At 49.3% G+C, this 141,192-nt stretch overlaps 5 protein-coding genes and 3 non-coding genes across 13 annotated transcripts; 4 read left to right on the top strand and 4 right to left on the bottom strand.

Moving 5' to 3' along the window:
* Positions 1 to 8,121: 8,121 nt before the first annotated feature.
* Positions 8,122 to 14,118, bottom strand: LOC100774707 (leukocyte immunoglobulin-like receptor subfamily A member 5). The gene is made up of 6 exons (XM_027430750.2): positions 14,085 to 14,118; positions 13,898 to 13,933; positions 13,446 to 13,730; positions 12,993 to 13,301; positions 8,419 to 8,469; positions 8,122 to 8,291 (listed from the first exon to the last, which is right to left on the bottom strand). The coding sequence occupies exons 1-6, from the start codon at positions 14,116 to 14,118 to the stop codon at positions 8,122 to 8,124; spliced, it is 885 nt and encodes a 294-aa protein (XP_027286551.1).
* A 35,091-nt stretch (positions 14,119 to 49,209) lies between these two features.
* On the top strand, positions 49,210 to 49,291 carry Trnas-gcu. The gene has a single exon. It is a non-coding gene; the product is annotated as a tRNA-Ser (tRNA).
* A 9,571-nt stretch (positions 49,292 to 58,862) lies between these two features.
* LOC113837263 (cdc42 effector protein 5-like) lies at positions 58,863 to 66,299 on the top strand. Its single transcript, XM_027430759.2, has 3 exons — positions 58,863 to 59,107; positions 59,403 to 59,510; positions 65,763 to 66,299. The coding sequence occupies exon 3, from the start codon at positions 65,763 to 65,765 to the stop codon at positions 66,222 to 66,224; it is 462 nt and encodes a 153-aa protein (XP_027286560.1). The 5' UTR covers positions 58,863 to 59,107; positions 59,403 to 59,510; the 3' UTR covers positions 66,225 to 66,299.
* Trnay-gua lies at positions 61,463 to 61,551 on the top strand. Its single transcript is given in 2 exon segments — positions 61,463 to 61,499; positions 61,516 to 61,551. It is a non-coding gene; the product is annotated as a tRNA-Tyr (tRNA).
* A 1,479-nt stretch (positions 66,300 to 67,778) lies between the features above and the next one.
* LOC113837264 (leukocyte receptor cluster member 9-like) lies at positions 67,779 to 69,351 on the top strand. The gene has a single exon (XM_027430766.2). The coding sequence runs from the start codon at positions 67,898 to 67,900 to the stop codon at positions 69,326 to 69,328; it is 1,431 nt and encodes a 476-aa protein (XP_027286567.1). The 5' UTR covers positions 67,779 to 67,897; the 3' UTR covers positions 69,329 to 69,351.
* Positions 69,352 to 69,371: 20 nt separating this feature from the next.
* Positions 69,372 to 81,263, bottom strand: LOC100774417 (leukocyte receptor cluster member 8 homolog). 5 transcript variants are annotated; one of them, XM_027430764.2, is made up of 17 exons: positions 81,122 to 81,263; positions 78,659 to 78,751; positions 77,945 to 78,116; positions 77,469 to 77,576; positions 76,397 to 76,507; positions 75,358 to 75,610; positions 75,020 to 75,161; positions 74,589 to 74,792; positions 74,306 to 74,356; positions 73,918 to 74,196; positions 73,690 to 73,830; positions 73,311 to 73,596; positions 72,867 to 72,968; positions 72,711 to 72,779; positions 72,478 to 72,607; positions 72,185 to 72,392; positions 69,372 to 70,625 (listed from the first exon to the last, which is right to left on the bottom strand). In XM_027430764.2, the coding sequence occupies exons 2-17, from the start codon at positions 78,694 to 78,696 to the stop codon at positions 70,463 to 70,465; spliced, it is 2,457 nt and encodes an 818-aa protein (XP_027286565.1). In that variant the 5' UTR covers positions 78,697 to 78,751; positions 81,122 to 81,263; the 3' UTR covers positions 69,372 to 70,462. The 5 variants fall into 5 exon arrangements, with proteins under 5 accessions (XP_027286565.1, XP_027286566.1, XP_027286562.1 ...); XM_027430765.2 differs by lacking the exon at positions 74,306 to 74,356 and having other exon boundaries at positions 81,122 to 81,262; XM_027430761.2 differs by lacking the exon at positions 69,372 to 70,625 and having other exon boundaries at positions 71,570 to 72,392.
* Positions 81,264 to 84,542: 3,279 nt separating this feature from the next.
* On the bottom strand, positions 84,543 to 100,545 carry Ttyh1 (tweety family member 1). 2 transcript variants are annotated; one of them, XM_027430768.2, is made up of 13 exons: positions 100,420 to 100,545; positions 97,390 to 97,568; positions 95,329 to 95,440; positions 94,357 to 94,577; positions 91,488 to 91,583; positions 90,165 to 90,237; positions 89,857 to 89,932; positions 88,886 to 88,941; positions 88,597 to 88,689; positions 88,178 to 88,270; positions 85,190 to 85,332; positions 84,709 to 84,784; positions 84,543 to 84,581 (listed from the first exon to the last, which is right to left on the bottom strand). In XM_027430768.2, exons 1-13 carry the CDS (start codon positions 100,543 to 100,545, stop codon positions 84,543 to 84,545), a joined length of 1,383 nt encoding a protein of 460 aa, XP_027286569.1. The 2 variants fall into 2 exon arrangements, with proteins under 2 accessions (XP_027286569.1, XP_035305208.1); XM_035449317.1 differs by lacking the exon at positions 84,543 to 84,581 and adding an exon at positions 85,011 to 85,056 and having other exon boundaries at positions 84,746 to 84,784.
* A 17,917-nt stretch (positions 100,546 to 118,462) lies between these two features.
* Positions 118,463 to 118,625, bottom strand: LOC113837271. The gene has a single exon (XR_003487921.1). It is a non-coding gene; the product is annotated as a U1 spliceosomal RNA (small nuclear RNA).
* Between the last annotated feature and the right edge of the window lie 22,567 nt (positions 118,626 to 141,192).

The raw sequence follows: 141,192 nt of genomic DNA, 5'->3' as shown, positions 1-141,192 counted from the left end.
CTTTGATGCCCTTCACCTTTAGTGAGATTGATGACTACCTTAATTGCCATCCTAGAGCCTTCATCCAGTAGATGATGGAAGCAGAAGCAGACACCCACAGCTAAGCACTGAACCGTACCTCTGGAATCCATTTGTTGAGAGGGAGGAGGGATGAGCAAAACAGTCAAGAAGGTGCTGGAGAAACCTACAGAAACAGCTGACCTGAACTGGTGAGAGCACACGGACCCCAGTAGTAAAACTGGGGAACCAGCATTGGACCGAAACAAGCCCTCTGAATGTGGGTGCCAGCTAAGAGGACAAGACAGTCTATGGGACCTCTAACAGTGGAACCAGTATTTATCCCTAGAGCACAAATGGACTTTGGGAGCCCATTATTATGGAAGGATACTATTTCCGCCCAAATACACAGAGGAGAGCCTCCCCTAAATGATGTGACAGACCTTGGTGATCTCCCATGGAAGGCCTCAGTATCCTTGAGGAGTGGGTGGGGGTGAGTTGGGGGGTCATGGGAGGATGGGAGGGAGAGGGAAGGGGGATTGATATGGAAAATAAGATTGTCTCTAAATGAAAAAAATATTTTTAAAATATTCAGATCATGGGCACGGGAAGAAAAAGAGAACAAAAGATCCCTGGATAAAGAAGAACCCATTTCACAGAGCACAGCAAAGACAGAGGATGAAGGTCCTTCAGAGGTCAGTAGAGGAGGCTGCTCTCCACGTGGTGCGAGTAGGCTGAGGGATACTGGCAAAAGCAGGCATCTGTGACCCCCAGTCCCCCTATTTCCAGATGGTCACTGGGATGTTTCAGCTTCTTGCCCACTGAGCTGCCTCCCTCTGTGTGTGAATGAAACAGATTCATTCAGGTATTGTCCCCCATGGGCATCTGCTTCAAATGGATGTGGGTCTCGGTGGAGCCATCCCTGCCAGGCCCTACCCTGAGCAAATGATAAATTTAGAAATAGCCGGGCGTTGGTGGCACACGCCTTTAATCCCAGCACTCGGGAGGCAGAGGCTAGGTGGATCTCTGTGAGTTTGAGACCAGCCTGGTCTATAAGAGCTAGTTCCAGGACAGCCTTCAAAACCACAGAGAAACCCTGTCTTGAAAAACCAAAAAAAAAAAAAGAAAAAGAAAGAAAAAATTTGGAAATAATTCAAAGATATACACTCAGGATTGTTTCCCAGGTCAGCCCATAGTGAAGCCCCATGTCAGGAGCAGAGGAGGAAAGACACAAATGGAAAGCTCCCTGTAGGTCAAAGAAGAAGCAGGAGCAAGAACTAAAGTGGTCAGTGTTATGGTGCTGTGAAGTCGTAAGCTGTACTTAGGTGATTGAAAGTTAATTCCGAGTGTTAGTACCTGGCTCAGCGGTATGAGTACTTAAGTATACTTATACTTACAAGTATAAGGATCTGAGTTTGAATCTCCAGAGCTCATGCAAAAAGCCAGGCATGGCCACACAAGACTGTAACTCTAGTGCTGTGTAGGATAGAAATGGAAGGATTGTGGGGGCTTTCAGCCTAGTTACAAGTTCAGTAAGAGACCCTGTCTCAAGGGAGTAATGTGGAGAATGATAGATGAGGACACCCAGGCTTCTCACCTGGTTGTGCACAGTTAAACATCCATGTACACACACACACACACACACACACACACACACACACACACACACACACACACACCACAATTCAATTCTGCTAAGTGGAGGCTTGTTTGCTCTTTTTTCTAATTACTTTAAATTTTTATTTGAGATATTTCCTAATTTTTAGGGTTTTTTAGTACTTTTAAAGATTTACTTTTAATATTTATGTATTTATTTAATTGTATGTGTGTGTGCACGAGTGCGTGCTCGCACATATGGGCACATACAATGCATTCTCATGTGTAGGGAATATGAGAGCAAGTGCCTGTCAGTAACCATGGAGCTGGACTTCCAGGCAGTTCTGAAACGTCTGACATAGTTGCTAGAAGCTGAACTCGAGTCCTCTGGATGAGGACTCCGGGGACCCCCAAGCCCTTGCTGAGAATGTTTGAGATACAGTCTTGCTATGTATACCACTCTGGCCTCAAATTTACAATCCTCCTATCTTAGCCTCCCAAATGCTAGAGCTACAAGAATGCAACACCATTCTTGAACATCCCTCCTCCTTTTCCTCCTCCTCCTCATTTTGTAACCAGAGCTCTCTCTATATAGCTCTGGCTGGCCTGGAACTCAATATTTACCAGGTTGACATCTGAATTTTGTCAATTTTCCTGCCTTTACCTCCTGAGTGCTAGGATTCCAAGTATGCGTCACTAGACCCAGGTGATGTAGAATATTTCCTTATTGTATTCACTAGTTTTTTAAAAAATCCACTCTAGGAAAGGTCTCTACCTCAGCACCATGTAGAAGGGAAATCATAGGAAATACACTTTTCCTTTTTGTCATATGACTGATAGAGGCCACCTAGTATTCTCTACCTCGGTACCTGAGTCCATGAATTCTACTGTCCAAAAGATAACAGCATCATGTCTTTCTGTACCAATGTCGATAATTTTCCATAACCTGTATCTATATAGAGGGAGACATTTTAGATTTAAAGAGAAATCAGGCACTAGGGAAATGTCTGGAGATCTACAAAGATGACACCAACTAGCAATCTAAGCAACAGAGGAGAGGCTACCTTAAATGCCCTCCCCTGATAATGAGATTGATGACTGACTCATATGCCACTTGATAGCCCTCAGCCAGCAGCTGGTGGAAGTAGAAGCAGACACCCACAACTAATCACTGAACTGAACTGGAATCCAGTTGTAGAGAAGGACGAGTGATGAACAAAGGGGTCCAGACCAGGCTAATGAAACCCACAGAAACAGCTGGCCTGAACATCGGGGAACTCTTGCTCCCCAGACTTATAGCTGGGAAACCAGCATGGGACTGATCCAGACCCCTGGAAGGTGGGTGTCAGTGAGGAAATCTATGAGTCTCCTGTAGTAGTTCAGTACTTATCCCTAGCCTAGGTGTGGACTTTGGGAGCCCATTCCACATAGAGGAATACTCCCTGAGCCAAGACACACGGGGGTGGGCCTAGGCCCTATCCCAAAGGATAAGACAAACTCCGAATGACCTCCTATGGAAGGCCTCACCCTCCCTGGGGAGCAGAAAGGATATGTGATAGGTAGGATTTTAGTTGGGGAGGTGGTAGGGGAGGAGGGGAGGGAGAAGGGAACTGGGATTGTCATGTCAAACAATCTTGTTTCTAATTCAAATAAAAAAGTCAGCAAAAGAAACCTCTATAACTTCTGTATGCGAATTGTTTACATACATTGAGTGTAACAGGAAAACGCACACAGCACAGTATCTCCCAAACTTCTCACTACATCCATTCCAAAGGGGGTAGTCTCACAACCTATCGGACCCAACAACACCCCCGCCCCTATGACCAGTCGTCCCCAGTGTGTCATAGTATCGTGTTCCCATGGGTTTCTCTGGCCTGAGAATAAGTGGTGGGGTATTCCCTCCACCCAAACCTAGAGCCTCTGGCTTGCTAAGCAGATGCTCGATGTGAGCTATCACCTCAGCTGAGATGTTCCTTTTGAACTGACAGACACACACTCGGTGCTGCCCCACAGGCGTCAGTCTCAGCAGGAGCAGATGCTACCATCTACTGGTGAAGCTAGGTGCGATGTACATGCCTCGCAGATGACTGGTGGCCTCACGTGGCATCCCACAAGCCTTCTGTGGCATGTCAGATATTGAGTCACGGCAGTAACAATATGGCCCTTGGTTAAAAATAAATACATAGAGGAAAGAGAGCAGGATGAAAGATACCATATCAGAGGGAGCCACTATAGGTCCGAGAAGAGATCTGGAACCAGGGAGATCTCCAGAGACCTACAAGAATGACACGATCTGACAATCCAGGCAATGGTGGAGAGGATAACCTAAAAGCCCTTCCCCTAAAATGAGATTGATGACTTCTCTTTATGCCATCCTAGAGCCCTCACCCAGTGGCTGAAGGAAGCAGAGACAGACATCCACAGATTTCTGAGCTGAAATCGGGAATTTAGTTGAAGAGAGGGAGGAATGAAGAGCAAAGGGGTCTGTACCAGGTTAGAGAAACCCACAGAAACAGTTGGCCTGAACAAGGGAGAGCACATCGACCCCAGACGCTGTCTGGGAGGCCAGTACAAGACTGATCCAGACCCCTGAACATGGATGTCAATAAGGAGGCCTCTGCACTCCAGGGAGCCTCTGGTGGTGGATTAGTATTTTTCCCTGGTGTAAGAAGGGACTTTGAGAGCCCATCCCACGTGAAGGGTTACACTCTGGCCCTGGACACATGGGGAGGGGCCCAGGACCAGCATAGGAAGACTTGGTGGACTTTGCAGAGCCCCCGTTGAGGGCCCTACCCTGCCTGGGGAGTGGTGGGTGGATGGGATGGGGGGTAGGCTGGGGTGGGGGAGGAGGGATGGGGGTGAGGGGAGGGAGAGGGAGAAGGGACTTACATGTGAAACAAGCTTGTTCCCTAACTAGAACTAATAAATTTAAAAAAATAAATATGTAAATAAAAGCAACTCCCCGGGAACTGGGGACTCGCTGGTCTGCCATCCTTGTGTACTGCATTCATAGTCTACTCTTCCATGAACCATAGTCCCTAAGCACACAGCTTGGTGGACTCTGCTGGCTTAGTCCTGCCATCCTGGGTATCCATCAATAGCCAAGCAGCTGAGGGTCATTGCTACTCATGGCAAGGTTCATTGTGGGAAGTAGGACTCTTTCTGTCCTAACCTGACCTCTATCTTGGGCAGGATCTTGGTGCCTTGTCTTGTGTGTTTGTGTGACTCCCCTGGCAGCCACTCTGCACACTGTGTGTGTGTTTGGATAGTTTGAGCATCCAGTGAGTACATCTCTCCAACACTATTGGGCAAGATCGTGAGAACTCCCCGGCATTGCAGATCTTCAGTGGTGGTTGTCAGGGTCATGTGAAGTCCCTGAGACTGTAAATATCAGAATTTATATAGGATTATGGGACCAAGAATGTTTCCTGAAGCCCTTATTATTAGATAGTAATTTTTAACTAAATATTGAACCATGATAGATTATCTCTTGGACTTGAGGCTAATACATTGAGGCTTTTGTACTTCTGGAGAGAATTATATGGGGAGAAACATATTTCCTGAATTGACACCAAGCCAACCAATCAATTCAGCACCACAGATCTGCACTCACTTCTTCCAAACATCAGTGTGCTTATCTGTGGGGGTACAATAAAAGTAGCCCACCCAGGCTCATATATTCGAATGCTTACTAACAAAGGAGTGGAACTCTTTGATGGCATTAGAAGAATTAGGAGGTCCGGCCTTGTTGAAGGAAGGGTGTCACTGGAGGAGGGTTTGAGGTTTCAGAAGTCCATGGCAGACCCAGTTTTTTTTTTTTTTTACATTATTATCATTTTTATTTAAATTAGAAACAAGCTTGTTTTACATGTCATTCCCAGTTCCCTCTCCCTCCCCTCCTCCCCTGCCCCCCACCAATCCTCTATTCCATCCTCTTTCGGCTCCCCAGGGAGGGTGAGGCCTTCCATGGGGGGGGGATCTTCAAAGTCTGTCATATCATTTGGAGCAGGGCTTTGACCCTCCCCCGTGTGTCTAGGCTGAGAGAGTTTCCCTCTATGTGGAGAGGGCTCCCAAAGTCCATTCATATAATATGGACAAATACTGATCTACTACCAGAGGCCCCATAGATTGCCCAGACCTCCAAACTGACACCCACGTTCAGGGGGTCTTGATCAGTCCTAAGCTGTCTTCCCAGCTATCAGTCTGGGGTCCATGAGCTCCCCCTTGTTCAGGTCAGCTGTTTCTGTGGGTTTCTCCAGCCTGGTCTTGACCCCTTTGCTCATCACTCCTCCCTCTCTGCAACTGGATTCCAGGAGTTCAGCTCAGTGTTTAGCTGTGGGTGTCTGTTTCCCAGTTTTACTCATCCTCTCAGCCTGCAGGCCAGGATATAGCTCTCAGCTACTACTCCAGCACCTTGTGTGACCCACCATGATGATAATGGACTAAAGCACTAAAACTGTAAGTCAGCCCTCAATTAATTGAATACCCTCTTTTATAAGAGTTGCCTTGGCTGGGCACTGGTGGCACATGCCTTTAATCCCAGCACTTCAGAGGCAGAGGCAGGAGGATCTCTGTGAGTTCGAGGCCAGCCTGGTCTACAGAGTGAGTTCCAGGACAGCCTCCAAAACAATACAGAGAAACCCTGCCTCAAAAAAAAAAAAAAAGAGTTGCCTTGGTCGTGGTGTCTTTTCACAGCAATAGATCAGTGACTAAGACAGTATCTAAAAGAAAGATGGAGACTACGTGTGTGAAAAAATATATGTGGAACCTTTGCCTGACTTCTTCAGGTATACCAGGTATCCTTAAGCCCAAAGACTACTGCAAAGTTGCTAGGTTTCTTCTGTTCTTTTCATTGCATTCTTCGTCCTCATTGTATTGTAGGTGTTTAGTACCTGTATCTGAGTCACTCGAGAACATAATTTATCTCTGCTGTTTGGTCTAGAAACCCACTAAGTTTAACAAATATCATCTGTATGACCACTGGTTTCTAGCTGTCTACTGAAGCCTAGCTTCTTATGGATTCACAACTAAAGACAATGAATTCACCTTGCCCAAAATCCATTAGACAGAAGGGCATAGTTCAGCAGGGAGGGGTAAGAAAAAGATACAATTATTAGTACAGCAAATTTAATCAAATATGTATAAAAATATTTATACACCATGAACAGTGGGTTAGCACAGGCTTGTAAATCTGGGTCATTCAGAAACTAATACCATCCATTACATCAACAAGGAAAAAAAATGAAAGCAAACATGATGAAGACATTCACGTAGATAAAGAAATGTCAATTTCCCAAACCCATTAATTATGTGGTGTTTCTTTTTATTTTTATTTAAATTAGAAATAAGCTTGTTTTAATGTCAATCCCAGTTCCCTTTCCCTCCCTTCCTTCCCTGCCCCCCACTAACCTCCTATCCCAACCCTTTCAGCTCCCCAGGGAGGGTGAGGCCTTCCATGGGGGATCTTCACATTATGTCATATCCTTTGGGATAGGGCCTAGGTCCACCCCCATGTGTCTAGGCTGAGAGACTATCTCTCTATGTGGAATGGACTCCCAAAGTCCATTCAGATACTAGGGATAAATACTGATCTACTACCAGAGGCCCCATAGATTGCCAAGGCCTTCTCACTGACACCCACGTTCAGGGGGTCTGGGTCAGTCCTATGCTGGCTTCCCAGCTATCAGTCTGGGGTCCAGGAGCTCCCCCTTGTTCAGGTCAGCTGTTTCTGTGCCAAACCCATTAATTATGAATGGTCACAGAAAAGTAGGAAGAGAGACATTTTTCCATCTGAATAAGATGATATACTGAGACTGACATTAACATTATATTCAACAATAAAAAAAATCCCAAAAGTCTCTTTTTAAATCAGGAAGAAGGCAACAATATCTCTTCTCTCCATAGACTGTTCAGCCTTGTGCTTGAAGCTGATTTTTTTTTTTCGGCGTGATTTTTGCTACTTCAGCCAAGGTCTTTGTTCTCAGTAGAGAAGATGGAGAGCTCACGACCCAAGTGGGGAATGTGGTGGCATTATAATAAAGGAAAACGCTACATGAGAGGGAGGAAAAGCAGAAGCTGCATGAAGGTGAGGACCCGACTTATAGGACAGGGTTGTCCCTCCCTTGAATTTCGGGACGGGGGAAGAAAGAAGGGACAATCATCTAGGCCAGTGGTTCTCCATCTTTGTAACGCCGTGACCCTGTAATGCTGATCCTCATGTTGTGGTGACCTGCAACCATAAAGTTGTTTTTCTTTGCTGCTTTGTGACTGTAATTTGGCTACTGTTATGAACTGTAGTGTAAATGTCTGATATGTGGAATAACTGATATGGGGCCCCCAAAGGGGTCTCAGTCCACAAATTGAGAACCGCTGATACGGGTCAAGAAGTAGCATTATGATTTGCTGTGAAAGACCTCTCCACCACGATACCCAGATGTTTCCCGGCATTCAAACCACATTTGCTCCCCTGAATAGTCTCTGAAAATGGTTCTTCAGTTTATGTCCCAGAACCACCCGCGATCCTCAGATTTATTCCCAGGTTTCTGCCACCTTGACAAATGCACTACTCCTTGCTGCGTGTTGGGCGGGTCTTTGGCTGTGCTGAGATTCAAACAGCAGAATGCCCAGGAGCACAAGGACCAGGACAGACAGCCCCAACCTGATGAGATTCTCCATTGTGTAATCCTGGGGCTGTGAGACTGGGGGGGGGTGTAGAAAAAGAAATCACAGAGATCAGGGCAGATGGAAATCACCCCAGGACGCTGCTTCCCCTGGACAGGACTCAAACTTCTGGATTGAGTCCTGTGGCTGAGAATTCATACTCACCTGCCTTGGAGTCTGATACATTTGGTGGTCGCTCAAGGGGCTGAACTGCTCCTAGGAATCAAAGAAAAAAAAAGAAGGCTATGGCAGGGTGGAGGGTTAGAGAGGTGGCTCCGTGGTTAAGAGCACTGGCTTACCAGGTAGCAGTGGTGGTGGTGCAGGATTTTAATCCCAGCACTCGGGAGGCAGAGGCTGGTGAATCTTTGTGAGTTTGAGGCCAGCCTGGTCTACAAAGCAACTTCCAGGAACTCAGAGAAACCTGAGTTTTACACAGAGAAACCCTGTGGGGGGGGTGGGAAGCTCTGGTTGCTCTCCCAGACAACGCAAATGCAATTCCCAGCACCCACATGGCAGCTCACACCTATCTGCAAGTCCAGTTCCAGAGCTTCTGCCTTATGCAGGCAAAACACCAATGAACATAAAATAAAAAATAAGCATTTTTTTAAAGTAGGATTGTGAAATACTTGAGACCCAAGTTTTTTCTAGGTCCTCTGTTTTCATTTTCTTCCTTTCTACCTCCCTGGCACCATTATTTTAAAAGAAGGTGGTGGTGGCACATACCTTTAATCCCAGCACTTGAGAGGCTGAGGCAGGTGGATCTCTGAATTGAAGGCGAGCCTGGTCTACAGAGTGAGTTCCAGGCTAGGTTAACTAGTAAATCAATTTCTCTCACTCTCTCTCTCTCTCTCTCTCTCTCTCTCTCTCTCTCTCTCTCTCTCTCTCTCTTTTCCTGCAGAATACAAAAACCATCACAGAAATCTACAAAACCTACTGGTCAAAATACAGAGAACAGCTAATCATGAGGTACACACCCCTAACTGACATAGTTGCAATATAAGGAATATCTCAGAAGAGGAGGCAGAAAGACTAGAGAGGGCAGGAAGATGATAAGGACTACAGGACTAGGGCACTAAGACATTTGCTGTGAGACGGTGTCTTCCATCTATGGCAAGGAGTTGCACCATGAATTAAAAAAAAATGTATAGTTGATGGTTGTCTAAACAAGACTTTCATGACAAAAACCAGTTGGCACACCAATGTGGTTGGATGAAATCTCACAAGATCTCACACTTAGATGAGGAAGCTACTGGCAACTGATGGCTGCTGGGAGATCAAGATTCCATCTTTTCCAGGGAAGAGACCCTGGTAGGTGATCCAATCCCAAGTGGTCAGCACCAAACACACACACACACACACACACACACACACACACACACACACACACACACACTTATACTCACACACTCACACACACTCAGACACACTCACACTCTCACACACTCATACTCACACACTCACACACTCATACACACACTCATACTCACACACTCATACACACACTCACACACTCATACACAGTCACACACTCATACACACTCACACACACTCACACGCACACACTCATGCACACTCACACACACACTCATACACACCTCACACACTCATACACACTCTCACACACACACGCACTCACATGCACACACACACACTCATACTCACACACTCATACACACACTCAAACACTCACACTCTCACACACTCATACTCACACACTCACACACTCATACACACACTCATACTCACACACTCATACACACACTCACACACTCATACACAGTCACACACTCATACACACTCACACACTCACACGCACACACTCATGCACACACACACACACACTTATACTCAAACACTCACACACACTCAAACACTCACACTCACACACTCATACTCACACACTCACACACTCATACACACACTCATACTCACACACTCACACACACTCATACACACACACTCACACACTCACACACACTCATACACACACTCACACACTCACATGCACACACTCTCACACTCACACATTCACACGCACACACTCACTCATACTCACACACTCACACACTCATACACACTCACACACTCATACACACTCACATGCACTCACACGCACACACTCATACACACCTCACACACACATACACACTCACACACACGCACTCACACGCACACACAATACTAAATGCAGCACTGTATTCATGTACAGCATATTCTATTTATATATACACACACATAACAATCATTAAAGAAAAGTTCATGAATTTGAGGAGTGAAGGATACATAGGAGGAGCTGGAGAAAGAGGGGAAAGGGGTAGAAATAGTATAAATAAATAGTTATGTGTGAAATTATTTTTAAAACTGAAATAAATGTAAAAAATAAAGGAAACAATTTAAAGTTTTTGCATATGCTTGACTTTCCTGTAATATTTTATACAATAATTTTTAAAATAGCCCCCAAATTTCTTATTTTTTTATTTGGTTATTTGAGACAGAATCTCTTTTTTTGTAGACTTGGCTGTCATTAAACTTTCTAGGTAGACAAGACTGGCCTTGAACTCTCAGAGATCTGTCTGCCTTTGCCTCTTGAGTCCTGGGAATAAAAAGGTGCACTATATTGTTTAGCAAGTTCAATTTTCTTAATTTAATTTCATACTCTGCTCCTCTCTGCCTCCCTGCCTCTCACTCATTCATTCATTCATTCCTTTCTCTCCTCTTTTCCTTCTTCCTTTCTTCCTTCTTTCCTTCCTTCCTTCTTCCTTTCCTAACTTCCAGTCTGTCTTCTTTTCTCCTTCTTTCTTTTCTTTTTTTTTCTTTTTTTATTAGAAAGAAAATTATTTTACAGGTCAATCCCAGGTCCCTCTCCCTCCCCTCCTCCCCTGCCCCCCCAACTAACCCCTTACCTATCCCATACCCTTTCTGCTCCCCAGGGAGGGTGAGGCCTTCCATAGGGGGTCTTCAATGTCTGTCATATTCTTTGGGTTAGGGCCTAGGCCAACCCCCTTGTGTCTAGGCTCAGGGAGTATCCCTCCATGTGGGATGGGCTCCCAAAGTCCATTCCTAGGGTAGCAATAAGTACTGATCCACTACTAGGGACACCAGAGATTTCCAAGGTCTCCTCAATGACACCCACATTCAGGGGGTCTGGATCACTCCCATGCTGGCTTCCCAGCTCTTGGTCTGGGGACCAAGAGTTTTCCCTTGTTCAGGTCAGCTGTTTCTGTGAGTTTCACCAGCCTGGTCTGGACCCCTTTGCTCATCACTCCTCCTTCTCTGCATCTGGATTTCAGCTCAGTTCAAGGCTTAGCTGTAGGTGTCTGCTTCTACTTCCACCAGTTGCTGGATGAAGGCTATACGATGGCATATGAATTAGTCATCAATCTCATTATCAGGAGAGGGCATTTAAGGTAGCCTCTCCTCTGTTGCTTAGATTGTTAGTTGGTGTCATCTTTGGAATAGAATAGCCCGGGTCCTTACTGGTCTCCTTGCTGGATACTTCAAACCCACTCTAATCGTCATGTTCAAAGTTTGCATCAGAGTCACTTTAGAACAAAGCCTCCCTGAATTTCACTAATATGTATAATTAGAGGCAAGAGTTCTCCTGGGAGCAGGGCAATGAGTGAACACTTGAGCACAGACAGGACAGGTGAGGGTCCTTTGACCTAAGACCTTGATTTCCACAGGGGCAGGCTGTGGCAAGACAACAGATAGGATTATGAGTTTCAACAACCACAGCATCTTTAAATATCTCCAAGAGGGGAGATCACAGCACTCATTTGGAATTCTGCCCGATATTGCTGAGCTAGGAAACACTGATCTTAGACACCGAAAAAAAAGCAGCTACTCTTGCCTTGGTCAGAAGAAAAGGTGTCCATTATTTTCAAAGATTGACAGGATCTCTTTCTCTCTGGGGGATACCTTGGTGCCTGGCTTCACTGAGAGAGAATGTGACAGAGAGCTATCTGTCCTAGAGGAAGAAAGATGGGTTCTGAACCTTTCTCCAGTGACTCGGATCTATTCCTACTTTCCACGACTTTGCTCCGACCCCACCTCCTGGATTTTTGGTCCTGAGATTCCCGTCTTTCTTCCTGCTCATTATTGTCTCTTCATCATCTTGTGCTCTGCAGTCTTGAGTCTCTGAGTGGACACACTCGTCTCCTCAACTATAATCAAGTTGTCCACAGGGTCACTAGGTACTGACCTCTTGAAGGAGATATTTTGGACACCATGCCATCTGTACCAGCCCCTCTGGGGGTGCTTACAGGACCCAAGGGGAGTCGGCTTTCAGAGCCCAGCTTGGTAAAATAGGCCAAGGATGTGGGTGAGGTCAGTTGCCCATCCTTTGGACAGAGAAAACCTTTCATAACATAAAAAGAGATTCTCTCCAGGGGAAGGAGCGAGGGCCTTGCGAGCTCAGCAGTGAGAGCTTCCTATGCAGCCCTGCAGGGAAAATGGGCTGGGTGGAAATGCTGGTCTCTGTCAAATGCCTGTCCCCTCTCACCCTACCTGTAGGAGCCACTGCCACCCACCACCCCAACACACACACACACACACACACACACACACACACACACACACACACACACACAAGCACTGGGGCTCTGGTTCAGTTTCCCTCATCCTCCTGACTCCTGAGACTCCCTTAGGAAAAATCAGAAATCATGGCAAAACAAAAAACAACAACAACAAAAACTTAACACTGTCAACAACTGATGGAGTCAACCATGGTGCTTCCTCACCTGAGACATGTATTTCCAAGGGCTCACTGGGTTCCGACCACACCTGGGGGCTGGTCACCTGATAGCCGTAACATCTGAATGTCCACCTCTGGCTGGAGTTCACAGGGCCCACAGAAAACAAACCCTGGAATTGCCCAGTGGAATTTATAAACACTGAGTCCAGGATCAAGGAAGGCTTCCGTTCTCCTTCCTTAGTCAGGACAAACCTGCTAAATCCCAGCTGTGAGCCACACTGGAGGGTAACAGTCTCTCCTGGGGTCACCACCACAGGGCTGGCCTGGACAGAGAGGCTGGGCTTACTATAGAATCCTAGGAGAGAAAGCAGTAACATGTTAAGTGGGCTTCCGCAGCCCTTGTGGCCTCCCAGTGTTGGGCTGTGAAATAAGGAAACTCCTGAAAAGAAAACAGACCCTTTTTCCTGGGGGTAGAGCTCGGTCCTGGGTGTTCTCTCACCTGTCACTACAAGCTCCAGAGGGTCACTGTGCTCTGACCACCCAGCAGGGGTCTTATAGTAGCATCGATATCTCCCTCCATGTTGTTGTTCAATTGACGGGATCAAGAACTCAGCCTTGTTTGTGGCCTCCGGTGTGTTCTGTGAGCGCCAGGGATGCGGACCCCCCTCTTTGTAAAGACGGTATTCCCGGGCCCCTGTGGTCACCTCACATGAGATGGTTACCTGCTTTCCTCTGGCAACCACTGATCCTGACTGAACGCTGAGGGTTGGCTTGGGAGGATTCCCTGAAAAGAAATGAGGGGCTCTGTCATAGGACATCCCCCTCAGATGTCATCCTTCTTTTCCAGACCCCCCCTTCCAGGTATCACCCGATGTTCTCATGCCCCGCTGAGCAAGGGTATCTTCAGGTCACCAGTGATGACTGATCTGGAACAGCTACACACATACTCACCTGCCAACACTGAGGTCTCTCGGCCCAGACACAGCCCTAGAAGAGAGGCCCTTGTCAGAACTTTCCCCCTGTTGTCTACATAAGCAAGTGGTCCCTTCACCGGAGCCACTTAAACACCTTGGGGTTTCCTGATTGGCAGGATCCTGGCTATGTGGACCCTAATCCCCTTCTCTTCTTCCAATCTTACCCAGATAGAGCAGGGCTGTGAAGATGAAGGTCATGGCACCTTCTCTCAGAGGCTGCAACTGTACTTATGGTCGACACCACAGAGTCTGGCTGGATAGCCAAACAGCACAGAGTATGAGATCTTTAGAGAGAAACTGCATGCCCCGCATCACATGGCTGTTTCTTCGGAACACGCATGGGAAAGGAAACAGCCCTTTCTAGACGACTGCCTCTCTCATTTCCTTAGGGCTGTGGCTTGGATGCACTCCAGAACTTCTTACAGAAGTGATCATCTTCCCTAACCTATCTCACTAAGAAAGTAGCAGCAAACAGACTTGTTGCCTCCGGTAGGGAGAGACCCTGATTACAGAGACAGGTACTGCAGACCACACCCATTTGGGCGTGGACACCGGTCTATAGCAGGGTGTATAAGAGCCAGGGAGGCCAGCACGCTACCCCTCTCTAGGCTGAGCAGACACTGGCTCTTATACACCCCTGCTACCTACCTGCGACCACGCCCAAACGGGCTTGGTCTGCAGTACCTGTAATCTGGGTCTCTCCCTACAGCCTGCCTTTGCTGAGCCCCCTTGCAGCTGAGGGTGGCTGAAGACTAATCCTTCTTTCTTATAAACTCTGCATGGAGAATCCGCTCTTTCAGCTCACCCATCTGCACAGCGCGACGGGGTCCTGGCAGAGAACGGAATTCTCCTAGCACTAAAAAGGCTTCTGGCAAGATACAGGGTCATGTTGCAGCTTGGATGCGGTGGAGCCGGCACACTGAGCGCCCATCTGTGCCCTGTGCCTCAAGCTTCACGCTGAGAATGGAGATGGAGAAGGAAGCACAGCTGTTCTCGTGGTTCTGGGTGTGGCTTCCTCTGACGAACAGACCCCCGCATGGAAGGCAGCATCCACACCCGTCTCTGTGGGAACAGGCTTCAGAGCTGTTCTTGCCTCCTCGCTGTTTATGTTTTTCCTGGGGCTGAGTTCCTTCAATAGAATAAGGGCTGCTTTCTCCTTAACGCCTGCCTGTTACTCACTGCTGATGACAGTTGGAACACTGGCGTCTGGTTTCTGGGGTTCCTCATTTGGAGCCTGTTGCAAGAACTTCGTTGCTCTGAATGCTCATGGTGCCGTGCTGTCTGGGACATTGAGAAATACGACCATTGCTGTTTTCCTGCCCAGGATACAACGTGAGTTTGGGGCATGAGATGTGCGTGCTCTTGCACAATTTAGGTGCTCACTGGTGTGTGTGTGTGTGTGTGTGTGTGTGTGTGTGTGTGTGTGTGTGTGTGTGTGTGTGCATGTGTGTTTCTCTCTGCTCTGAGTATTTGTAGATGGTCCATTATAATACCTGTGAAAACTGCAGCAAAAGAAAAAGAGAAGCAAAAGTGGCCTGAATGAAGAAGAACCCATTTCACAGAACACAGCAGGGACAATGGAAGTAGGATCTTCAGAGATCTGCAGGGGAGGATGCTCTCCATGTGATGAAAGCAGAATCAAAGGGATCCTGGCAAAGGCAGCCATCTGTAGCTCCAATCTCCCTGTCTGCAGATTGCGGTGACATATTGTTTATGATCTAATAAATCTGGGAATCAGAATGCAAAGCTAGCCACACTAGTTAGTTACAGAAGCCGGGCAGTGGTGACGCACACCTGTAATCCCAGGACTCAGGAGACAGAGGCAGGTGGATCTCTGTGAGTCCAAGACCACCCAGGACTACAGGAAAGTGTATCGGTCTAAAAGAGTTCACACCTTTAATTCCAGCACTGGAAAGCTGTATCAGGGAAGAAGCAAAGGTTCTCATGTGAGATTTAGTTTCCAGACACAGGGAAGACAAGATCTCCGTTTCAGCCTTGGTAGAGGGGAGAACTCTCTAGTGCTGGCGGCTTTGCTTCTCTGATCTGCAGTGGCTTTCTTAGATCCTAAGCAATATAGCATCACAGCAGATGAGCACCGAGAGGTCTAAGCTGATTGTCCAGACTCCGAAGTCAGAACTCAGCTGCCTTCCTCTGTGAGTGCACAAGACAGAACCACTCCAGTAATTGTCACCCGTGAGCATCTGAGTCACATGAGTCTGACTGTGTCACACTGGAGCCATCGCTGACAGTCACAGTTCTCAGGAGAAGCTAAGCGTGGAAGACTGAATATCACAACGCAGAGCTGGTGTTCAATGTCCCACGTCTGGCCCGTTCCCTGGGTCGGACTGGGAGGAACCCTCTGTGGGCAGACAGGGTCAGGAAGCTGAGATTCCTAACCAGAACACTTACAACACGATACGTCAGGAAAAAAACAGGGAGCTAGAAATAGGCAGGTATCATTTTAGTGAGCAGTTGTAGACTGAATCACTACATTCAGAAGTAATTCTGTTTAAGTGAAAGAACAGGCCACGGCAGAGTGTGAGAGTCTGAGAGGGACTAGGAGGAAAGAACGTCCCCTCCCCCACAAACCAGAACTGGGCAAACACGGAGGCTGCAGGACTGAAAGTTTTCCACTCTTCCCTCCTCCACAGAGACACGGAGAACCTATTGGAGCTGGGCAGTGGGTCGGTGGGTGGGTGGGGAGTGTCTGAGAGCATCACTTTTCAACCCAACGAAATCGAGCCAGTAATTACTTCACAAATGTGTTCTTCTCTCAACCTTGGTCAGAGAAGCTCCCTTTTGCAGAGGGTTCAGGCCTGACCAAATGCTGACAATGCTCACAATGACTGTAAGTGCTCAGCTCTGCATCACCTCCTCTCCGAGGCTCTGGGAGCATCATGGAGGAAGAGACAGAAAGAGGATAAAAGCCAGAGGAAGGGGAGCAGTGCTGTGAAATGCTGTCTGTGGACAGGAATGACTGTTGCACACATGAACCTACAGCAGATGTGGTTCCCTGGAAAGATCTGCACAAAATCAGGGTGTCTGAAATCCGTGTGTGTGTGTGTGTGTGTGTGTGTGTGTGTGTGTGTGTGTGTGTGTGTGTGTGTGTGTGTCTGTGTGTGTGTGTGTGTGTGTGTGTGTGTGTGTGTGTGTGTGTCTGTGTGTGTGTGTGTGTGTCTGTGTGTGTGTGTGTGTGTGTGTGTGTGTGTGTGTGTGTGTGTGTGTGTGTGTGTGTGTGTGTGTCTGTGTGTGTGTGTGTGTGTGTGTGTGTGTGTGTGTGTGTGTGTGTGTGTGTGTGTGTGTCTGTGTGTGTGTGTGTGTGTGTGTGTGTGTGTGTGTGTGTGTGTGTGTGTGTGTGTGTGTGTGTGTGTGTGTGTGTGTGTGTGTGTGTGTGTGTGTGTGTGTGTGTGTGTGTGTGTGTGTGTGTGTGTGTGTGTGTGTGTGTGTGTGTGTGTGTGTGTGTGTCTGTGTGTGTGTGTCTGTGTGTGTGTGTGTGTGTGTCTGTGTGTGTGTGTGTGTGTGTCTGTGTGTGTGTGTCTGTGTGTGTCTGTGTCTGTGTGTGTGTGTGTGTGTGTGTGTGTGTGTGCCCAAGTCCATGCATGTGTGTTACTGGCAGTTGATGGCTGCTGTACAGGAGAAGGCGGAAGCCACTTTTCTTTCTAAGTATGGCCACTGCAAGGTTGTCCATGTCCTAGTGGATTACACCATGCCCATGAACACGTGTGCAGCACTAATCCAGTAAGTTAAAAATAAAATTATAAAATGAGAACATGAAGTTAGGAGGGAGACATGATGAAGGCTTCAGGGGTGGAGTTGGAGTAGAACTGTGCAATTGAGGTGTGCATACAGCGTCAAGATACTTTGTATACGGCCTGGAGAGATGGCTCAGAGGTTAAGAGCACTGACTGCTCTTCCAGAGGTCCTGAGTTCGATTCCCAGCAACCACATGGTGGCTTACAACTATCAGTTATGAGATCTGGTGCCCTCTTCTGGTGTGCAGATAGACATGGAAGCAGAATGTTGTATACATAATAAATAAATAAATTTAAAAAAAAGATACTTTGTATACATGTGTGAAATTTTCAAAGAATACACTGGAGAAAAAAATGTGATTAATAACTAGAACAATTTTCCTATCTTGTTAAAATAAAACTTTAAATAATATTTCCTGAAATTAAAATGATTATTGATTTAAAACTTTTTATTTGTACATCTATGTATTATGTTACATATATATAGTAACAATAATCAAAGAGAAAGATTATAAGTTTGAAATTGGGGAGGACATGGAAGGAGCCAGAGGGAGGAAATAGAAGGGGAAGTTGTAATTATATTATAATTTAAAAATGTACTAAAATGAATAACTAAATTATAGCAAATGAAACTTTACATATACATAGTCTTTGTTAGACTGAGAAAGCCTACTTCTTTTTCTGCTTTTCAAATACCCTGTAAATTACAAACACATTTTAAATCAAACTCTTTGTTTGTACCTCCTAAAATAACTATATGGGTTTTTTTTTCTTTTAATGTAATGGGCCACATGTACAGATTTTTTATTTAAAAATATCTTTTTATGAGATAAGTCTTATTTAACCACAGTACACTTTTAAACACATTGGTGGACTCAGCTAACTACCCCTTTGTTTTTAGTTCCCATGTTGGTGTCACAAAACAAACTGGGCCATGTAAGCCTATAACATACAGAATATTTTCCTTAAAACTTCAAATTCCTTAAGATTACTAAGTTGTATTTTCCTTAAGCTATTTTAGACATTGCATATATTTTTCAAAAACTTCACTTAGGTGTTAGAGCTTTTATAATTTAAATCTAAACTTCAGCCAGGCATGGTAGTTCAAGCCTTTAATCCCAGAACTTGGTAGTCTAAAGCAGGTGGATCTCTGTGAGTTCAAGGCCAGCCTGGTGTACACAATGACTTCCAGGCCATAAAACACTGTACATATCAAGTGCTTGTCTCAAAAATACAAAACAAAGCCAAAAAAAACTTTAAATCTGTTTTTAAATATATTTTCCCTCTCTTTAACTGGATGGGAGCCCTTACCCATGAGGAGGAAGTAGATTGGAGGTGGGCTTGGGTGAGGAGGGGCAGGCAGAGGGCTGGAAAGGAGAACTGTGGTTGGAATATAAAATAATACTTAAGAGAAGAGATTAAAAATTTTAAAAATAAAAAAATAAATTCTTTAAGAAGACAATTTTAGACTCACAGAAAAAGTTCTAGAGGCCAGTTGAGATATAGCTATTTGGTTGAAAGTACTGGCTGCTCTTCCCAGAGAACCTGAGTTCAATTCCCAGCACTACTTCATAACTACCTGTAACTCCAGCCCCAGGGATAACCATACCTCTGACCTTCAGGACACTTGCACTGATATGCACATAGAGACATACACACACGTGCACATAACTAAAAATAATTGTAAATTAAGTAAGCAAAAAGAAAAGTCTTTACATATTTAACACCAATAGCTTGACAAGATTGTGTGTGTGTATATATACTTATGAAATTATCAGTATAACATATCATAAACATACCTGTCTTCTCTAAGTTTCCTCCTACTGTCTTCACTTTCTGTTGCTACTAATTTTGTAATAACATGACGTTGAGGGGCTGGAGAGATGGCTCAGAGGTTAAGAGCACTGGCTGCTCTCCCAGAGGTCCTGAGTTCAATTCCCAGCAACCACATGGTGGCTCACAACCATCCACAATGAGATCTGGTGCCCTCTTCTGGCATGCACTTTATATGCAGACAGAACACTGTATACATAATAAATAAATAAATCTTAAAAAAAAAAAGTAAAGCTTCCATGAGAGTCAACAAAGCATGGCATATCAAGTTAAGGCAGGACCAAGCTCCTCCCCCCTGCATCAAGGCTGAGCGAGGCATTCCACCATAGGGAATAGGTTCCAAAAAGTCAGCTCATGTGCCAGGGACAGATCCTGGCCCCACTTCTAGGGGCCCCACAAACAGACCAAGCCTCACAACTGTCACCCACATCCAGAGGCCTTACGTAGGTCCCACGCAGGCTCCCTAGCTGCCAGTCTATAGTCCATGAGCTCCCACAAGCTCAGGTCAGCTGTCTATTTCTCCATCATGATCTTGAATGCCCCCCTTGTGACATAATCCCTCCTTGTGGGGAGCCACAGCCCCAAGATGGTGCCCGGCTGGATGCTAGGGAGACCGAACTTAGCTGTAAACAAGCCTTATTTGGAAGCGCTTAGTGGATCTGGTGTGCCTCCTCCAGCTGTGACCTATCCGGGATTGCCAGGTGGCGTGAGTTAATTGGGTAATGAGCTTGCTTTTAAGGGCTTGGGGGGGGGGGTAGAAGCTGATGTACAAGGTTCCTGGATAAACTGCTTGAAGAAGAGTCGTGGTCATGTTTCTCTTGCTGGTCGAGATAGACGCAATACCTCCTCCCTCTCTTCATCTGGACTGGAGGAGCTCGGCCCAGTGCTTGGCTGTGATCAACAGAGACTATCTTAATGACGTCCACTGAACATGTAGGCTCTCTTCCATTATTTTTGTGCCACAAGGTTGTAGGGGAAGCTGTAGCCACGCCTGGCTACAGGTGTGCCTGACCACGCTTGTGAGGGCGTGGTCAGGGTGACATAGAGTGAGACTTTCAGGGGACTGCGTTGCTCTTTCGGTTTCACTATTGTACTTGTGGTACAGACTGCTGCCACGCAGGCTGGCTAGGTTGCTCTGTAAGTAAGGCTTTTCCCTATTAAATACCCTTGTATTTCTACCTGACTCCGTATTGGTAATTTCCCACTGTACAAGGTGATTATATCCCATAGTGTTACTGATTTTGAGTAGAATGTTCTATTCCGTGATCTTCTTGGGCTGCCAAAAAATATATCTACAATCTTCCCTTCTTGTATTTCCTTTCTTGTACTCTGACCTTACATACAGAAGCCACACACCTCTAAAGCTGTGTCTGACATGAGTATGTATAGGCTCCCTGCAGAAAATCCCATGCCTCCTTTTGTCAAAAACTCCTTGCTCTCCTCATCTGCTGTGTGCAATGAGTCCGTCTTCACTCTTTTATTTCCTGGATGTGTGTTTCTGGATTTCTGCCTACTAACTATGGGCTCTCTTACAATTAATTCTATGGGTCAGATCGAATGTTCTGCTGAAATGTTCATGGGTTTTTGCCAAGAACTCCAACAGGACAAGGCATGAAGAAAGGCGTTCTGCCCTTCATTGACACCCTGAACGGATGCAAATGGCTCTTGAGGTGGCGTACATTCCACTTTTGTCCGTTAGTAAGTTCATGTGCTGACATTTACTTAGGCTGTTGTCATTGCTTGGTGATTGTGGGCATGAATTGTACAAACATGAGCAAGCCTGAGATCTTGACATCAGTATGTTTGCCTATGAACCTAGAGGAGGAAGTAAAGAATCTTTAGGTAGCTCCATTTCAAATTTATTTATTTTACTAATTCAGTTACCATACAAGAGAACTGGTTTCAATATAGTAGTTTGGTATGTTGATATCACTGTTCATTGCTCATACCCGTCCATTCCGTTATCCTTACTTGCCCTCTCCAGTGTGTGAGTCCGTTTCTCCAACTAAAAAATAGCCATTATGCTCTCATTTCCTTCTCTGGCTGTGGCAAGCCTGAAACAGCAGGACTGCAAGAGTCACCAGAACCAAAGAAGCCATAGTGATCCGAATGAGATTCTCCACTCTGTGATCCTGGGAACCCGAGCCTGGGAATCAGACAAAGAAATCACAAGAAAGGTCAAAGCCAAGCTGAATGTCCACATGCCTCCCATGGTCAAGACTGTACCTTCTGTATCTCACTGTTGCATTTCCGTATCTAAGGAGTCTCCTTGGTCAGGTGTTTCAGTGTCTGACTGATTCTGTAATGGGCTGAGCTGCTCCCAGGAAATGAAGAAGCAGAGAAAGATGTTCGTCTCAATGATTTGCAAATGTTCCCCTAGGGCATAGTTTCTTAAGCCTCATCTTCATGACTTCAGGTAGAGTTTGTTTTGCTTTGTTTTTAATTTGTGTGCATTGGTGTTTTCCCTGCACGCATGTCTGTGTGAGGCTGTTGGAGCCCCTGCAACTGGAGTTATAGTCGTTTGTGAGCCATCATATGGGTGTTGGAAATTGAACTGGGTCCTCTGGAAGAGCAGTCCGGGCTCTTTTTAATTAATTTGTTTGTTTGTTTGTTTGTTTGTTTTACATGCCAACCACGGTTTCCACTACCTCCTCTCCTCCAAGTCCTTCCCCACCCTTTCCTCCTACCCTCCCCCACCCCATCCATTCCTGGTCCATCTCCATTCAGAAGGGGTAAAGCCTCCCAGGGGAGTCAACAAAATCTGGCGTATGAAGCAGAGATAGGACCAAGCCCCTCCCCCATGCATCAAGGCTGAGCAAGGCATCCCACCATAGGGAATAGCTTCCAAAACGCCGGCTCATGTGTCAGGGGCAGATTCTGGTCCCACTGCCAGGGGCCCCACAAAATACCAAGCTACATCTGTCACCCAGATGCAGAGGGCCTACTTAGGTCCCATGATGGCTCCCTAGCCATCAGTCCAGAGTACACGAGCTCCCACAAGCTCAGGTCAGCTGTCCGTGTGGGTTTCCCCATCATGCTCTTGACCCTCTTGCTCATATAATCCCTCTTCTCTCTCTTCCACTGGACTCCTGGAGCTTGGAGCTTGGCTCAGTGCTTCAGCCAGTGTTCTTAACTGCTGAGCCATCTCTCCAGCCCCTTAAGGTAGACTCCTAGTGAGCACTTTCCCTGACACAGCCAGTTTCCTTGCGGCAACTCAGCCTGACTATCCTTTGTGAGTTCAGAAGTTGTGTCTGGATTTTTAAAATTTATCTGTGCCTCCCAAGAACCCAGGAACAGTGAGAAGTTGTCTCCTCATTCAAAAGCAGTAGCCCCCTCTTATGCTTTCTGTACTTTCTGATCACAGGGACATGCAAATTAAGTCCCATAGAGATGATTTGCCACTGACTGCCTAGCTAAACACTCAGAGGCTAATGGCCAAGCACCAGTTTTCAGGGGCTCTAGCACTCCAAGCATGAGTGAGGGGTTCAAACCTCAAAGTCTCTTAGCTGCTGGATAAAAGAGCCATACGGCAGTGTCACTGTGTCCTGCCCTGTACTCACCCAGGTGCCTGTGGTCACTATCAGCCCCCAGTATCCTCTCTGAGTAGTGGTCAGACCTAGAACAGGTTGTGTTCTCCTTTCAAAACGTACGTGACAATTCATTGGTGCCAGTGTGCCATACAGTGTGTTATATACTAGTGCTCTTAAGGAGGGAACTGTATAGTTTCTTGTGGTGATATGTTACTTATGATTTAACAAAGATTGCCTGAAGACCAGAAAAGCAAAGCAGCCGGCCACTAACTCTTACTTCAGCCTCAGGCTGAAAGGGCTGCCCTGTCCTCAGTGTGGTTGGAGACTAATTCACAGGTGAAAATTCCAGCTCTGAGACACTACTCCTGTCTTATATACCTCTCTAGAGCTGGGATTAATGGTGTGAGATCCCAAGTGCTGAGATCTCCTTTGTGTGAGCTGTTTCCTTTGAGACTGGCTCAGTTTTATGTAGGTCAGTGTGGCCTTGAACTAACAGAGATCCATCTACCTCTGTCTCCTGAGTCCTGGGACAAAAGGTGTGTGCCACCACCTCCTAGCTTCTGTGGCTAACTAGTGTGGCTGCCTGTGCCTTCTGATACTTCAGGCAGTCTTTATTAGATCATAAGTAATATATCACCCCAGTTTTGATGACCCATGAATGTAGGGGAAGCTGTAGCCACGCCTACTTAGGGGCTGGCTACAGGTGTGTCTGACCACACTTGTGAGGGCGTGGTCAGAGTGACGTAGTGCATCGTCCCATTTCAGCAGGAAATAACTTGGAGGATGCTACGCCCCCTTTCCCCATTGTTGTCACTTAGGATAGTGTATATACCTAGTTAGGGATAGCTTCCTATTGTTTTTGGTTGGGATTGGAACGAGGTGTTCAGGCTTGGATACCTCTGTCAGATGACTTTAGGGTTTAGTTAAAATAGATAGATAGGATGTGACATAAGCAGATTGTTGTATCTTCTTATATTTTACCTTTATGATTGTTAATTTTGGATACTTTAAACTATTAAGTTTTAATCCTCTTTTAGACTAAAAGGGGAATTGTAGGGGAAGCTGTAGCCACCCCTACTTAGGGACTGGCTACAGGTGTGCCTGACCACGCTTGTGAGGGCGTGGTCAGAGTGACGTAGTGTGACTGCTTTGCTCTTTCCGTTTCACTTTGGTACTTGCTGTACAGACTGCTGCCACGCCGGCTGGCTAGGTCGCTCTGTAAGTAAGGCTTTTCCCTATTAAATACCCTTATATTTCTACCTGACTCCGTATTGGCAATTTCCCACTATACATGAAAGAGGAAGCTTCTGAATAAGTATGTCCTCACACACCTTTACTCTTCCCATGATATTCTGGTTTCTCTTATCCAGCTGAAACTCAAGACTGATGTGTAAAATCTCATGTTCTAGCTCCACATCTTCTAGGTTTTTTATCTTTTTATAAAAGATTATTTTTTTAAAAAAATTGTGTATTGAAGCTGTGTGTCATGACACCTTCTTCGACCCCAGGACTTGGGAGCCAGGGGAAGGTAGATTCCTGTGGTTTAGAGATCAGCCTGGTCTATATAGTGAGTTCCATGCCAGATAGAGATACATAGACAGACCCTGAATAAAATAAAAACACGCTCTCGCCCTCTGTCTCCCTCTCTTTCTCTCCCTCCCTCCATCCCTCTCTGTGTCTCTATCTTTGTCTCTCTCTCTCTCTCTCTCTCTCTCTCTCTCTCTCTCTCTCTGTGTGTGTGTGTGTGTGTGTGTGTGTGTGTGTGTGTGTGTGTGTGTTTTGCCTACAGTACCAGAAGAATGAGTCACCGTTGAAATTGGATGCTGGGAACCAAACTGCCATCCTCTACAAAAGTAGTACACACTCTTAACCACTAAGGCATCTCTCTGGCCCCTGTATCTTTCACGTGTACAGTTATTATTGACAGATTCAGAGAGCATTGGGTCTAGAATGAAGCCCTAAATGGTGCAAAACTTCTTGGAGGTCTCAAAAACTGTTTGGAGACCATGTCCAAGCAGTTCCCTTTGTATAGATGATGTCAACAATGGCAGGAGGGAGAAGGCTTTCTCATCTGTCACCTCACAGGATGAGGACAGGCAACACAAACCCAGTCCCTATGTGTCACACAGAAAGTTGAAGTCCCAGGGATGATGGGGAATTCTGTCTGGTAATGCTGAGCTGCTGTGTTGGGTCTTAAACACAGAGGAGATTGAGTGTATCAACTTTGGAATGGCAGAAAGTGTTTCATATGGCTCCAAGTCTAACAGAGCAAGGTCACTCACTCTCCTAACAACACTGTAGGTCCTGGATCCTGGAAAGGGAAAATATAATGGGGAGGCATCATAAAGAGGAGGATAGGAGAGAGGCTGCTCACCTTTTCCTGAGCCGAGACCTCGGCCAGTCTCTGAGGACCTAGGACTTTCTGACTATTTTCTCAAACTCAGTCCCTCCCACAAACTGCCTGCATCTCTCTTCCTCCTGCCCTAACACTCCTGCTCTTAATTCTAGTGAGCATCTCCTGGGCTCCAAACACAGGGCCTGTTTTGAATCTGAGACCTTGAAATTTTTTCTAGATTTCTCACTTGTACTTAGGGTGAGCATGGGTTCAATGGGGTCTGACCACTCCAAGGAGAGAGAATCTACACCACAGTATCTATACCAAGTCCCAAGAAAATTACTTACAGGTCCTTGGGGTGAGTCAGGATATTTGAAGAGAGTCGCATTCCCTCTCCTTAAACAGAGTACACCTGATGACAGGGCGTCTCTGTGGGGTTGAGTTCTCTCCAGGGAACAGACCCTAATGGGTCGGCAGGGAGGGCTTCTAGAACATTGCCAGAGAGAAGACGGGCAGCAAAGAGGCACAAGGGATGCCTGGATCCTCCTTATCCTTCCCTGAAGGTGTCACTGCCTCTCAAATTTGGTCTCAGCCCTGATCAGGGGCCCCAAGTTTCTCTGAGCCACATCTCATTTTAGCTCCCCTAAAAATAAAACTCAGAAATGTATGGGGGAAAATCTCAAAAACCTTATTCTGTCAATGAGGGAGTTTCCTCACGAGACACCAGGAGCTTCAAGGGGTCACTGGATTCTGACCACACATACGGATTGATCTTATAATTGCCATAGCATCTGCAGGTCCACTTCTAGCAAATGTCACAGGACCCACAGGGAACAGGGCCTGCAATTGCCCCTTGGGTACATACTGAGCATCTGTTGTCCTAGACAGCTTGTGTTCTTCCTCCTCAGTCAAAATAAACCTATCCTATCCCAGTGAGTAATCACACTGAATGGCCATCTTACCTCCTACGGTTTCTGTAGAGTCAGGCAAGACTGAAATGGTGGGTTTTCTGTAGAAGCCTACAAGAGAAAAAGGCAGGCAGGTGTGATGGCACCTGGCTTTAATCCCAGCACTCAGGAGGCAGAGGCAGGTGGGTCTGTCAATTCAAGGACAACGTGGTCTAGAGAGTAAGTTCTAGGACATCCAGAGCTGCATAATAGAGAGAGCTTTGGGTGATACTTTACTTACAATTTAATAAAGACTGCCTGAAATATCAGAAAGCAAAACCAGCCACTCCAGTTAACTGTAGAAGCTAGGCAGTGGGAGCATACACCTTTAACCACAGGACTCAGGAGACAGAAAGATGGGTCACTTTGAGTTCAAGGCAGCCTGGCCTGAGTAAGAGTAAAGAGTAACAGACCTCATGCCTTTGATCCCAGTTCTGGGATCACACACTTTTAATCCCCACACTAGCCAGGTGGAGACAGGAGGATATGGCTGGAAGGAGAGGGGAATATAAGGAGGAGGAGACAGGAATTCAGAGTTTTTGCCTCTGGGGAAACATGGAGACAGGATTGCCAATTCTGCTTTGTAGAGGTAAGATCTACTGGCTTGTGTCAGGAACCAGCCCTGGTTAGATATAAAAGTCCTCCTTACAAGAGGTCTGGTAACCTCTATGCTCTGCTAACCCCCAATTAGCCAAGCACCCACCCCTTAGGTTCCAGGACCTGGCCTGAGAGCAATTAACACCCATTCCTCACCCCTCTTACTTCCTCTTTCTTTACTTCCTCCTATCTCAAAAAAAAAAAAAAAAAACTTGTTTATAATCAATAAAATTAGACCTTGACAAGGACACTACTTGGTCTGGCTTCTCTTTCTCGCCCATTTATTTTCAGGTTTAGTCCACTTCGGACCCACAAATTACTGGAGCTCTGCGGGCCCAGGCAGGCTTGGCTGCTTTGCTTCTCTGATCTTCAGCTTGAAGCTTGAAGCTCAATCTCAGAGGTTGTATTGTATTATTTGTTGTATTACAACCTTGTCTCAAAAGCTCAAGAAGAAGAGGAAGAAGAAGGTAAAGAAGAAGAGGAGGAGGAAGAGAAAGAGAAAGGAGAAGGAGGAAGAGGAAGAGGAAGAGGAAGGAGGAGGAGGAAGAGGAAGAGGAAGAGGAAGAGGAAGGAGGAGGACAGCTGATGGGCCTGGCTTCAAAGCTCAGCAGAAGGCTAGTCAGGACATGAAACCAGCATATAACCCATAATAAACTACAACACTGGCAACGAGACAGAGCTCATGAGGAGAGCTCTGTAGACCCCTTCTCCACCCTAAGTATGGATCCAAAAGAGGAGATTCGCCCATCACTCAGCCGCAGACCACGAGAGAGACCTGCTTGGTGAGACAGCACATACCAGAGGAGATATGTACCTGCAATCATCACAGGCTCGGACTCAATGGAAGGACAGGAAAATCACCATGTCCAGTGAAAAAACATGTATTCCCAGAAAGGAGTCTACACCCACAATTGCTGGAGCTCAGTCCCTACACAGTAATCAGGAATAACTCAGTGTTCTACCCCCACCCCCAGACTGTATCCAAGTCATTCATGGGGTCTGGTAAGAATGAAGCTCCAGAAACCTGGGGGTCAAGGACAGAGGGGACCTATGCAAAGGCAGGTGGGAGAAAGGAGCCTCGGGTTAAGAAAAAGAAGGGGAAGTTGAGGCAGGGGAGAGCAGCTAAGGTTCAAGTCCAGAGACCTGGGAACAAACCTGAGGTCACTGCTGGGCCTGGGTCTGGAGCCTGAGTGACATCTTCTCTGGTTACCATCAGCTCCAGGATCTCACTGCGTGGGGACCAGATGGACCCTTTCTCATAAAGACAGGAGTAGCGTCCAGCAAAGTTTTCATTCACTGGGCCAAGGTGGAATCTAGCGTCTGTCATGGAATGGAGAGTGTTCTCCTCATCCTTGACTTTCATGTTATTCCTCTCCAGGCGGAATACATCATACCCACTAGGGTTTGAGCACACAAAGGTTACATTATGCCCTAGGGGGATGCTAAGGCCTGGCTCAGCAAAGATGGAAGGAGTCGACAGAGATCCTAGTGGAGAGCAGAGCAGGAATCTCAGTGTACACAGGCAGGACATTGTCACAACACAAAACCAATTTAGGCACATCAGTCTATATTCCTACCAAGTTTAGAGTTCTCCAGACATGACCAAAGTGCAGCTTTATAACACCCTCACTTTCTCTGTGCATTTGAATTCCTGTCACATGACAATAAAGAACCTAAGCCTAAGCACATCTTAGGTCTAGCAAAGACCCATCCAAGGAAATCTCAGAACATCCCAGATTGGACATGTCTGCTACAGAGCCCACTGCCTCTCTGGTAACTGCCTCATTCCAGGGAACTCTGCACTTTCTACCTCCATCTCCACCTTCTGTCCAGTCTGTTATTGGGGCTTTAAAAGCTCACCTGCTTCAAGCTGTCTGAATGTAGAAGCATCCCCAGAAAATCACAGATAAGTATACTTATGGTAAGAGATAAATTTAAAATGCTCACGTTTATTGTGTTCAAGGGGATGTCTTGGTGAAGCAGCTGGATCAAGCTAATCAATGTGGATAAAATCACAAACTTACCTTTTTGTGAGGATAACACTCATCGCACCCCCTTGGCAATTTCCGAGCTTACAAATCCATAGTTGCCAGCCGTGCTACATAATTGACTCCCTGCCCTTAGCAATGTGAAATTTTCTGCCCTTAGACCAACATTTCATAATCCTCTCTCCTTCCTTCACTCATTCTTTCAACCATTTTTAATATCTTAGTCATCATTTTGGTGTTGTTTTCTATGTTTCCATGGCCTCATATATACAAGCTAGAAGCTAGAACATGGGAGGGAAGACTGGTGTAGAGAGAATAACTGTCCAGTACTGAGGCACAAAGACTTCAGAGAAGGTGAGGGGTGAGCATAGGAATCTCAAGTGACAAGGTGACATCAGAGGTGTCCTCCCTGAAATGACAGGGGAGAGATATTTGCACTGAGACCTTAAAAACAAGAGTAAATGCCCTGTGCCTAGCAGACAGGGACATGGAGAATCAAATACTGAGAAAACACTGTATAAAGTGCCACTCAGGCCAGGCATTGGTGGCGCACGCCTTTAACCCCAGCACTCGGGAAGCAGAGTCAGGCGGATCTCTGTGAGTTCGAGGCCAGCCTGGTCTCCAGAGTGAGTTCCAGGACAGGCTCCAAAGCTACACAGAGAAACCCTGTCTCGAAAAACCAAAAAAAAAAAAAAAGTGCCCCTCAGAGGACACAGACAGACCCTCTGCTACACAAGCAGTTCAAGAGCTCAGCTGTGGGATATGCCAAAGACGGTTAACACAAGGCCTCATGTCCATCGGAATCACTGAGAGCTGGACTTCAGTGCTTTGCAAATGGGAAATATGTGGGGGAAATCTTACGCTACTTGGTTTGATTTGGTCATTCTCTAATATCTATTCATTTTCAAATATGAAGTCAGACTTGGTAAACACATGCAATTTTTTCACTTTAAAAATTAAATTAAAATTCATCCTGTGAGATAACCCAGAGTGTGGGGATGACTGGAGTGTTTAAAGAAAGTGGAAGTATGTTGAAGAACCTAGAGATAAGCAAGCCTCAGAGGACAAGAGGATCACATGTGAGGGTCATCTGGCTGGGACATCTGTCAACCTATTGATCTCTAGGGTTGACTCTGCTGATCTGGCTGGCTAGGTGGGCGTCCCCTTCCTGCCTCACCACTCCATGTGCATCCACCCCAGAGCAGCTGCTGCTCCCTGAAGAGAGCAGGACCCATCTTTGGTCAAGGGTGTACAAGTAGCTGCTCTCCCCTGCTAGAACCCCCAAACAAACTCTCTAGGACAAAGGGGCCAGGATGTAGGTGGAGTAAGTCAGAGTCGCCAGCTCCGAGAAGCACAGTGGTCTGATTCTGTGTCAAAACAAACTATGGAGACTGAGACGCATGCCACCTCAGGTGCAGCCTGACTAGCTCATCCAGGGTTCTAGCCTCTGACGTGTAAATAGGGCTCTCAGTGTTCATCGAAGTAGCTTCTTTTTGCAGCACCTGGAGGCCATTACAGCAAGCCTCCACTGGTCAAAATGCAGAAAACAATGGACAATGAGGGCCCAATCACAACACATTTCCATTGCTAAAGCTTGGGGAATTCACAGAAGAGGGAACAAGAAGACTGTAAAAGCCAGAAGACCAGGAAGTCTGCAGTGAGAGTGTATCTTCCCCATTTGACTGGGAGCTACACCCATGATGCCTCAATAATATGTCCGCCTAAACATGTCCAGAACAAAGACAACACCAGGTGACATCCCAGCTTGGATGAGGGAAATCTCACAGGGCCCCTTGCCTTGATGAAGAGCAACAAACATTTAATGTCTGCTGAGAGAGAGAGAGAATTCGTATTCCACAAGGATGAGCCCTATAATTGGTTTCCAATACCAAGTCATCATCTCTGAAAGCACACACACACACAGACACACACATATACAGATACAGATACAGATACAGATACAGATACAGATACAGATACAGATACAGATACAGATACAGAAACAGATAGGCAACACTAACCACTACACAGCAAGTTGTGTTTATATATGTATTTGAATATGTAACAATAATAAAGAAAAAGAGGCCATGCATTTGAGAGGGATCATGGAAAGCAGGGACACAGAAGGGGCGGAAGGAGTATAGAGAGGGGGTGAAAGGATGTAATTATATTTTAATCAAAAAGTAATTTTTATCCAAGGAGAGATCTGGCACTAGGGAGATTTCCAGAGATCTACAAGGATGACACAAACTGACAATCCAGGCAACGGTGGAGAGGATAACCTAAATGCCCTTCCCCTAAAATGAGACTTATGACTACTACTTTTTTTGCCATCCTAGAGCCCTCACCCAGTGGCTGGTGGAAGCAGAGACAGACATCCACAGATATACACTGAGCTGAAATCTGGAACTTAGTTGCAGAGAGGGAGGAATGAAGATTGAAGGGGTTCTGTACCAGGTTGGAGAAACCCATAGGAACAGTTGGCCTGTACAAGGGGGAACACATCAACCCCAGATGCTGTCGGGGAGGCCAGAACAAGACTGATTCAGACCCCTGAACATGGATGTCAATAAGGAGGCCTCTGCACTCCAGGGAGCCTCTGGTGGTGGATTAGTATTTTTCCCTGGTGTAAGAAGGAACTTTGAGAGCCCATCCCACGTGAAGGGTTACACTCTGGTCCTGGACACATGGGGAAGGGCCCAGGCCCAGCCCAGGATGATGTGGTGGACTTTGCAGAGCCCCCGTCGAGGGCCCTACCCTGCCTGGGGAGTGGAGGGGAATGGGGTGGGGTGTAGGTCGGGGTGGGGTAGGAGGGATGGGAGTGAGGGGAGGAAGAGGGAGAAGGGACTGACATGTGAAACAAGCTTGTTTCTAATTTGAACTAATAAAAAAATAAATAAAATAAAAAATAAAAAAACAAATGCAACATAAAAAATAATAATAATTTTTAGCTGGGCGTTGGTGGCGCACGCCTTTAATCCCAGCACTCGGGAGGCAGAGGCAGGCAGATCTCTGTGAGTTCGAGGCCAGCCTGGTCTACAGAGTGAGTGCCAGGATAGGCTCCAAAGCTACACAGAGAAATTCTGTCTTGAAAAACCAAAAAATAATTAATACTAATAATTTTTAAAAATTAGAAAGAGAGGTGGTGGATGATGCCTAGTTCATGGGGACAGTAAAGACTCTGCTCAAAGAAACATGTGAAGCCTCTGGGCTAAAACATAAATAAAATCAGGATGATATCTGTGCTTCTGCCTGGCAAGAAACAATCTTCATGGTGTCAAAAATGGTGAGAAGGTGCAAACAAGAAGAACAGACACTAGGGATGGGACCAAGTAGTCGGGAGGGAAGGAGCTTAGAAAGAAGTCAGCAGACATCTATGCAACGGGGAGAGACTGGAGGCTGTGTGTGGTGTTGCATGCATGGAATCCCAACACTTGGAAGGCAGAAAGAGGCATATCTCTTTCTGAGTGTTCTACCACAGCCTGGTCTGCAGAGTGAGTTCCAAGCCAATCATAGATGCATAGTGAGAATCTGTCTCAAAACAAACAAATTAAACTAACTAACAGACATACAAATTTAGTGGGAGGAGTCAACAGGACCCGGTGACACACTGTACATAGGAAGATGGAGAGGTGAGATCAAGCCAGGCGGTGGTGGCGCACGCCTTTAGTCACAGCACTCAGGAGGCAGAGATAGGCAGATCTCTGTGAGTTCCAGACCAGCCTGGTCTACAAGAGCGAGTTCCAGGATGGCCTCCAAAGCCACAGAGAAACCCTGTCTCAACCCCCCCCAAAAAAAAGAAAGGAAGGTAGGAAGGAAGAAAGAAAGAAAGAAAGAAAGAAAGAAAGAAAGAAAGAAAGTGAAATCAAGTTTGAACTCTCATGCTCTGCCTTTGAGACTGTCAATGCCTTCCTAAGGGGATCCTAAGAGAGACCTGGGTTATGAGGAGACATCTTTCAGCTGTAGGCTCGGTCGTGCTGAATGGAATTGTCTTTGCAGACAGCCTGACATAGAGTCATCCCATCCCCACCTTCTTCCCAGCATGACTCTGAGTGAAGAAGAAAGAGGATCAATGCAAATGTCAGTCGGTAGATGAATAGATTTTTTAAAATGTGGTGCACAGACACACTGGAGTACTGGTCATCCTTCAGAAAGGAAATGTGATGGGGAATGGCCTTCTGTGTTTATGTTTATCTTATTGGTTGCTGAATAAAGTTCCATTGGCCAATAAGAGAGCAAGTTAGGCAGGACTAGGAGTCAAGGAGGATTCTGGGAAATGTAGTAAAAAGAAGCCTTGTGATACAGGTAGGAAGTGACATAGCAGGCAGACTCATGTATAAGCAGGGCCATACAGGAAGCTGTCCCTTTTCTCTTGTTCTTCCTCCTTCTCTCAGTGGAGCCACCATGTGAGCCCAGGAAGACAGGACGCCTTCTGCCAGCATCCTCCATAAGATAAGTCTTATGATTATGGTTGATAATAAAGACTGAGATAGCAGATGGGAAACCCTAGTCTTTGGCCTAGCAACATTTGTAACTAATATAACTCTCTGTGTGTTACTTGGGACCTTAACGTGGCAGCATGCAAAACTCGGGCAGCCTGGCAGAAAGCGCCCACGTGGCAGCAGGGCTTGGGTGGTTTGGCTTAAAGACTTATCATTACAGAAATGTTGCTGTTGGTGGCAACAAGAATGAATCTGAGAGTGTTAAATGAAATAAGCCAGTCACAGAATGGCAAATACCACAGGAATGCAAATGCCTGGAAATACATGGAATGCAAATGCCTCAGAGACAAATAGAATGAGAGGAGAGTGGTTGGTTGCCTGAGGCTAGGGAGAAGGTGGATGAAGACAGAGAAAATGATCATCAAAGATTCAACGGTCCATTTAAACAGGAGAAATACATTTCTCCAGGTCTACCGTGCAGGACAGTTTCTTTAAAAATCCCAACAATGGTAGATGTGTAACACTCATACCAATAAAAATGATGAGTGTCAAAGATGACAGACATGCGACTTAGCCTAACTTAATCATAACATAGTGAGAACACACCTCCAAACAGTGAATTACATCCCATAAATACATACCACTGTTACTTGTCAATTAAAAACATTTTTAACCAAGGAAACAAAGGAGGACTGGTGGGAAAAGGAAGAGAGGTAAGGGCTGCATATTTGGGAGGAATATCACAGGGAAATATTGAAGGGTCTCCCTGCAGGCCGCCTGTGTGCACACGATCCTCTCCAAAGATGCCCATGGGTGCAGAAGCAGCCAAAGACAGGACTCACCTTTTATTGTGTCAACTGTCTGTCCCGGGCACAGCACTGAAAGAGAAGACCCAGTAAGAAAGACACTGAACACATGGTTTGTTTAGAGTTGGGAGTGTCATTTAGGAAACTCTCAAAGAACTAATAAAAACATTTTAAAAAGAAAATAACCTCTGAACAAGGATGTTCAGCAACACGTCACATCTGTGATCCTAAAAAATAAAAGGAGTACTTGGATTTACGGAATAGCATTGTGCTAACTTAACATGCATTCAGAACTTAGTTCAACCTGCAACACTGGGAAAAAAAAACAAATGTCCCCAGGTGATCTTCTCCTTCCAAACAGGCTCTTCTTAATTCATTTTATGGCTGAATTTGGCTACATGCCCCATCCCTGTTTCTAGCAATAAGTCTCCAAGGAGGAGATGGGTTAAAGAGACTCTCCTCCCAAGGTCTCCAGAATCTGCTTGGCTGCTTTCAGGCCTGAGTGGGGAATAGAACAACACCCTTCCCTAAATCACCTGCCCCTCCCTCCATTTTCCCCAGGACTCACCGAGGGCCAGCACGGTGGCAAGACAAAGTGACATGATTTGGGCTCCAGCAGCCTGACCAGGTCTGGAGCGGAAGCCCTGAAGCCAACAGAATAGACAGGATGTGTGGACTGGGGCTGGTCACAAGGTTTTTATATCAGTTTCCTCATAGGAAGAGGAAGAGGTTTGATGTTATAATCTTTGTAAGAGCCAAAGCATATATTTCACATGTAAATGTGTCCTATTATAAATAATGGCTTTTACTATTAAATAATATTGGTGTGTGTGTGTGTGTGTGTGTGTGTGTGTGTGTGTGTGTGTCACAGTGAGTGTGTGTGTCACAGTGTGTGTGTGTCACAGTGTGTACAGCAGTCAGAGGACAACTTGCCAAAGTTGATTCTTCCCTTCTACTAAATAGGCCCTAGGGATTGAACTCAGGTTTTTAGGCTTGGAAGCAAACATCTTTACCCACTGAGCCATCTCACTAACCCGAATGATATATTTAAGATTCAATTTTGGTATATGTGCATTGGTGTCTCATATGTCTGTGTGTCTGTGTGATGATGTCAGATCCCCTGGAACTGGAACTACAGACAGTTGTTAGCTGACACATGGATGTTGGGAATTGAACTTGGGTCCTCTAGAAGAGCGGCCAATGCTCTAAACCACTGAGCCATCTATCCAGCCACAGATGACATTTTTTGAAGATTCAACATTCTCTCTTGATCTCAACAGGCATCTGTGCACAATTGGTATAAATACACACACACACACACACACACACACACACACACACACACACACACACAATTCTTTTTTCAATGTAAAGTTCTTTTTATTTTTATAATTGTAATTAGACTAACTTTAAATTAGAAACAAGCTTCTATTTCATGTGAATCCCAGTTCTCTCTTCCTCCCCTCCTACCCTCCTACCCTGCTCCCCTACCCCCTATCCCAACCCCTTTCTGCTCCCCAGGGAGGGTGAGACATTCCATGGGAGATCCTCGAAGTCTGTCATATAATAATTCTTTTAAAATAAATATTTTTAAAATTCCATTGAAGGCACTAGAATACAAATATTAAAGGAAGGAGATTCTATATTGGGTCCTCCACAAGTAGTATCAGTTAAGACTTCAGACCTCTTGAACTGTGAGTCAATAAATTTGCCTTATGTTAAACCACTGCATTCATGATAATTCACTCAAGATTCAGTGTGGGGTGAAGCCACCAGCTGGAAAATGGCACGAATGACTCTATTCTCATTTTACTAACAAGAACTGGACATCAGGAGGAAGATGTAAATCCCTTGTCTGTTTCTTCTCTTCTTGTTGTGACAGCTTGTGTCAGCAGCAAATTAAACTTAATGGAGACAGAATTTGTTATAGCCCACAGGTCAAGGTACAATCCGTTATAGTAAGCAAGTCACAGTGGCAGGAGGTTGGGGTGCCTGGTTACATTGCACCTACAACCAGAAAGCAGAGTGTGATCAATGCTTGATGCTACTCAGCTCAGTCTCTGCTTTATAGTCCAAGATCCCATCCAGGGGAAGGAGCCACCACAATGGATGATTCTTCCCACCACAATGAACAAAATCAGGGCAGTTCCTCACAGCCATGTCCAGAGGCCCCTCTCCTAGGTGATGCTAGATTCTCTCTAGTAGATAACACTAAACATTACCACCGTTATGTGGCCACTCAACACTATGGAAGGATTACAAATGTCTCTGCTATGCATTATTACTGCATGGTGCATTCATATTCATGAGAATACATAAACAGTCCTGTTTTCTGTCTGTTCACCACTGTAGCATGGGTTAAGACTTGGAAAGTGACTTGCTTCCCTATCTTGTCAAACTGAACCTGTAAGAGCATTGGGTTTTCACCTGCAGCCATCCTGAATGGTGGCTGTTCTGAGGACGCTTCATGGTTCAGAATGAAGAGGGCTCACCAGAAACATCTAATTTCCCTACATGGCTGCTCCTGAGGTTTGCACTCCGAAGGGAACATGGGCCTGATGAAGAGCTGCCATTCCCTTTTCTGTACACAGAGGAAGAACTTACAGCTGTGGAGCTGTGGTGTCCCAGAATTACCAGCACCAATAAGGCTCCTTCTACAGGAGGCAATAATGAGTCACGTGGTCCTAAGTGTCTCTGTATTGAGTGTGACTGAGGTTTTAGAGATGTGACTGTGGGACCCTTCTTCTCCTAATCTAGAGAGCTCACAGAGCCATGAGATCCCTGCCCCAAGTGGACACGTGCCTTGCCTTCTCTGGTTCCGCCCATTCATCTCAAGCCATAGATTTAGGGGAAATTCCTGGAAATGATCAGGATGCCTTCTGGGATTTTAGTTTCAGTGTCATTCCCAGAGAAAGCCCAGTCACACCGGCCCTTCCTTTTAACCAACCACGGCGGGATCTCCGTGTGGAGATAGGAGGACAGATTGTGAGTGTTAGGGGAAGGATTTTCCCATGCCAGGCGTGCTGAACCAGAAAGAGCTGTGAAGAGCAACAGGGTGCAGTGGCCACACACACCCACCTCAGCCACCATCCACTCTCGCTTACACCTTCCAGATGGGGACCCAGTCTTCCAGCCTGCAGCACATTAGCCTGGTAATGAGAGAGCACTCACCTGAGTTTTGTCATCCCTCTTCTCCCGCAACCCCTACTAAGTGGAGAAGCAGGCAGGTGGTCTACATTCCCAAGGGCCAGTTCCCAAAACTTGAAGGCTCCAACTAGCTCTATCTTTACCAGAACTGGCTCTGGCCACTGCATGTCTGAGGCCTGAAATAACACGTAAAGGTGTAGGAAATGACATTCTAGGCATGGAACTATGGTGTGTTTTCCTCTGCCAGTTTCCCAGAGGAACGGAAGCTCTGACTTCCCCTGAACTTCCCTCTTCTCCCCTCTGGCCTTCCCACACTAAAAAACTTTCCACACGTTGAGCAATGCCTGCAGTGTCAAGTGCCCCACCTGCCAGACCGATGTCCACGGCCAGTCGCCAAACTCAGATGGCTCATCTGACTCTGTTTGCAAAAATAGATTTCAACAGAAACTTGTGGTTCACAGAAAAACTGACCAGAAGCGGAAGAGAGTTTCCAGTGTCTTCCCTGCCCTGCCCTGCTCTGCTCTACCCGAGAAGTTCGCTTTGTGATAAAGCTACAGGGACACATTGCTCTCATTCAGAGTCCGTAGTTCATACTGTGTTGTGAGCCCTGTGCATTGGGCAAATGTCTAGTGACATGTAGCCACCATTATAGAACCTTACGGAAAAGTTTGCTGACCCCCTAAAACATCTGTAACCCATTTATTCTCTCTCTCTCTCTCTGTCTCTCTCTCTCTCTCTCTCTCTCTCTCTCTCTCTCTCTCTCTCTCTGTGTGTGTGTGTGTGTGTGTGTGTGTGTGTGTGTGTGTGTTTGTGTGTGTGTGTGTGTGTTTCTGGAGAAGGGATGGTGTTAGTTATTTTTCTCATTATTATGACAAAATACCTAACAGGCAATTTAAGGAAGTAAGGGTTTACTGTAGGTCATAGCTCCAAGGAACAGACTACCATTGCTGCAGAGGTTCTTGTCTGCATGGGTCCCACCACCCCTCTCAACCCCAAAGAGACACTCAGATGCTATATTAGCTATAAAAGTGTTGCCCGGTGACTAGCGCTTCTTATTGGCTAGCTCAGTCTTAATTATTAACCCATTTCTACTAATCTAAGTATTTCCACATGATCTTATCTTACCGGTGAAGGGACCAGACCTGTTACTCCTTTGATGGCCTACATGGCAACTTCTCCGGCGGGCCCTCTCTGCCTACCTTTCCAAGAACTTTCCTCATCCTAGTCCCTGCCCACCCATCTCCCTGCCTCACTAACCAGACAGTGTTTTATTCATCCACCAATAAGAGAAACATATACACAGAAGGACATCTCCCAACAATCATCAGGAACCCGAGGCAGCTGGTTACGTATCTGCCAGTCAAGAGGCAGAGAGAGGTCAATGTTGGTGCATAGATTGCTTTCCCCTTTTCATTCAGTTCAGGAAACCACAGCCACCAACATTCAGGGCAGGCTTTCTCCCTCTGCTAAACCCTTCTGGAAATACCCTTAGAGCAGTAGTTCTCAACCTTCCCTTTAATACAGTTTCTCATGTTGTGGTGACCTCCCCCCCCCCCAATCATATTCTCTTGGCTATTTCATGACAGTAATTGTGCTACTCTTATGGATCTTAATCTAAATATCTGAAATGAAGATGGTACAACTTTCGCAGTTGTGGCTGTGGAGGGGGTTGGTTCTATGTGTACATGACTCTTGAGACACACAAGTCAGTGAAATCCTTAGTCTGAGAAAGATGCACATCAAGCTTCCTCAGAAATTGTAGAGCTCGAAGTAGTTAAACATGAACCAGCCTGGAGCTGCAAAGGATAGCTGGGTGGTAAGGAAAACATACTGTTCTTGGACAGGACCTAAGGTTGGTTCCCCACAGCCACATCAGGGCGCTATAACTACCTTTGACTCCAGCTCCAAGTGTCATGATGCCATTTTCTGGCCCCCACAGACACCTATATATACATACACCAACTCTCTCTCTCTCTTTCTCTCTCTCTCTCTCTCTCTCTCTCTCTCTCTCTCTCTCACACACACACACACACACACACACACACACACACATACACATACACACACACACACGCACACGCACACGCACACGCACACGCACACGCACACAGTTAAAAATGCAATCTTAAGTAAGCGAGCTAAAGAAAGGTGGGCTTTGCTTATTCCTTGGTGTTGTGAGGCTGCCATGTGGGAGATCCAGGCCGGTATCTGGATTTCTTCCTGGGGTAGCTCCGGTACCCAGGTCTCCTCCAGCTTAACTTCTCCATGGCCTTGAACGTGAGAAAGAATTCACTTTTATTATGTTTTTTACATCCTGACCACAGCTTCCCCTTCCTCCTCTCCTCCCAGCCCTGCCCCGTATGTCCATCTTTCTCTTTATGTAACATTTCTTATTAAATGCTATAAGAATGGGTTGAATCATGGCATTTTCACACATGTGTATCTTGTATTTCATTACGCTCTTTTATCTACAACCCCTTCCTCTGACCCTTTCTCACAAATACTCCCCACTCTGCTTCCATTTGAGAAAACAGATAAAGAAATAGATACATAAAAAATATGATTAACATGTGATATCTCTTTTTCTGACTCTGGCTTATATCACTTAACCAAATGGTTTATAGTTCCATTCATTTTTCTTGACATTGGCATAATATTGTTCTTCTTTATGGCTAGGTAAAATACCACTTTTTAGTATGGACAGTGTTTTCTTTTTTTAAGATTTTATTTATTTATTATGTATACTACATTCTGCTTCCATGTATATCTGCACACCAGAAGAGGGCGCCAGATCTTATAACAGATGGTTGTGAGCCACCATGTGGTTGCTGGGAATTGAACTCAGGACCTCTGGAAGAGCAGCCAGTGCTCTTAACCAATGCGCCATCTCTCCAGTCCCGGATAGTGTTTTCTTTATCCATTCATCTGTTGGTGGACATCTAGCCTTGTTTCATAATTTGGTTGTTGTAAATAGTGCCTTGGTAAGCATAAATGTGGAGGGATCGCTGTATCGTGCTGACTTCGATTTCTTTGTGCATATAGCCGGAAGTGATATAGCTGGATCAAATAGCATTTTAATTAATTTTTAAATAAACAGCAATATATTTTTAAGGGACCTCCATACTGATTTCCGTAGTGAATTAACCAGTCTGTGTTCCCACTGCAGTGTACAAGGGTTCCTGTTTCCACGTACCCATGCCAGCATCCCTCTTTTAGAAACGGCCCACCTAACTTCTCTCACATTTCAGCAGTTAGAGTCAGGCAAGAGCTCACACCTGGGTGTGAGATGGGACTAGAGTTCTGAAGACGAGGATTATAATTACATCACTAGACACAAGATAAATGATAAATGGTTGTTTATTGAGGAACAGATACACAGAAAACTACAAAGAACAACGGAGCATTTCCCTGCTCTTCCTACCGGATCACTGACAGAAAAGAGCTCACCAAGGAAAGCCATGCCTCAAGTTCCTCTCTTTCTGCTTCCCTCTGCCTGAAGCCACACCCAAAGGGGTGTGGCCACCGTTTGTGGGCCACAGACCAGATGCCTACAGAGCTACTGCCTGCAGGTTGACATTGCACAGCATTGGGGACTGAGGGCTGTCTTCAGGCGTGCAGTGAGCTGGGGCGGGGGAGCACCCACCCAAATGGAAGAGAAACATGTGGTCCATGGGAAAAAAAAGAAAAAAAGAAAAACTTAGTCTCAAGGCAAATGTCAGGAAGATCTTGATGCTGGCACAGAGATGTGGAGAGCGTGGAGCGGTGAGCTGACCCAGAGGGAAGCAAGGCAGAAGACTGGGGGCATTAAGGAAGCTCAGCTACAGCCAGGAATTAAGAAAGTAGCTCTGTTCGTTCTGAGAACCGAGTCAATTCGAAATGGAAAGCAATAATTGAGTGGGGTGGCCTTAAAGTCTAAGGGAAGATTCGGGATTTCTTTTCTCTCGATTGCAATAATAATTCTAAATTCTTTTTTTTTTTTTGATAACTGCTTTTCAATAGTTTCCGACATTTATGTAAGGAATCTTGGTCATTCCCTCCATCTAGCACTGAGACCCTTTTTCTCATGTCTCCTTCCTACTCCGATGTCTTCTCTATGTGTGGCCCAGTGAATTTAGTTAGGGTTGCTTGCTCAAACTCTGGGAAGGGGTCTGTATTTCATGGAGCAAGAAAAACTTATAGTGGTTACACCGATGAAGAAGCTGACACTCCCTCTCCCAGCAACTGTTAATGGCCAACAGTACCTACAGCCTGGGAAGCTCAGCTCCCATCTGTGATGAAATCATGATGGCCCGATCTGGTGCAGGTCATGTGGAGCTAAGTAAGCACAGCTGCAGTGAATACACACAGGCAAAGACTATCCCCGGATGACATCCTTTGGGCTCGCATCTCCCCATCCTCTGACTCTTAACTTTCTTTTTGCCCCCTCTTGTATGCTGCTCCTTTATTTTTTACTGTTTATTTGTCTCGTTTTTTTTTAATCTTTATCTTTGTCTGCATTTATGTACATCACATACAAGCAGCTCCTGCAGAAGCCAGAAAAGGCCTCAAGTCCCCTGGAATTAAAGTTACATACAGCTGTTGGGAGCCCCCTTGTGGGTACTGTGAACCAAAGCAGGGCCTCTGCTAGAGCTACAGCGAGTGCTCTTAACTGCTGAGTCGTCTCTCCAGCTCTTCTGTGATTTTTTTCCTTGAGTCCTGGAGGAAGGAAAATGATGTCCCACGGAGGCTGAGCTCTCCACCATGACCAAACACTTTGACCAGTTGCAGATGTCTATGTTAACTGATGCCCATTGCAGTAAGGAGCTTTTCTGGTGACTTGGGATGTTCTCTTCAAGAAAATAAGACAGGGGTCTGGATCCGAACGTGGATGTCAACGAGGAGGCCTCGGCACTCTATGGGGAGTCTGGTAGTGGATCAGTATTTTTCCCTGGAGTAAGAAGCGACTTTGAGAGCCCATCCCACCTGAAGGGATGCACTCTTGCCCTGGACACATGGGGCGGGGGGAGCACCTAGGCCCCGCCCAGATGATGTGGTGGACTTTGGGGAGCCCCATAGAGGGCCCTACCCTCCATGGGGAGTGGAGGGGGGAGAGGGCTGTTGGGGGGTTGGGAGGGAGGGAAGGGAGAGGGAGAAGGGATTGACATGTGAAGCAAGCTTGTTCCTAATTTGAACTAAAAATAAATAAATAATAAATACATAGAAAATAAGACATGAACAAAGAACTGTTGGAGGCAATAAAATTAACAGCTGATGTTTCCTAGATCTTTATATATGCCAGGCAAATCCTTTAATCCCCTGTAGGCAGTTTACTTAAAATCTCACTACAGAATGCCATACCACGCAGGCTTGCCTCTGCTCCCAGCATACTGGGATCACAATCATGCACCACAGGACCCAACCTCTATTTTGATAAAGATGTTTCAACTGCTAGACCCACTTTACAGATGAGTACACTGAGGTTTAGAGGGGTCATTCATTTGACCTGGGTTGTACATGAAAACATGCACCTGGATTCCAAGCTGCCATTACCTTTCTTAAATGAAAGAGAAAACAAAAAAGCAGTGGATTAAGTGGGGAGAGAGTCCTTGCCTTCCAGTACTGAACTCAGGTTGAGATTACTACTGATATTAAAATAATTATTACTTTTAACTTATTATTTGTACATCTATGTATAAAATATATACATGTGTAGCAATAATCAAAGAGAAATTAATCTTCCACTGAAGTAAATCACACACACACACACACACACACACACACACACACACACACACACACCATAATGTGAGTCTCCTAACTAGTTTTATATCAACTTGACACAAGTTGGGGTCGACATAGAGGAGGGAGCCTCAATTGAGAAAACATTTCCAATGGGTGGCAGGCAAGCAATAGGGCATTTTCTTAATTAGTGACTGATGTGGGAAGACTCAGCCCATTGTGAGTGGTACCACCTGGGTTCATAGTCCTGGCTTCTATAATAAAACCATGTGGAGCAAGCCAGTAGGCGGCACCCTTTCATCTTCTACCTCTAAGCTCCTATCCTGTTTGAGTTCCCTCCCTGACTCCCTTCAATGAGGGACTATGATACGGACATGTCAGCCAAATAAATCCTTTCCTTCCCAAGTTCCTTTTGGTTACGCTGTTGCATCACAGCAATCGTAACCCTAACTAAGAGAGTCAATGAGCTTTACAGAATCATGTGCAGATCCGGATGGAACTAGAGAATGATTTTCTCTAAGCAAGAAGAAACTCCGCTAGCAGATAGCCTCTGATCTGAATATCATCTTCATTCATCCCCAAGTCTTCCAACTTGTTGAGTCCACGTGCCAATTTTAGAGTTGCCAATATTTTTTTTTCATTTTTGCTTCTTTTATTTAAAAGTTCTACTTAAATATCCTCAAAGGTTAGAAAATCGGGGTCAGATAGGAATACCGGTACACAGCTTAAAATGCAAATGCCAGTAATTGTTAAAGAACATGGTTGCTGGGTGTTGGTGGCTCACGCCTTTAATCCCAGCACTTGGGAGCAGAGGCAGGTGGATCTCTGTGAGTTCGAGACCAGCCTGGTCTACAAGAGCTAGTTCCAGGACAGCCTCCAAAGCCACAGAGAAACCCTGTCTCGAAAAAAAAAAAAAGAAAAGAAAGAAAGAAAAGAAAAGAACATGGTTAATGATTGTTCCAAGAAAATGCATAGTAAGAAATATTTTTTCCAGGAGGCAAGTTAAACACCAAAGAAAGAAGGGATGGGACCTCAGATGGCTCAGGAAATAGCTATACCAAAGCCCAAACATGTCTCCCCAACCAGGCTGCACACAACAGTTCATGTCACAGGCTGCATCAGCCTTGACCTTCAAATCCAAAGGGAGTTACACACCAATAGACGCCCTTCAAAGGCATGAAACTGTAATGGTGCATTCCAGAATATTATGGTTTAACCTGGGAGGTTACAGCTTCCCACTAGCAGTCCAAGGAAAACAAACTGGTCCAAAGGACAGAACCAGCCTTCTTTTGAATACATTTTGTTGTCGATTTACATAATTATTCCCTTATTTATCTGAAGGTCTAGCCATTCACGTTTTACCTGTGTTTAAAAATGCGTCAACTTGATTGTGTCTCAACCGTTTTGTCAGTGTGTCTAAAAGCTTTTTAGCTTTTAAGCCAAATGTACTTCTGGGGGAAACATCCATATATTACAACACCTCGAAGTTGCATTATAATAAATTAGCTGTATAAATAGCACCTTAGAAAACTGAATCTTATTAACATGATCTACCATACATTCGAAAGAGTTGCCAATATTAATAATTGTTTGATCAGTGCTGGAGAGGATGTGGAGAAAAAGGAACACTCCTCCATTGCTGGTGGGAGTGCAAACTTGGACGACCATTTTGGAAATCAGTATGGCAGTTTCTCAGGAAAATAGGAATCAGTCTACCTCAAGATCCAGTAATTCCTCTCTTGGGCATATACCCAAGGAATGCACATTCATACAAGGACATACATTCAACTATGTTCATAGCAGCGTTGTTTGTAATAGCCAGAACCTGGAGGCAACCTAGATGCCCCTCAACTGAAGAATGGATAGAGAAAATGTGGTACATTTACACAATGGAGTACTACTCAGCAGAAAAAAAAACAACAATGGAATCTTGAAATTTGCAGGAAAATGGATGGAACTCGAGGAAACCATTCTGAGCGAGGTAACCCAATCACAAAAATTTAAACATGGTATGTTCTCACTCATATATGGATTTTAGACATAGAGTAAAGGATTACCAGCCTACAATCCACAACACCAGAGAAGCTAATAAACAAGGAGGACTCTAAGAGAGACATACATGGTCCCCTGGAGAAGGGAAAAGGGACAAGATCTCCTAAGGAAATTGGGAGCATGGGAAGAGAGGGGAGGGATCTAGGAGAATAAGAAGGGGAGAAGGGGAGAAGAGGAGGGGTGAGGAGGACATGAGGGAGCAGAACATTTGAGTCGAGGGAAGAATAGAAGAAAACAAAAATGGAGATACCATAATAGAGGGAAACATTTTAGGTTTAAAGAGAAATCAGGCACTAGGGAAATGTCTGGAGATCTACAAAGATGACACCAGCTAACTAACTAAGCAACAGAGGAGAGGCTACCTTAAATGCCCTCCCCTGATAATGAGATTGATGACTGACTTATATGCCATCCTAGAGCCTTCATCCATCAGCTGGTGGAAGTAGAAGCAGACACCCACAACGAATCACTGAACTGAACTGGAACCCAGATGCAGAGAAGGCAGAGTGAAGAGCAAAGGGGTCCAGACGAGGCTGGTGAAACCCACAGAAACAGCTGACCTGAACATCGGGGAACTCTTGGTCCCCAAACTGATAGCTGGGATAACAGCATGGGACTGATCCAGACCCCAGGAACATGGGTTTCAGTGAAGAAACCTTGGAAATCTATGGGACCTCCTGTAGTAGTTCAGTACTTATTCCTAACATAGGTGTGGACTTTGGGAGCCCATTCCACATAGAGGGATACTCCCTGAGCCTAGACACATGGGGGTGGGCCTAGGCCCTATCCCAAAGGACACTATGGACTCTGATGACCCCCTATGGAAGGCCTCACCCTCCAGGGGGAGCAGAAAGGATATGTGATAGGTAGGGTTTCAGTTGGGAGTGGGGGCTGTGGGGAAGGAGACAGAACTGGGATTGACATGTAAAATATTCTTGTTTTTAATTCAAATAAAAAATTACTTAAAAAAACCTTACAGAGCTGGAGAGATGGCTCAGAGGTTAAGAGCACTGGCTGCTCTTCCAGAGGTCCTGAGTTCAATTCCCAGCAACCACATGGTGGTTCACAACCATCTGTCATGAGATCTGGTGCCCTCTGCTGGCCTTCAGGGACACATGCAGACAAGAACACTGTACACATAATCAATAAATAAATCTTAAAAAAAAAACCTTACTCATCACACTCTTAGCAATTATGCTTTTCTTATATAATCCCTGGAAGGGATGGGACCTGGTGAGTCCCATGAAATCACAGTTTCTGTGCTTCAAGATCTCAACATTACAAGCTGATAAAAAGCCAGATATGTTATAAACATTCTTATTAGAAATTAGGAAATGATTTATTTGGCTTACACTTCCAAACCGTAGTGTCGTGCATACACATGCAGTGTACACATACAGACACCGAGAGAAGATGTCCAAACTAATCCAAGCCCACATCTTCCCTGTTAGCCTTCTGTCACTTGGCCTAGAGCAGAATAGATCTTACGGTCTATCCAGATCTCATCAATGTCTTAAGCTTCTTAACCTCCTGCTAAATTCGGAGTCCTCCCCTGATGTGCCCAGAGTCTAGGTGCCTTTTTCTCATAGGGATGCAGCCTCAAGAGGGTGTCTTTCCTGATTGCTGTCCACGGTGCTGATTGTGATGTTGGCATTCCGTTCTGAGTTCAGCACCATGGCCAGAATCTATAGGTTCATGCTGCTGCTTCCAAGTACTGCTGCTGTCTGAGTTGGAAAACGTACACAAGCTAAACCAGGTGCTTTTAAGACCAGGTGCTTTTCATACACATAGCCTTCCTGAAGGACTCTCCTAAGAAGCATGCAGCTGGGTTGAGGATCTCGGTCTGTTGTCAAAGTGCCTGTCTACCATACATGAATCCTGGGGTTCTAGTTGCCACATCACACAAAAAACATCGTGGTGGTACATACCTGTAATCCCAGAACTCACAAAGTAGCAGTGAGAGAATCAGAAGTTCAAGGTCACTGTCACCTGCTCCATAGTGATCTCTAGGTCAGTCTGGGTTACGTAAGACCTTGAAGGGAGAGAAGGCGGAAGGCAGGGAGAAAAAGGACAATCAGAGCATGAGCATAAGCTTGAAATAAGCAAAGAGATGTCCATGTTTAGCATCGATCTCTCTCCACACCCCATGGATTCTGACTAGAAGGAGAATTCAAAGTTCATCAGTCCCCTTATGCCTGAGAGAATTTTCTTTTGCTAACTATACAACACCACAGAGCTGGTGAGCTATAAAGAATTCTTTGGCTCATTTTTCTGTTACAATATTGAGTCCACTTCTGGTGACGGCTTTCTTGTGAACTCTCAGATACTCCTCCGGCACCAAGCCTGCCTACTGCCACACTCTTGCCATGATGACCATGGACTAATCCCCTGAAACTCTTAGAGATCCCCTAACTAACCACTTTCTTTTATGAGAGTTGCCTTACTCGTGGTGTGTCTCTGCAGCAACCGAACAGTAACTAAGACAATAGCCAAAAGCAGTTTGGGAAGGCAAGAGGTTATTTCATCTTAAGGATTGTAGTCCGTCGTCCAGGGAAGTCTGGGAGGTAACTCAAGCAGAGCCTGAAGGCAGGAATCTATTCGGAGACCATGTGGAGAGTGCTATTTACCTTGCTCAGCCTACTTTCTGATACCTCCCAGGACCTCCTGCTGGGGGTGGCACCTCCCACAGTGGGTGAGCCCCTCCCACATCCATCACTAGTCAAGAAAGTGTGTCATAGACTTGCCTACATGCCAACCTGATGGAAACAATTCCTCAGTTAAGAGGTCCCCTCCCTGGGTGACAGTCATGTGGCTTGATCTGTTGGGTGGGGCTGGCTGTGGCACCAGGACCTATCCCAGAGGCATGAATTAGCTTTTTGGAGCCCATTCACTATGGTGGGATACCTTGCTCAGCCTTGATACCATTTTGGTTTTTGGGGTTTTTTTTTTTTTGTTTTTTTGTTTTTTGTTTTTTGTTTTTTTTGCCTCAACTTGGTATGCCAGACTTTGTTGATTCCCCAAGGAAGGCCTTACCCCCCTATGAGGAGTAGATGGACGTGGGAATGGGGGAGATGGGAGGGGCGGGAAAAGGGAGTGAGAGGGAACTGGGGTTGGTATGTATAATAAAAACTAAAATTTTTTAGAGAAAAAACAGAGTCCCCCTCCAACTGGGCATTGGTGGTGCATGCCTTTAATCCCAGCACTCGGGAGGCAGAGGCAGGCGGATCTCTATGAGTTTGAGGCCAGCCTGGTCTACAGAGCGAGTTCCGGACAGGTTCTAAAGCTACACAGAGAAACCCTGTCTTGAGAGAGAGAGAGAGAGAGAGAGAGAGAGAGAGAGAGAGAGAGAGAGAGAGACCCCTCCCAGGTGACTTTACCTTGTCAAGTTGACAAAAAACCAACCAGCACAACCGCCTCTCCACAATACTATTATTATTGTTGTTGTTATTGTTATTATTGATGTGTGTGTGCCCTGTCTTCATGCACACCAGAAGACGGAGTCAGATTCTATTACAGATGGGTGGGAGCCACCATGTGGTTGCTGAGACTTGAACGAAGGCCCTCTGGAACAGCAGTCAAGTGCTCATAGGCAGAGTCATGTCTCCAGGCCTCTCAATACTCTTGACCCCCAATACCTCTGAACATGTTGGTGTCTGGGAAGTCGCCAACTCAGTCTACACCTCTCTCTCACGTAAAAGCAGAGGCTCAAGCCTTTCAGGAAAGGTGCAGTCAGGCAACCTGAACACCACAGGTCAGATGCATCCACAGGAGACATCAGCCGGCGACCTGGTGGCGTGGCACATTAGGCCGCGTGAGGAATGCCGTGGCATAAGTGAGAACATCATACATAAGGTTCTCAAAACAGCACTGTGGCACTGTGATGATGTGGTCTGTGACCTCAGTCACCCAGCAGAGACACACAGGGGATGTCACTTTTTCGCCCACTAGAGGGCAGCATTGTTATCCCGAACACCAGTTAATTCTGTGTTGCCAGCTGGGTGCAAATCTTCTCCAATTTTGAGTCTCTCTGATCCTGTAGGGAATGCTGGAGACCCTTAGAATTATTTCAAACACTTGTTTTCCAACTCAGCGCTGCGATGAGAAGCCGCACTACACGTGCTAGCAAAAGAGCAAAAGTCGGGGACGAGGTGGCCGAGTGGTTAAGGCGATGGACTGCTAATCCATTGTGCTCTGCACGCGTGGGTTCGAATCCCATCCTCGTCGGGAGGGGCTTTCTTTTGTCGGGGGGGGGGGGTGGTTCATGCCTTTAATCCAGGCATTCTGAGGCAGAGGCAAGTTCAGCCTCCAAAGCCACAGAGAAACCCTGTCTCGAAAAAAAGAAAGAAAGAAAAGAACAAAAATTGATGGAGAAATCAGAACCCTGAACTGACTGGGTGTGGTGGCTCAGGACAAAAGAGGCAGAAACAGCTATGTGTTGCGTTGGAGTACTGATCTACGTACTGAGTTCCAGGACAGCCAGGGGCACACAGACACACAGTCTCAAAAAAAAAAAAAAAAAAAAGGAAGGAAGGGAGACCCTGTCTCGGAAGAACAGAAGGGAGAAGATCCTGTTATGTGCTGTAATGGACAAATATCAAGCCCCATGTCTCTCCCCCGAAAAACAAATACTTTATGACTCCACTCATATAAAATGTTTACATGAGTTAAATCCATAGGGACAACCAGGTTGCAATCCCCAGGTGCTCAGGCTGCTGAAGCAAGGGTAGTGCCACAAGTTCAAGGCCAGCTTGGACTAAATAGTGAGTTCAGGGCCAACCTGGGAGATGCTGTGTCATTAAGACCCCCCCCCAAAAAAAGTAGAGGCAATTGTCAAGGATAGGGAGAGGGATGAGTGGGAGTTATTAAAAGTGGTTTAGCCGGGCAGTGGTGTCGCACGCCTTTAATCCCAGCACTCGGGAGGCAGAGGCAGGGGGATCTCAGTGAGTTCCAGGCCAGCCTGGTCTCCAGAGCGAGCGCCAGGATAGGCTCTAAAGCTACACAGAGAAACCCTGTCTCGAAAAACCAAAATAAATAAATAAATAAATGTGGCTTAAACGGTCAATACTGCTTTCAATCACAAGGTGTTTTTGTTTTTGTTTTTAAGTTTGTTTTCTGCTTAACCAAAAAACACAGATGCTTGTGTGGGGTGGAGCCAGGAGTCACAAATCAGCCACTGGGCACCCAGGCCATGCCAGGCTTTTGCCATAATCCCATCCACTTGAATTTAGAATAAGGCAGGAAGCCCTGGTGAAACCGGAAACCTCACAACACCCTCTGTCAGGGCTGGAGCCATCTTCTCTTGACACTCCCCTGCTTCCTGAGATTTCCTGATTATTACCAAGGCATCCAATGCTCTCCCTAGGCCCTTGGTAGGCTTTCTTTGGGAACTTTTCCTGTTATAAAAGGTGTGAGAGGTTGAGGGGAGGGACTTTAGGCTGTCAGAACTTTGGGGCATGGAATCTAGACAGGAAGAAGCTTTAGCTAAAGGAGGAAAACAGGCCCATTAGAATAGAGTGCTCCTGCCACTTGGATGGTAGTGGCCTTTAATCACAGCACTCAGGAGGCAGAGGCAGGCGAGTTCAAGTTCTGTGAGTTCAAGTCCAGCCTGGTCTACAGAGTGAGTTCCAGGACAGCCAGGACTGTTACACAGAGAAACCCTGTGTCAGAAAGAAAGAAAGAAAGAAAGAAAGAAAGAAAGAAAGAAAGAAAGAAAGGAAGGAAGGAAGGAAGGAAGGAAGGAAGGAAGGAAGGAAGGAAGGAAGGAAGGAAGAAAGAAAGAAAGAGTAGAGCAGGCAGAAATCACTGACCGTAGAGTGTTGGCTCTCTCCTCCCCCACTCTCTCTTTCTCTCTCTCCATTACCTTCCCTTCCCTTCCTTCCTTCCCCCTCCCTCTGTCCTCTCTGAACCTAGACAGTACTTTCACCAAGTCCTATTGTTGCTGGGCACCCCAGTCGTGAGGTACTCTGGCTGTGGGCGGCCCACACCTAACAGTCATTTGTACAAATCCGGGAAGCCCCAGGCACCAGTCAGTGCAGTTTTATGGCCCCTGGCTTTATGGACTTTGGTACAGGCTCTGCCTAGATGACTCAGTTTGGCCAATAGGATGCCGAGAGATAACATACCATGTATATAACACACCTACGTGCTTGTTTTCTGAGTCAGAGCCTTGCTGTATAACCCAGGCTGGCCTCAAATCTGCCTGCCCCCTACTTCCTGCTCAGAGTTCCTGGGATTATAGCCGTGTGCCCCGATATCTAGGTGGATGAAAGAGGGCCTTACTTTCACGGAAAGCTCTGTAGATGCTGCCCTGCTCTCCTGCTGGGCTAGGGTGGGCCTGCTTCCAGCTTTCAGTTTCTCCTTCCAGCTGAGGCAGAGGCCCTTGCCTTTCTCTGAAACCAGCCCAGAGAGAAGGTGCCCCAGGGCTATGTCCTAGCCCTCTTGTCCCTCCCTCCTTGCCCATTTGCAGAGGAGACTGACTCCTCAATCCTGGCCAAACCCTCCTTAGCTTCTCTGGGCCTGAGCCAGTCATGGTGGGATGAGGCCCAAGCCAACAGTGGCCTTTTCAATTTGAATAAATTTAAAATATCTAAATCAATCTAAAACTCTGTTTTTCTCAGCCCGGCTAGCCGAAGGGGACCATCATTTTAGGCAGGATTAGAAGCCAACCTCTTGCCCCTTCCCACGCTGTCCCCTCCCATGCAATAAATAAATAAAAATGTTAAAAATAAAAAACTTCCGCTAGGCTTTGGTGGCCCATGACTTTAATCCCAGCAGAGGCAGGCAGATCTCTGTGAGTTCGAGGCCAGACTGGTCTATAGAGCGAGTTCCGGGACAAGCTCCAAAGCGATACAGAGAAACTCTGTCTCAAAACAAACAAATAAATAAATAAATAAATAAATAAATAAAATATAATAATAAATAAAAAATGCCAGGCGGTGGTGGCACACGCCTTTAGTCCCAGCACTTGGGAGGCAAAGGCAAGCAGATCTCTGTGAGTTCAAGACCAGCCTGGTCTACAAGAGCTAATTCCAGGACAGCCTCCAAAGCCACAGAGAAACCCTGTCTTGAAAATAATAATAATAATAATAATAATAATAATTAATAAAAATTTCAAGGTTATAGCTAGAATAATATTTTTCTTTTATTCTTTGGGATTTTCATACAATATAAGTTATCTTGAACATGTTGAAAAAGAAGGAGGCAGAAAGGAAGATGAATGGGAAAAAAAAAGAAATAAAAAGAAAAGGAGCATGAGCGCTCCTGGCTATGGAGGAGGAGTATAGCCAGGGGCAGGGACATCTAAGAGAGCCCGGGGTGGACATGACCCTGGCCACGTGAGGGGAGTGGGAAGAGAAGTTAGAAGGGAGAGAGCAGGAACCATGTTTAGCAGTCAGGAGGCCCAAAGGTGCAAAGAGATCCTTAACCTTTTAAAGCGGTTAAATTCATTATAGAAGGAAGAGCGAGCAGCCCAGCACCCTGGGATGGAGAGTTCAGGGTAGAGGTCAGAACTGTGCGAACCAGGAGGACGCTGTAACAGGTAAGGACAGAAGAGTACTGGGAAACCCGGTGTTAGCCCCACTTTGAAATGTTAAAAGGGCACCTCAGCCTTGTCCCCCGTTTGAAGCCTAACAGAGGGAAGGGAAAGAAACAAAATAGTAGCTAATGTATCCAAACTACGGAAGAAAGAGAAAACCTTTCTGTGACCCTACCCACCCCTGTGGATACCCTATCTCCCTGCCCTGTCCTTCCACTTGTGCTGGGCTCCCAGGGTTCTCCATCCTGTTTTCTGCACTCCTTCCCCTCTCCCCACAACAATCACTTCCACCTACTCAGCACTCAGGTCTCAGCTCCTACCCCCACAACCGCAGCAGTCTCTGGCCTTACTAAATCCTTTGAACGTCTCTTCTGGTTATTTTGTTGTCCCTGGCCAGATTTTGAGCCCCCTGGGCTGCTTTCATCAATAGGTTCAAGCTAAAGGAATAGCAGTTTCGAGCATGAATTTTTAAATTATTATAACTAGGCTCAAAGACATCTTTATTTACTAATCAGCATAGGAGCTGGGTCAATCCACACAATTTTTTGCCAATGGGAAGTTGTTTTTGTTTTGTTTTGTTTTGTTTTATTCCTGTGGCATAGAAATTTGAGTTTGGGGCCAGGCGGTGGTGGTGCACCCCTTTAATCCCAGCCATAGGGAGGCAGAGGCAAGCTGTGAGTTGAGACCAGCCTGGTCTACAAGAGCGAGTTCCAGGACAGCCTCAAAAGCCACAGAGAAACCCTGTCTGGAAAAAAAAAAAAAAAACAAAGGAAGGAAGGACGGAAGGAAGGAAGGAAGGAAGGAAGGAAGGAAGGAAGGAAGGAAGGAAGGAAGGAAAGAAGGAAGGAAGAAATTTGAGTTTTGGAACTTTGACAAACTCTGGGAAGTGTTTTCTGCATCCTACTGTTTGTGCAAGTGTTTTCCCTGTAAATTAATTGAGAAGCCGGGTTCAGTCTCCACATCCCACAACAGCAAGAGAGACCCTTGGCTCCTTTTAGCTCTACATGTGAATTGTGGCATGCATGTGCCTGCACACACAAGTGCCTCACTGATCATCATAAATTTATGAAAGTGTGCACAATGCAATAGTATTTATTAGCTTAGTTGTTTGATAACAGCATTTATTCAGAATGAATTCCAGGGCTGACAAGATGGCTCAGCGTACAGGTTATACTTGCTGCCAAGTATAACAACATGAGTTCGATGTCCTAGACACACATGGTGAAGGAGCCACCTCCCCCCCCAAGTTGTCCTTGAGCCGACACACATGTGCTATGTATGGCATGTGCATTTGTGTGTGCGTGCGCGCACACAATAAAAGGATGAATAACATAAATGATGTATTCCAAAATCAAATGTCAAATATCAATGACAATAATAACAACAAAAAACGATTGCTTTTGCAGTAACTGGTCAGACTCCTGCCATCCCTATAATTATAGGGAAGGGACTTAAGCTATTCCTGGGAGATTTTTGAGTCTTGGGTAATTTTCAGATGCTATTGTGGGTTTGTTTTGTTTGGGCTTGTTTGCTTTTTATTGCTTACTTTTGGAACACTAGAGTTCATGCTCTCTTTCTTTTTAAATATGTTTTCACATATGATAAATGGATGCAAAAAAATAAAATGGAGGAAAGAAGTATTGTGAGCCATAGTCTCCCCTCCCTCCCTCCTTCCCTCCCTCCCTCCCTCTAGTTTATGTCCCAAACTGGCCTTGAACTTGCTGTGATCTGATGACCCTGAACTCCTGGTCCCCTTGCCACCTGAGTGCTGGCATTCTAGGCTTGTGCCACCACCTGATTTTCAAAAACCATCTCTGGCTGAAGAGATGGCTCAGTGGTTAAGGGAGCTGCCTGTTCTTCCAGTGGTCCTGAATTCAATTCACAGCAACCCAGCAACCACATGGTGACTTAGAACCGTCTGTAATGGGATCTGATTCCCTCTTCATATACATAAACAATAAATAAATGTAGAAAAAGAGAACACTGCGGGTGCCTTTGAGCACAGTCTATATGGGTATCAATTATTGCAAAGGTCATTTTCCTACCCAGTAATATTGGGCACCAGTGTCTGTGTTAGGATCTGAATGTCTCTTTCCCCCAGACACTGAAATCCTCACCCCAAGGTTATTGGAAAGGTAGATGACAAAATGCTTGGAACTCTTGTCCCTGGAAAAGAGGTCATTGCCACTTACATTTTTAGAGGACCCAGCCCCTGAGAGGCTGTGTGTGAGCAGCAGCCTGTCATCACACCCCAGGTCTGTTCTGATCTTGGATGTCATGGTTCCAGAACACTGAAAAAACAAGTGCTTTGGGCAGCTTTAGTGGCACACATCAATGAACCTGCCACTCGGGAGGATGAGACAGGACAACTGTGAGTCCAAGGCCCAGTGTGTGATATTTAGTTATAGAATATAAACGGGTACCCTATAATCAAGCAACGCACACTCACAGAAAAGAGAAGGAGAGAAGGAGAGAGAGAGAGAGAGAGAGAGAGAGAGAGAGAGAGAGAATACAAAACAAAAAGGAAAAGTATCCAGTCCCAAATAAAAACATTTGAGGGAGAAAAAGCTCAGGTCTATTTGTTAAGAGCCCCTGCCAAGGTCAGGAACTGTATCCCCCACCCCCAAAACTAATTTCCAAGAGATGCATAGGATGGCAGATGCTGGGAGCAGGAGAATGGCACGGGGAAGAACTCTCCTGCTGGTACCCAGCACCGATGTGTCAGCCCTAAGATCAGACACACAAGCAACCTTACACAGACTGAGCAGTTGCATTTATGTGTTTAGGGATATATACATACACGTATGCATGTAACAACCACTGAAGAAAAAAGAGGCCCTGAGTTTGAAAAGGGTAGTTCGTGACAGAGGTTGTGGAGGAAAGGGAAGAGTGAGAGTTATATGATTACATTATAATTTCAAAAAACTTACTATATTTTTAATAATAATAAGATGGGAACTAGACTGGAGGTCACTAAAGCTTTACTAGTTAAAGATCCCCGCCCCAAGAAAAAGATACATCTCTCTGTGTGTCCTCCAGGTCACTGAAAACTACTTAAAAGAAAAAAAAAGGGAGATAAAACTATTTTTAAAAATGAAACAAAATAGTAGCAAATGTGTCGAATGCAAGCAAAGAAGAGGAAATCTTTCTGTGACCCTAACCCTCCCTGTAGATAGCCTATCTCACTGCCCTGTGCTGTCCTGCCCTCCTCAGAGCCTCCCTTTCTCACTCCCCTCTCCTGACCCCAGCCTGGCTGCCTCCCACTCTGGGCTCTCCAGCCAGCTCCCACCCAGGCCCTCGGCAGTTATTAGATCCAGACACCCTGTTTATTTTCTTGTGTTTTAACTTCACTGTCTTGGGCTCGCTTCTGAGACCCAGGGAAGGTTTGTTGTCTCCTCTCAGTCCTGCTCCTCCTCCTCCCCTTTCTCCCAATTCTAAAACAGCCTTGCTCCGGGGTTTCATTGCCTCTTATCACTCAAACTTTGCACTTCAAGGAGATATTGCCCCAGGTCTGACCTTCTTGCTTTTCCTTTCCAGGGGTAGTGTTTAGGGCAAGTACAAAGGAGCTTCCGCTCTAAAATGATGAATTGCAAGTGTGGGTGGGGGAGGGGAGAGGGTTTCTACTGGATATTAAAGCAAGCCCCAGGTACTTCTGAGCCTGGGACCCTGAGGTGGCTTCATAGAGCTGGCCCTGCTCCAGCCCACAACACCCTCTAAGATCAGTGGTTCTCAGCCTTCCTAGTGCTGTGTCCCTTGAATACAGCCTCATGTTGTAGTGATCACAACCATAAGGTTATTTTCATTTCAGATGGTAGTGACAGCTCACCCCTTTAGTGCCAGGCCTCGGGAGGCAGAGGCAGGCGCATCTCCGTGAGTTCCAGGCCAGCCTGGTCTACAAAGTCAAGTTCCTTGACAGCTAGAGCTGTTACACAGAGGAACCCTGTCTTGAAAAACCAAAGTAGCCCCGCATTGGTGGCGCACGCCTTTAATCCCAGCACTCAGGAAGCAGAGGCAGGTGGATCTCTGTGAGTTCGAGGCCAGCCTAGAGCGAGTTCGAGCACAGCATCCAAACCTACAGAGAAACCCTGTCTGGAAAAAAAAACAAGAAAGAAAGAAAGAAAGAAAGAAAGAAAGAAAGAAAGAAAGACCAAATTAATGACGTTTCCACTGGCACTTCATAACTAATTTTGCTGTTATGAACATAATGTAAATATATGTAGGATGCCTGATATTCAACTCCTGTGAAAGGGTCATCCAATCCCAAGGAGGTCGAGACCCAGCAGGTTTGAGAACTGCTGCTATTGGATGATCTCTGAGGGTCAACGGAGTCCACAGAATGAACCGACTCCGGCTCAAAGACATCCTGTGCTTGGATCGCTTCATTGCAAGTGACAGGAGTTGCATGTGTAGACTGCCCCCTTAACCTGTGTACAGCCATATATGTTACCTTATAGATCTTAACAATGTATTTGTTGTGATGTTAATGAAATATAAAAGCATGCACGCCCAGGAGAAGTAACAAAATCAGAAAACAGCCACGCATGATGGCGCACGTTTAATCTGGGTACTCTGAAGGGTGGAGGCAAGCAGAGCCAGCCTGGTCTACTGAAGCAAGTTCTAGGGCTACGTAGTGAGATACTGTCACCCCAGCTATACAGGGTACTGAAGTGAGAGAAAGTGAAATTGGAGTTCAGCCTGGGCAACTTAATAAGGCATCTTGTATGGGAAGGCTAGAGGAGGGGATGGTATATAGCTCAGTGGAAGACGACTTAACTAACATGCAGGAAGCCCCGGGTTCAAACCCTACTGTCACCAGCAAAACAATTCATCAACAGCAATGTGTACCTATGTGTGTGTGAGTGTGTGTCTGTGTCTGTGAGTGTGAGTATGTATGTGTGTGCATAAGTGTGTGTATGCATGTGTGTGTCTCTGTGTGTGAGTGTGTGTTCATGAGTGCGTTGAGTGTGTACGTGTGTGTAAGAGAGAGGGGGCTTAAAAGAGAGACAGTGATTGTGCAAATGAGTCTTAGTAGTTGTCTTTCTCATTCTGGGTTGTTAACACAGTGACCTCCAGGTTCTACCCATTTCCTTGTGCTTTTCTTCACGGCTGCACAAAACTCCATTGGGAATATACACCACAGTTGCTTTATCCATTCACGTTTCTGTGACCCCGGCTCTTGGAACTCACCGACATCCACCTGCCTCCACTATGCTCAGCCTTGACCTTTCTCTTAATGTGCTCCCTCTTCTCTGGACTCTCTGCAAGTTCCCAGTGGTCCTTCCGTGTGCCGCTCACAGGGGCTTGCTTCTGAGATCTGTAACTCGGTCTCCCCTGCACCCCGAGTCTGCTGCCCACTTTCTGTAGATTTTGTCCTAAGCCACACCACACCACAGGACAGCAAACTCTTACACTCTTACTCCCACACTGTTAGGGTAAAGCGAGTGGAGAACCTTGGTGGACTCCATGGCAGGCGAGGGTGACAAACATGCCAGGCAGACAGATCTTAGTGAGGAGTTTTCTTAGAAAGGGAAAGGGGTGAAGTAAAGAGAACAGAGGCAAAGAGACACAGGGACAGGGAGAAGAACAGGACAGAAGAGAAGAGGGAGACAGGAAAAATCCTGCTTGCCCCAAAGGAACAGCAGAAAGAGAGAGGGAAAGAGAGAGTAAGTGGGCGGGGGTCTTTGTTCTAAAGGAGTCCTTTGCACCTGCGAGCAGACTATGCAACCATGGAACCCTGGGCTGACCAGGGGACTGCCTGAGTGCATTTTGCCAGGTGACAGGGCAGGCCAGAATCATGCCTGAATTCCTATCCAGCCAGGTCCCATCAGCTTCAGAAGGATGTTCCCAACACCAGTGTATTGTTTCAGCCACAGACACAGGGACTCAGGGTAATGAGCCTTCTTTGGAAGGTGGCTGAAATAGAACATCCATCTGGGGAGCTCTCCAGGGAGCTCTCAACACCACTTCTTTCTTCCAGCTGGGACTTTAGTTCTCTCTTTCCTTCTTTCCTCTCTTCCTGTCCCCCTCTCCTCAACACACACACACACACACACACACACACACACACACACACACACACACACACACACACACACACAACCAACCACTCCCCCAGCAGTCTGGAAGAAATTACTCTTCTAAACAGCCAGACTTCCCTGGTTTCAGGAAATTCCAAGCTGGGAAGGGGAGGGGCCGGGCTGGGGGCGCGCCCGTCCATCCCCCTAGCTCTGCCCCTGCTTCCACCCCTGCTTCCAGCTCGTCCAGTTCTGGTCTCCTCCTGCCCCCACACGGGCTCTCAGCTTTTCCACCGCCGTGGCTTTCTAGTCCTTTAAATCCTAGAGACAAACTTTGGGGGAATAAGGAAGGCTGGGAGGGGCCTAAGGCTTAACCCTCTCAACCCGGGACAAGAAACCAAGAGCAACTAGGCTGACTGGGCGTTGACCCTGCGCTCGCCTGGTAGGCTACCATGGCCCCCGAGAGGGGCTGAAACTTAGTTCCCGGTGCAGGTAAGAAGGAACCACAGCCAAGATTTGCCAGACTCTGGGATCTAATCTCCTGGGTCTGAGGGAGGAGGGCAGTGGTCTGGATTCCTGTAAATGATAAAAGAGTGCAGAAGCCTGGACCCCTGGAATGTGAGAGCGGAGAGCAGGGGAACTCCCAGCCTGTGAAACCAGAGAGCTAGGAGGTGGGGCTCCTGGGACCCAAGAGCGCAGAACCCTGCCTGAGGTGGTGGCACTCAGACGGCGTACCTAGGTCCTGGAGCCCCTTCCAGGCTGGGCATGACACTTGGTTTCTTGCCAGGTGAGATCCCGCCCGGAGAAAGAAGGAAAAAGGCGCCAGCGAGGTAGCCTCCGAGGCCAGGAGGTACCACATCTTGAGCCAGGAGCCCAACTCAGTCAGGACCACGAGGTGAGGAGGCTGTGGTGGGCAGGGGTCTTCAACCAGAGGAAGTCGCGGGAGGGGGGAGTGGTAGGGGGAGACAGAATAGTTAGCAAAGAGACCAGGGCCTTTGATGTCCCTGCAGCTTTAGGAAAAGGGTTACTAGTCCTAAGATCCCAGGGGTCTCCAGGTGGGATCCCCTGCCAGATCTGGGCTCCACCCTCCTCCAGCGTGAGAACCAGTTGAGCCAGCTCCGGATCGGGTTGTTATTTCCGTCCTGGCAGGGTTAGGACTAAGAGAGGACAGAGGTGACCCAGGTGTGCCCTCCACCCCCCTGCAGCTGGAGCCACACAGTGCCTAGGCAGGAAAGAGAGTGGAAATGGCCACTCTGCTCATCTGACCCGGTGCCTGTCCGGGCGGGCTGGGCCCCCTGTGTGTGCCTGCATCCACTCTGCTTTGCATTGATCCCCAACAACAGTCCCTCTGTCAGAGCCTAGGCTGATGACGAACTTTTTCCAAGAATGAGCGCTTTGCCTTGAGTGTGACAGCCTCGCGACGAGAAGCGCATTCGAGCTTAGAGCTGGAGGTGCAGAAGGACACCTAGGAAAGCGACTCCCTCAGGGTCGCAAAGCCAGCCAGGAGCTGCAGGGGCATTAAAATCTCCCTGTGCGCGTGCGAGAGGCATGCATGTAGTGTGTGCTTGCAGCATTCGTGTCTGCTAGGAGGTCTGAGGGCCTAGGTCGGGTGTCCTGCTAGATTATTCTTAGTCTTGAGATGGGGGAGGGTCTGTTACTTTTGGTTGTGAGCCTAGCCTTTAACGGCTGAGCTATCTATCCCTCCAGCCCTGGGAGGGTCTCTTATTCAAATCAGAGTTGAATAAGCCCCAGCTATCTTCCTGCCCCCGCCCTCTCTATAGCACTGAGTTTAGAGCAGTTAGCCATCTTTCCAGTCCAAAGAACTCTTTTGCTTGTTTGTTCTTGAGACTGCGTCCTGTGTTGCCTGGAACTGTCTACATAGACCAGGGTGACCTCAGACTCACAAACCTCCGCCTACCTCTGCCTTCTTTTGTTTTTGTTTTTGTTTTTGTTTGGGTAGGGCGGGGCGGGGTTCAAGACAGGGTTTCTCTGTGGTTTTGGAGGCTGTCCTGGAATTAGCTCTTGTAGACCAGGTTGGTCTGGAACTCAGAGATCCGCCTGCCTCTGCAGGCTGGGATTACAGGGCGTGTGCCCCCACTGCCCGGCTATCTCTGCCTTCTGAACACCGGGATGGAAGGCATGCTCTTTTCGGTCGTGACCCCAGCCTTTAACAGCTGCGCCATCTTTCTGGCCCCACAAAAGACTTCATAGATTGGAAAAGAAAAAGGCAGATAAGGTACCAAGGAATACCAAGGAAAGCTATGGCCTTTGTAACAAATTAAAACATGTATTTCCCATTCCACACAGCCCACCTCCTGTGAATGACTGAACTGTAACCACTTCGTTACATTTCACACTCCATCAGCCCATTCTAAACCCTGCGTGACCTTCCTTCCTTCCTGCGTGACCCAGGGCCAGTTACTGAACCTTTTTGTTTTTCATCATTGAAAAAAAAATTAAATTATCACCTTCCACTCCCTGGATTGTTCTGAGGACTAGAAGAGTTTGTGCAACTTTTCAAGGCACCTTGGCCAGGAAAAGATTCTTGGAAAGTGAAACGGGCTGTGCTTGTTGTTGCCTGCCACCCTTAACATACAGGGGCCTGACTCTTGCTTTTCAGGAAGAAATCTAGCGAAATGTTTAGGAAGCCGGTTAAGGTCCCATTAAGAAAGAAGTGGCAAATTTCCAGCCCCAGGACGTGTCATGTTGCAGATGCGATCCTAGCTGAATCTGGTGATGCAGACCTATAAACCCTGCTGCTGGGGAGTCTAGGCTGAGGCAGGAGGATCACAAGTGCAAAGTCTGTCTTTGTCAGAGAGTGAATTTAAAACCAGCCTGGGAACGGGGCCTTCGATAGCTCAGTTGGTAGAGCCGAGGACTGTAGTGGATAAGCTGTGGCAATTCTTAGGTCACTGGTTTGATTCCAGCTCGAAGGACATTGGGCATTCTTTTGCCAGGCGTTGGTGGCGCACACCTTTAATCCCAGCACTTGGGAGGCAGAGGCAGGCAGATCTCTGTGAGTTCAAGACCAGCCTGGTCTACAAGAGCTACTTCCAGGATAGGCTCCAAAGCCACTGAGAAACCCTGTCTCGAAAAAAAACAAATAATAATAATAAATTAAAATAAATTAAAAAAACAGTTGGGTAAAATTAATGATGTCCTAACTGAAAATCTTTTTTTTCCCCCCTGTTTTGGTTTTTCAAGACAGGGTTTCTCTGTGTAGTCCTGGCTGTCCTTAAACTTACTCTGTACACCAGGCTGGCCTAGAACTCAGAGATCTGCCTGCCTCAGCCTCCTGAGTGCTGGGATTAAAGGTGTGCGCCACCTCACTCCAATGGTTTTGTTTTCTTTTAAAGGCTAATGGTATAGCTCAATGGCAGAGTGTTTGCCTAGAATTCCCCCAGTGAGGTGTGGAAACTTGACTCAGTGATAAGAGTTCCTGCCTGAAGTCCTCCCTTGAGGGCCTGGGGCTATGGCTCAATGATGGGTAGAATGCTGCCTAACACCCAGGGTGTTAGCTAACTCTAGATTCTATCTTCAGCAGTCCAACCAAAAGGAGGTAGCCCTGTGTGTAGCATTTACTCAGTGAGTATCTACTGGAGCATTCTGTGGGCATCCCATCTCTCAGATTGGAGAAAACAAGGTCAGAAGGGTCACATTGCTTATCCAAAGCCACACAGCAATGGTCCTAGCCAGATGCAAACCTAGGCGGCACGTTTTCAGAATTCTACCTCTTTTCACTTCTCACTGCAGAGCAAGAACTTAGACGAATGGCATCATCTGCAACCAGAAAGGATTTTTATGGTTAACCGTGGCTCAGTATTCAGTAGTGAGTCAAATACAGCATTTAAAACAAAAAAAAAAAAAATAGGGAAATTAAAACAGGGAAAATCCGAGAACCTGCTAAATTGTTAAGGGCAAGTCTTAGTCTGTCAAAACTTTTGTTTTCATTACAGTGGAAGGAGGGAGTGGTGGTTGTGTGTCAAGTTCCAGTAAAAGTGTGTTTATTCACCTAGGTTAAGGGCAGAGTGGAACTGGTAGAGCAAGAGTGGTTTCCGAGGTAGGTAGGCAACATGGCACAGGTTCATATGCTCAGCACCTGGGGAGGCTGAGGCAGGAGCATTGCCCTGAACTGGGGTCCAGCCCGATCTGACTTGTAGGCTGCTGTCTCTGAAACAAACAACAAACGAATCTTCCCAAATCCAACAACACCAAGCACCAATCCTGGTGGCTAGGCCTGTAATCACAGTTACTCAGATGCTGAGGCAGGATAAGGAAGTTCAAGGCCTGGGCCACAAACTGAGTTCAAGGGCAGTCTGGACAACTTAGTAACATCTTGTTCCATAATGAAAATCAAAGAGGCGTTTGGGAGAGGGGCATGGCAGTGTTGTAGCATGACTCAGACATTAGGAGCAATGACTGACTGCTCTCCCAGAGGACTCAGGTTCGATTCCCACACCCACACGGCAACTCTCCACCATCTGAAATTCTAGTTCCAAGGGATTTGACACCCTCTTCTGGCTTCTGTGAGCACAAATGTGGTACGCTTACATACATGCAGGCAAAACACCCAAACACATAAAGTAATCTTTTTTTTTTTTTTAAGAGAGCTGGGGATGAGCCGGATGTGGTGGTGCACACCTTTAAGCCCAGTACTCGGGAGAGAGGCAGAGGCAGGTGGATCTCTGTGAGTTCAGGGCCAGCCTGGTCTACAGAGCGAGTTCAAGGACAGCCAGGGCTGTTACACACACACTCACACACACACACACACACACACACACACACACACACACACACAGAGAGAGAGAGAGAGAGAGAGAGAGAGAGAGAGAGAGAGAGAGTTGGGGCTGTAGCTCAATGTTAAAGTGCTTTCTAGCATGTGTGAGATTCTAGGTTCAGTCCCTAACAGAGGGGGAAAAAAAAACAACATGGAAAGTATGAAAGTGTGTGCACGAATTCAGGAGACCTTAGACTGCATCCATCTAAATTATTTTGAACAGTTTTGGCTGTACTTTGTGTCCACATCATCGTTCATACTTCCCAGGGTGCTGAATCCTGAAAGAGCAATGTTGGCTCCGTTGCCTTCCTCGTACAGTTTACCAACTCTAATCTTTGTTCCGCAGTTGAGGGGTGACACAGCCTTCTCTTCTCCCAGCCTAGCACAGCCAGTCAGCAGCACTTGGTACTAAAAACATACTTCCAGTCACTGTGTCTGTGTGCCCTGCAGGGGGGAATCGGCCCTGTCATTTTACCTGCTGTATATAGACAGGAGAATGGAAGATTCATTGGTGGGGATCCCCTTAACTGGGAAAGGGTGGGGTTTGGATTGAAATAGAAACAAGGGATTTCATCAGAGTAGCCGTGAGTGTTGAAAATACAAAGTTGCCAAAGTACCTCCCACAATCCAATTTCCGTGGAAAAAGACCAAGCTCCAGGATATGTGCCAAGGCTAGCTGGGTTTCTATTTAACCACCCAGTCAGGTGCAGTAATGTAGCAACTGAAACATCTGGTTTACAATTCACAAGCTAACAGCTGCAAACATACCTCAATCTTGTCGATATTTATTAGACTTATTGATTTATTTTATCTATGAGTGTCTTGCCTGCTTGGTGCTCATGGAGGTCAGAAGAGGGCCTCAGGTCCCCTGGAAGTGATGGATGGTTGTAAACCACCGTGTGGGTTCTGGGAATGTGTATTATTTTTTTTTAAAGATTTGTTTATTTTATGAATGAGTGCTCTATCAGCATGTATGTCTTCCCCTCCCCCTTTGGTTTTTCGAGACAGGGTTTCTCTGTGTGGCTTTGGAGGGTGTCCTGGAACTCGCTCTTGTAGACCAGGCTGGCCTCGGACTTACAGAGATCTGCCTGCTTCTGCCTCCTGAGTGCTGGGATTAAAGGCGTGCACCACCAATGCCCGGCTGGCATGTATGTCTTAATGCCAGAAGAGGGCACCAGATCTCATTACAGATGGTTGTGAGCCACCATGTGGCTGCTGGGAATTGAACTCAGGACCTCTGGAAGAGCAGCAAGTTCTCTTCAGCACTGAGCCATCTCTCCAGCCCAGGAATGTGTATTTTTATACACGCATGTGTGTAGTACCGGAAGAGGCCAGCAGAGGGCATCGGACTTTGGCGATGTAGTTACAGGAAGTTGTAAGCTGTGGGACTTGGGGACTTGGATCAGAACTTCCCTTTCCCGGAAGAGCAGCATACAGTTAACCTCTGAGCCATCTCTCCAGGCCCCCATTACTGCCAAGTTTTAACATATGAGACATTTGCTTTATTATTTGTATTTTTACGAAATGAGATGTTGTACCCTAGGTCTTCCCCGCAAAGCGTATCATCTTAAGTGTGAAATTCTGGGTAAATTCACGACTTCCCCAGACCACCCATGAGAATCTTCATGTGGGATGCACAGTGAATTTTGCGCATGCTCTGCAGAGCCTTCCTGGCCCACATCTTCAGTGTGTTTGGAGGGAAGGGCGCTTGAGCATGTGCGGTTGGTCCTAGACCTGTCTGTGCCCGGGGTACTCACTGGACAGTGTCTGCCCTGTCTTCCAGGAGGGCCACTGGTCACCTCCACCTATCCTTCATATATAGCTAATGCTAACTGGAAATTTTTTACTAGCCTGGTTGGGAAGCACTCAAAAAGTGATTGTTATTTATTTATTTATTTTTGGTACTTACCTCCAGAAGGCCCAAATATTAGTTATTGGGGTGACCCACATAGTGTAATGGTCATGGCCGAGTTAGACTCAAGAAAACTTTATTTTTCAGGGGCGTGTTTCGAGGAAGGGTTTCTCTGTTGCTTTGGAGCCTATCCTGGCACTCGTTCTTGTAGACCAGGCTGGCCTCGAACTCACAGAGATCCACCTGCCTCTGCCTCCCTAGGGCTGGGGGATTAAAGGCGTGCGCCACCAGCGCCCAATGACTCTGGAAAATTTAAATTTGCTGAGATTTGAGTCCAGCAGTAGTGACCCTGGGAACCCCTCACTGAGTCGATTTCCTCACTTGTTAACTGAGAATAACAGTCCCACCATAGGGCTGCCTAATCAGAGAGCATCCCTGTGGCTGACTAGGTAGGTCTGGGACATGGAGTTGGGGCCCCAGGGTGAGGCGGCTCTCACATGCCCTGTGCCCCCCTACAGATGCCCGTGTTGAAGCAGCTGGGCCCTGCGCAGCCCAAGAAGCGACTGGAGCGCGGAGCACTGTCAATCTCAGCGCCCCTTGGAGACTTCAGGCACACATTGCACGTGGGGCGCGGTGGCGATGCCTTCGGGGACACCTCGTTCCTGAGTCTCCACGGGGGAGGCCCGCCCCCGGAACCCGGCACACTGCCAGTCGGGGCCCCGCGTTCTGTTCCTCGGCCTGCAGTCCCACAGCCCCCTGCATCCGGTCTCCGGGTGCCTTCACCCGCTGACCCGCTGCTGTCTTTCCACCTGGACCTGGGCCCCTCTATGCTGGACGCCGTGCTAGGCGTCATGGACGCGCAGCGCGCCCAGGCCAAGGCCACCAAGCCCATCGGGGACGTCCACCCTGGAATGCAGCATCAGAAGGCCCACTGCCACTCCAATACTGACCTCCAGCTGGACGATGTCATCGGCCTGTAGTGTCCTGTCTGCACCCCTCCCTCCCCCCTCCCTCCCCAGCACCCCCCTTTTGTACACATAAATGGCCGAGGCTTGCGCCCTGTGCTGTGTCTGTGCACTTTATTCGGGAAGGGGTGCAGAGGCAGGACAGTGGCGGGGTGCCGCTGTCATTAGTGGTGTTCCTTTAAGAGTTTGATGGTGTAGTCATGTGATGTCCCTCTCTCTCAAACGGCGGCGGGGTCTTGCACCTGGCTGCTCATTCTTCAAATATTGACCCAGCCTCACCGCCACCTGGGTAAAGTCCAGCCCCCATGGCTTGCTCAGCACCACCCACGGTAACATTTGGTTTCAAGAGTCACCGATGCCTGGCCCTCCACAAATCTCCCCGGGGTGCACTCTGACCGGGCCTTGTCGCTCTTTTCTGGGAGTGGCAGCAAAGGGAAGTGGTTAGGGAACCTTTGGATCCCCCGAGGGGTGTGGTCCCCATGGGGAGGGCTCCTGACCCTACCAACTGTGTGTCGCCATGAGCCGCGGCTGTTGCGTCACAAATCTGGGCCCAAAGTTAAGCCTGAGCCCGCAGATGTCTGGTTTTGACATACCAGAGGTGCGGGGCTCCCTATGCTTATACGGTGGACTTGAGGGTCCAGCCAGATTCTCGAAGGTTCCCAGCGGGGAGAGGGTCGATTTTAGGTCCCTGGAGGGGCAAGACCAACTTAAACTAACCAGACCGGAGGCAGAGTAAGGTCTTTTGAAGTTCCCAGAGGGGGGGGTGGGTCAACTCCTAGACTGGGGAGCAAGACCCGTACCCCACAACCAGGCTCAGGTAAAAACTATTGAACCCTGGAGAGGCCAGAGTCAGGCCAAGCAGAGGTGGGGCGTATGTAAATCGTTCAGGTGGTTTGGGCCAGGCTAAGCCACGCTCCCGGGAAAAGCCAGGGCCGGGCACTTCTAAATAACTTGGCTTGGGGCAGGAGCATAGTGAGGTGTGGTATGTAAGTCAACCAGTGGTAATGGGGTACACACTTAAGGACGGTCGGGGGCGGCGCCAGGGTCCCTGAACCCCTCCCCCTCGCGCTCACACACAGGGCGGTGTACGTGTAAACCACACGCTGCAGGGTGGTGGTGGTGGGAGAGGGAGAATGGGGGGGGGGGGACAGGCTCCCCTAGAGTTCCTGTGAGGAGGCGCCGGGCACAAATCAAATGTTTGGTTGCGGGGACCCCAGGATCTCTAAGCCCCACTCCCACCTCAGGGGTGACACATATGTAAAGCAGCTGGCTGGAGCGAGGGAGGCCTGGCCCCAATGCTCCCCTGGTGCCCCGAGAGCGGCGGGAGGGGGAGTATCTGCAAGCATGGGGTGCAAACTGTGTCGCCGAAGCCCAGAAAAGGAGGAGCACGTACAAAGCCGTTGGATGGGCTGGATGGAACCTGGCTGGCTGCGGAGAGCATCACACTAGTTAATTGGCTGGTTGGGCGGGGCTGGGCTCGCTAAGGCCCCGGGGGTGGGGTGGGTGGGGTGGGGTGGGGTGGGGTGAGGGGCGGGACTCTGGGATCCTTTGGGGGCGGGGCAGCCCCGCTTCCCAGCGGCTCGCAGGCCGGGCCGCACGTAAACGAGCCGGGCGAGCGCCGGTGGGACGTCCCCGGGTCCCGCGTGGTCTGGTGGCCTCCTGGGTCTAGGTGAGGCGGGCGGGGCACCATGGATGCCGGGGCCGATGCCCCCGAGGAGCCCCCGGCCTGCCGCTTCTTCCTGGAGGGCCGCTGTCGCTTCGGCTCACGCTGTCGCCAGCCCCACCCCGGGGCCCCGGAGCCGAGCCCCGAGGTGGCGCAGCCCGAGGCCGGGGCCAAGAAGCCGGCGCTGCGTACCGCCGCCGACGTCATCCGGCGCATCCGCTGGGACCCGCGCCTGAACCCCGCCGACTTTCGGGTGGGCTACAGCGACCGCTTCCTGGGCGTGCAGGAAGAGCCCTTCGGCGCCTTCTGCTGGGACGAGCCCCTGGCGGCGCTCGGGCCCGGGGTGCTGGCCGTCCCGCAGCACCGCATCCGCTACTTCCGCTTCCGCGGCCGCCTGGTGTGGGACCGCGACTCCCGGACCGACCTCGTGTTTGGCTCAGGCTCTGCGGCCGGCCGGGGACCCACCATCCTCGACGCGCTGGACGGCGGCGGGGGCGAGCACCGGCCGGAGGCTGCCCTGGGAGTCCCTGACACCGACGCCCGGGATGGCTCCAGGGAAGGGGGTGGAACCCCGGCCGGAGCTGGGCTCGACCCGGGCCCGGAGACACCCGAGGCGGGTGGGACAGCCACAGACAGCACAGTTGGGCTCGACCCGGGCCTGGAGACACCCGAGGCGGGTGGGACAGCCACAGACAGCGCAACTGGGCTCGACCCGGAGACACCCGAGGCGGGTGGGACAAGCAGAGAGACCGCCCTGAATAGGACCGCAGAGTCGAGGACAGCAGCCACACGGCTTCCGCAGTGGCAGGCACAGGCCATGGCAGCTGCGGGGCGTTCTGCTGAAGAGATGGGGAGTGAGTGGGATGCAGGAGTTTGGCCTGAGGAAAGGTCCCCTCGCCAGCCCCGCCCCACACATTTTGTGGCCCTGATGGTGACAGAGCCTGGGCTTAGGGCAGAAGTGGTCAAGGCCCAGGAGCACCTGGTCCGGATTGCCCCTTCTTGTGGGGCTTTCCTGGTCCCTGCACAGGCCTTGCACCTGACAGTGGCCTTGCTGAGGCTGAGGGGCCCCGGGGAGGAGGCTGCAGCGGCTGGGGCTCTGCGGAGGGCCCTCTTGAAACCAGGGCTTCAGGCACCCTCCCAGCTACACTTCAAGGACTTGGCTCTTCTGGGCCGTCATGTGCTCTGTGCCCCACCCTCCCCCACACTGGCAGGCATGGCCCAAACTCTGAACCAGAGGCTGCAGGCTGAAGGGCTGAGGGTGGTGCAGCCCCCCGGGGGACTACAGCCACACCTCACTCTGGTCAAGGTGCCCCACGGATCCCAGGTTGGCATCCCTGAACCTGGGCTCGTCCTCAACGAGGAGCTAGGCCGGCAGCCCCTAGGGAATCTCTGGCTGTGTCGCATGGGCAGGGCAGGGCACAACTACCTGCCCCTGGCTGAGATTCCCCTCAAGTGACCAAGATTCCCAACTTCAGAGAAGAAGCAAGCCAAACGGAAAATTCTCTCTCTCTCTCTTTTAATTTTGGTTTCAAGCTTCCAAAATGTACTGTACTCAATGCTCAAGGAGAACGAGGGGAGGGGAGGGGAGAGGCGGGGAGGGAGGCGGGGAGGCATCTGGAAGAAAAGCAGCCTGACAGTCCAGCTGTTTGCAACCTCACAGCACATCCTCCATTACATGGCAGAAGAGGGGGAGGGGAGGGTGAAAAGAAAAGGGAGAAAGGAGAAAAATAACTTAAATAAAGACACACACAGAGAAAAGAGAAGGAAACATGACGTGAGCTGGTGATCCATGAAGGCAGAGGGGAGGGAGGAAGGGAGGGCAACCATTTTACCTGTGTTGAACCAGGGAGCAGGGAGGGAAAAGGAAGAGGGGGGAGGGGAGGGAAAAAAAAATCAGAAGAAACATTGGGGCAGAGGGAGGAAGGGACACGGAGACAACTTAATACAACTTTAGTAAGACGAGGCAGCCCGGCCGGCATGGTCCCGCGAAGGCCTTGGAGTCCTCAGTGCGGTGTGGCGCTGGTCTGGCTGTGTGGGTGGCGCTGGCTGGCATTTCTGGGGTGAGGGGTGGAAGGTGGGGCACAGTCTTTAAGCAGCTCCCCTCACCCTCAACACTGAGGCCCCAATGGCTGGGCAACAAGAGTCTATGAAGAAGCAGACGAGGCAATAGGTATGGCTGGCTGGTGCCCCGCTGCAGGCGGGTGCGGGCTGAACGGCCTGTCTTCTTTCTGCTGGCCCCCCAGCATGGGATAGGCCAGCACGCAGGGTCAGGTGCTGGAGTACGAGCTCGAAAGAGAGAGAGAAAAAACACTGAGACAGCATTAGTGGAGGTGAGAGGTGGACACAGAACCTGTAGCCCCCACCCCGCCCTCCTCCACTATACTCCCCATTATCCCCTCTGAGACAAAAAATAAAAACGTAGAAAAATCTCTGTACAGATCCCCGGTGGGAAACGGGGGTAGGGATGCTGGCTCTTCCTGGAGCCCACTCCCCACAAATTAATTTACAACCCATGTCCATGGCTCAAAAACAAAATCCGCAAAGGCGGCGCTGGGCCACAGCCCTAACCCCGCCCGTGCTCGATGGGTGCTCAGAAGGCTGGCAGCTGCGCCAGGCTGAGGCGGCAGTCCACGCTGGAGTTGTCCGGGCCCGTGTAGGACAGGCCCAAGGGCTCTAGGAAGGCCCGGCAGGCGGCCTCGCCCTCGAAGGCCAGCTCGGCCTGCAGGTAGGAGACGGGCAGCGCAGGGCGGAAGCTACGGAGACAAGAGGAGAAAATGATGAGGCGAGCAGACAAGGGAGGGCCCAAGAGCAGGGAGCAATGCTCCCCATCTGGGCTCCCAGAGTTTTCCTCAGCAAGGAACCTGCTGGCTTCCGCAGCTCCTCCCCACCTCCCCATGTTGGGGGCTTGGGGGGGCCAGGGACGGGGTTGGTAGCCCCAGTACCCAGCTCCCCCCCTCGCCCACACTTACCTGTCCAGGAAGGAGGGGGCAGGAGGGAAAGGGCCAAGCTGGCTCCTCTGCTGGCTGAGGGGCTGGAGCCAGACAGAGTAAGTGATACAAGGGCTCAGAGGGCAGGGACAGTGGTGCCCCACCCTCCAGGATGTTTGCAGAGTGTCACACTCAGCAGTGCCTTCTGGTTGGTACTAAGATGCTCTAAGTGTGGACATGTCCTACTACTTCTGGCCACCCTCTCCTGCAGGCCACCACAGCCCTTTAGCCGCTCAGAAAGCCTCACCTATTTATTGTCTGGAACCCAGGCATCTTACAGCTCTGGGACAGGGCAGCCTCCCTGTCTCTCAAGTGGCCTTCCAGGCCATGGTAGGGACTTGTCTGCCAGGGAGGGCGCTGTGCGAGTGAGGTCAACACGGGCCAGAGCCCTGAGCACTCACTCACACAAGGACCACTTGTGCTGGGCCGCCAAGGCATCACTTTTGCACCACTGTGGTTTGAGGGCTGCTCACTGAGGGGCCCACGGAACCACAAGAGGCTCATCATCTCAGTCAAACCTGGAGCCATAGAGACCCAGAGCCCCTCCCTTGGGTTGAACTGACCAAAACAGAATCCTAGAACAAGTTTCCTGATGCACAGGCTGTAGGTCCCACCCTTAACTGGACCGCTCACTACCTTAATGAAAACATGCTGCTCCTTAGCCTGGCATTCAAGGCCCTTGGAGACTCCTGACAGACCTCTTGACCAGGGTTTCTCAACCTTGCAAAGACTGGCACATTGTTGCACAGCATCCCCCGTGTCTCTACCACTAGATGGCAGCAGCATCCACACGGATACGATATTAGGGGAGGAGAGGCAACACACCTACTCCCCACATGGGCAAGCAAGCCTCACACAGTCTCGTGACCCCAGGGCCTTGTAACACCACCCTCTGTGCCACAGGTCCCCTATCACACTGTCCCAAAGACTTGTGACACTCGAGAGTGGCATGGGCACAAGGCCTCACCTAAAGAGACTCCTAGCAGTGTGAGGCAGGCGACCCTTTCTAACATGTCAGGAAGAAGAGCAGCAAGGAGCTGCCGGCCGGCCGGCGAAAGCCCAGAAAGGGGAAGATAAACCAGGTTCCAAGGTGATCTGCACAGAGGCGTGCAGAGAAGAGGAGGACATGGCACCAGGAGCAGTGACGGAAGACGGGGAGGAAAGCCGAGACTGAGAGCGGCTGAGACTGAGGAGAGCAAGGAGGCTCAGGGGTGTGAGGAAGGTGTGGGCGGGGACTCCAGCAGAGGCACCGGAGGCTGACCAGGATGTGGAGGGGGCGTGGCAGAGCCACAGCACAGAAGGCAGCAGAGCGCAGTGCCACATACGTTTTGATCATGGCCTTGAGGGCAGCCTTGCGCTCCCGGTCTGCAAACTTGTCCACAAGGTAGCCAGACATACAAGGTGCATGGCAATAGAGCCGGAAGAAGCGGTGGTAGTTGCCTAGGGCCCAGGCTGCCCTCAGTGCCAAGGCATGGGACACACAGGGGTCCGCCTTCAGCTCCCTCGTGAGGTATGCCAGCTCCGTGGTGATGTCTGCACAGGGGATAAACACAAGGAGGTCAGGTGGCAGGGCACCACCCTGGGCAGGGCACCCTCCACCTTGGGATTAGCCGCTCACCTCCAGAGTTCTTGGTGAAGATGTAGTAGAGAATTCGGTATGCAGTAAATTCACCCACATTGCCTGCCAAGTTTTCTGCGTACAACGACTTGAGCTGTGTCTGGCACTGGTTGAATTCTTCATGGTCACCCTGAGGGTGGGGCATGGAGGGAGGGGCGTGAGGACAGGCAACCATAGGAGGGTTCTAGAGAGGAGTGGGAAACCCACGGCAGCGGCCTGGCTCCCTTCCTTACCTTCTCCAAGGCAATGCGGGCATGGGTCTCGTACACCTCCACAGTGAACTCAGTGCGGATGCCTTGCACCTGGGCAGTGGCAAAGAGCAGAGTCAGGCTGGGCCCAGCAGGGCAGGCTGGCTGACACCAGGGCGCCCTGGCATCTAGCGGCCTTACCGTCAGGTCCTGCCGGATAGACTTCATCTGCTCGCAGGCGAAGGCGTAGTCCTGTTTCTCCTTCCAGTGGGACTTCACCATGCACAGAGACTTCTTCAAAACCTGCAGGGGATGGAATCGAGGCTGAGGACAGAGACAGCTGGCAGGCCAAAGCCGCTGCAACACAGCCTGTATCAGTGACTCAACACTGCTACCAACAAATAACAGGGTCAGCACAGCAAGACCGAGGGCCCCACAACTTCCCGCTGGCACACTGCTGTGCCATCCTCAAGCACAACAGCAGCTCCTTCACAAGGCCGCCTGGCTCCAGGGCTGACTGCGGCCAGGCTACACCCCAAGTGTGACGAGCCAGAGCTGCCACCTCGGACACTCCACATGACCCCCACGCCAGCTCCCCGACCTAATGCTAGCAGGTCCTGGGGCAGACCCCCTGCTAGGACTCACAGCCACAGGCCGCACAGTTGACGGGTCCGGGGCACAGGTCAGCCGTAGATAGTGCTTTGTGATGTCAGGACAGGTGCCCACAATCTGCAGCTCCTGCCAGTCAGGGTCAGCGCCACTGCTTTCCAGGTTACTCATCTGTAGCACCAAAGGTTCAAGGCGCAGGCGGCGTGAGTGCCCGTGCTGGAAGCGGGCCGCCCTCTTTTGCTTCTTAAGCTCACGCTCTGGGTCCTCACACTCCAGTGCTGCCATCTTCTTGCGGCTGCGTTTGGTGGGAGCTAGGTCGTGTCTGGGGAGAAAGGGTAAAGAATGTCGTCTTCAGCCACTCTGAAGGCCACCTACCCAACCTGTGAGACCCAATAAAACCCCACTTGTGCCTCACCTCTTTCCACGCTGAGCCCTGCCTCGGCCCCGATCCATGTGGGCCCCACGACCACCCCGACCCTTGGGGGGTGGGTTCCTGCGGCCTACAGGGTGACACTCATTCCCTGAGTAGGAGCTGTCAGAGTCTGAGTGGGAGTCACTGAATAAGAAAACAGAAGTCAGGTCTGAAGCACAAGGGTTACTCGTCGGCCCCCTCCCAGATAACCTCCGGCACAAGCCCGCTCACCTTCTCCGGAAGTGACGTGTGGGAGACCTGGATGAAGAGCGGGAGCGCGAATCTGTGCTGGAGGAAGAGCTGTTGTCCTTCATGAAGACGTTGCGGTTGCCGAACTTGGCGAAGCTGCTACCCCGGGCTCGGCCAGCACCCCCAGCCCCAGGTGTCCCTCGCTGGGATTGGGCACCCCCGCCCCTGGTCACAGAGCCTGCCCCCCTGGGAGGGTGAAGGCTGCTAGGGGCCTCCCACCGCTTCTTCTTGGGGCTCTCAGCCACAGGCTCCCTGGTCAGCCTGAGGATATAGCAGGGCAGGGCATTACCAACCAGCCACCAACCTGCAGGACTGCAGACCCCACCCTGTGGCCCAGGGCCACAAAACCTCAGAAATGAGAGGCACTTACCCCGGCAACTCAGCCACTGTGGTGCAGGAAAGGGACCAAGCCCAAGATTGTCTGTGTCCAGGGGATGCTCTTAGCCATTAAGCCACCTGTACCTCCCCAGCAAGCCCTGCCCGCTCCAAAGACCCTATCCTTGGTCACTCCTGGGCCTTCTACCCACCCCACAGGGTCCTGAGAGAGCCATCAGCTTTCTGGCTCGTTTCTCTCTGAAGCTGCTGGGTTTTTGAGCCCCAAGTCCCCAGCCCGTACCCAGAAGCCCCACTGTGTCATAGCCAACCATACTGACCCAGGTAGAGGCTCTCGGCTCCAGTCAATGGTGTAGGCAGAGCCATCCTGGAGCCGGGCCTGCAGCACCTCCTTGAGCAGCTTCTCTGTGCGGTCCTTGTCCTCTTCAGACTCGCAGGCCGTGAAGCACCGCTCCACGTATTCCTTCATGTCCTGCGGCCAATCATCTGGCTTCCCAGACAGGTTCCCCCGGCCAGAAGGCCCACTGTGGGAAAGAGGAGGAAGACAGAGGACGGCACTCAGTCGGGGCGGCTGACCTGCATCTCAGCAGACCAGAACCTTCCCTGTGCTCTCAGGTGGCGGTCCTACACTCGACATTTCCAGCGTCCCCCTCAGGCACCAGTAGTGACTCCTACTCCTGGAGAGGGACCCTGGAGCACAGACACTGCTGAACACAGAGCGTGGGTAGGCAGGGATGGGGATGAGAATCACCTATGGTTCTGAGCTTTTTCAGAGCTGGGCTGGGAGCCAAAGCTGCTGTGTTGATTCTCTGCATTGGAGCTGAAGTTCTGGTTGGTGACAGCAAAGGGCCGCTTCTGAATGTTGAACTTGAGACCTCCAGTCCCAGGGGCGGCTGTGGGAGGACCGTAGAGGCTGGCATTAGGCCCTTCCCCAGACATTCACAATGGCCAAGCTCTGGAGCAGGTCTCTAACATGAGCACACCCCTTCCAGAGCAGTCTTTCCCCTACACCTAGACTTAGGGAGGTGTCACAACACCCTGACAAAGGACCAGCCCAACCTTCTGACCCCCAAAGGTCTGCTAACTCACGTTTCATGCGGGTCCAGAGCTGCTGCCCCTTCTTGGGCTTGGCAGGCTCGCTGTAGCTGTGTGGCCCGTAGGTCTGCCCTGTAGGTGCCCCAGCCTGGCTGTGCTGAGTGGCTGGGGCTGTTCCGGGCTGAGGCCCATTGCTTAGACCATGTGTCCCATGCTGAGGGTTTGAGGGCTGAGGAGGTTGGGCTGCAGGTAGCTGCTGAGCGGAAGCCTGGTAGGCCATACTCTCATCCATGCCAGGGACTGGAGGCTGAGGGAAGAAGCAGAGGCTAAGGGCAGCAGGCAGCAGGCAGCATCCTGACTCCAGATCACATGGTACTCAGTTCTTATGGCCACCTTCTTCAACACCGAGAGCTGCAGTGCTCTGTGGGGTGCCATTCTGCATGCTTGGTGAGCCCCTGGGGTGTCTATTTTTACTAGCTATCCTTCCCACCACTGAGAGGACTCAGACTCACGAGACTCAGCAACTCTCCACAGCCTCTGCTATGTCAGGCAGCAGCTGCCACCAATGCCAACACTGGGGCCTGACTCCACCATACCAACAGCCACAGACGACACGCCTGCCCAAACCCTACACACAGTGGCAACCTCTCATCTCTCAAGGGGCCCTGCGGTGGAGAGGTCAGTGCAGCAAAGCAAGGGCTCAGCGCCAGGCCAATGTACTTCCCACGCTCTAGGGTGCCCCAGATGCAAAGGCAGCATGGAGGGTGAGTGCAGGCGCGTGTGGTGTGTGAGCACACCACTGCTGTGCATGTGGGGCACACCTGCTCCTGAAAGCAGCTGGGAGTGCACACACTGCAGAAAGGAGAAAAGACAGACTGCCAAACTACAATCGACTCCTGCCATCTCCCCAACACGACAGCCCCTGGACCTTGCCCACACTCAAGCACAACCTAGCTTTGAACGCTAAGATTTTAGATCAGGACGGAGCGGAGGGAGCAGCTTTGACACAGTGCAGACCATTCCTGGTTGCGAGTCCTCTCAAAACCCGGGCTCCTGCTCCCGGCTAACCAGGAGCAGCTAGGCACAGCATTACCTGGTTCAGAGTCCCTTGGTGCTGGGGAGCCGATGGCTGCTGGGCTGCAGCTGAGCCGTAGGAGCTGGCCATCCCATACTGGGAGGGGGAGCCATAGCTCTGGTACATGCTCTGCCAAGGCACAGGGGGAGCCAGAGTTAGTGAAGGCTGCTCATGCCTTCGGCCTCCCTTGGAACCATGCTCAACTTAAGAGGCTATAGTCGCCAGGCCCTGTTCTCCCCACCACACGGATGCAACGAATCATGTATTTTCAAAAACTCAAAAGCAAAAACCTCTTCATTCCACTCATGCCAGCACCCAGAGCTCTTGCTAACAGGTGCTGAGAAGCAGTGAGTGCCAGCATTTCCAATGCTATGATGAAGAGGCAGGCAGGAGACAGGGGCAGTGGCTCACCCCTTTAACCATAAGGCTTGGGAGGCAGGGTGGAGACAGGTGGATTTCTGTGGCGTGTGAGGCAAGCCTGATCTACATAGCTAGTTCCAGGCCAACCAGGGCTCCACAAGTGAGACCTTGTCTTTAAAAACAAAACAAAACAAAAAAAATGCAAGCTTGTTGTGGTGGTTGTACATTCAGGTGGCTGAGGTAGAAGGGGATGTTGAAGCCAACCTGGGCTATACAGAGAACTCTGACCCAAAAAGAAAAACAAATCCCGGGCTTTAATGAAGTCTACACATAGCTACACAGCTCCAGGTGTAAGTGGGAAACATCCCACAACAAGTAGCATGAAGGAAAACATGGCAAAGACAAGCAGGAATATGACCTGAAGCGTTTGGCAGTGGGAGGCTCTCAGAAAGTGCTCTCTGGGCAGCAAGAAACCATGACGTGAATGCAGTAAAACAGAGCTGCAGGAGAGCAAAGCACAGGGACCATGTATATGCTCGTGTCCCGGTGTCTGGAGGCAGTGAGGATGGACCAAGGGCAGACATGTCAGACCTTGTGAGACCTGAGCAGGAAGCTGGGGTTGACGTTAGGGGCTACTGGCAAGTTTCTGAACACTGCTGTGTCTGTGTCCACTCCCACCAACCATTCCCCCACACTGACGGAGGCTCTCACCCTGCAGCTGGGTACTCACCATAGGGTAGTAGTAGCTGTAAGGATAGGCATAGTTGTATTGCTGGTACCACTGGTAATACTGCTGTTGCTGTTGCTGCAATGCTGTGGCTTCCGCCTGAGAGACATACTGTGGAGATGGAAGCATGTGTGTCTGTTAGTCTGTCAGTACCAGCTACAGGAGCCCAGGGGCACTACAGTCCCAAGAGGGCAGGCCTCTGCTGCAGTGACTGCAGAACTGGAATGGAGTCTGTGCCTCCACAGTAAGAGTAGGTTTCTAGAAGATGGGGCTGGCCTCCCTCCTCGGGATCCCTCAGACCCTGGCTGACTCGAAGCTGCTGACCTTTTCCCTTCATCAGATTCAGTTATCGAGAAAGCACACTTACAGTCTGCTAAGGCGTGCCATCCCTCTGGAAGGCAGCACCCCTCCCCCATCCTTCTCTCAGCACCAGCCCCACCCCAGCACCGTAGTCCCCAAGGCCTGCATGCCCTTCTCACTTGTGCACTGGCCACAGGCCCACTGCTGCTGGCTTTGGAGCTGCTGGCGGCCCCGGCTTTGCTGATGCTGGCCAGGGCCTGCCGAGCCTTCTCCCACTCTGGGTTCTCGTGCATGGGCGTCTCCATGCCATTCTCCCTGCTGGCCCCGGCCACCATGCCGTACTGAGAAGACCTGCAAAGGCAAGACAGAGCTATGTTCTCCTGCTCTACCCAGGTGGACAAGGCCTAAGTTCCAGAGCTAAGCTCCCTACCTACCAAAGCCCCAGTTGAAGCTGGCCCAGAGCAAGTGCCAAGCAAACAGAAGGCTGACGAGTATGCACAAAACTTTACATGACTTACACCCTTAGACAGATTCAATCGTTTTACAAGCCAATGAATTCTGATATGGCCAATTATGGGGGGGTGGATTATCACAAATACACTAAGAGGGGGCAGGAAAGATGGCTCAGTGTTTAAGAGCACTTGCTGGTCTTGCAGATGTTGCAAGTTCAGTTCCCAGCACCCATGTCAGGTGGCTCACAGACACCTCTAACTTCAGCTCCAAGGGATCTAATGCCTCTTCTGACCTCCGTGTGTATGAATGCCCCACCCGCCATGGAAAGCTCATCCTAGCCCCCAGAATATGGATTTCTTTTTCCAGGCAGGTACAGGTCCCATTGTGTCTTGCTCCTCTTTCCTACCAAAATGGGCTGTGTTTCCCTTAGCCCTACTAACCAATCTGCGCTGCGCTGATCACCCACGTTGGCCGCCATCTGGACCTTGGGGTGTAGGGGGTAGACCTCGGGAGCCAGACTGCTTTTTCACTGTCTGTAAGAGAAAAGATGAGTTAGGCCAGCATTGGTGGCACACGCCTTTAATCCCAGCACTCGGGAGGCAGAGGCAGAGGCAGAGGCAGAGGCAGAGGCAGAGGCAGAGGCAGAGGCAGAGGCAGAGGCAGAGGGATCTCTGTGAGTTTGAGACCAGCCTGGTCTACTAGAACTAGTTCCCGGATAGTCTCCAAAGCCACAGAAACCCTGCCTTGAAAAACAAAAAACAAAACAAAAAAAAAAAAAAAAAAAACAAAACAAAACAAAAAACAAAAAGAAAAGAAAAAAGATGAGTTAGGAAGACCCAAAGAAGCGAGTATGTTGGATCCCATAAAAAGAACAGGCAGGAAAGACAGAGTATCTCACAGAAGGAAGCACTGGCAAAGTGTGAAAGAGAATTCAAGCACCGTAACCTATGTCTGCAATCCCAGCACTCTTTGGGAGTTGAGGGCCCTGCTTGGTCAAGTGTTGAAATCCTGTCTCTAAAACAAACAGCCAAAAGAGTGGAACAAAGAGCCTTGAGCATGAAGACACTGAATTCCCTAAAACACAGGGTGTCAGAATAAAAGACAGAGGAGATGGTGAAACTGTCATTCGAAGAGCAGATGAGGGGAACCCAGGCCCGGGGATGGATGGGGAGACCTCAGTCCTGGGCAGGGATCTAAAGAGAATCCCCAGAGTACTGACATGGATCCGCCTGCCTCTGCCTCACCACCACCTGGGCTTTGACAGGGATTCTGGGCTGGTGGCGGTGGGAGGAAGGCATCCCAGCAAGTAAAGTCTTAATAATCAGTCAATAAAGTATTAGCTATCCAGAAGTCTGGCAAGACTCAAGTTTCTAAGGAGCATGGAGCGGAGACTTCGAGGAGAACACTGGAGAACAGAGCCAAGTTCCCCCAAGGAAAGGGACCTCTCTGGATCCCACTGAGGAGCTTCACAAAGGGGAGGTGGGGAAGGCTCTCCCTGTGGGAAGGAGGCACTGGCTGTCAGCACCTCAAGCAATTCGAGTCCCCAGAGGACAGAGAGGAAACCCAGTATGGGTTGTTCCTAGGCACAGGAGCTGCTCTGGGAGAAACAACAGGCAACCCCTTGGGGAGGGTGTCTGCAGATAACCCTTCCTTTCTTCCTTCCTTCCTTCCTTCCAGGATGCCCCTGTGGGTAGGACTATGTACGTGTGTGTGTGTGTGTGTGTGTGTGTGTGTGTGTGTGTGTGTGTGTGTGTGTGTGTGTGTGTGTGTGTGTGTGTGTGTGTTGTGTGTACATGGACTGGACGGTGGACAGTCCTGAAAGAAACGTGAAAAAGACTGGGGGGAGGGGGGCTCCGGGGACCCAAACGATAGGATTTACAGAGAATAAGTCCATTGAAGAACCCGGTATCTTACAGGAAGCCTAAGGAGCGCTGAAAGGCCTCAACGAGCTTTCTAAAATAAATAAATAAATATGACAGGCCTCAAAGAGCTTTCTAAATCAATCAATCAATCAATCAGGCCTCAGAGAGCTCTCTAAATAAATAAATAAATATGACAGGCCTCAGAGAGCTTTCTAAATAAATAAATAAATACGACAGGCCTCAGAGAGCTTTCTAAATAAATAAATAAGACAGGCCTCAGAGAGCTTTCTGAATAAATAAATAAATAGACAGGCCTCAGAGAGCTTTCTAAATAAATAAATAAACAAATGACTGTTGGGTGGAGCCGGGGGTGGGGGTGTCAGAACTCGGGGTGCAGGCGGGAGAGCATCAGGAGTGAGGCCTGGGGTGGGAGGGGGACAAGGGGTCTGACGGGCAAGGACGACACGGGCTCTTATTACAAAGACTCAGGAGCACCTGGCTGTCCCGCAGGCACGGGGGTCCCCGACACCCGGTGGAGGAGACAGAGGCCGCCCTGAACCCACGCGACGCCCCCCAAGCTGCCAGCCCCGGTCCCCGCCCGTCCGCGGCCAGCAGCCAGCAGCCAGCAGCAGCCAGCATCCACCAGCCCGGCCCGGCCGCGCCTGCGCACCACCACGCCGCCCGAGGGCCTCGCTCCGGGTTGCCCGGGGCAACGGGGCGGCGCGCGTAACAGCCGGTCAATGGGGAGGGGCGGGGCCGCCCAGGGGCGCGTGTGCGCACGCGCGGGGGCGGCGAGGGGGAGGGGCCCGCCGGTTACGCGCGCGCGCGCCTCGCCCGACCCCCCCCCGCCTCAACCCCCTCCCCCCCCTCCCGTCACCGCACAGCGCGCATGCGCGGCGGCCACACCCTTGGCGGAGGCTGGGTGCGGCGTCGGTTAGGCTCCCCCAGCAGGCCCGGGCTCGCCGGGAGCGGCGCCGGGAGGAGTTGCCTGCGCCCGCCCGTCCCGCCCGCCCGTCCGTCCCCGCCGCTCCTCACACTCACCAGGGCCGCTCGCTCCCGGGGTTCGTCACCGGCGGCCACCAAGGCGGCGACAAGACAACCGCGAAAAGCGCTCGGTCACCGGCCGGCTCGGCTGGGGCTGCAACGTCCTGGCCGCGACGCGATGGCGTCACCGCGACGCCCCGCCCCGCCCCGCGACGCCTCGCCCTCCGGCCGTCCCGACGCCCGCCCGCCCCCGCCCCCGCCCTCACCCGGCGCCGCGCACAGCCAATGGGGTGTCACGGCTCGCTCGGGGACCCCGCCCTCCGCCCGGCGCGCCCCGCCCACGCCCGGGCAAGCGTGTGGGCGTTTGGTGGGCGAGCCGGAAGCGGGGCGTGGACGGCGGCCCCGTGGGGACAAGCGCCGCGGGCGCTCGCGGTTAAGACGGTCTAGTTTGGAGCCTAGTCTTTAGTCGTGAGCTGTGCAGCGCCACGGCTTAGTTTGTTTGTCTGTCTGTCTGTCTGTGTTTAAAGGAGTGGGATGAGTCTTTGAGTCTGTCTTGGGGATGAGTCTTCCCCACCCGGTAGGCTTTGCTGAGTGAGTAAACCTGGCTGGCGTGGGCAACAGTGAGTGCGAGCCCAAGCAAGCGGGAAACAAGCCATCCATTGAGGAGCCGGAGGAGCCTCGGGGCTGCGACGCCGGAAAGGTAGCTGGGGCGCAGGTGTAGGGAGAGGAAGCCTACAGAGCCGGCTCACAGTAGGATTTTTTTTTTTTTTTTTTTGTCTTTTTATTTTTTGGTTTTTGAGATACGGTTTCTCTGTGTAGCTTTGGAGCCTATCCTGGAACCCGCCCTGTAGACCAGGCTGATCTCGAACTCACAGAGATCCCCCTGCCTCTGCCTCTGCCTCCCCAGTGCTGGGATTAAAGGCGAGCATCGCCACCAACGCCCAGCTCACAATAGGCTTTCCTTAAAGCTCTCAGTTTACAACAGCAATGATTGAATTGTGCCGTCCCAGTAGGGGATCCCTGTTAAAATCAGTCAATGAAACAGTACCTTACAGCCCGGCTTCTGCTCCCAGTTGGTACTGGCGACTTTTGGCAACTATGCAACACAAATAGCTTTGTATCATTTTGTTACTATTAGCACGCTAGGGTTTCTTCCCATCTCTCTCTCTCTCTCTCTCTCTCTCTCTCTCTCTCTCTCTCTCTCTCTGTGTGTGTCTCTTTCGTGTTTTTTTTAATAATGAACTTTTATTTTAGAATAAATTTGGGTTTACAGGGGAAAAAAGTTGCAGAGATAATACAGGAGTTAGGTGTAGTGTGTGCCCAGTTTCCCCTATTGCTACCACCTCGGATTCACCACGGTTTATTGGTTAAAAGTAAGAAACTGACATTGCTTTAATACTCTGCACTAAGCCGCAGATTTCACTTAGACTTCAATGCTTTTTTCATTAATGTTTTCTGCGTGCCGGGAGCGTTGCGTTTATTTTTGCTTTCTAACCTGTCAGGCCAGAGCGGAGGGGTCTGGATTTATGATACCCATTTGCTTGATGAAGGCAACTGAGGGTCAAGGAGTCAAACAACTTGCCCACGTCAGCACAGTGGTGCCAGGACTGGGGCCCAGCGGCATCCAGCCACCGTTGAAGGCCCTTCCGGCTATGTCCCTTGGCGCTTTCCACACCCAACTGCCACTGTTTGTCACACCCAACTTGAGGACCCTGCTCTACCAGCATCTCTGCAGAGGGTTCTACTGTGCGGATCACTTCTCTTCCTTTGGTGGACTTTTTGTCTCCAGCATGTAACTAAGCCAAGTGTTGTCTGGACAGAGGGCTCTTCACACACATCTTGCATTGCTTGTTGTCTCTTTTTGGAAGCTCATTCTTCAAAGGGTCACCAGGTCGAGAGATAGTTTTCATTCTCTCACATATGAGCAGGTTTTTCTTTCTTTTTTTTTTTTTTTTTTTTTTTTTTTCACATAACCGGGGATTCACAGCCTCTGGGCATCGTATTTTGAGCACCTCTTCCCTGGGCTTCTAGAACGGCACCAGGTAGCATCCCACTTTAATGTCACAATAAAGTAAGTACTGGGTGGGAGGGTATCACATGTTTGGAAATCATTAGAATTTGAACAACTTTGAGTCTGTCTTGGGGTTTTTGTTTCTTCATATGTTCATCTCAGCTGCTTATATTTTTTGGGGGGGGCGGTTCTGAGACAGGGTTTCTCTGTGGCTTTGGAGGCTGTCCTGGAACTAGCTCTTGTAGACCAGACTGGCCTCAAATTCACAGAGATCCACCTGCCTCTGCCTCCTGAGTGCTGGGATTAAAGGTGTGTGCCACCACTGCCTGGCTTTAGCTGCTTATTTTTAAATGGAGCTGTCTTCTTGTTAGATAAAAGAAGCTTCTGTAAATTATTTGTCATATGTGCTATTTTTTTTTTCTTTTTACAAAAGAAAACTATGCCGGGGCATTGGTGGCCCATGCTTTTAATCCCCGCACTCAGAAGGCAGAGGCAGGCGGATCTCTGTGAGTTCCAGGCCAGCCTGGTCTACAGATTGAGTTCCACAACAGCCTACAAAGCCACAGAGAAACCCTGTCTCGAAAACCCAGAAAAAGTAAAAAGAAAACTACATAGGCATTATTCCCCCAGACAATAAATTTCCCTTTTTACTCTGTCATATTTGTTTGTTTGTACTTTATTGACTGCCTTTTCCTTACCTGTCTAGATTTATATCTTCCTTAAAATTTCCCCCTCTACATCACCCTGGCAACACTACATGCAAATATTCTACTCTCTCTTTCAATACTTCTGTCCCTTTACTGCTGCACACTTAGATTTTCTGGCGTCTTGTGCTGGATTTGAGCTGCTAGGATGCGAATTGATTCCACACTGCTCCTAAAGCCACCAGGCCTTGCACATTCCACGTGGCTGGAAGCTTGACTTTGTTCCTGTGGATGCACGCATGTTTAGATGTAGTGCTAGGTTTATTCTCTTCCTGGGGTCTGCCTCTTCCCTGGTCAGGATACGCCTGTGATTTTCAGAACCAGAGCGATGCTGAGCCTGGACAAGAGGAGAGTTTGCTTTTCAGCTACCAGGGAAGGGGGTCTCCCTAGCCCAAGTCAGGACTTCCTCTCCCAGGAGGGAAGAAATAAGAAGGTCCTAGCTACTTGTAAAATAATCTTCCCTTTTATTTCAAGTCAACCCTCCTCTTGCAAGTTAGTGCCACAAGTTGAGACGGCTGGGATATGGCAGGAGCAGAGACATCCTTACACCCTGCCTCCAGCTTAGTCCCTCCAAGGACAGTACTGGCAGCCAACCAGAGGTGCGGGACACCCGGACCCTTCCCAGCCAGCCCTGGCCCCTGCTCTGCCACCTCAGCAGTCCCCTGTGCTAAGGGGCTGGGGGGAATGTTGGGGCCAGAGCGGATGGTCATCCCAAGTGAGGTGTCCATAGCCAGCAGTGTTAGTGGTCAGAGCCCAGTCAGGGTCAGGTTAGTGGGGCCTTCTCCAGCAGCCAGGAAAGGAGCTAGAGAGAGGGAGAGATGAGGAGCTGACATAGGCAGGAGGGAGACACACCCCCACGGACACCCACCCAGCATCGGAGCACCATAAGCCAAGGCCCAGCAGAAAACGGAGGTGTCACGGAAGCTTACCGAAGAGGAGAGGCAGGCTCCAGGCTGGAGAGGACGCTCAGATGGAAGACTGCCACTGCACAAAGCGCTTGGATTCCTAGCAAGATAACAGGGAGAAGAAAGACAGTGAGAACCTGACACATACAGTGGGGCCCCTCCCTCTTCCCTCAGACCCAGGGCTCCAATACCCATCTCTCCTCCCCTTAGCCTCAGGATCCCAGCCCCAGTCCTCCTCCCTCAAACCCAGAGGCTCAGACCCAACCCAGCTCCCTCAAGCCCAGGGGTTGATCCCCGGGCCCTCCTCCTCAGATCACCGTCTGTACCTGAGGGTTGAAAGGGTCGTCATCATCCGTGTCATCGTAGTCATCACTGAGGAGTGATGGGGGGAGTGGCAGAGAAGCAGGATGGGAACCCATCAGGAGGCTGCCCCATCCCCACCAGTGGCCCTGGGTGCCGCCTCCTGTCCCCTCCCTGGGGACCCTGCCCTCTCTCCCCTGCTGACCTGGGCGGGAAGAGAGCCCAGGCACGGGGCAGGCTGCAAAGGGTGGTGGCCAGGGCCCCCGCAGACAGGAGAGAGAAGAGCATCAGGAAGAGCAGGCCCTCCAGGGCATCTTCACACAGGCCTCGGAGTGCCGAGCCATAGTCCTGAGGCAGAGGGGTAAGCCTTGGAGTGTGTGCACAGGCACTCAGTACACACACAGGCCCCACCATCCAGCCAGCTGGCTGGCTGCGTGCTATCGCATGAGTCACCCAGACTCCCTGTGCCCAAGTGTGGCCTCTCCTGCCAGAGGGCTTGTTCTGAACACGCAAAGTCATCCATGCGTTCACCTCGGGCCCTCTGCTGAGCGGCAGCCCCACAACCCATTCCCATTTTACCTCACGTCTCCACCCCACATGCAAAGTGGGCTAGCATCTCTGCTCAGCACCCAGGGAACTGCTCTCCCAGGATTCTCGGTGGGCGAGCCTCTGTTCTGCTACCAGCACCAGCTCTGCCTGCCCTTGCTCCCAGGTGCTACTGACAGATGAGGGTGCCAGCACCCTTTCCTGCAGTTGTGAAAGCCACATCCCCACACACTGTCAGATGCCCCGTGGGCCCCACAAGGGGCTATACAATCCTGAGGATTGGACATCACACATGCTACACAAGCAGAAAAGGCTGTCTACTGGGACCACCACCCTGGAGGCCAGCAGAACCGCTGTGACCTCAATGTCTAGTGGCGTAGCCAACAAGCTGCTTCATTCTGTGGGAATGGACTGAGCCACCTATTCTCCAGCTCTCCAGGCATGCCCCCAGCACGGGCAACCTTCAGTACATGGGACCAACGAGGCCACTTTGGAGGCTGGTGAGCTGGTAGGACAGTAAGGTTTTAGGGCAGTGGCTAGCAGAGGCCATTTGAGAAAGGACACAAGGAGCCAGGCAGATGGTTAGGTTTAGACAGAGGCAGGCAGCTGGGCTGGCCTGGAGGAGAAGGGTAGAACCGCCAAGGCTGAGGCCACAGAGCTTCTGCTGGGGCTGGCTACACAGGCTCTTCTGGGTCAGTGCCAGGAGCCCTGGCTTTAATCTATGTGCAGGGGGACTCTGATCCGATTGTGTTTGAAAGGATGACCAGCTGTCATTGGACAGATGGAATGCAGGCACAAAATGGACATGCGAGAGGCAGTAGTCCTGGCCAGGGGCTGAGGAGGGCCAGGGTCTGCAGCAGTGACGGCTGTGTGAGCAGCAGATGCATTGGGAAGTGAGGACAGGGAGTTAGAAGGACAGTCCTGACTTCCTGGTTCAAGTACTGGGGTGAAGGAGGGGCCCCCTGCTATTGTGTAAATGAAGCACTGAAGCACGGGGTGAGGAGCCTCCCAGGACACTAACCAGTTAGGTTTGCATGAGACACACATCCCAGGCCCACGCAGCCTTGCAACAGTCCCACGTAATGCTGCCTTTGGCAGCTGTGGCAAGCAGCTTAGGCTAGAGTGGGCAATCTTACTTGTACAGAGTCACACAGTCTAGAAGGGACAGGGCCGGATCTTGAACCAAGTCTCACAGGTTCCAGAGATACCTCCCCCTTGCCTCTCATTTAGACACGATCTCTCCCTGTAGGTCTCACAGAGATCTACCTGCCCCTACCTCTATCTCTGGAAGGGCTTGGCGAAAGGCGTACACCACCACACCCAACCCATTCTTTCTCATCTTAGTGTTTCTTATCCCTATTTTATTTGTGTGTATATTTGTGCGTGTATGTGTGTGAGTGCACATGCTCAAGTGCACACACACAAGCTGCGTGAGCTCAAGTGAAAGGAGGGTTTGGATGCCTGTGCACGTAGGGTGGGAACAAGGTTTAAAGTTCAAATACATTCTGGGTTTGTTTTTTCCAAATGAGTTTCTCTATATAACCCTAGCTGTCTTAGAACTCATTCTATAGACCAGGCTGGCCTCAAACTCAAGAGATCTGCCTGGCTCTGCCTCCCAAGTGCTGGGATTAAAGGTGTGTGCAACCACTGTCAGTCAGCAAGGTTTTGTTTGTTTTTGAAACAGGCTCTCTCACTGGGACCTGGTGCTCACCATCTGGGCTAGGCTGGCTAACCAGCAGGCCCCATATATCCACCGAGCTCTGCCTCCTCAGTGCTGGGATTTTCAACCAGCACCATATGCCCTGCTTTTTACATGGCTTATGGGGATCAAACTCAGATTCTCATGATTGTGTGGCAAGTAGTTCGTAGATGGAGCAATGTCCTCAGTCCTGTCCCCAATTTTAGCACGTGGTAAAAAAGGCCTAGATGGAAAACCAAGGCCCAGGGTCTCGTGGTTTAATCAATGGCGGGCACAGACTCTGACCCCTCATCTCTCCCTTCGTAGCCATCTTGGAACCAGAATTGGAGCTCAGCATCTGCGTGATTCATAAAACAGGGTTGGGGCCCCAGCATGCCATTGTGTAAAAACGCAAGGACTCCTCCCTGGCCCTTCTCGGATACTATTCGGTGCTCCTTGGCTCACTTTTTGGTACCCGTGTACATGGAGGGTATCACTGTTGGGAGACTATAGCCAGGGAAAGCACAGTTAGGTCTCTGTCTAGAACAACGCTCAATGTCATAAGGGTGAGAGTCCTTGCAACACTCACAACTGTTCCCCAAAAGTGTAAAGGTGGGGAAACTGAAACTCAAGAGATGCTGGCCTGCTGTTGAGGCCACACTGCTCACAGCTGAAGCCATAGTGGCTTCAGCTACCCTGCCTTTTTTTTTCCCCCTGCCCCTTTTATATCAAGAGATCCGTGAACTAGCATTCAACCCAGGGGCTCAAACCACGGTTTAAGAGGCTGAGCAGCTTTCAAGGAGGAGGGAAGAAGGAGGAAGATGAAAAACATGGGGGAGGGAGGGGGGGAGAGGATGAGAAAGAGAGACGAGCGGGGGGGGTGGGGAGGAGAGAAGAGAGAATGGGCGGTAGGAATAGCCAGAGCGCAGGGCAAGCAAGCACACGGTTGGGGGGGGGGGGGGTGCGCACCTTGTGCAGACTGCGGCAGTGCAACAGTGCCACCAGCTGGTGGAATCTTCCCTCTGTCGCATTCAGCGTCTCCTCCAACGATATCAAGGGCTTCTGTCGTGGGAGGGAACAAACACAGTCACCCAGCAACCTATGCCCTGCCCTCAACTCAGGAGCCCCACTCCCCAAAGGGACCAGCCCCCTCCCGCTTTAGGGACGTCCAGCAGCTCCACTGCTCTCCCAGCCCCAAGAGACCCCACTCTACGTCTCTTGGAGCAACGGCTCTATTGTCCCCCCCCTTTCCACAGGCTCCGCCCACTTGGAGAAGGGCCAGCTCCACAAGTCTATCTGGCCCCTTCCTAGGACTGGGGCCAGCATCCCACAGGTTCACCAGGTTCAGCTCTCCTCCCCCTCTGTCCGGTGCAGTCCATTGACTTCACCTGTGCCGCGGGGAACTGAGGGACAGCCTCCCGCTCCAGGCCCTGCAGCTGGGAGTGGATGCTGGCTAGAGCTCGCTGGGACAGGGTCAGCCTCTGCAGGGAGATAAAAGAGAGGAGGGCTCGGGTCAGGGTGCCCACCGCGCCATCTGTCTACCAGAATACACAGCTCCAGACCTCGGCCCCCTCCGCCTCCCAGGGAACCCAGGCAGGAGTGCAGCCCAGCATGTGCCCGGCAGGTTCCACGTTAGCCATCTCCTCAGTCCCCGTGTCTTTCGCCCACAGTCCTAACCTGTTGGAAGGGGTTGGAGACTTCCTGGTTGCACAGGAAATAATAGTTGAGGACGTCTGAAGTGGAGGGAGAAAAAGGAGCAGGCTATGAGCCTGGGCCCAGGCTCGCTCTCCCTGAGCAAATCCAAAGGGTAGTCATAGACCAGGGGACATTCCCCACCCAGTTTGGAACTTTCTTGGGGTCTCAGAGACCTGCAAGTCACTCTGCTATCCTTTCCTTTTCCTCTTTTCCTTCCTCTTTCTCTCCTTCTCTTCTCCCTCCCACCCCCGTTTCCTTCCTTTCCTTTTCCTTCCCTCCTCCTCTTTCCTCCTCTTGTTTTATTGTTCAGTCTGCTGTCGTTGTTTTGTCTCACGGAGCCCAAACCAGCTTTGAACTAGTTACATAGCTGAGGATCACCTTGAACTTCTGTCCTTCCTTCTTCCACTCCCTAAGGGCTGAGATTTTAGGCACAAGCCACTATGCCAAGTCTCATGCGTTGCTGAGAATCAAACTTAACAGCTTTGCAAGAAAAGGGCTCTACCAACTGAGCGGCATTCTGGATCCCATTCTGGTTTTGTTTGTTTGTTTGTTTGTTTTTGTTTTTGTTTTTTGTTTTGTTTTAGAACAGGGTGTGACGAGGTCTGTATAGCCCAGGCTGCCCTTGAACTCATGCCGCAGCCTCCTAATTGCTGGGATTATTACAGGTGGACAATATCACACCGCATACTTTTCATCATTTCTGCATCACCAGCACCTGGAAGCAGATTCACCTGGCCTAATTATGCTCCCTCGTTCTCCCACAGTCAAATCCTCCTGGCACTGTGGCCCATGGCCCACTTTCCCCACCCCTCCTTCACACTCCCAGGCATTTTGATCCTGCCCTTTTACCACCCTGCCAAGATTGGTAGACGTTCTGCACTCTACCCTACAATGGACTGGGCACTAGGGGGTGCCAGGGAGTGCTGACGGCGGCTGGGATTTAGCGGGATCACCTGAGCTGAGCCCTGTCTCCTCCTGGGTCAGGTTCAGCACGTAGGCGTCTGGGTTGGAGCAGAAGTCACTGAGGCCCTGATGAAGCAAATAGGAAGGGCTCAGACTGGAAATGTCCACTTAGTTCCACAGAGCTCAGAGGTCCAGGCTCCAACCGTCCTCCCCCAGCATCTGCTCTCCCAGGACCCAGCAAACAAGGCTGAACCCTCAGAACTGTGACCACGTTCCCCAAGCCTTAGGATTTATGGCATTAATCAGGTCACACCCACCCCAGGGTTCAGAACACCCGAATCCAGAGCCCCAAACTCACCACAGCTGTGGCAGCCTCCAGGCCCAAGGAACCCCAGCTCAGGACAAGCACTAGGAGACTCATGGCTGTCATCCTAGAGGAGGACGAGATTGAACTCGGGTCTCTCAAACAGCCTTGCCTCTTTCTACATGCCACGTCCAAATCTCAGCCCTCCCTAGTACCCACCAACTCCTGTAGCCTAGAGGATTAGAGTCAGAGGCACGGGAGTAAAGGGTGGGGGGTAAGGCCCAGACTGACGTCAAATAGAACATCTGTTCAGTTGGAAAACGAGAGGGGAAGGCCTTGGTTGGCAGGTCAACAGTCACCATCCCAGCTGTTCCTGGACCCTAGGAGGCAGCTGCCCACCCATGGGCTAAATTTCCTGGGATTCCATTGTACAGGGTCCGGTAGGTTCCGGGCTAGCTCGCAGGCCCATCGCAGCCTGTTTTATTTAGCTCGACTCTCCCCACACTCTCCATCTCCAAGCCGTAAGGTGTGGGGAGCATTCTAGAGTTGATTTCTGAAATTCAGAGCTTGGCTTATTTAAAGTCTTGACATAGGTCCAGGATTGTGAGGGGCAGAAGAATTCTGGGTCATGGGGGGTAGGAGAGGTTGGCAGCTGTTGTACACTGGAAGAGCTGGCCCCCAGGCGTGTACCTGCTCATCACAGTGTGTTCTATCAGTCTCTGAGCCTTGATGAGGGCCTAGATGCCGTAGTTGGGCATCTCTCCCAGAGGGAGGCCACAGACAGTGAGTGGGCACCAAGGTTGAGCCCTACCACGGTGCTTCCTGCTGCGTGGCTGAGACCAGGCCACAAACGGGCTTCCATCACCTCCCTCTGTTAAACAGAGGCCAGTGCCTCCATCCCTGGTTGACTACGCCAGTGTTAGAGTCCTAAGAATGCTATCTGATGCCGGACGTTGGTGGCACACACCTTTAATCCCAGCACTCGGGAGGCAGAGGCAGGCGGATCTCTGTGAGTTCCAGGCCAGCCTGGTCTCTAGAGCGAGTGCCAAGACAGGCTCCAAAGCTACACAGAGAAACCCTGTCTCGAAACTCCCCCCCCCAAAAAAAAAATGCTATCTGGCACACAGGGAACTGTTCAATAAGAACACAGCAATGTGTCCCCACATTACTCCAGGTCCCTCATCTGCCCTTCAGAGGACCTGGTGGCACTTCCTCCACGGGTGTGATGTGACCAAGAGGGAAAGCATCTGTGGCATCTCCTCTCCCCCTCTACAGCAAATGCAGTCTCTGTCTTTGCCATGACTTTAGCGCCGCTGCGGCTGCGCTGCGTGCTGGGAGCCGCCTGTCTCCCTCCCCTAGGTCATATGCACCACTCACACAACCACCAGCCACTTGCTCTGCTTCGCCAGGCCCAGGAGGGTGAAGAGGCAAACCAGAAGCACCAAGAGCAGCAGGAGAACGTAGGCCAGCCACCTGTGGGAAGAAGGGCCAAGGCAGTGGGCGTCGGGAGGCCGGCGGGACCTCGGATTCACCCCAACCCACCCAGCCTCCCCGCTGTCCAGTGAAGCTCCTTGGTGACATGGGGGCCGAGACTGTGGGCTGCTCTGCAGCATAGGGTTCTGGAGCCGAAGCACCTGGGACCGACTCTGACCAAGTCACACCCAGGTTCTGTGGTCCCGGAACAGGATCCGCCAGCCAGCACTGCAGGGTGTCCTTCACCCAGGATCGTATTGCACGCTTTGGAAAGTACGATGTCTGGGTCTCAACCCCTCAGTGAGCCATGTGACCTGTTTGCCTCAGTTTCCCTACGTGATTGGCATAACGGGATCAGTTTCAAAATCTGTTGCCGGGTGAATGCGTGGACACATGTAAAGGAGAGCCGGCTTGCGGGCCAAGTTCACGTTAGCTAAATCACCATCCAGGGGCGTGGGGGGGGGCTCTCAATGCTGCATAAAATGGAATTAACTAATACACCAGGACTTCGGAGGAAGATGCATGGAAGGCCCAATCCCAGTGCTTGGCATACTGCAAGTGCTCAATAGTGTCATTCTCAGCAGTCCCCAAGGGACTACGGTTTGCCGTCTCTGAGACCTTGTCCCTGGCTATACCTCCAGACTCACCTCGATGGCCCCAGCGCATTTGTTGAGGGCCTTCCTAACACCAGACGAGTATCTGCTAAAAATCACTTCCACGGTCTCCTCTACCTCCCCAACCTGGCTCCTGTGATCCTAGGTTTGACCGTGACACAGAACCCGTGGCCCTTGGACCCAGGCCCGCCTGCGTCCCAGTGTCTGATCTCAGCATTCGCCCTCTGCTGGGATTGTGTCAGCCCCGGTGTGTGCTTGTACCAAAGGGCATGACCTCCTGCTTGGGAACAGGAGACTGGGGTGGGGCGGGGGTGTGGACTGAACGCACGAAGTAATGAAATAACTATGAGTGCATAAAGCCTGGTCTTGCTGGCTGCTGAGTTGGATGGCTGCCTCAATGGGCTTCCCAGTATGGCCCTTCTAAACACTCTGACATAAACTGCCTGCCTGCCCCCAGACAAGCCCCGTCCTGTTTTAATGGCTCCAAAGCTCTCATCACCCGCCTTACAGAAAATATATTTGCTTTTTAAAAAATATTTCTTATGTATGAGTGTATGCATGTATGTCTACCAAATAAATGCATGCCTGGTGTCTGCAGAGGCCAGAAGAGGGTGTTGGATGCCATGGGATTGGAGTTAAAAGTTGTGAGCTACCATGTGAGTGCTAGGAGCCTAACTGGGTTCTCTACAAGAGCAGCAAGTGCCCTGAAGCACCGAACCATCCCCCTTCCACCCCCTCCCCCCTCACTGGGGGATTCTAGGCGGGGGCTCTACCACTGAGCCACGCCCCCAGCCCCTCACTGGGGGATTCTAGGCAGGGGCTCTATCACTGAGCCACGCCCCCAGCCCCTCACTGGGGGATTCTAGGCAGGGGCTCTACCACTGAGCCACACCCCCAGCCCCTCACTGGGGGATTCTAGGCAGGGGCTCTACCACTGAGCCACACCAACCCCTCACTGGGGGATTCTAGGCAGGGGCTCTACCACTGAGCCACACCTCCAGCCCCTCACTGGGGGATTCTAGGTAGGTGTCATACTCTCAGTCCCTCACCAGTCAATTCTAGGCAAATATTATTCCATTATCCATATCCACAGCCTTCTTTTTACTCTTTAGTTGGGGACAACGCTTCACTAAGTTATTCAGGCTAGCCTTGAAATTACTTCGTAGGCCAAGCAGGCCTTGAGTTTTCAATCCTTTTACCTAAGCCTCCAGAGCAGTTGAGATTACAGGCCTATACCACCAGGTCTGGCTTTGTGGAGCCTGTTTCACATTGACCTCCTGGCTGAGAAGAGCCCCTCCTGGATGGGATTTCGGGTGTCATTCTCACTGGTTGGCATATCTGTACTTTACTGGCACCGTTTAATCTGTCATTGTGTGTTCTTTGTTTTGTTTCCATTTTTTCAAGACAGGGTTTCTCTGCAGCTTTGGAGCCTATCCTGGCACTTGCTCTGTAGACCAGGCTGGACTCGAACTCACAGAGATCCACCTGCCTCTGCCTCCCGGGTGCTGGGATTATAGGCGCGCGCCACCAACGCCCGGCTGTGTGTTCTTTGTTTTGGACACTCAAAGTTATTAACTGACTTATAACAATCCAGGGAGGGCCTTTTGAGCTATACTTGACAGGCCTCATTTTAAGGTGGGGGATGGAAAGAGACTTGTGTAAGCTGGGGGGGAAGGGCGTTAATCACATGTGCTGTCTCCCACCAGATGTTAAGTATTTGCACAGTGAACACGGTTGCCTCCCGGATAACCTAGTAGGTAGGTTTGCTACTGGGTTGGTCCAAGAGAAACTGTGTGTTGTAATGTGATTGATTTGTTGAATGAGCGAGTCAAGGAACTGCTGAATGAATGAATGAATGAATGAATGAATGAGAGAGAGAGATCATTGAGGGGGTATGTAAGTATGAGGATGGGCCCTCAGTCTCTAGGTCTATCCTCACAGCTGCGTTTATCAGCCTTGCCTTATATTCACAACTGGGTGATTCTCCACAGTGGGCCTGGCCTCCCTGTCTCCACCTTCCAGGTGAGACAGTAGCTTCGCTTCCAACGCGTGGGACAAATCAAACTGTCTCCAGATACTGTCCCACATGCCCCCCCCCACAAGGACTAGTTTGAGACTATGATGCTTTAAAAAATAAAATAGGAAAGTCCTTTCCCCACCTGTACTCCTCCACAAAAATCACATCTTCAGCCACCTGCACCGGGCTGAGGGACACTCCTTGCCAGAAGGCCAGCCCTTGCAGGTGCTGAGCCACAGCCTCAGCCTGCCTCCGGGCTCCCCGGGTGGCGGCCACCAGCTCCACGCGCTCTGACAGGACTTCCTCCAGGGTGGTCAGCTCTGTCTTCACTGCCTCACTCAGCCTCTCCACTGTTTCCAGCACCTGAGGAGATGACATGGTCTCAGGTTTAGGATGGCCTTTTCCAAAGCCTAGGGTTGGGGCTGACGGATGGGGCGTTGGGGGTGAAACGGGAGGGGGGGTGAGGAGTGTCAACTGCCTGAGATCTGGGGTTCTGGGGTATCCAAAGACTGGGGAAAAGGTGAAGTGAAGGCAGGGCTCCCAGGTCCTGTCATCTGCTCTAGTCCCTCAGGGGCTTGAGTCCAAGGTAAAAGAGTCTAACTCCAGCACTGAAATTAAGTAAAAATGGAAGGACGGGTCTTAAGCCTGAAGTCTGCGTAAGCCTTTCTAAAGAGTCTGGGGTCTCAAATCTGATTCCTTATCTCTACACAAGTAGGCTCGGACTGCAACACCTGCATCTCAGCCCTGAGCTCTGGAATCCTGGAGTACCAGAGCGCACAGGGGGAGTCCCAGAGCCTGCAGACGGGGACTGGGGTCCTGGGTGTTTTGTCTCTGGCTTGGGATATAAACTGAAGTGCAGGCCTGGGCCCGGATGTGAGTTTTCAGTCTGAATCTGAATCTTCTCGATCCAGCTCCAGGTGGCAGGGTTGGGGTTGAACCTAAGGTCTCATGTCTGCAGGTCTGAGTTTGCAGCTCTGCATCTGGGCGATCAGGTTTCTGGTCTGGGATCTGCTTTGACTTTGGTTCCTTTTGTTTCTCAGTGGGGGACCCCATTCCCATGTGGAGACCAATTGGGGTATGAGTCTGCAGTCTGGCTAGCGGCTGGCCCCCTCACCAGGTCGTCAATGTTGCTGAGCGTGTGGTTGGCGTGCAGTAGTGCTGAGCTGAGCTGGGACACCCCATCGCTGGTCTCGCTGTTGCCATAGAAACCAATGCCAATGCCCGCACTGAGAGAAGAAGGAAGAAGAAATACCAACCAGTCTCAGACCCTGGAGGGCAGGCACCATGCTCCCACACGTACCGGTCCTCCCCTTTGCGGCATTAGCCTGTCCAATCTCTGCATCCACCCTATTGGTTTGTCCTCCGTGGGAAAAAGAACAGCTCAAGGTTGGCCTCCACCAGTTGCCAAGGTAACCTGAAGACCTCACTCTCCTCCCCCTCCCCAAGCTGAAGAGACGTCATTGTGATGCTAATGGTGGGTGGAGTGGTGGAAAGGAAGGAGCCCCAGATTTAACTCGCACCTCCCCAGAATGGAACCCTGGTTTTGCCTAGCCCTGGATAAAAGGTCATCAGCTCACAACCAACCTTTGCCAAAACTACACCCTTTGCCAAAACACCCAGAATTCACATCCTTGTCTGAGGAGTCATTAGGCCACCAACACCTGGCTCTTCCTAGCCCACGTGTTCCTTGCTCCTGCCTCCTAAAGGTTCTTGGGAGCACAAGGTCCCTAGCCCTATTCTTTTGTAAAAGACATTGTGCCCGGAGCTCTTAGCCTTCCCCTCTGCTGCCCAGGGATCCAGGCATCTGGCCAGCTGGAAGAGACTGTGGGAGGGAGGGCTGCAGGCCAGGCCAGGAGCTGGGCCCCTGTCCCTGCCCAGCCAACACACAGACTTCCATTGTAGGGCTTGAATATGGGGACCCACTTTCCTCCCTGAGTCTGCGCCTCACACCGGAGGGGGCGAGAGCCTGATGCCCTCACAGTTCTCAGCCTTGAGCTACGCAGGCCCCCACTCCATCCCTTGGATGGGAGCCTACTGCCCCTGCCCCATTGTTCAGAACCCTACAAAGCTCCTCTTGTTCCCAGACTCTGAGGGGGCTGGGGCTGTGTCTCTCCCCCACTGGGTCTTTGTCAACCTCCTCCGTCCACCCCCATTCTGGAGAGCTTGATGAGAAAACATCTTGGATATAGGGCGCCCAACCCCCATATACTCCCAAACTCACACCCCCTTCTTCCTACAATAAGGAAGAGTGGCCTGGAGCCCAGACTGGGGTGACTACTCCAAGCCATAGCCCCTGATGGCTGGAGGGGACACCACATTCTTATAGGGCTCCTGCTGACCATGCATGAGGTCCCCAGCAGGTCTCATCCCCCTTCCCCTACTGAGTCCTCTCATATATGATGTAAGTCAGATAAACTAACCATGACCCAGGAGGTGGTGGACGCAAAGCTAGCAAGCTTGGTGTCAGAAGTTCCTACTGAGGGTCCTGGGGGTTCTTTTTCCCTGAGTCTGTATCTTCAATTATAGGCTTGGAAAGTCATGTTCCCTCCCTGAGCTTCCCTCATTCAGAACCAAGGTGTGGCCATCTTGAGCACAGTTTTTAACTCGAGAAAGACTCAGACCCAGCCTGGGTGTGGGCTGGGCAGGAGCTGCTGCTGGTGACCCCGTAAGGTCCGGTTGTTTCCCTGACTGGGACTCTGGCTGAAGTCACAGAGTGCCTAGGCTGGCATGTTCGGCGTCTGGCACACGGTTGTTATGCTCAGTTGTTGAATGAATGAGCTCCGTGAATGAATAACTCTTTGATCAGTGTTAACACAGAGGACACCCCCCCTCCCAGCACCCAGGCACTGTGCACTTTCTAGTCTTAGTGTAACTAGGGTTTGGGTAGTACTGCAACACCCACTTTATAGATGTGGAAACTGAGGCCTAGAGAGAGTATCTCACTCCCCTTGAGGTAGCACAACTGGCTAATGAGAGAACCGTTAAAAGCCTCAAACCTGTCCCAGGCTTTCGATTCTACTCTGAGGTTTCACCCTCCTTACACCTCTAGCCCTCCACTCACTAAGCGGTCAGGCAGGCTCAAAGCCTAGGGATTCTCTCTCCTAACTCCGGGAAGACTAGCTGCACACGTCGGGAGCTCTGTCTGCACTCCCCACCCACCCTGGGGTCCCATTACCAGCCCACGAGAAGGGCAGCGATGCAGCTCCAGATGACACAGCCTCCTCCGGGTGGGGGACTCTTGGCCCCAGGGGGTTCTGGGGGCCTGCAGCAGCAGAAGCGGATGAGGTAGACAGCGATGAAGATGAGGCTCAGGCCCAGACCCAGCCCAGCCAAGGCTGCCACCAGCAGCAGGGCCTGAGGAAGAGGTGAGGAGAAGCCTCAGAGGTCATTTTCATGTCCCAGACAAGAAGTTCCTCCTCAGCTGCCTGTGGGGAGGGAGCCAAGGCCAGCCCCTGATGGGACTCAGGTTGTGGGGGGAAAAAATGAGATACATGTTCTCATTCATATTGGCAGCTGAGGCCCATCCAGGGTTTAGGGATAGATGGCTGGAGGCAGCATCCAAGTAGGGGGCCCAGGTTTTGGGTCCCTGTCAGGTCTTCCTAGGTTGTATGGCCTCAAAAGGCCCCTCCTCTCCCTGAGCCTCCGTTTCCTCCTCCTCGGGTGCAACCAGGCACTTGGAATGCAGCATTCCTGAGGTTCCCTCAGAACTGTATGGCATGCAGAGGCAGGAAGGCTCCCGTTTCTGTGCTCCAGGAGAGCAAGAGAGGCAGCAGCCTTCTGTACACCATCTCCCTCCTGCTGCTGAGCTCATACACCCACTGCAGTTGAGTCTGTCACCCCAGGGCTGGGGATGGGGACAGGGTGCGGTGACAGCTCGTGTGTGTGTGTGTGTGTGTGTGTGTGTGTGTGTGTGTGTGTGTGTGATGCATACACACAAGGCTCAGAGATGGAGAGCTAGGGAAGAAAGACACATCAAGCAACAGAGAGGAAGACACAGAAAGAGACAGGCAAGGAGAGAGAGGAAGGCAAGAAGAAGGAGGGACATAGAGATAAGACACACGAAACACCAGAGGAATCAAGCCAAGAGATGGGGGAGAAAGAGAGACAAAGAGAGAGAAATGAAGAGACACACAGAGAGAAACTACAAAGACAGAGAAAGAACTACAGGAAAAGGAAGACTGACAGGGTAGTGTGTAGTGAAATCCAGAGATGCAGGGAAGGAACGGTAGACAGAAAGGATGCTAACGGCTGCCTGGCATGGCAGCACAGCCCTGTAGCCCCAGCACCCTGGGGGCCGAGGCAAGAAGATTGCCACAGCTTCAGGCCAGTCCAAGTTACATAAACTCCAGCCAGCCCGGACTACAGAGTGAGTCCGTGTCTCAAACAAATTATAGGCTTGTAGGCTCTGCATGCGATAGGGTCTTTCAGGAGACCTGTGTCACGCGTCTTCTCTGAGGCCCAGAGCTGGAACAGGGTTTGCCTGAAGCCAGCAGGGTAAGGGCAGTATGAGGTGTAGAATCACCGCCCTGCACTGCCAAGGACTGCTGTCTCTAAACCATAGCCTATCTGCAGTCCTCTGCATCACCTGTGTGAGTGACAAGTGCGTGCCGCGGTGTTTATGTGGCTGTGAATTTGCCTTCCACCAGACGAGGGCATATGGAGTGTGAGTATAGGGTGTTGGTGTATATCATGCTGCCTTTCTGCGGGCAAGAGAATACTTGTGGGCTTCTTCAGCTGGTGAGTGGTGTTGAGTGGACAATGTGACTTGGGGTGAGTGTGTGAGTGTGTGTGTGTGTGTGTGTGTGTGTGTGTGTGTATGTGTGTGTCTGTGTGTGTGATGGTGTACACATGAGCGTGCCGTATATATGTTACTGGACAGGTGATCTTGAAGATCCCTCGTAGGGTGTCTTGCTGTGCTCGTGGTGGTCATTTCCATGAAGAAGAATGTCCCCAGGGATGGGACTGTGTGTGCCGACTCTGACTGCTGAGGAACAAGTTGCGTGAACTGTTCTCAGTGTCTGTGATGGTGCTGGGGGCCCACGGGGGATTCCTCGTGGCTGAGTCGCTCTCCAGAGCCATAAGCCCCGTGAGTCTGGCTGGGAGTGGGTGGACCCACCGGCTGGAGGCTGTGATTGTGTAAGTGGCTGTGGGCGAGGGGATGGCGGTCCCCGTTTGGAGGGGAGAGGGGGCGGGTGGAGTAGGCAGGGAGGAGCCGCTCAGGCTGTGCCAGCCATGACCCAAATAGCAAGCACACAGCACACGTTCCCCCTTGCTGCTTTTCTGGGAGCACCCCCTCCCTCGAAGCTCTCCCAACCTTGTGCCCCTTTCCCAGAAGCCACCCTGGAGAGCCGCAGGGGTTCAGACTTGGGGGTGGGGAGGACAGTGCTGACTCCCAGCCACCCCCCCCCCAGGCCCCCAGCTCAGCCAAGCTTTTCTCATTAATCTCAAAGTCAAGGACTTGAAATAAACTGGGTCAGGGGACAGCCACCCCCCACCCACCCACCCGGAGCTGCAGCTGAGCCCCTTTCGCCGGGGACCCAGCTTCTGTGAGGTTCCACCACCTGCCTAATCCTCCTGGGACCCAGGCCTGTCGTCTTTAGTAGCCCCAAACCTAGCCTCATCTCCATCTGATCCTCTCTGGCGCCCTGACAGCCCCTCTGTCCTGGGACAGGCAGAAAGCACCCCGATTCCTCATCTCACCCCGCCTCACTCCCCAACCCCGGCCCTAAAATCTCTCTTCCCTATTTGAGGATATCAATCCCTGTCCCAGACCTCGGCTGCCTCCCAAGCCTTCCCGCTCTCAGGTCCTCTCTTGGGTACCCCGTTATCTGGGACATATTTACTAGCTGAGACCCTGTGGGGGCGGGGTCCTTCTTGCCTAGGACCTCAAGAGCGGATCTTTCCTTAGATGACCCTGGAGGCGGCTTCCAAGGCAGCTCTCAGGAACCCAAATGCTGGGGACTCGTCTCCTCCCATTTAGGACTTTTGGGGGTCTAGGCTCCTTGGCTTTCAATTATTTAGGGAGAGAGGGGTCTGCACCCCGAGAGCACGTCCGAGGGGAAAAAACCTCAAGGGATGAACTCTCTACCTCCAATCTTGCTCTTGTACCCCCCAAACGCAGGCCGGGTCCCCGGGCCCCAAGACGCGGGGACTGTGACCCAGCCTCCTGCTCCCGGGGGGACCTGAGCCCTGCTTGCCATCCCACCTGCTGGTACTCTTGGTCGCGGGGCGCAAAACCGCTGGGCACCGGTCGGAGCTGGAAGTCGGCGCGGGGCAGCTGGTGGAGGAGATGCACCCAGGCAGAGGGTCGGTAGCCCGGGGGTGCCCCCATGGCCCCGGGGAGGGGGCAGCTGGGCGGGCCGGGCCGGGAGCCTCGGTGCTGTGCGGGGCGCGGGCGGAGCGGGGTTTGCGGGGCTCCCGGGAGCAGGAGCCCGGAGGGCGGGGGGTGGAGATTGGGGAGGGGGAGGTGCGGCTCGCTCTTTGGTGCTGCCCCTGGCGGCCACCGGAGGTAATGCGGCGTGAGCAGCGGGCCCAGTTGCTCCGCCCTCTCCCGGGGCTCCCACCTGCTGCCTGAGCAGGTGCAGGGGCGTCTTTGCTCAAGTCCGTGGTATCCAGGGGCTGGGGCAATGCGGAGAAGAGAATCGAGTAGCCCTCCTTGTCCCCGTACGTACAAGAGCGAGGGTACTGGGATTTCTCTTCGAAGCACACCAGTGCTCTTTATCCTTACGTAAAACCTTCACCTTGGTGTAAAGGTCACTAGCAGCTGAGCAGCGTTTTGCAGGCAATAGCCAACCGCGCAATGAAACACGCCCCCCCCCCAGTTTAGCCGGGCGTTGGTGGCACACACCTTTAATCCCCCAGCACTCGGGAGGCAGAGGCAGGTGGATCTCTGTGAGTTCGAGGCCAGCCTGGTCTACAAGAGCTAGTTCCAGGACAGCCTCCAAAACTACACAGAGAAACCCTGTCTCTGAAAAACAAAACAAACAAACAAAAAAAGAAAGAAAAGACCCCCCCCCCACTTTTCTAAGGGTGCTCTTTGTTGCAAAGAGCGCTTGTGCCTGGATAAAGCCCTCCCTCCCCCCACTTTGAACTACTCTGTGTATGGACAGTTTCTAGACAGAAACCTTCCTGCGTGGACAGACCTTTCCAGAATGTATTTAAAGACCTGTATGAGCTGTATGCTTATATGAGGACCCCCCCACACACACACACACTTTGTGTAAGGACTCCTGTTATCCATATAGGAATTCATCCCATCTGCACGAGGTGGCGGTTCCCAGGTCTTTGAGACTTCCTCCATAACGCGTTAGTCCAATGACCCTGCCCCCTTGTCATTCTCTTTAAAGTTTGCAAGGGATCTTCTAGACAAATACCTGTTTTGGGTCTCGTGGGAAGCCACCGAAGTCCAACAGACAGAAGAGAAGGGGGGTAAAGAGAACCTGGAAGGGACCTGACCACCGTGATGTCATCGCCTGGGCCTTCGCTGTGTGGCCTAGAACTAACGTGCAAGGGTGTGGAGAAGGGCTAGTCTTTGGCCCTGAAATACCCGGTAATGCAGGGAGTAACAGGTAATCCTCCCATCCCTTCCCTGCAATTTTGTCCAGGTTGGTAGGAAAGGGCTAGCCAATTCTGGAGGGGAGAGAGAGGGAAAGGGAGAGACAGGGAAACAGATACACACACAGAGAGATACATACACACGGGGGAGGGGGGGAGACAGAGACAGAGGGTTCTTGCTTCTCTGTCTGCTCCTCTCTTCGCATGTGTCTCCATCTCTCTGCCCCTTGAATGTGTGGTTCAGTCCCAGAAGTCAGCCTCTTTTGGGAATTGCTTTAGCCTCTATTGATTAAACTCAAGACGCTTGTCCTATTATATCAGAGTTTTGCGGTTCCATCTGATCCAGGTCTGTTGGCTTGACCTCCACCTAGCACTGTACCCTGCGTGTTTCATCTGGAAGAGATATGGAGGGATCCCCTCCCCCCATGGTCCTTGTGGGTTTCTAGAGTCCCCAGATGGGGGGGACACCATTCCCAAAAGACCTCAGGCCTGACAGGCGTTAATTCCGGCTGGGTGTAGAGAATCTGGCTTTGACCACGTGGTCAGTGCCATTTAGTTTCAGCCAGTGCTGGCCATATGGAAAGAGGGACCCAGCCTTACCAGATGTTCCAAATTTCCAAACGAAGACAGAAATCTGGATATTTTTACAGCAAAATCCCCCAGCTTTTAAATGTTAAAATGAATTCATATTTTTTAAAAAAATGACTGTGTGGGCCAAATAAAACCTGTCAGTGGGTTGGTGCTGGCTGGTCTACAAGCTCTGGTCTAGCCAGAAATTGTGCCTCACTGGCATGCAAGGGGCAAGCGGGGGTGGGGGGGGCGAGGAAGAGGGGGCCATGGTGGTGTTGAGCCAGAGAAGTGGGAGAGAGCATCCCAGGAGAGGCAGTAATGTTCCTCCTCCAGGGAGTCCTCCTGCCCGTCCCTTCCTGACAGAAGGTGAAAACAGGTCTCAGCTGAGGAACTCAACCTAGAGTCTAGGAGCCTCCATGGCTAACCACGTAAGTGGAGGTTCCTGGAGATATCACCAAGTTCTGCATCCTATTTCTAGCACGTAGTAGGTCCTCGGTAAATGGAATCCACTATGATTCATGTCCCTACATGCCTCCTACACAGTCGAGGGTACCTGCTATGCTTCAGGCGCTGCTTTGTGTCCTGAAAGCAGACATCACAGCCTCCTAAGGATGGTAGCTACCCAAGTTCATGTAATGGGTAAGGGAGAAACAGACTGTAAGTACAGTGTGTGACTTTAGGAAAGGGGGAATATTTAAATCCGTGTACCACAGAGATACCTACACATCTGTGTTTACTGCCGCATCGTGACAGTTGCCAAGTGACAGAATCAACCCATGTGTCCATCCGCAGATGAATGGATAAAAAAATAACGGGGACCGTATACACAACGGAATTTTATGAAGCTGTGGAGAAGTGTGAATTATTATTTGCGAGAAATTAGATGGCACCGGAGATCACAATTTTCAGTGAAATAAACCAGACTTACAAGGACAAATATGGCATCTTTTCCGTCATATATGTAAAGTGGGGCGCAGATAATGCGTACCTCAAAGGAGTCAGACCAAGTTTGATGAACCGGTGTTTCAATAGGAAAGTACTCACACAACGAGTCAGTCCTCTAAACCAGGCGAACCTCGGAACAGAGAGGGCCGCCTGCGTGAGACCCTCATATTTAAGGTCTTGCTACGTCACTGACGGTGCCCTAGTGTGCATGGTCTGTGTCACCTGTGCCAGCCCCCAAGAGGGCGTGACTAACATTTCCCCTACATGTGTGGACCTAGATTATATTCATATTTATGGATGAAAATATTCTGAAACCCATCGCTGTGTACAAAGAATAAGTACCGACAACAATTTTAACAAATACTCTATTTGAGTGTGTGGTGGGAAGGAATGGTTGCTTCTGGATGCAGAAGACACTTGGAAAATGTCTCTCCCTGCGCGTGGGTGACCTTCAGGCATAGGCTCAAATGACTGACAGCTGGGAGCAGACCTCGCAGCCGAGCTACCAGGTGTGAATCCAGATGGTAGAGTGGTTGATTTTATGTGCTAACTTGACTGGGTTGGGGGGATACACAGATTGCTGCTACAACCGTTCTTTATTCACATTAGGAGTGTCTGAGAGCAATTGCTGGAGATTAGATTTTTAACCCATCACATAGATGTAAGATTTGAACACACACACACACCCCACCACCAATCTATTGAGGGTTAGGGCAGAGAAGGTTCACATTCTCTTATGCACCTGTAGCATCCTCTTTTTCCTGCTGTAGGACACTTGAGCACCTGATTCTCTGGCCTTCAGACTCAAGGTGAAGTCAATCTCTGGGTTCCCTGGTTCTCTCATATTGTGGGACTTCTCACTGGCAATTGAGTTGTTTGAGCCAATGCTTATAATAAAATTCCTTTCATCTGTTTTTGTATCTATGTATTTATTTACATATGCATGCATGCATGTATGTACATCTATCTGTGTGTCTGTCGAGCGATCTATCTATCATCTGTCTGTCTGTCTGTCTGTCTGTCTGTCTGTCTGTGTGTCTAGTGTATGTGTGGTTCTTTGAGAAATGCCCCCCCATCGGTTCATGGACTTGAGCACGTGGTCCCCAGTTAATGGTACTGTTTTGGGGAGGTTATGGCACCTTTAGGAGGTGGTGCCTTGCTGGAGGAAGTACATCACAGGGGCTGGACTTTGAGAGTTTTAGCCTCACACCACTTTCAGGTTGCTGTCTGTTTCACGTTTGCAATTGAAAAGTCGCCTCCCAGCTTCCTGCTCTGGCCTCCTGGGCCACGAATCTCCACCTCTGACATTACAGCTTCTCTCTCTAGAATCCTAAACTCAAACAAAAGATCCCTTCTGTAAGTTGCCTTAGTCATGATATTTTATTACAACAACAAAGGTAACTAACGCAGAACGTGGTAACAGGAATGAGGTCTGTCTCTATGTGTATTTCTGTGTCTGTCTACCTACCCATCCGTCTCATTTGTGCTAGATCCTACCCTTTGATCTGACAAGTCTACTCTCTATTTATTTTTCCAAGGAAAATGAAGACATCCAACAGGTGGTGGTGGCACACGCCTTTAATCCCAGCACTGGGGAGGCAGAAGCAGGTGGATCTCTGTGAGTTCAGGGCCAGCCTGGTCTCCAGAGCGAGCTCCAGGAAAGGCTCCAAAGCTACACAGAGAAACCCTGTCTCTAAAAAACAAAGGGGAAAAAAGAAAACATTCATCTACCACAAGGACTATGAAAAAGTGTCCAACACATCTATATTTCTAATAACCCATGGCTGGAAATAGTCTCTGTGCCTATCCACATAGGATGATATGGAACCCATACCTTGCCCTGTTGAAGAGGCCAAGAAACTGTGGCTAGATAGGTCATAGGCCCCAGAGGATAATCCAATAATGTTCTGCCAAATGGACATAATATTAAAATAATGGTTTATTACCATACCTGTAGACCAGAGGATTTCTCAGAGAAGCTTCTTCTTCTTCTTCTTCTTCTTCTTCTTCTTCTTCTTCTTCTTCTTCTTCTTCTTCTTCTTCTTCTCCTCCTCCTCCTCCTCCTCCTCCTCCTCCTCCTCCTCCTCCTCCTCCTCCTCCTTCTCCTTTTTTTTTGTTTTTTGTTTTTGTTTTTTGAGACAGAGTTTCTCTGTGGCTTTGGAGGCTGTCCTGGAACTAGCTCTTGTAGACCAGGCTGGTCTCGAACTCACAGAGATCCGCCTACCTCTGCCTCCTAAGTGCTGGGATTAAAGGTGAGCACAACCACCGCCTGGCCAGAAAGATTCTCAAGAGCCAGATGTAGTGGAAAATTTCAAGTAAACAGTTCTGCAGACATAACAGGCCAGATAAACTTATGAATTCATGGAAACTATGGCATCATGAACAGAACCTGTTCAAGTTACAGCCAGAAAAAAGATCCCATCATAGAGGAGGGAATGTTGCCACCATTAACTGAGGAACTATTGGCTGTGAGGAGAGCGGGACTCCAGTTTCTTTAATGATATGGCCCCTGGAGAGCTAACCCTATACTATAGGAAGCTTCAATCCAAAGCCTAGATAGACAACACAACTCTTCAGTCCCAAAGGATGGGCTGAACCTGCTGACTCCTTCCTAAAGTATACAGTTTTGGAAAGGAGAAATGCAACAGCTTCCAAGTAGAGAAACTTGACAAATGCATCCTCAGCCAGTGACCAAGGTCAATGTCATCAGTCATTAAGACGGTGGCTTCGTGTCTGTGGCTAATGATAGATGTCCCCAATAGTCTTGGACATTTGTATACTCAGCTTCCAGTTGGTGGCCCTGTTTTCTTTGTGGGAGGGGGACTTAGCCTCATTGGAGGAAATATGTCTCTGGTAAGCTATGGAAGCATGGGGGGGGTTCATCTCTAATCTAAGGTCTTGGGAGGCAGAGACAGGGGATCCCTGGGACTAGGTGGCTACCAAAGTCTTCAGTGTCTGCATTCAGCAAGAGACACTGCCTCAGTCAATAAAATGAAGAGAGACAGAGGAAGACAGTTGTGGTCAACCCTGGCCTCCACACGTATGTGCCCATTCATGCACAAGAACCCTGGCATCCTCACTTGTGTAAACATGCAAGCATACATTCACGGACACCATGCATGTACACACACACACACACAATTCCAATTGAAGAACATTTTACAAAGTCCTTAACCAGAGTTCTCAAAGTTGGCAAGGTCAGTGCAAACAAAGAAAGCCTGTGAAAACTGCCAAGGCCAAGAAGAGCCCAAGGAGATAGGAGGGATAAATGTAACAAGATCCTGGGACAGAAAAGTGGCATTAAGTCAAAGCAAAGGGAATCTGAGTACAGTGTGAAGTACAGTTAACAACAGTGTGGCTCATTAGCTGTGACAAAGTATCTGAGGGATGTGACTTGATAACAGAGGGACTCTGGGAAAGACGGATAAGAACTCTATACTTGGCAACTTGCCTTGCATCTGAGATTCTAAAGTTGAAATATTATGTAAAAAAAAAAAAAACAGTCTGGATTTAAAAAAAAAAAAAAGGCACAATGGAAGAGTTTTAAACATGAGGTCTGGGGGTCAGTGCAAAGGCTCAGCTTCTAAGGTGCTTGCCACCAAGCCTAATGAGCTGACTTTGATCCCTCACTCACCATGGGACCCTTCCAAGGTCCCCCCTTGGTGCCATGATCAGAACATATATGGCTAGGCATGATCCAGGAACACAGATTCAGGTCCTCCCCTCCCCTCCGCCAAAGCCATGCTCTGCTGTGAAAATGGTTCCATGAGATTATTATCAGTTACAGGGAATATGTCATAAATCAAGTATTTGCCGAAAGACATCGGTGGGGGGTGGGGCGGGCACAGTAAAATAGGCTATGGAGAAATGGGGGAAATCCCTGCTGTAGGTTTCAGTTGCTACACGACGCCGTTCTTAGCTTTGGGTTGGTGGAAGCTGGTGGCATGCTAAGAATACATTTTAAGGGTGTTCTTTTTATAGCATCTTTTAATAGCCAGGCAGATCTCATTTCCCATATTGCTTCATGAAACGCTTTAATAATTTATTTCCTCCACCTGGGATCCTAGTTCTGATACCAGCTGGAGGTCCACCAGTTCAATTCCATTCTGACAATAACATTTTAAGGTTTTGATAGTTACAGGGTGTCAGGTCAGACACAGAGGTGGCCAGTGGATTGTTTTCAAAGGGAGTAAAAATAACACAAGATAATTGGGCTCCAGAGTTCTGGTTTGCAGCATTTTAATTCACGCTCTCCAAGTTCTGTCCTTGGGCCTTATAGAATCCCCAACACAGGTGCAGCTCTTGCCTCTCTTTTTAAATTTGATTTAGTTTAATTAATAATTTTTTGGAGTTTAAATTTTATTTTACAAAAAGATAAATAAAGAAAACTGATAGGCAGTTCTACTGACTTAACAATTGTTCTGTTTGCTTTTTTAAAAAAGTGACATGAAACACAAGTAAAAATAAATACGTCATAGAAACAGCCAGTTGCCCAGTCTCTGGGGCAGAAATTGCCTGCCCCGCTGAGAGAGAGAGGGAAACCCCTGATCACCCCAGCAGCTGGATCACCCAGCCACGGATGGTCCTCTAAGCCAGGCTTAATTAATATTTTTTCACTTATTTTACATACTGAACACAGTTTCCCCTCTTTCCTGTCTTCTCTTCCCTCTCCCAGACTCCCATCTTCATCCTGCCCCCAACCACTCCTTGTCCTCTGTCTCCATTCAGAAGGGCAGGCCTCCCACGGGCTTGAACAAAGCATGGCCAGCATATCAAGTTGAGGTAGGAACAATCTCCTCCCCCTGCATAAAAGCTGCAGGGCCTCCTGTAGTAGTTCAGTACTTATCCCTAGCATAGGTGTGGACTTTGGGAGCCCATTCCACATAGAGGAATACTCTCTGAGCCAAGACACACGGGGGGTGGGCCTCGGCCCTAACCCAAAGGATATGATAGACTCTGATGACCTCCTATGGAAGGCCTCACCCTCCCTGGGGAGCAGAAAGGACATGTGATAGGTAGGGTTTTATTTGGGGGCAGATGGTAGGGGAGGAGGGGAGGGAGTGGGAACTGGGATTGACATGTAAAACAATCTTCTTTCTAATTCAAAAAAAAAAAAAAAAAAAAAAAAAAGCTGGGCAAAGGAATCCAGCATGGGGAACAGGTTCCCAAAAGCCAGCCAAGGGCCAGGGACGGGTCCTTATCCCACTGCTAGGAGCCTTCCAAACAGAGGAAGCCAAACAACTGTCACACACATGCAGAGGGCCTAGGTCGGTCCCATGCGGACTTCCTCACTGTCCAGAGTCCATGTACTACTCCCACGAGCCCAGGCCAGCTGTCTCTGTGGGTTACAAAGTCATGACCTTGACCTCCCTGGCTCAACAAGTCCTTCCTCCCTTTCTTCAGGATGACTCCTGGAGCTCCGCCCAACGCTTGGCTGTGGGTCTCTGCATCTGCTTCCACCAGTTACTTGGGAAAAGGTCTCTGATGACAATTAGAGTAGTCGCAAATCTGATTACAGTAGATGGGCAGTTCAGGCAACCTCTCCACCATTGCAGCTGTCTTAGCTGGGGTCATCCCTGTGGACTCCTGGGGATCTAATTGTCTCTTCTTCCTCCCCGTCCTCCTCTTCTGCTTTGATGCCCTCCACTCAAAGACAACTGGGAAGGTAGTGTTACCTTGTGTTACTTTGCCCGGGAGTCTGTATCTATTCCCCCAGCCTAGGGAGGTCAGAGACAAGCGGGGGGAATGGTTCCATCCCATCCAAATACAGCCTGGTGAACCAGTGAACTCACTGGAGCTCCGCACAGGAGCATGGGTGACTTGGGCAGCTGTGTCACTGAAAAGTCCATCCGAGCATGGGCGAGGCCTCATAAAAAGCAGGCATCCCCAGAGATCCCTGGATATCTTCCGGACAGTTCCCCTGATTAGTTTCCTCTCCGCCATAACCGTTTATCTCTACTAGAGCCTCAGAGGGAGGCCCACATGAGTCTTGTAAGGTTCCTGTGGTTTTCACCAGCCTCTCACCTCCCCACAGGAGAAGCATTTACGTGTGGGGGTTAACAGCTAAGTGACTCTGAGGCCGATCATATGGAGCGCATTGCTCCAGGCGCGAGGAGAACAGACATTACAGGGTCAGAGGTCATCCGCTCCAAGTAAAAGCGTCTTCCGGATCATGTGTGCTCATCACCCAAAATTCCCATGCTGAAATCCTAGGCCCTGGTATCTCAGCCCCGGTATCTCAGAAGTGGTTGTATCTCTTTTGGTTTTCTTTTGAGACAAGGTTTCTCTGTGTAACACTCTTGGAACTGGCTTTGTAGACCAGGCTGCAGGCTGGCCTTGAACTCGCTGAGATCCGCCCGCTGATCTCTGCCTCCCAAGTGGGGGGATTACTGGTGTGCACCACCATCGCCTGGCTTTTTTTTTTTTTTTTTTTTTTTGTGGTTTTATCTTTAAGGAGATGACTGAAGTAAAATGAGGTCACAAGAGGGGACGGATTCTAACACAACTGGAGTTCTTGCTTGCCACCAAGCTGGAGGACCTGAGCTCCCTCGTGGGGGCCCACATGGTTTAAGCAGACAACAGGCTGAAAGGACTTTATGTATTATGCTGGCCTGCCCCTGTCACCTGGCAGAATGCACTCAGGCAGTACTCTGGTCAGCCCAGGGTTCCATGACTGTGTTTAGTCTGCACGCAAACGACTAAAGGACCCCTTTCAGCTTTATCCTAACGCCTTGGCCAGCTGGAGCATGGTGAGCATGGCTCCTCCGGCAGGCCTTGCCTTTCTCTCACATTCCCTCTGTCTTGCTAAAAACTGTTAGATTCCATTCCAAAGCTAGCCCCCAAGGACTATTCTCTTATTTGGCCACTTCCTCCTCCTGAGGCTGACTACCAAGGACCAGCTATCCAAGTATTGAAGTCCAGCAATCAGAAGCCCCCTTTGGTTCCCCTAATTAACACGCCCAATTAAAATCAAACACCTCATCCTGACACGGGGTTTCCCCCTTTACCTTTATAAACTGCCATTTGCTTAAGGGCCATGTCTGTCTCCTCTCTACCCAGAGGCAGTCCTTTGTCCCTCCAGGACAAATACCCCTGCCCCCTTCCCCTTGTTTCCTCCCCCTCCTCCTGCTCTTGTCTTTGTCTCTTGTTCCCTCCCTCTGTCCCTCCGAGGCAAATACATTTTCTTTGGCTGAGAACTTGGCCTTGGGGCGTCCTGGGCCGATACTTTTCCTTTCCCAGACTAGCACACATCGTCTTCTGACCGCTTGTGTATTCACGTATATATACATAAAAATGAATAAATGTAAAAATAAATAGGGCCTAGAGAGAGCAATTAAAAAGACTGCTGCTCCCACAGGACCCGAGTTCAGTTCCCAGCACCCATGTGAGGTGTCCCACACTTGCCTCTCTCTCCAGCTTCAAGGGGTCCAACACTTTCTTTCTGTCTTCAGGGCACCAGTGTACACACACACACACACACACACACACACACACACACACACACACCCCACACAGACCCCACACATATACCACACACACACACCCACACCCACATATACACACAACACACCACACACATCTCCAACACACACACACACACACACACACACACACACACACACACACCACACAGACCCCACAATATACCACACATACACACACCCCACGGACATAACACACACACACACACTACACCCCCCCACATATACACACAACACACCACACACATCCCCAACACACACACCACATGTCACACACATGTCACACACACCACACACACACACACACACCCCACACATATACACACAACACACCACATACCCCCAACACACACACACACACACACATACACACCCATACAGGCCCCCACCCCACTGGAGCAATTAGGGAGGGGATAAAGATAAAAACCTTTCAGTTGGAGGGAAGTGACTTGGATGGAGCAAGTAAAGCCAGGAGAAAATGACGTAATTACATTTCAATAAAAAAAAAAAAAGTACAGAGTAGAGAGATGGTTCAGTGGTGAAGAGCACTTTAGCTCTTGCAGAGGATCTGAGTTCAATTCCCAGTACTCCCGTGGTAGCTAGCAGCCCTCTGTAACTCCAGTCCCAGGGGATCCGAAGCCCTCTTCTGACCCTTGAGGGCAAGGTGTGTGTGCAGCGTACATACCTATAAGCAGGCGAAACACTCATACACAAAACGACCGAATTTACATGGCTGGCCATTAGTGCTAGCCTAACATGCAAGAGACTTTGTGTTCAACATCTAGCACCTCATAAATCAGGTGTGTTGCTGCACGCCTCTAATGCCAGCACTTGGGAGGCAGAAGCCAGAAGATCAGAAATTCAAGGTCATTCTTGGCTACGTAGCTAGTTCAAGGCCAATCCAGGCAGCAGGAGTCTCTTGTCAGAAAGAAAAAAAAAAAAAAAAAGAATGAAGGAAGAAAGAAAGCCTCTACCAGGTTGGAGAAACCCACAGGAACAGTTGGCCTGAACAAGGGAGAGCACATTAACCCCAGATGCTGTCGGGGAGGCCAGTACAAGACTGATCCAGACCCCTGAACATGGATGTCAATAAGGAGGCCTCTGCACTCCAGGGAGCCTCTGATGGTGGATTAGTATTTTTCCCTGGTGCAAGAAGGGACTTTGAGAGCCCATCCCACATGAAGGTTTACATTCTGGCCCTGGACACATGGGGAAGGGCCCAGGACAGCACAGGAAGATTTGGTGGACTTTGCAGAGCCCCCGTTGAGGGCCCTACCCTGCCTGGGGAGTGGTGGGTGGATGGGGTGGGGGATGGGCTGGGGGTGGGGGAGGAGAGATGGGGGTGAGGAGAGGGAGAGGGAGAGGGAGAAGGGACTTACATGTGAAACTAGCTTGTTCCCTAACTGGAACTAATAAATTAGAAAGAAAAAAAAAGAAAGAAAGAAAGAAAGCCTCATGAGATTTGGATTTGGGTGGTGTGCTGACTGGTTTTTGTTTACTTGACAGGAGCTAAAGTCAACTGAGAGGAGGAAAGCTCAATCAAGAAAATGCCTCTTTAAGTTGCGGCTGTAGGCGAGCCTGTAAGACATTTCCGTAATTAGTGATTGATAGGGGAGGGCCCAGCCCATTGTGGGCGGTGCCATCCCTGGGCTGGTGGTCCTGGCTTCAACAAGCAAAGGGAAGCAAGCCCATAAGCAGTGCCCCTCCATGGCCTCTGCTTCAGCCCCGGACTCAAGTTTCCTGTCCTATTTGAGTTCCTGTCCTGACTTCCTTTGATGATGAACTGTGATGAGAAAGTGGAAGCCCAAAATCCCATCTCCACCCCCACCCCAAGTTCCTTTGGTCGTGGTGTTTTATCAGAAAGAGTAACCGTCACTAAGACATTTGGGTTACTATTCTCTTTACATTTTATTAGCTTTATTATAAAACCTTACAACTCGAAAAACACCACATCAAAATTAACCACACCCAAAGTCTATACATCTCAGTGTGTATTTCAACATAATTAGAGTGGCCGTGAGGCATGGGAAATTGTAGAGCTTCATACTGGATTCAGATATGTAGTTATGTGTACTTATCCTCCAGCCCAAACTAAAAGTCTGTTAACAGAGTTAGGAGTAGAAAAGAGGAAATGGGCTAGCTGTTCATTGGGTGTGTGTGTGTGCTTTGGTGTGTTAACGCCTCTAGTTTGCAGGAGGGCAGACGAGCCAGGCAAAGAAGTCGTCACTTAAATGGGAAAGGAGCTGTATGCGATTTTGTGTACATTCTAAGTGTCATCGGCATTAGTTATTTTTGCATACCCATAACCAAAATACCTGGCAGAAACAACTTAAAAGGAGGAACAGATTGCCCTTGCTTGGTGTCAGAGGCTTTCAGTCAATCCTGGCAGGGAAGACATGGTGGGGGGGGGGTCAGTCAGTTCATGGCGGCTGGAGGGAGGGGCAGAAGCTGTCCCACAGGTAGACCAGAAAGCAGAGAGAAAACAGGAGCTGGGTACAGTCTTGAAAGGTCTGTACTTAGAGACCTACTTCTGTCACTTAGACCCCTCCTAAAGATTCCACAGCCTCCTTAAACAGCGCCACCAGCTGGAGCTAAACCTTTACAACAGGAGCCCCAAGGGACTGTGTCTTACATTCAACTAACAAAAGCATCCTGTGGCTTAGTTGGAGTCCTGCCCTTGAAATGTATGTGGTCTGTTTTGGGTACCAGGACTCCCTCCCTCCCTCCCTCCCTCCCTCCCTCCCTCCCTCCCTCCCTCCCTGCCTCCCTCCCTTCCTCCCTCCCTCCTTCTCTTCTTCTATTTCGGAAACAGAGTTTCAAGTAGTGCAGTCTGGCCTCCCTCAAACTTGCTATATAATATAGCAAAGAGTGACCTTGCACTTCTAATCCTCGTGCCCCCTCCTCTGGAGTTCCAGGATTACAGGTGTACGCTACCACACCCAGTTTTATGTGGTACTGGGGCTCAAACCCAGGGCAGCGTACATGCTAGGTGAGAGCTCTACCTGTGGAATTGCCTCCCCGGCCCCTCCTCATTTTCTGTGTGACTGGAAAGCAGCATCCCAAACAGGTGCCAGACCCATGCCCTGCTTTCCCTCCTCTTCAGAAGTGGCTCTGTAGCTAGTCTCTAGGGTTGGAAGATGGCAAAGATCGTTAATCATCTCCAGGCTTGGCCAGGAAGATTTGACTCTGCATCTCTGTCTCCATCTCATCACCGGCAGGAGCATCACAAATGACTAAGGAGTGGCTCGCCCGTGCAGAAAGCATCTGCAAGGGAGAAAGAAGACTCGGATGATGTCAGGACTCTGGTTGGGAGGAGTTTGGATGCTCCCTGAATCTGTCTCCTCCTCGAGGCTTCCAGTGCCTGTGGGAGATGCACTAACTCTTGCTGTCCTGCCCCGCCCCTTTGTGTGCTTATTTACCACGACTCCCCTGGGGCCAGTCTCTCCCTCAGGCAGCCTTCTGGCTTGTTCTCATTTCTAGGCAGTTTTCTCTTTGCCAGACACAGATTCTGCATTGAGCCTTCTGGGAGCCCTGCAAAGGTGAGCTGGTCTAATGTGCACGGTGGCATCCTTCCCACCCCAAACATCAGGGATTCAAATTCTTATCTCTCATTTCACTCGGGCATCAAGATGTTTTAAGATGCAGATAGGATGAAACCAACAGACATGAAGAGATTATCCTTTGAAAGGGTAGCTTTTTATAGACAAGGGAATGCGCAGTGCCACATAAAATCACACGGGAAGCACAGGGCTGGTCAGGAGGCATTGGGAATAAGGGGAATTGGTGAGCAAGAGACATTATTGTGTTTTGTGAAAATCAAGTTTAGAATTAGTTAATATTAATAGTTTCAGTGTCTCCGAAGACATGGGTGTCCTTAATGCCTGATACCTTTCCTGGAGTGCTGAGGACACAGACTAATTACCCATGGCATGATGGACCAGTCAGAGGAGTAGGTGGGTGGTGTGTGGGTTTGGAGGTGGATTCTAGATTATGTACTTTGCATAGGGAAATCACAGTCACAGACAGGTTTACTCAGAGGAACAGAATTGACTGAATGGCTTTTTATTTTCCAGTTTGGTGTTTTGAGACAGGGTCTCAAGAATGGATATTGTGTAGTAGCTTTACTAGATTGGTTTACGCAGTACAGACTGGGCAGTCCCACAACGACTGCTTGAATATTAGAAAGGACGAGAGCCCAGTAGCTGCTCAGTCCACAAAGCTCGATGCCTCAGCTTGTTTTTGTTTTTTGAGGCAGGGTTTCTCAGCTTTGGAGCCTATCCTGGCACTCGCTCTGTAGACCAGGCTGGCCTCGAACTCACAGAGGTCCGCCTGCCTCTACCTCCACAGTGCTGTCTTAATCTGGTGTTGAAGGCCTAGAGGATGCCCGGAGAGCCACTGACCTTTAACCCACATTGGAAGGCTGAAAAAAATCTGAGTTCTTATGTCAGCAAAGGGTGACTGGTGGCAAAGGCGGCAGCAATAGTGTAGATACACTCACCAGCAAAGGCTTAAGCAGACAGGCAAAGGCTAGCCTGCTTTTCTCTCAGGTCTCTAGATCTGAGCAGCATAAGGTGCAGCCCACTCTGGGCGGGAGCTTTCTCCTCTTAATTCTTCTAAGGAATACGCTCTGTATGTTTTTAATTGTCAACTTTTTTAAAAGGTTTAATTAATTAATTAATGATGTATACAGTGTTCTGCTTGCATGTACGCCTGTGAGCCAGAAGAGGGCACCAAATCTCACAGATGGCTGTGAGCCACCATGTGGTTACTGGGAATTGAACTCAGCTTTGATATGATCTAGAATTGCCTAGCAAAAGGCATCTCAATAAGGAACTGCCAGGAATAAAGCACGTGGGGGACCTTGGTGGATTCCATGGTGGCCAAGGGACAAACATGCCCGGCAGACAGACGTTAAGTGAGAAGTTTTATCAGAAAGGGAAAGGGCGGGGGGGGGGGGAGAGAAAAGAGGTAAAGAGAGGCAGAGACAGACAGAGGACACAAGAGAAGAAGGAGACAGGGAAAGTCCTGTCTGCACCAGGAGAACAGTGGGAAAGAGCAAAGGGTGGGGGTTTTTCTTTTAAAGAGTCCTTTGCACCTGTGTGCAGACTATAAAGTGATGTAGTAGCCATGGAACCCTGGGCTGACCCAGAGGGCACTGCCTAAGTGCACTCTGCCAGCTGACAGGGGCAGGCCAGCATAATGCCTGAATCCTTACAGGGACACTCTAGGTTAGGCTGGACCATGGGCATGTCCTTGAGGGGTTGTCTTGATTAATGCAAAGATCTGCCCACTGTGGGTGGCACCAGTTCCTGATTAGAGGATCCTGGATTGTCTAAAAATGGAGAAAATGAGTTGAGCACTAGCCTTCATGTATTAATTCACTGCTCTTTGCTCTTGACTGTGGTTGAAATGCGATTGGATGCTCCAACTCCCTGCTGCCTTGATTTCCCCACAGTGATGGACTGCAACCTGGAACTGTGGGCCAAATGACCCCCTTTTCCATCAAATGACTTTTTTCTTTCTTGTTTTGGTTTTCAGACAGGGTTTCTCTGTGTAGCTTTGGAGCCTATCCTGGCACTCGCTCTGTAGACCAGGATGGCCTCGAACTCACAGAGATCCGCCTGCCTCTGCCTCCCGAGTGCTGGGATTAAAGCCATGCGCCCCCAACGCCCGGCTCAAATGACTTTTGTCAGAACGTTTTATAAGAGTCACAGGAAATGACCTGCCTCAGACAGGTGTCTCTTAGTTGAGCCCAGGTCCAATAAAGTTGGCAACCAAGATGAAACATCATAGCTGATCATAGCTGTTTGGCGTGTCTAGAAAGATGCAAGTTTGGCATGTAGAGGCTAGTCCTCTACACGGTTTTCACGACCTAAAGATGTCAAATCACAAACACAAGCATACAGATGGAAAATAATTGATTCACATGCAAAGCCTGTTGGTCAGGAATCCACCGGTTTTGAAGGGAGATGTTTATTTCACTGTCTTGCTTGTAGATGGCTTTCTGTAAGGTTAGGGTTAGGGTTTGAAGTAATTCGCTGCATAGATTATTCCTTAGGAACTCAAAAGTTACCCTTCTCAGGATTTTCACCTCCCAGATGCTTGCTTTGCCGTTTTGGCCTTACACAACGGGCACACTGAATACTGGCCTCTAGTGGTATCATCCCGAACTGCAACGTGCATTCCTTGCCATGTGGCAGCCGGATTCTCGTGAAATAGTTAAGCCTCAGATGTGGAGCTTTGAGAGACGCTTCTCTCAGGAGCCGCCCTGGGATCCTTCCTCTCTGAGTTATAGAAGAAGTCTCTAGACTGAATGGTTTCCGTATGGTCCTCTAAATCTACTCTCTTGAGAGTATACTACACAATGTTGGCCCTGGTTCCCACCTACCCTCTCTTATCGCACCCCCCCCCTCCGCCTTGTTAAATTTTTCCTCCCTGTAGATAGATCCCCTTTCTCTCATTCATGTTTTTTGGTTTTGTTTGGAGACTCAGCGTTTAACCATTGCTGTCCGTGTTATCACCTGCTGGGAAATATCTACTGGAGCCTGGCGAGCTCGCCAGTAGGTTCAGAACTAAAGGCAATGACTCCCTCTCTCCCAGAATTGATCAATAGCCAATAACTCAGCAGAGACGGTGTGAAATTTACAAACTATACTACCAACCTGCCCGGCAAGGTGAGTCCCCTTGGGTAACAGAGGCATGCCTGTCATTGGGAGAACTAATTACTCTCTGATTAGATTTGAGCCCTGCTCAACAGGAGGGAATCCATGCTTGCTACTGTAAATCTAGTAGAAACTCTCGGCTGGGGAACTCTTAGGTTCCAACGGGGAACTTAGTACTATTTTTAAGCTACGATGACATAACGTCAAACTACCTTCTAAATGTATTTATACCCGTGCATAACTGTCCCTCAGCCTTAATCAAAGAAACCTGTCTTTTCAGGGAACAGTGGTGAATGTGGAAACCGGTGTCTGCATGAGACGCTGAGGATAAGTGACAGCTGAGTTCATCCTTCAACAAGACGTTCGTACCTTTCCCTCTAGGGCCATGGTTCTCAACCTTCCTAATTCCGCGACCTTTAATACAGTTCCTCTTGCTGTGGTGACCCCCAGCCATAAAATTATTTTCATTGCTACTTCGTAACTGTAATTTTGCTACCGTTATGAATCGTAATGTAAGCATCTAATATGCAGAATATCTGACTTGTGACCACTGTGAAGGCGTCATTCAACCCCGCCCCCCAGGGGTCATGACCCATAGGTTGAGAAGCATTGCTCTGGGGCTTAGGGACCATTACGGACGAGGAGGCAGAAAGAATGAGAGAGACGGAAGATGATAGGCAGGGAGAGAAGGGCCGTGAGATACTATCTTCTGGGTATGACACAGCCAGCGTAATCAAGAGCTTGCAATAGATTCTGTTACAAGCACTGAGTCTCCACAAGACAGACAATTCTGGGTGGGGAAGAGGGAGACAGAGAGAGAGAGAGAGAGAGAGAGAGAGAGAGAGGCAGAGAGAGAGAGAGACAGAGAGAGAGAGAGCGCACAATCCAGTTCTAGTGTCTTTCCCATCATAGAAAACACTAACGCCGTGATGGAGGCAGCACCCTTACCACTTCATCTAAAACCAATCACCCCGAAAGGTACCACATCTAAATTCTATTTCATTCATGGTCAGGATTCATGATATAAATCCCCCCCCAGAGGAGAGCGACAACACAGCCCCCACTACCACAACCCATGCAGTCAAATTCCCCAAATTTGGGGAAATGGCAGGGGCCAGCCCATCAGGAGTGCCATGGATAAAACTCACCCTGGGGAAGCCACCTTTGTGGTCATGGTAGCTCCCCTGCCAGGTAAGCGTCATAATGTAAATTTCAGATACAAGATTCAAAAGTGATTGCGCCCCGCTCTTGACCCTGGCTGTGGTGGTAGTGGGTTGGGAACAATACACAATCGTCTCCATATGGCTGCATAGGTGGAAAGAATGCTAATAGAACAAGACTATGGAGGTCTGAAGAGGTACAGCGAGGGAGACATTCATTTTATTTAGAATAACCAGGAGAAGTATTTTTTTGTGTGTGTCGGGGGTTGAGACAGGGTTTCTCTGTGGCTTTTGGAGGCGTCTCGAACTCACAGAGATCCGCCTGCCTCTGCCTCCCGAGGGCTGGGATTAAAGGCGTGGGCCACCAATGCCCGGAACCCAGGGGAAGTATTTTAAAAGCATTTTTTTTTATTTAAAAAATTGATCTATACATAAGAGTGTTTTGCCTGTATGCATGTATGAGCACCATGTGTGTGCAGTACCCACTGCAGCCAGAAGAGGGCATCAGATCCCCTGAAACTGGAGTTACAGGCTGTGAACTACCAGGCAGGTCCTGGGAACTGAACCCAGGTCTTCTGAAAGAGCAACAAATGTTCTTAACTGCTGAGCCATCTCTCCAGTCTCCAGGAGAGGTGCTTTGAGGTAGAAAGAAAAGATGGTACAGGAAGCATGAGAAGAAGTGGGTGTCAGGCAGTTGTAACAGCAAATTCCCAGGCCCAGAACAGGGCTGAAGACTCTTGTTGAGGGCTAGTTGAAGTCAGCTGGAGAATTGCTAAAGGATGGGTCTGGGAGCAGGCAGGGTGAGCTCTGGGGTGTTCTAAAGCATGGTGGTGGGGGAGTTCAGGATTTATTTCCAGGCAGCAGAAGCTGCTGGGGTGACTCCAAGCACAGCAGTAAGATTCTGAATGGAACTTGGCAGGAAGTCTGTGTGGGCCTTGCTGCAGATGCGCTAGCTCTGGCAGGTGAGATTAAAAATGAAATCGTTTTATTTATAGCATGACAGGCGTGCCGGCGTGGAGCGATTTGCCACCAGCTAGGTGAAAGGCAGTAAAACCTAACAGTTCCTGGATTTTAAAATGCGCATCCTGTCTGTCTTTCTTACCCACTCTTGCTGTTGGTTTTCCTTGCAGGCACATTGGAGAGTGAAATAATTTTATGAGAATTATTGTGTCAGGTGTGGCGGCGCCTGTCTTTAATCTCAGCGTCTTGGGAGACAGAGGCAGGCAGATGTCTGTAAGTTCAAGACCAGCCTGCTACTCTACATGTCAACTTGGAGGACAGCCATAGGTACATAGAGAGACTTGCATTTAATATAAATAAATAAACAAATAAGGAATGTGAACACCCATGCCCCTTTGTCAGGGGAGATTTGCAAGCAGGGTCCTCAGTATCAGCCAGCTGTTTTGAGATAGGGCTTTATAACGGTTTCTTTCTAGCGTTGCCATCCCCTAGGTGTTTTTCATGACCAGAGAGATGGCTCAGTGGGTAAAAGCCCTTGTCTTGCAAGCCTAGAGGCCTGGTTTGGATTCCCAGAACCCATGTAAAAAAGCCAGACACTGTGGTGGGTTGCATGTGAAATCCTGGTACTCCTGCCGAGAGGTGAGAGGCAGACTTAGAGGAACAGCATGGCAAAAACAAGAGGGACCCTGCCTCAGAAAGGCAGAAGCTGAGAACCAACTTCTAAAAGTTACCCCTGATCTCTACATGTACATAGATACATTTTTTGTTTTGTTTTGTTTTGGTTTGGTTTTCGAGACAGGGTTTCTCTGTGTAGCTTTGGAGCCTATCCTGGAACTAGCTCTTGTAGATCAGACTGCTCTCGAACTCACAGAGATCTGCCCACCTCTGCCTCCCGAGGGCTGGGATAAAAGGCGTGAGCACCTGGCACAAATATACATTATTATAATTGTGTGTGCTTGATGTGTGTGCGTTTGAGTGTGAAAGTGCACCTGTCACAACACACACGTGTGTGTGTGGGGGAGCAGAAGAAAACCTCAGGTGTTGGCCTTGCCTTCCATCTTGTTTGAGGCAGGGTCTCTTTGTTGCTGTGCACACCAGGCTAGCTCACCCACAAGCTTCCAGGGATTCTCTTGTTTCCATCTCCTATCCTGCCGTGGATCAGAGACACCTGCTACCCTGCCCAGCTTATATGGGCTCTAGGGATCTGAACTCTGCTGATGGAGTTTCTGTGTTGCCCAGTCCCACAGCCATTTAGTCCCAAATAAACACACAGAGACTTATATTAATTATAAACTGGCTAGCCGATGGCTCAGGCTTCTTATTGGCTAGCTCTCTCTTAATTATTAACACCTTTCTATTAATCTATAAATCTCCTGGTGGTCTTATCTTACTGGAGAATTCCTGGGTGTTCTACCTGCCTGGTGGCTACATGGTGTGCCTTTCTCTCCACTGTTTCTCTTCTCAGACTTCTCCTGGTCTGATAACTCTGCCTATACTTCCTGCCTGGCTACATCCTGCCTGTCCATTGGCTGAAACAGCTTTATTCATCAACCAATAAGAGAGACATATATTCAGAGCATACAGAAGGACATCCCCCATCTGAACTCAGGTTCTCACACTGGTGGGAACCGTCTCCCCAGACCAATAGAATGGTCTGTGCCACAGAGAAGTAACTCTCTACCCTTTTGGTCCCCTGTTAGTCTGCTTTACGACTCTGGATTTTCCTTTTGGATATTTCATATACATTGGAATCATGTAATCCATGTCCTATGGTGTCTTCCTTCTTGTCACTGAGCAAAATATTTTCAAGGATCCTCCAATGAAAGGGAACTGTGCCAGTTCGTTTTTCGTCAACTTGACACTGTTAGACCCCTGGAAGCTCAGGCCTCCAGGATCTTTTCCCAGGACAGCGGACACCCCAGTCACCATGCGGAGGCGGAAACTTGATGCAAACAGCAAGAGGCTTTAATGAAAGGTGGACGTTTGTACAAACGGGCTCTCTCAGCATGCAGGCTAGAGAGCAGCCCCGTCCCCCAGGCACAGGCGTTTTTAAAGGCAAAACCCATAAGCTTAGGGAAGGGCCTCAACTCTCTGTCTGTTGAACCCATGAGTCAAGGGTTCCTAAGAGGCCCTTTGTCTTGAGGAGAGGGCTGGGAATCAGATGGCCTCCTGACCCACCAGTTGTAAAACCTGCAGACCTCAGATATGCTAACTAATCTTGCCTGACCAAATGGTAGCTATCTCTTTGTTTCATAGGGACCCTTCATTGTTAATTATTGACACATTGGCCGTTGGGGCAATCTGTTTCCTTCATGAGCCCCTCAGGGAGGGTAGTCATCTGGGAATTCTTGGTACCCAGTTATCTTATGGCCTTGTAAGGGAGTAATTGCTGGCGGCTGGTAAATTCCAGGCACTAAGTCATAGTAGTGGCCTTAGTCAGTTTCTGGGTTAGGCTGTCCTACATTCCATTTGGAGAGTTTCCTTATCTGGGCTATATTTCTTTGCTAACTTTGAAGTCTTTCACTACGTCTTGACTCAGAGGCAACAGGAAGTCGATGGACCGACTGTCACCCTGAAGGAAGCTTGAGAAAAAGAGACCCTGCCCCCACACAGTGACACACTGTTGGGAGCCATGCAGCCTAGTCTCAGATCAGCATATGACTACCTGTCCAATGGGTTTCTTCAGGGCAAGGCACCTGAGGAAAAGAATTCTCACTTTGTAAGGACCAGTGGTTCACAGGACAGCATAGGAATTTGAAAAATTCATGCAGCTTGCAAGGCTCTTTCCTCTCTCATTTATACTGGTGATTCATTGAGTGGCTCTTAGTTTTACTTTGTCAGTCACACATGCAACAGCTGTCATTTTTTTCCCCTGGAAATTCTGTTCTTTCTTGAATATTTACCCCGAAGATTCAACAGTGGGCTAATGTTTCTCAAATCTCTTATCTGGAACTAGTAATTACAACTCCTAATCCTGGGATCTTTGCTGACAAAGCAGAGACAGGTACGTATAAGAAAACAACACTTGAAAACAACATTAACCATGTCTCACAGTTCTGAAAGGGAGAGTAAGGCAGGCCTAGACAGAAAGGGGAAAAAGCCTCAGGAATACATGTAGTGCCAACTGTTGAGAGTAGGTTCCCCAGACATCAAGTGAAGGGACCAGCTCCCCATTTCGGCAGCCATAACAGTCGGACATGTGCTTTTCTGACCTTGCCTTGGTCACTAGAGGTTAGGTGCCTGCCTCGTGGCAAGGAACCAATCAGAAGTTAGCTGGTAGCATTATGCTTTACGGCTCTGGGTGTGCTTTACGGACAAGCGCACAGCAATGACGAGCAGAGCATAGCAACCACCCTGGGAGGGCCTATGGGCCATAACAACCAGTTGACCAATCAACACAGGGCAAGCCCTCCAAGCCTGGAGGCACACCAATCCTGAGCCTGTGTGTACCCCTAGACACTCCCCTTACACTGCCCTACAAGATCTCTATGCAGACACTTCGAGCTGTCTTTGCAAGCCATCCGCCATGGCGGGTGGGTGAAAGACCCGAGCTAACATGGGGTTAGCTCGTTAAACAACAATAAAGCCTCGTGCAGTTTGCAGCAAGTTTTCGAATCTGCCTGGTGATTGGGGTGACCGTGGTCCGGGGCTGGGACCCTGGAGGCCTGAGTTTTCCAGGGGTCTAACACAAGCATATAGAATCAACGATAGGATCTAGTATGACCCAGTGGGGGGAATACCATGTGAAATATGGAATGGAAAGATCCCACTTTGCCATACGCAGGAGCTCATTTTGGTGTACGATGTGTGGTACGGTGGGATGGGGAAGTCTGCCTTTTACAGAAAGACTGAGACACGGGATCCTCAGGTAAAAATGGGAATTATATAAAAGCATATCTTGTGTCGTGGCCTGGCATGTCTAAGCCCCAAGCCACTGTAGCCATGAGGTTTGGCCTGAGTAGGGGAGCATGGACTTGGAAACTCCTAGCAGCCCAATGTCGATAAAGACCAAACACAGGCATCTTGTCATCTTTAGAGAGCTAGTCTCTTCTTTATTCAGCATCTTCCTGGCTGTTTACTAACCACCATGCTTCCCTGACCACGAGGAGGCCATTATTCTCTCCTGCCCTTGACCCCTCTGCCTGGTTGCTCCTAACTTTCCCTGTCCTCATTTGTTACTTACACACCTAGCCCTCTGACCAGGTGCAGACCTATTCAAATGCTTTGTCCTGTAGAGATGCAAACAATGGGACATTCCCCACTGAGGCCATGTTATTCAATAGCAAACACAATTCAATGCTCCCGGTTACTGGAACCCACTGGAACCTCTGGAAATTCCCTAATGGAATTTTCCTGGCTCCCAACAATCTTGGAGACATGAAAGAACTGTTTGGGTTTGAGTATTGTTGTCCTTAAAGTGTTAGACCCCTGGAAAACTCAGGCCTCCAGGATCTCAGCCCAGGACCACGGTCACCCCAATCACCAGGCAGAGTCGAAAGCTTGATGCAAACTACACGAGGCTTTATTGTTGTTTAACGAGCTAACCCCATGTTAGCTCGGGTCTTTCATCCACCCACCATGGCGGATGGCTACAAAAGACAGCTCGAAGTGGCTGCATAGAGATCTTATAGGGCAGTGTAAGGGGAGTGTCTAGGGGTACGCACAGGTTCAGGATTGGTGTGCCTCCAGGCTTGGAGGGCTTGCCCTGTGTTGATTGGGCAACTGGTTGTTATGGCCCATAGGCCCTCCCAGGGTGGTTGCTATGCTCTGCTCGTCATTGCTGTGCGCTTGTCCATAAAGTACACCCAGAGCCGTAAAGCATAGCACCACCAGCTAACTTCTGATTGGTTCCTTGCCACGAGGCAGGCACCTAACTTCTAGTGACCAAGGCAAGGTCAGAAAAGCACGTGTTACTGTCATGGCTGCCGAAAGAGGCAGGCACCTGACCTTAGTGACTAAGACAAGGTCAGACAAATACATGTTCGGCTGTTATGGCTGCCGAAATGGGGAGCTGGTCCCTTCAAAAGCATGGTACCCATGTCTATTACTTTTTAACTTTGTAACCACAAGCAGCTGCCAGCAGATTAAGTGCTACAAGGGCAGGATGTGTCTGGCTCAATGTTTAGTTAATCATGCAAAAATGCTCAACTCTATGTCTAGAATAAGGTTATGTCTGGGGTGGGAAAGTGTATTGGGGAAGCATAAAGGGGACCAGTGAGGGCTTTTTATAATGACTATGACATATTTTGCAAAATATGTCTTCTTTTTTTGGTTTTTCAAGACAGGGTTTCTCTGTGTAGCTTTGGAGCCTATCCTGGCACTCGCTCTGGAGACCAGGCTGGCCTCGAACTCACAGAGATCTGCCTGCCTCTGCGTCCCGAGTGCTGGGATTAAAGGCATGCGCCACCAACGCCCGGCTAAAATATGTATTTCTTAAAAGTAAAACATAGGAGCCAGTAAGAAAGTTGTTCATGTAACCCTTGTAAGAAAAACTCTGTTAAAGTATAAATAAAGATGACTCAAACTACTGTGGGCCACTTGAGTGCAATCCATTTGGTGGTCAGAAGATTTTCTGATGCCCCTTCCCCACCTCAGGGCCTGAACCCGAGCCAAAGCTGGACCACAGCAACACACTTCCTCCAACAAGGCCACACCTCCTAATAATGCCACTCCCTTTGGGGGCCATTTTCTTCAAACCACCGCAATAGGAAAACAGACTGAGTTTGCCATGGAGGGCAAGGCAGTAAGTGTCTTTCCCTGGTCTCAGCTTCAGCCCCTACCTCCAGGTTTCCATCTGTGTTCCTGTCCTGGTTTTCCTCCATGATGGGATTCAGTTTGTAAGCAAAATAAACCCTTTCCTTCCCAAGTTGTTTTTGGCCAACCTTTTTTTTTTTTTTTTTTTTTTTAAATCACAGCAACAAAGAAGCAAAGTAGAACAGAGAGACACATCCGTCCTCATTTCTTTTACACGACTGGGTAATAATCTATTGTGTCTACTTTATCATGTATCTTACTCCTTTCTGATATGATGGCCATGCCTTCGCAAGGGCTGTCACCACTATTATGGCTTCTGAGGTGTTTCTGAGGGATAGGGGACCTCCAAAAAAAAAAAGATGAATAAAGGAGGAGGAAGAGGAGGAGGAGGAGGAAGAGGAGGAGGAGGGGGGGGAGGGACTAGGTTTATATGTGGGACATGAGTGTGGGTTTAAACCCGACTCCCTCCCAGTACAGTTGTACCTTGGCTGCACAAAAGCTTCCGTTTTCTTAACCGTAAAAAGAGTTAGCGGCCATTCCAATGCCGTAGACCAGTTCTCTCAACCTGCACACCCATCCTGTGAGTCAGACACAGTCATTCCTGCCATTCCGTATTTGAGAAAACAGATGTTGAGTGAATGTGAACCATCTGGTCACCATCACACAAATAAGGGGTGGCAGAGCTGGGATGTGAGGGCTCGGCTCTGTGTGTGGTCCCTCGGCTTAACCCAGAAACTCTTGGGCTCCACAAGGAAGAAGGCTATTAGAAACAGCCCAGCCATGTGTGAACGGGTGAGAAAAAGTTGGTATGTCCCGGCAATTGGGATGTCCTTCAGCCTAGCGTGGTGGTACAGATCTGTCAGCCCAACTATTCAGAAGATTGAGCCAGGAGGGGGTCAAAGTTCAAAGATGGCTTGGGCTACAGAGTGATCTAAAGATCTGCCTAGGAAACTCAGTGAAGCCCTGTCTCAAAATAAAAGGAAGAAGGATTAGGTGTGTCACTCAGTAACAAATCACTCGCCTAACATATGTGAGACCCTGGGTTCCATCCCAGCATCCCACAAAATTGAATATTATTAAACTGAAATGGGAAGAAGTATAGATACCTGGGACGTGAGTGGGTTTTATGGGTGAGAGAATCCAAACACACAAAGTTATAGGGCATATGAGACTGAAGGGACCAGCTCCCCATTTCGGCAGCCGTGACAGTAACACGTGCTTGCCATGACCTTGCCTTGGTCACTAAGAGGTCAGATGCCTGCCTCGTGGCAAGGAACCAATTAGAAGTTAGCTGGTGGTGCTATGCTTTAAGGCTCTGGGTGTACTTTATGGACAAGCGCACAGCAATGACGCAGAGAGCATAGCAACCACCCTGGGAGGGCCTATGGGCCATAACAACCAGTTGACCAATCAACACAGGGCAAGCCCTCCAAGCCTGGAGGCACACCAATCCTGAGCCTGTGCGTACCCCTAGACACTCCCCTTATGCTGCCCTACAAGATCTCTGTGCAGATGATTTGAGCTGTCTTTTCTAGCCATCCACCATGGTGGGTGGGTGAAAGACCCGAGCTAACATGGGGTTAGCTCGTTAAACATGCATCAAGCTTTCGACTCTGCCTGGTGATTGGGGTGACCGTGGTCCTGGGCTGAGACCCTGGAGGCCTGAGCTTTCTGGGGGGGGGGTCTTACAAGACCATGTGTATCAAAATCCATGCCAACAGAAGCAGGTCACCGATTTTGAGAGATGCTGACCAGAGACTTGGGGAATGATTGCTTAATGGGATGGAATCTCCTTTCATGGTGTTGCATTTGTCTTGGAGTTAGGTACAAATTACACACCTTAAAACTGTCAGTGCTGGGCCGGTCAGATGGCTCAGGGGGTTAAGGGTGCTTGATGACAAGCCTGGCGCCCTGAGTTCAGTTCTCAAATCCCACTGTCTCACTCAAGTTGTCCTCTGACCCTCATATGCCCCAAACCCTACTCTACAATAAATAGATGTTAAAGAGAATTTTAAAATAGACAGTGGTTAGTTTCCTGTTTTACGATTTGGTTTCAAATGTGAACAAAACCGATAATCAACAGCAATAAAACAATAAGCCTGCATGACTAAACGCGAGAGTGATACCCAGAGAAATGAAACTGCAATCTCTTCTCAGGACCCGGGAGTTCCAGAGCTCAGCATTTACCTAACAGAAATCCAAACATGCATTCACACACCTAACTGAGCAACAATATTCTTAGAAGGAAGCTCACACTTGGTACTGTAAATCTGTCAGGCTATTATTATTCTGCTAACTGGATTGTACTGGTTTAGTTTTGGCCAACTTGACACAAACCTAGACATAGCTGGGAAGAGGGAATCTTAATTAAGAAAATGCTTCTGTCGGATTGGCCAATAGGCAAATCTGTGGGGTATTGTCTTAATGATTAACATGGGAGGGTCCAGATCTCTGTAGACAGTGCCAGCCCTGGGCAGGTACTCCTGCTTTGTGTAAGAGAGCAGGCTGAGTGAGTCACCACAAGCAAGCTAATAAGAGGTGTTCATTCCTCGACTTCAGTTCCTGGCCTTGAGTTCCCGCCTTGACTTCTCTCTTGATGGACTGTTACCTGAAAGTGTAAGCTTACATAAACCCTTTCTTCCCCAAGTTGATTTTGGTCATGGTATTTAATCACAGTAATAGGAACTGTAACTGAGACATGGACATAGCATCTAGCAAACTGCCTTCTTAAATTCCCATCTCCATACTCATTGGTTGGTGCACCTCTCAGACCTGCTCACCAGCCCCCTTCCCTGGGAGAGGAAAAGTCAGTTTTCCTAAGGGGTGTGGCGCTTAGGAAGTCCACCAAGCTCCGGTATTTACCCCTATACTAGATGAGCAGCACAAATTGGGCTCAGAAGAAGAAGAAGAAGAAGAAGAAGAAGAAGAAGAAGAAGAAGAAGAAGAAGAAGAAGAAGAAGAAGAAGAAAAGAAGAAGAAGAAGGAGAAGAAGGAGAAGAAGGAGAAGAAGAAGAAGAAGATTACAGGGTTTCTCTATTTAACAGCCCTGGCTGCCCTGGAACTCACTTTGTAGACCTGGCTGGCCTGGAACTCACAGAGATCCGCCTACCTCTACCTCCCAAGTGCTGGGATTAAAGGCTTGTGCAACCACCACCTGGCAGGCTAAAAGCAACCAAAAGGACTCAAAGATAGAAGGGGTGAAGGGGAGGAGTGGGAGTGGGCACGACAAAAACACATTGCATGCAAGTCTGAAAAATTCTCAAAGAATTAATAGAGACGTTTTATTTTAAAACCGAGCAAGGTAAGCAGGGTTTGAGTAGATAGTCACTGTCAATTTCTTTCAACCTTTATGCTGGGAAAATTTGCATACTGAGATGTTGAAGAGCTCCACCTTCTCACCCACAGGTCTGTCACTCTCTTAATTATGAAAAAAAACCCTCTCTGGGCACCTGGCGGAAAGTGTGTGGGCAGGCAGGAGGAGCAGGAGCTTTTATTTAAGGTATCACCTTGCCTGGTGGGCATGGAGACAGAGCACGGTTGCCATCTTCGGCTCTGTACACGGACGTTCTTTTCCTGTTTGGAAAGACGTTCCCATCCATCTGGGGCTTGGTGGGAAGTCTCGGTTTGCCTCCTTTTATGGAAGCCGAAGTCCTCAGTTGCCCACTGTTACCGCATATTGAGTTTTCTTTAGAGTCAGTTCCGAACGCTACCTATCTTATGTCCTATGTGGGACTTCTCTGGGGGGGGGGAGTTAAGGAATGATGGTGTTCCTAGTTGCCAGTTCCCCCCTTACCTCCTTCTCTTTCCTCCCTTTCTTCCCTCTCCCTCTGTGGTGCTGGGCATGAAGCCCAGGGCTTTGTGCATGTTGGGCAAAGACTCTAATAGCGATGAATACAAGGTGTAGCCAGAGACGGATTAATAATCGCTAGTTTATTAGGGGGGAAAGACTCACGCAAGGATGGACCCAGAAATATTTTCCAGTACTCTCAGCCCAGCGAGAGTGTTCCTCTCCCTGCTTCTTAAACCCCTGTTATGTATGCCCAAGTGGGCGTGGTCAGCGGTATCTGCGATGAGGGTCACGCCCTCCACTCTAGCATCTGATTTACACCCCAGCCCTAAACACGAGCATCTTTCGCACCAGGATGTCCCGTTTGGCTCTGTACCCCCTGTCTTGCTTCCTTTGAGTCATTTTGATGGAGGGTGAGGCAGGGAGGCAGGGTCTCATTCCAGTGGTACCACTGCCCACAGTGCCCACGGAACACCCCATGGAGCGTTTATCTACAAAGTGATATCCACAGACTGATCTGACGGAGGCACTTTCTCAGTAGAGGTTTCCTCTTCCCAGATGACCCTAGCTTCTGTTGACATGAAACTAACCAAGACAGGCACAAGATTGACTCCACCTCTCGGCTGTTGCGAACAATGCCGTAGTGAACTTGAGAGGGCAGGGGTCTCTTCAACACACGGGCTTCATTTCTTCTTAAGTGCACACCCAAGAATTAGGCTGCTGAATGTGCAGGGAATGCACTAATTAGGGCGTTAGTAGGTTGCGTGATGCTACCGGATCGTGATATAAAGCTGTTTGATTGACAGACCTAAAAGGGACGGGCAGCGGTCATATTAAGCATGGTTATAGAGAGGTCATCATGACAGCTGCGCTGTAAGTTTCTACACACACAAACAGCTCCACAACCCCTAGGTAGACCCAGGCTGGGTCTCACTGTTGGGTCTAGCATAAGCCACCTTTACGGCTCAACCTCTGCCTCAGCGTGGGAAACAGCACTGTCTATCTATAATATCATCTAGTAACTGTGACTGACCTGCTAAAGAGATCAGCAAATCTCGTTTGTGCTTTGCTGTCCGAAATAGAGCCTCTTTCCCTCTTTCCCACTGTTGGGGTCTGAAGTATGGTGAAACAGTTTGCCACAGGTTGGTGAGATGGGCTATCAGGTGTCTCGGTTACTGTTCTATTGCGGTGAAGAGACGCCACGACTAAGGCAACTTACAGGAGAAAGCATTTAATCGGGGCCTTTCTTACAGCTTCGGAAGGGTTAGTCCATTGTTATTGTCATGGCGGAGAGCATGGCAGCAGCCACGCAGACATAGTCCTGGAAAAGTAGCTAAGAGCTTACGTCCTGATCCACAGGCAGCAGGGAAAGAGAGAGACCCTGGGCCTGGTATGGGCTTCTGAAGCTCCAATGCCCCCCCCCCCCCCCGTGTCACACCTACTCCAACAAGGCGGCACCCCCTAGCCCTTCCCTGACAGTTCCACTAACTGGGTACCAAGTGTTGGAATATATGAGCCTGTAGGGGTCATTCTCCCTCAAGCCACACAGTGGGTAAATGTGCTTGGCATTGAGCCTGGAAGACCTGAATTTGATCCCACGTCCCACTTGGTTAGGAGAGAAGGACTTCCACAAGGTGTGCTCTGACTTCCACAGGTATGGCAAATCATGTCTGAACACACACACACACACACACACACACACACACACACACACACACACAAATAAATTAGTAAAATTTTAGAAACAAGAAATGGGGGCAGGCATCATGGCACATACAATCCTAGTTCTTGGGAGGCAGAGGCCAGCAGCAGAGCTCTGTGAGTTTGAAATCGGTCTGATCTACACAGTGTGTTTAAGGCCCACCAGAGCCACAGAGTAAGACCCTGCACCAATCCATCAATCATCAGACAAACACAAATTGAACATAAATTATATAATATAATATAAATATAAAAATATAAAGATATTTTCCTCTGCACCAGGAGCTGAGTTAGGAAGACTTACCTTCCCATCCATCATTTCTAAACACAGGGCCTATAGAGAGAAATCCTGTTTAGAGGTACTGCTGACCACGCCCGCTTGGGGCTGGTCCCAGGGGCGGCTGACCACGCCCAAGAGGATGTAACAAGGGTTTAACTAGTAGGGAGACATGCACACAGGCCCCTTCTTTCCTCTCTTCCACCTGGCTGAGCGGACTAGGAGGCATCTTGTGGGTCACTCCTGCTCCAGTGCAAACCTGGTCACTGGCTCCCTTGTGTGAGTACTTTCTTTCTCTTTCTTTCTTTCTTTCTTTCTTTCTTTCTTTCGATTTTATTTATTTATTATGTATACAACATTCTGCTTCCATGTATATCTGCACACCAGAAGAGGGCACCAGATCTCATAACGGATGGTTGTGAGCCACCATGTGGTTGCTGGGAATTGAACTCAGGACCTCTGGAAGAGCAGTCGGTGCTCTTAACCTCTGAGCCATCTCTCCAGCCCCGTGGTGAGTACTTTCTTAATAAACTACCCGTTGTCAATCTAGTTCTAGACTCCACTCTTTGGGTCTCTTTAAGGGCTCATCAGACTGAGGGGAAAGGAAAAAAGAAATGCTGGGAATTAAGACAGATCTGGAGAATTCAGCCCTCCCTAGGGTACTGGTGGGAGGTTAAATGTTTTTAGATAAAGTTCACTGAAGAAGACTAATTACTTCCATATCAGATCTTTTAAACCAGCCTACCCTAATGTTTCCCCTGAGCTATCAGCAATTTAGCTGCTTGATTGACAGCTGTCTAGACATTTTCCTTGTGCCTACAAATATCAGCGGCTTCCTGGGAGCAGGATGGGAGACTGTTTCAGTAAGGACAAAGGCTGGATTAGAAAGACGAGAGTTATCTTCTTGGTTACCAAATCCAGCATCCAGAGGGCTTGTAAGTGACACCGCTGCCAGGCCTAAACGCTCACTGGAGGTAGAAAGCCACTCCCTGGGGAACCATAGGAGCTGTCAGTCAAGCAGCTGCTTTCTCAGCCATTAACATGACTGTTGTGGCTGCTTTAAATCCCTGGTGCCTGCTAAAAGAATCACCAATTTAGCCACTGACAACTGGGAGAAACGTCACATCAGATAGTACTTTGTCCAAGGTACTTTGCTCCTGTTGTAGGAACCACAGTTATCTTGGTGGCTGCCATGACAACAACATCTCTGCTTCGGGGACCTTTGCTTAAGCTGTGACAACTTTAGAAACCCCTTGGATGATGACCCTGTAATGATGGTCTCACAGCAGCTGCACAAATCTGGGCCTGGCATGGGTAAGGGCTTGTGATGCCCTAACTTTCTCTGCTGAACTATTGGATACCGACAGGTTCCTGGGGTGGTGGGGCAAAGAAGGTATCAGTGCTTTTAGTTGTGTACCCACTGGTGGGCCCATGGAATTCCAATGGATAGTTTAAAATCCATGGCCACCCAGATGGCCCTGATTAAACAAAACAAAACAAAACAAAACAAAAGGACTGGAGTGTAAAGAAGAGACGTGCTGGTCGGGGAGGGGATGTAAAAGGTGTGGCTCAGTGGTAGAGCCCCTGCCTAGAATCCCCCAGTGAGGGGCTGGGGGCGTGGCTCAGTGGTAGAGCCCCTGCCTAGAATCCCCCAGTGAGGGGCTGGGGTGTGGCTCAGTGGTAGAGCCCCTGCCTAGAATCCCCCAGTGAGGGGCTGGGGGCGTGGTTCAGTTTTATAGCATCTGCCTAGAATCCCCCAGTGAGGGGCTGGGGGCGTGGTTCAGTTTTATAGCATCTGCCTAGAATCCCCCAGTGAGGGGCTGGGGGCGTGGCTCAGCTGGACATCTGCATAGAACCCACCAGTGAGAAGTTAGGGGCGTGTCTCAGTAGCAGAGTCCTTGATAACGTGTGTAGAGAGCTAGGTTCAATTCCAAGAACCAAGGAAAAAAGAGGAAAAATATCCATTCAACTTTAGGGCACATCTGAGGCGGGGCTCGGCATCTTAGGGCTCGACCTTTCAGGAACATCCCTCAGTCTCTGAGTTGCAACCATCACCACGTCTCCAGTTACTGCCGAGTCCCTGTGTTTGGAACCCTGCTATTATCGCTTTGGACTCCGAGACTGCATGGTAATCACCCAGTGGATCTAGTGCCTCTGCTATAATTACTCTTGCTGGCTGTGGGAGCTCCTGGTACAATGAGCCAGCTGGGCTGCAATTCCTCATCTGATCTCAGTGACTGTACATAGTTACAGCCTGGTGTCCAAATCCCTGTCGTAATTGCCTGGCCCTGTGTAGCAATTCATTTTATTTATTAAGAATGACATCAGAGAAGCTGGTGTGTTTATGTCCCTCCTCTGGGTGCCTCTAACACTATCCTGTTCTTACATGTGAGAGGAGAGGATTTTTTCTTTTTCTTTTTTTTTTTAAGATTTCTTTTTTTAATATAAATTTTTATTTAAGTTAGAGACAATCTTATTTTACATATCAATACCACTTCCCTCTCCCTCCCATCCTCCCTCCTCCACGGCCCCCACCAACCCCCATCCCATCTCCCATCCATCCCCCCTGGAGGGCGAGACCTTCCAAGGGGGAATCATCAAAGAGTGTCACATCACTTGAGGCAGGGCCTAGCTCCGCCCCTCCTCCCCACCGCGTATCTAGGCTGGAAGTATCCATCCATGGGGAATGTCCATTCATGCACTAGGGATAAATACTGGTTCCACTGCCAGAGGCCCCATAGACTGCCCAGGCCTCCTAACTGACACCCACGTTCAGGGTGCCTGGTTCTGTCCTATGCTGGCTCCCCAGCTGTCTGACTGGGGTCCGTGAGCTCCCACTTGCTCGGGTTAGCTGTTTCTGTGGGTTTCCCCAGCCTGGTGTTGACTGCTTTGCTCATCACTCCTCCCTCTGCATCTTCAATATGTACACAGTGCTCTGCCTGCATGTCTGCCTGAACAAGAAGAGGGCACCAGATCTCATTACAGACGGTTGTGAGCCCCCATGTGGTTCCTGGGAATTGAACTCAGCATCTCCGGAAGAGCAGCCAGTGCTCTTAACCTCCGAGCCATCTCTCCAACGGAGAGGGGAGATGTTAAAACATCCTATCGACACCGCAAAGTAACAAAGAAGAGACACAAAACTGCAGACACACAGAGGGAGCATGTTAGGACCACCATGCACAGATCACACCTAGAGGGAAGGGGCTGGAGGCTTCTGAGGAAGATGGCTGAGACTGTGTGAAGGTTACTAGAATGACAGATCTCTTGTGTGAGTAGTTCTGCTTTGTAACGGAAGACGAGGTGAAAGACTCATTGCTGGAGGAGTCTTGCAACGTACAGCAGTGGGTAATGCTTGCCATTTCTCTCAGGGTAACTGCAGAGACTGATAGGGTCCCAGATGGTGTGGAGTCAACCCCCGGTGTCTTCTCTCTTCCAAGCCCTTCATTCAGGACCCTGCTCCCTGGACTTCCTGAAGGTCTGTGGTCCTCTAGATCTCCCGTGGGAGCTGCCGACCGACCATCTCATCTTTCCCGATCGCTTTAAGGAGACTGTGAACAAGCCCACAGCAGCCTGCCATCTGTGGGGAATTCATTTCGAGGCACCCAGCAGATGCCTGAAAACCACACAGAGTACTGAATTCTATATATATACACTATGCGCCCGCGTCCCCACCACAAAGCTCAGTTTTATCCACCAGGCGCAAGGACTATCAGTCATCACTAAAAATAAAACCCTGTAATAAAAGTTATGGAGAACGGGGCTTCCCCCCAACATATCTTATTGTTTTGGATGGAGTGTTACTTTGAGTAAGACCTTACCAAACTACTCGGAGAGGCATATGATTGAAAAGGTACAGTCTGTATATTTCGGGAATTTTCCTTTCACTGTTTTCTGGTTATAGTTGACGGTGGCTGAAGCATAACAATGGTAAGGAGGACTCCTGCATTGCTCCTGTGGTAAGGAGGACTCCTGCATTGCTCCTGTGGTAAGGAGGACTCCTGCATTGCTCCTGTGGTAAGGAGGACTCCTGCATTGCTCCTGTGGTAAGGAGGACTCCTGCATTGCTCCTGTGGTAAGGAGGACTCCTGCATTGTTCCTGTGGTAAGGAGGACTCCTGCATTTCCTGTGGTAAGGAGGACTCCTGCATCTCCTGTGGTAAGGAGGACTCCTGCATTGCTCCTGTGGTAAGGAGGACTCCTGCATTGCTCCTGTGGTAAGGAGGACTCCTGCATTGCTCCTGTGGTAAGGAGGACTCCTGCATTGCTCCTGTGGTAAGGAGGACTCCTGCATTTCCTGTGGTAAGGAGGACTCCTGCATCTCCTGTGGTAAGGAGGACTCCTGCATTGCTCCTGTGGTAAGGAGGACTCCTGCATTGCTCCTGTGGTAAGGAGGACTCCTGCACTAATACAAACATGTCTAGGGCAGGGTTGTCTGTCAGCTGTCTATACTGATGGATACCTGGAGCCTGGAAAAGTATTTGGCAGATCATCACATTTTACACACACACACACACACACACACACACACACACACACACACACGACTTTAGCAGTTTCAAGACCCCCCCTCTTCCCCAATCACTCTCTTCCATCCCCCTTTCTTTCTCTGAAAGCTTTCTTCTCCTTGGCAAATGTCTCTCCCACTTTTCTCTTTGTGTGTGTGCCTGACCCACTGTCGGGATGCTTGCATGAGTGTAATGTTTAAATGGAGGAAAGTGTAAATTGGTGGGAGTTGGGGTGGGGGTGAGTGACGGTGGGGTCAGGACAGGGACGGGCGGGGTTGGGGGCGTGGAGGGGGATGGGACTAGATACGTCTACTTAAAAGGGATTTTCCCAACAATGGCCACAAGAGGGAGCCCAAGACACAGGTAAAGCGTTTGCAATGGGAAAGTGGGTGGTCTGGGTGCCTCAGTCCAGAGACTTTTAACCGGACCTTCTGTCTCCCGTGATCCTCTGCTTCTCCATGGGCAGCACGGAGACCACAGACACGATGAAGCTGGAACGTTTCTTTTGTTACTCATGCATGCTTGGCCAAGCGCTACATTACCTAGTGCACTTCCAAGACACATTTGCGGGCCGTGAAAGGTCTAATGCATAACGCGGTATGGAGTTAGTATTGTTTCCTGAGCTTTGATATATGAGTGGATTATTGCTATTTCCTTAGGGAAATAAATGGGTTACTGAATAAGAAGAAGGGTGTGGTAGTTTCTTCCACCGAAGTAACCAATTTATGGTGTATGTTTATTAAGACACCTTCTTGCATTTATCTGAAATATGTACAACATTTATTCATTTCTTTGTTTGTTTATTTTGTTTTTTCGAGACAGGGTTTCTCTGTGTAGCCCTGGCTGTCCTGGAACTCACTGTGTAGACCAGGCTGACTTTGAACTCAGATCCGCCTGCCTCTGCCTCTCTAGTGCTGGGATTAAAGGTGTGTGCCACCACCACCTGGCATGAAACTTGTTTTTAAAAGTTCTTCATGTAGTGAGGAACCAAAAATTTAAAAAGTTTAAAAACTTAGGCCCTAAAAAGGGAATGTCTAATGGTAAAGGAAAATTTAACTCCTTAAATCAGGAGTGCCATGGCTGGCACCTGATCCCCTGCTCTCAGAGAAGGAGAGCTAACTGTCCACCACTCCTGTTAACATTCCTTTGCTAATTGCTGGTCATAAAGATTTCCCAGCCCAGGGGATCACTGACAGACCCTGTGACCCTGTAACCCTGGAAGCCCATGCCCTGTCTTATCTCAGTCAAATGTATCTCCCTTAAAATGTATAGTTACTGACTAACTCTGTACTTTGTATGACCTTAAGTAACCATGGAAACTCTGTAATTTGTGGCCTTCAACCTTATGGTCTGCCCCTTTAAAAACTTCTTTTTTTGGCTGATTGGCATCTCATTTGCCGGCCATGCAATGAGATCCTAGCTGGCCAGTTTGAAATAAAAAGAAACCTTTTGCTTTTGCATCAGAGTGTCAACTCCTTGGGTTAGTCTCTGGGCTCCGAGAACCTGGCATAACAGTTGTACATTTTAGCTATATACGATGTAAATAGTTCAAAAAGTATTACTTGTCTAAACTTACCAACTTTCACACACTTGTGATATCTATATTTGTATCAACTGTAATTGGTGGCCGGCCCCCAGACCTTACCACGAGCCGATTCCATGATGGAGGTACCATCAAGGCCGTAAAACTCAGCACACAGACACCACCACCTGCCAAGATGAACAAAACAACTTAAGCCATCAAATCCCATAATTCTGGGAAAGTCTCTAAATGTACTAACCTGGCCTTTTCATTTCTGTAGTTCCTCTTCTGGCTAAATGTTCTTGTTAACAGAACCACGTCAACCCAGGATATGGTATCGGTGCACAAACACTCACTGTGAGAAAGACTCAGGCCTACACTGGGCTCCCGAACACCCAAAGTAGCTGAAGGCTGGCTAATACTTTTTAGTGATTTAAACCTATGTCCTAGTCATCTTCTCTGGTGGATACTACATAATATGGTTCATACCGATTACAGCATTGTTCCCTTGGCACTGATCACAATATTTATTCTCTTGGCTGGGCCACCAGGAGAAGTGTTCCTCCACTGGGGCCTGGGTGGAAATGGTTGGAGACACAGTCCACTGTAGACTTTCCAAACAGATGTGACTGGGGCTGTACCTTTAGGAGCCAGAGCGGTGTGTTGACGGCAGGTAGCCGCAACTCTGTTGTACGGCTTCCTTAAGGTTCTGCCGAGCACTGAAAGTAGTTTGTGCTGGTAAAAGGATAGCTGGGCTATCTGTTTAACTCAACAGTTGTCAATCAGATAGACTGCCCATACCTCCCAACATGTTTGTTTGTTTCTTTACTTTTTTGAGACAGGGTTTCTCTGTATAACAATCCTGATTGTCCTGGAACTGGCTTTGTAGACCAGGCCGGCCTTGAACTCAATGAAATCCACCTGCCTCTGCCTCCCGAGTGCTGGGATTAAGTGTGTTCGCCACCATCACCTGGCCGTGTTTGTTTATTTCTAAGAAAATAAATATCAAAGGGATGCTTGCAATGTTACATAACTTGACATCAGTGTTGACTGAAATGTGTCAAGACATCTAGTTACAATCTGATTTATTTACTTACTTACATTTGAGATATGATCTCTCTATGTAGTCCTGGATGTCCTGAAACTCACTGTAGACCAGGCCTGACCTTGAACTCGCAAGGACCCTCTGCCTCCTGAGTGCTTTATTAAAGGGATGCGCCTCCAAACCTGGCCCTGCACATATTTTATTACTAATTGTTTACTCTTTGACAATTTCATACATGGATCTCGACCATATCCCCATCCTCTCCATCCAACTCTTCCCTAACACATTTCCAATGCAGTTTTATGTCTTCTCTTTTCATTTTATTTATTTACTTATTTGGTTTTTTGAGACAGGGTTTCTCTGTGTAGCTCTGTAGACCAGGCTGGCCTCGAACTCACAGAGATCTGCCTCCCTCTGCCCCCCCCCCCCCCTCCCCCCCCCCCCCCGAGTGCTGGGATTAAAGGCGTGCGCCACCAACGCCTGGCTTTATTTTGTTTTGTATTTAGTTATTTGTTTGTTTTAAATCACTAAGTTTAGGTAGTGGCTGCCCATATAAGCCTGGGTGGGAAGTCATCCCCTGGGGCATAGACAACCAACCCACCAGTCACCATTCCTCCATAGAAAAATAATTCTTCCCCAAGAAGCTGCCAATTGCCAGTGACTCCTCAGCTATAGGTGAGGCCTTTTCAACTTAAAAAAATAAGTGTGCTATGTGTCTGCAGTGTCTCGAGCCATCTCCTTGCTTCGGAATGGTTTTCTGTTCCCCTTTGTAGCTCATATTGATGCTGGGCTTGCAGACCTGAGCGACCACATCTGGCTTCTTTGTGGGTGTGAGGGATCAACATCAGGTTGTCTTGCTTGCTCAGAAACTTTTACCCGAAGAGCCCTCTCCCCAGCCCCTCCTTCCTGCTCCTGACAAAGGCTTGCTCTCAAGGGAACGATTTCCAAGAACGACAGGCGGGAAGTTGGCACGTTACCCTCTCTCATCTGGATGAGCGCGAGCTCTGAGATGAACTAGGCTGGCACGGTGTGTGGGGGCTGTTCCTGGCACACCACGGCTGCTACCTCATCTGTCACCCTGTCAGCCAGGGTGCCCCCAATTCTCAGGAGAATCGACAGGCTTTTTTTCAGACGCTAATTATGCCACCATATCTGGGACAAATTAAAGGTAAAACAAAACAAAACAAAAAACCTTTAGGAGAAACCACGGGGGGAGTCCTTAAAGTGCTGCAGTGATCGGTGAGGGTGGAGAGGGCAGGAGATGGGTGGCGGCTTTGGGGAAGTGTGAGTGAGAAATCCACATTGTCTGCTGAGGAGAAGGAAACTGAGAGAATAGTGCGATATTTTTATTTTAGACTGCGAAACTAGAAGACTGTAATTCTCATCCGACACAGGAAGGATCCTAGGGAGAACAGTTTAGGAGTGTGTCTGTCTAATTTCCATATCCCCCCCTCTCTCTCTCTCTCTCTCTCTCTCTCTCTCTCTCTCCCTATTCTCCCTCCATTTATGGATGTGTAAGACACCCCCATGTCTGCATGTCTGATACTGTCTTGGCAAATTAAAACCGGTTTTTATGTGTTTGTGTGCCTGAGCCAATGTAACACGAGTTCTAATAGGGCTTAATAATAAAAGCCTGGAGTCAGATAATAGGGGAAAAGGCCGAGAGATCAGAGAGGAGGAGCAAGCCAAAGCCACCTTTATTTCACTAGCTTCCCAGCAGGAAAGAGAGTGAGTTCCTGTTTCCTCCAGTCTATATTCCTTTGTTCATCCAGCCATCTCACTTCCTGTCTGTCTGCACAGACAGAACTCCAGACCTCTATGGTTACCTAGGGGCCAGGCTCCACCCTCTGATCTTCAGACACGCTTTATTTGTACAAACAAAAGATCACCACAGCTGCTCATGGAGTTCAGAAGGGGGCATTGAATCCCTCGGAACTGCAGTTCCTGGAGATTCTGAGCCACCTGATAGGTAGGGTGCTTGGAACCAAACTCCAGATCCCCTGTAAGTGATCTTAACTCATGAGCCATCTCTCCAGCTCCATTAAACATTTTTTTTTTTTTTTTTTTTTTTTTTTTGTGCATGGGTGTTTTGCCAGCATAGAAGTGTCCACACTACATGCGTACCTAGTGCCCATGGCGGCCAGAAGAGGACACTGGATCGCCTCTAACTGGAGTTAGAGAAGGTTGTATCCTCCATATGGGTGCTGGGACATGAACCTGGGTCCCCAGGAAGAGTAGCCACCACTCTTACCCACCGAGCCATCTCTCCAGTCCCCAGCTTTGCCTTTTTAATGATGTAACACAGGCTGACCAACTCTTTCAGCCTCCACCCTCTGCTACCTAAGTGATGGAATGACAGGTGTTAGCTGGCCTGTTTTTTTAATTTCTTAATTTTTATTTTTATGCCTTAGTCTGAGCAGTGTCTTTTTGTTTTCCCCACAAAAACCAGAGTGAAGGACAGACCCTTGCCTCTGTTTCAATTAGTCCCTTCAACCCATCTGAGCCCAGCTTGCTGTGGAACCTACCTGCTGGTGAAGTTTCATAATGTCAGTAACTGTGTCGTTCATCTCTGATGTCTCCACCCATCTGGTTTTGGGCCCTCCGTTCCTTTGCTATGCCTCCAGGTCCCATTCCTTCCCAGCTCTTTGTCTCTTGCCTTACTTTCATTTTCAGAATCAGCAAACCCTAAAGCCATTGTATACTCGCCCCAAGTACGAACTTCTCTGTAAACTTCCTTCCTTGTTCTAAAATTGCTAACTCTTGCTGTCTGTCTTGGGAAGGCTCCAAGGTACAAACAGATGTTCTGTTTTCTTTGTTCTTTTCCCCTATTTCTTTTTCAATGTTGGGGATCAAGCCCAGGGACTAGAACACGGCAAGGCATCTTGCTTTACTAACAAGCTGCACCTCCATTCATTAAAAACAATTAATCTTTTAATGTGAATGAGTGTTTTGCCTGCCTTTACGTCTATGCAACACATATGTGCCTGGTGCCCTTGGGAGTCAAAAGAGGGTGTTGGATCGATCCCCTAGAACTAGAGTTACAGATGGTTGTAAGC

The sequence above is a fragment of the Cricetulus griseus genome, chromosome 9 (genome assembly GCF_003668045.3).
Source record: "Cricetulus griseus strain 17A/GY chromosome 9, alternate assembly CriGri-PICRH-1.0, whole genome shotgun sequence".
In the NCBI taxonomy this organism is placed as follows: domain Eukaryota; kingdom Metazoa; phylum Chordata; class Mammalia; order Rodentia; family Cricetidae; genus Cricetulus; species Cricetulus griseus.
Note: the sequence above shows the minus strand (reverse complement) of the source record. Positions and strands in the feature narration are given on the sequence as shown.

Coding starts and splice junctions, on each gene's coding strand:
- LOC100774707 (XM_027430750.2), bottom strand. CDS start 14,118: ATGACCTTCATCTTCACAGCCCTGCTCTATCTGG. Junction 13,302..13,445: donor TCTGGAGCTTGTAGTGACAG/GTGAGAGAACAC, acceptor TTTCTCTCCTAG/GATTCTATAGTAAGCCCAGC. Junction 8,292..8,418: donor TGTATCAGACTCCAAGGCAG/GTGAGTATGAAT, acceptor ACCCCCCCCCAG/TCTCACAGCCCCAGGATTAC.
- LOC113837263 (XM_027430759.2), top strand. CDS start 65,763: ATGCCCGTGTTGAAGCAGCTGGGCCCTGCGCAGCCCAAGAAGCGACTG.
- LOC113837264 (XM_027430766.2), top strand. CDS start 67,898: ATGGATGCCGGGGCCGATGCCCCCGAGGAGCCCCCGGCCTGCCGCTTC.
- LOC100774417 (XM_027430761.2), bottom strand. CDS start 78,696: ATGGCGGCCAACGTGGGTGATCAGCGCAGCGCAGATTG. Junction 78,117..78,658: donor GATCAGCGCAGCGCAGATTG/GTTAGTAGGGCT, acceptor TTGCCTTTGCAG/GTCTTCTCAGTACGGCATGG. Junction 74,357..74,588: donor AGCCGAGAGCCTCTACCTGG/GTCAGTATGGTT, acceptor CCCTGGACACAG/ACAATCTTGGGCTTGGTCCC.
- Ttyh1 (XM_027430768.2), bottom strand. CDS start 100,545: ATGGGGGCACCCCCGGGCTACCGACCCTCTGCCTGGGTGCATCTCCTC. Junction 97,569..100,419: donor GCGACCAAGAGTACCAGCAG/GTGGGATGGCAA, acceptor CCTCTTCCTCAG/GCCCTGCTGCTGGTGGCAGC. Junction 89,933..90,164: donor TGGAGGCTGCCACAGCTGTG/GTGAGTTTGGGG, acceptor TTGCTTCATCAG/GGCCTCAGTGACTTCTGCTC.